Source organism: Patella vulgata, chromosome 5, assembly GCF_932274485.2.
Source record: "Patella vulgata chromosome 5, xgPatVulg1.2, whole genome shotgun sequence".
Classification (NCBI taxonomy): Eukaryota; Metazoa; Mollusca; class Gastropoda; family Patellidae; genus Patella; species Patella vulgata.
This window is the reverse complement of record NC_065883.2, coordinates 77,970,318-78,075,585: the sequence shown is the minus strand read 5'-3', so window position 1 is coordinate 78,075,585 and position 105,268 is coordinate 77,970,318. Positions and strand designations below refer to the sequence as shown.

Here is a 105,268-nt window from a genome sequence, read left to right as displayed (position 1 = left end):
CTCTCTCGTAAACTACATTTGTTTTTCTGTCTTTGTTAAATATTTAAGGAGTAATAAACATTTTGTGGAGCCACGATAAGTGAGTCTGACGCTGGCTGAGAAAGTGCATCAGGATTTTCCAGCACGGTTTTCCCTTTTCAGTGGTGCCAGATGGTACAACAAACTGAGGTCCCGTCTAAAAGATCCCTTGACAGTTGGAATTCGATATAAGGGTAGGCCATAGTGCGGCTGTCCAGGCAAAATTTCCCTCATAGCACAATGTATGGCGTATGCCTGTCAGAGCAGAGCAGTAGAACCCTAACCCTAACCCTAACCCAACCCCATTTCTCTCTCTCTGTAAAGAGTTAATACACAACCACCATAGGGTTGGTTAGGGTGATCTGAACAAAGATTAACTGGGGGTTAGAGTTCAGGTCATCTCCACGATCCTGAAGTAACAATTGTGAGTTTTACAACATCTAGCCATTTAAATTCCCAAAGTTTTAGGTATGGTACCTTATCATCCTTAACCATAGTTTAGTTTACAGCATAGAGTTATGATGATTTACACACTGTAACCCGGGTATCATTTAATCTTGTGTATGTATCACTAATTTCTTTTTAGGTATGGTACCTTATCATCCTTAACCATAGTTTAGTTTACAGCATAGAGTTATGATGATTTACACACTGTAACCCGGGTATCATTTAATCTTGTGTATGTATCACTAATTTCTTTCACATTTGTTAAATATCCAATCTTTGTTTAAAAATTTATAAAAACTGTTTAAAATCACCATAAATCATCTAATTTGTTTTTCTGTCCAGTTTAAAGCTGACCATTCAGTTATGATAATGAGTGTCCAATTTACAAGTGTTTGATTTCTCAATCTCTGTTAAAAAAATAAACAACCCAATTGATTATTGATGTATAATGATTAATTTTTGAACAGTGGTCAGGAAATTAAATACTTGTAAATTGGACACTCATTATCAAAATTAATCTGTCAGCTTTAAACTGGACACAAGTACAAATTAGATGATTTTTGGGGATTTTAAAAGATTTTTACAAATTTTTAAACAAAGATTTGATATTAGACGAATGTGAAAGAAATTAGTGCTAGATACACAGCTGTTGAAAGCTTTTGTTTTAGTAGAAAAACTCTTGGAGAACCAAAGAATAGCAACTTCATTAGCACAATGGAAGAACGGAAAAGTAAATTAGAAAGGTTTGGACTAAGATGTGTAGCGGAAAAAGTCCAGCAATCTGGACATTGAATGAACCTTGAACTAAGCAACTGGATTACCACAGCTAGACATTTCAGTTGGAAAGTGCAAGACTTGGTATTTTCTGTCAAGGAATCTGATAGGTCGGGAGCTGGGTCTATTATGACCAATCGAAATAAGTGACGTAAAATGTAGAATAATACATGAAGGCCTTGATAAGCTGTAGTGTGCTATGGAAAGTTTGTCCTAACCGGAACATATTTGCCTCTTAAATATAATGGATTTCAGAAGTCAAGGCTTCTATGGCAACAAGTTCGTGTGTGAACCATGTCCCATTAAAATAGCCCCTTCTGTTTTCCCCTTGGTCAGCCCTCCATCTGGCACAGGGAGCCATGGTGGCCAAGACGCTGGTTCGCAAGGCTGGAGGTCGCGTGTTAGATCCCGCACTGCCCGAGAAAGTTCATTGGGATTTCCCGTGGTTTCCCCCCTGTCAGTGGTGCAGGAAGGAGAGTCTGACAAGGACAGCTATCTTCATTCGGATGGGACAAAAAAAAAAAGGTCCTGTGTATACACTGGCAGTTGGAATTCAACATAACACACTGTATGGTGTATGCCAATCATCATTAGCCCAGTTGGAGCAAAACAGTCGGACGTTCAACCCCATCTCATTTCCGCCCTGCACAACTTAGGAGCGAAAACAAGGCTAGAAGATCCCCAGAAACTGTCCCAGCCAACATCAGTGCCTCCACATGATGGCCAATTCTTTCCCACACGTAATGAAATATGATTGGTCAATACGATAACAAGAACTATAGTGATTGGTCAATATGACAACAAGAACTATGGTGATTGGTCAATGATTAACATGTTTATTGAGTTTTATATACATTTATACAACAACAGATTTCGAACTATCCGATAATACAAGTCCTTAACTTATACGACACATCTCCCGATATCATATAATACAAGACACTAATCCTATACATGTACATATCATCTATTATAAGTCGTTAACTGATACTATACATCGCCACCTATCATAATACAAGTCACTAATCTTATACCATACATCGCCACCCATCGTATAATACAAGTCACTAATCTTATACCATACATTGCCACCTGTTGGATGGTAAATCGTTAACTTATAAAACACATCTCCACATATCGGATAACACAAGTCACTTATCTTATACCAAACATCTAAACCTATCAGATATTACAAATCGTTAACTTATATATACGATACATATCGTATGATACAAGTCTCTTAAATCATACATCAACACACCTTGACATATCGGATAATATAAGTCACTTATACCATACATCTATACCTATCGTATCGTATAATACATCTATACCTATCGTATCGTATAATACAAGTCACTTATCTTATCTCCACCTGTCGGATATTACAAGTCGTTTATCATATACACACCATGACATATCGTATAATACAAGTCACTTTTGGAGAGAACTTATAAAAGCTTTTGCAGTTTATTCACTCTGATTAATTCACTTTATTGAATAAAATATCGTTAAACTAAATTTACTTATATTTTTATCCTCATAACTTATAACATTCTCTACTGTAGTAGTACATTTATAGCTTATAACACAAAGGGAAATCTCTGAAATTCAATAGGATTCTTCATCTCACTAATATTAACAAGTATTAATTTTAAAATTATCAAATCATAAACACAGTCGGTTTTGTGTGTCCACAAACAATTGTGGATGACCAACAGCTGAGAGCAACAACAATACATGACATTTCTAAATCGGCATGAAAATATCTGGTACATTACGCTAGAGAAATTATTCGAATATTTACGTAGTACTACCTGGTACGTCTTTTTAAGTCCCCAGCCCCTCCAACATTCACACCCTGAACTTTAGAAAACATACAACAATAACATACAGTGTGCACCAATTTTTCTCAAATTTAGAACTCCCTTAGTTCCTCAAAATAATACGATCCATTTAAAAAAAAGTAAGTGGCTATTGTTACGATGAGTCTGAGCCAAGTTTAGAACGAATTCCAAAATGGCCGCCAATCTCTCCAACACCAGCGTTGAAAAGGGAGCAGTATTTTCAACATTTTCAGAACAGAAGGCAGCAATTAAGTGATGGGAAGGGTTAGGGTTAGGACTATTTTTATGACTATTCAGTTTTTAACTTCGCCGATGGAGGGCTGTGAAAGTATCATTGTAACAATAGTCTGAGGACTATTTTTATGACTTGTCGTAACAATAGCTACTGTCTAAAGAAAAAACACAACTACGATCGTACTATGGACCAGAAACTGACCAGGTTATTAGATGAAATTCAAATAATCTAATTCACCAAATTGATGCAAAATTGTTCAAAGACAAAATATGCCAATTTTCATTTCGATCGGACTTGAATTGACAGAGCCTTAGGCATTTTGAAGAGCTTCACCCCAAGAAGAACAAGAACGTATAGTGGTCAGTTCCTGGTCCAAAAAATGTAAATGGCACAAATTGTCCTTGGTATAATTTTTGGACTACAACATAAAAGTCTCAAAACATCCTTTGAAGGATTTTCAATCCATTGCAAACTAAAATATTGGGAAAACTGAATTTCAAAACAAGCGGTTGCCATGCAAGATACGCCCACATTTTGCAAGAGATGGATACAGAACAAGATAACAGAAAGCAATCGGGCATAATCTAGGATGCTTCAGTCCAACATGCGTCAAATTCTGAAGAAACACAAGATATTTGGGTCATAAAGCTATATATTTCAAGTTTCGTCAAATCGGATAAAAATAGACCCGTTAGGTCGACAAAAAAATGTGAACTGACAGATGAACAGGCCAGGGCGACGACAATATACGTCCACATGAAAATGTGGGCATATGTAAATCAATCCTTAAATGATCAAATTAAGTTTTAATCAGAATGAATCTGAGCTGTGATATTATCCACCATTAATATTTTTGTTTTGTTTTCTTAATTAAATATTCAATAATCAAAGTAAATTTCATAATAGACAAAGTCATGGAAAATTAGACATTTTCCCCAAAAAGACATACGATGCACAGTCTTTAAGACCAGAAATAAATTATCAATAAGCACTAAATTTCATTCAAACAAATGTTTTTCATGACAATGTCTTGTTTCAAATGTATGATAAATTAAAATGAGACTAATTTTTTTTAATATCCAGCAGCAATTCGATCTAAAACTTGTCGATACATGTCGACATGCTCCTCGAAACTTTTCTCTAAATATTCCATCCGCTTCTCTTCACTTACTGTCAGTGTCTCGTCTATTTCTTGTGGATTTAAGGCTTTCTTCAATTTCTGGAAATCACGTCGATTTTTCTGAAAAGACATAAAATTAAATTGTAAAATTATTTCCATATATAAATACCCGAGGAACCAAACAAATTTTATAATGCATTATTCATAAGATAAATAAATCAAATTTTTACAATTTTATAATCCAAATACCAGTACGTATAAACAGAATTTTCACTGAATTGGTCCAAAAACAGCAGTGCACCCAAGTACCAACCCTCAAGGGTTAGGGTACCACATAGTCTAACCTCAATTTCAATCAAACGTTTCAAAGAGAAATAATAAAAAAAAATTCCGGGAAACAAAAATTACAGACAGGAAACCTATAGTCCCTTTCGGTTTCACCAGTAGGGGACTAACATAAGGTGTCATTAAAATCAAACATTTGACATCTGCAAAAAAGTGACCAGCCATGAACTTCAAATCTTAAAACATATATTTCCTTGAGACTAATCATTTCATCTGATTGACCCTCTGAAAATATTTTTGTAATGACCATGAAAAATATAATCATAAGTATCAAATTGCCTGATAAAAAAGTTATGACAGAGTGTCAACCGCGGTATCTGCCATTGATATCTCTGTTGATGCATTACACGAACGCTGCCTGGAAACTCTCGCGCTGATCCATTCATCATATTGTAACACCCCTCTCACCTAGGAACTAAATTGATCAAAATGTTTCCAGTTTTTTTTTAATTCAGGATGTCTTATAGTGAGAGAGTTTAAACGGGGTTTAACTTGCACTCGACACAAACTAGGTCATTTCGGGACTAACATATGGTTTAATTTTATTTCAATAATTCGCTTGCGCATAGGGGTCTTTAGCAGTGGGGGGAACACCCGGAGAAAACCCACGATGTTGGACAGGCGACCAGACTCCTTGTCACGTACAACCGGGGATTCGAAACCACGCCAGTTGACTCAATGACAGGCGTTATGATACAGCAAGCACGTGCTAACCATTCGGCCATCCAACCCCCCAGGATATCTGATAAATGTTCATCTAAAGAAATATATCTTTTAAAAAGAAATAATACCCAAATAAAAATCAATAACAAGAAATTGTAAGTGACAAAAATAACCAATAAAATCTAAGATGTTTGTTTTTTGTTGAAGAAATTGTGAATTTGTTGGGTAGACTGTCTATCGGGTCGAGTTTCACGATGGACCACAGATCAGTTACGATTTATACCCACAAATCATCTACGATCACATGGTACATTGGGCCGGTCATAAAAAACAATTATTCTAGTTCTCAGATAATTCTGTGTCATTTAAAAAGCGTTGCATGACTCATTTATCAAATATGCAACCTTGATAAATGTTATTGGTAATTATAAATGATACTTGATAATCATATATTCCTACAATGCTACAAACAAATGAAATGAGGTTTAACGTCCTACTGTTCTGGTCCGAACTGGGCTAATGAAGACAGGCATAAGCCATACAGTGTGCTATGAGGGAAATTTTGCTCCAACAGCGGCACTACAGCCTACTCTTATATCAAATTCCAACTGTCAAGGGGATCTTTTACGTGCACACCAGTGTGTACACTGGACCTCAGTTTTTCGTCCCAACCAAACGACCAGACGGCTGTCCTTGTCAGGCCCTCCATCCTGCATCACTGACAAGGGAGAACCACACCGGAAAATCTGGATGAACTTTCGCGGCTAATGCAGGGATCGAACACCCGAACTCCAGGCTAGCGAACAATATGTTGAGATAAATATAGTACCTTGAAATGTGATATTTTGAGAAGTCATTTAGCCTAGTAGTCATACTTGGATAAAATAAAAACTCCCTCTCACATCAGACTGAGAACTAGAATATTAATTTTGTATGGCCTTGGTTTGAGCATTTATACATTTGACGTTGCAATAGATGGCTTGATCAACCTTTTCTTCAACAAAATAACATTAAACAAAAATACCTTTTACCAAATATTTTTCTCTTTTTATTTTGTTTTCTGTAAATGAATTGTTTTTCACAAAAGAAAGAGAAGTGCTTTGTAAAGATTAGTAAAATGATTAGCAGAATAAAAATAATAAAATAATTATTGGAGTTAATGTAAGATTTAGATAATAAAAGCCTGACAGTTGTAGGCCTAGCTATAATTGTTCAAAAATAGATAATGAACAGGGAATATGTTAAAAATTTCAGTCAATTGACTTTATTCTGAGTTGAGTTATCATTGTTTGCAGAACAGTGTAGTCTCGATTGTCATTACTACCATTGTTATGATAATAAACAAAGTTGAAAATCAAAACCATCCAAGTTCTTGAAATTTGATTAAGTTCTAGAGAGATGATTATAGGCTTGACATGTGAATAAATGTCTATTTAATGATTAGACAGATTTAGCTCCTGTATAATGCATCATTAATAATATTTTTGGACAAGGAACTGGGTCCCGAACCATAGGCATCTTTTTGTTCCTTCGACAAATGCACATCAATTAACAGACTTTGATTTTTGACATGTCTCAATTCCAAGATGACAGCCATGACCTCTTTTGTCATCTTTCTTTGGAAGACTTATTTGCACTTGCTCTTTAAAGAGCCCAAAAAAATTGACAGCAATTTTGGAAACCTTACACAATTCGATTTACCATGAAAATTTAAACTAAGAACATAATTCCCTAGAATAATTTCAACTAGGTTTCCCTTGATCAAGTATTACATAGAATTGTATAGGAAATAAATTAGTTGTAAATAATTTTTTAGTAAAATATTTGTCACAAAAATAATTAATATTACCGTTTGAAAGAAATTTGTCAGAAATAAATTGTTAATTATTTTTAATTTCCAGTAAAGTCTGATTTCCATGTACGCATTTTCGCCGATAACATGGAAACAGTCCTGTTACATCTGCATTTAACAGACATTTTTGTCAGCAAAAACGCATACATGGAAAACAGGCTTTAAGAGTTGAAGAGAAATTTGGTATTAATATTTCTGTTTACCTAATATCATATCTGTTAAATCATGCTATAATACAAACCGTAAATGGTGCATTCAATCTTCGTTTAACATCCAATCGAAAGTCTCGAAACTGTTGTGAATTATTTCCTTCTGTTGATTTAAGTCGTAGTATTTCATACACTCTACGAGCTTGACGCTGGAATAATAAATAATTGCATATTTTTACATATCTAAATTTCCTCTCACTGCTAAAGACTACTACGTGCAAGCGAATTATTGAAATAAAATTAAAACCATATATTAGTCCCGAAATGACCTAGTTTGTGTTGAGTAGACATTAAACCCCATTTCTCTCTCTCTCTCTCTAGTAGTAGAGGGTCCCAGTGGTCCTTACCATAGGAGAGAGAGAGAGAGAGAGAGAGAGAGAAATGGGGTTTAACCTCCACTCGACACAAACTAGGTAATTTCGGGACTAACATATGGTTTAATTTTATTTCAATAATTCGCTAGCGCGTAGGGGTCTTTAGCAGTGGGAGGAAACCAGAGGACCCAGAGAAAACGCACGAGGTTGGACAGGCGACCCTACTCCTTGTCACGTACAACTAGGGATTCGAAACCACACCAGTTGACTCAATGACAGGCTTTATGATACAGCGCGCACGTGCTAACCATTCGGCCATCCAACCATCCCCCCTTACCATAGGACTATATCTTTAGATGATGTGGTGGTAGGGGGGAGGAGGGAGGAGAGAGAGAGACAGAAACAGGGTAAAACATCCACTCAACACAAATAACTAGGTCATTTTGGGACTAATATATGGTTAAGTTTTATGTCAATAATTTGTTTGAGCGTAGGGTTACCACCACCCCCGACTCCCCCCCACCCCCACCACCATATATTTCTCCAATAGAGATCTTTGCCAATCTGGTTGAACAAATGTATAAAATAAAAACTTACTCGACTTAATTTCAGTTTTTGTCGTGCTTCCAGTAACATTTCATCACTAAAAGAGGATTTTAATTTTTCCGGTTGAAAATGATCTAATTTCTCTGCGTTCTTCACATCAACGTAATCTCGTAATCGCTGGAAATTTTCTGATGGATCTTCCACTAAATCCAGAAAAAAACAAGCCAACAGTGAGGCTGATGTCCCCCGCCGAAATCCCCAAATAAATAGATGACACATATTAATTAATCGCACATATATTTTTTTCAAAAGTATCGAACAATCAAACTGATTATCAACTATACACGAAGTTTCATCACTCTCTATCAGATAGAATCAAAGTTATCTTGTCCCAAAGCATCGACCAAGGAAATTGTTTATCTTTGCTTAGCTTTAGCCTAAGCAGACAATTTTCATCATCTAACTGAGTCAAGGTATTGATGTAATGAAAATATACACCAAGTTTCATCACTCTCACTTAATTAGAACTAAAGTTATCGTGTCCCAAAGCATCAATCAATCAAATTGCTTATCTCTGCTTACCCTAAGCAGAAAATGCTCATCTTCGAACTCCATCAAGGCATTGACCTAATAAACACCTACACCAAGTTTGAACATTCTAGGTCAATTAGGAGAGTTATTGTGTCCCAAAAAGTGTGACCGATAGACGAACCCATTTTAATAGTCCCTTGCTTTCTTCGAAAGGCGGGGGACAATAAAAAAAAATATAACAACATGATACCCAATGATAAATGAGATAGTGATTAGCATTCTACTTTTATGCCCCGATTGGGTTAATGAAGATGGGTTTACGGAGTGCAGTTAACTCTTAAACAAGCAGTGGCAAGGAATTCCCACCTAGAAAATCTTTGTTGACAACAGTTCTATGTTGCAAATTAAAAAATAAAATGAAAAGGAGTTAAAAGTTCTACTGTTCTGCTCTGACTGGGCTTATGAAGACGGCATACGCCATACAGTGTGCTACGAGGGTATTTTGCCCTGTCTTGGCCAATGTAGAGATCAAACACAGGTCCCTTGTTTAGCAAGTCAACGTCCTATACTCACTGGGCCACTGTGACTCTCTTCAATAAAATAATAAAATCACCTGTAATATCCATGACATCATCCCTATCATAACATGTATTATAGAACGTCTGTAATATTTGTGCTCCATGACCCTGGCGTTGAAAGGGAGGTAATATCAATACTTGACTGAAAGAAGAATAATTATTATACAAATACGAGCAGAACTCTCGATATACACTCTAGACAAATTAGGGGTTATTAAACATAATTATTTTAAAACCTATTATTTGAGAAATGTGCAGGGTACAAGTTTGTAGGGTACGGTATGTTTTTACTTTATAAGATTGAATTTTATACATTTTCATGCATCAATAACAACCTTGCTACTTTTAAACATACATTATACAAGAGTTAAATCTGCCTATTGCAGGTCTTTCTTTAGGCCTGAAATGTTATCTAAATTATTAATTAGACATTAACATGACAAGCGCATATCAACTCTCGATATGATGGGATATCTCCGATATAAAGTAGATTAGAACGGTTCAGCCATATTTTGATTTAATCTAAAAATGGTGAAGCAAGCTAAGCTTCGAACAACCAGTGCGGTGGTTCCAATTAATGCATGCATCTTGTCAAACCTTCAAAAGCTAATATCTTCGCTCGCAATGGAGCAATTTGAACAAAATTTTCAATAAATTCATTTTGCATTATCTATTTTCGAATTTTTATAGTAAGAATGGACAGCTCTTTATCTAAATAATACATAATTTTACGTTACATGGCACCATCTCTGAATGCTAGTAAGGAGAGAGAGAGAAATGGGGTTTAACGTCCACTCGACACAAACTAGGTCATTTCGGGACTAATATATGGTTTAATTTTATTTCAATAATTCGTTTGCGCGTAGGGGTCTTTAGCAGTGGGAGGAAACCGGAGGACCACGAGAAAACCCTGCTAGTAAGGAATAGGTTTACATGGGGTATATGAAATGGAAATAGATATCAAACAGACACAACTAGAGCTATGTACATTTACCTGTTAGATTAAGGGGGTGCTCGGTTGTCAGTCTGGAACGTCCCGAATTGACAGAATTGCAATCAAGTGATACAGAATTCAGTCCTGTCACAGTTCTGTCAGTCCCGACAGTTGAGGTGGTGTGAGTAGAATCGTGACGTATTTTAAGTAACATATATGTTTCAGCTGTCATGATTGGTTAAGATATTTTTTATACAGTCGGCACATGCGTTGTACTCCGAAATTCCCAATTTCACTTGAATGAAAATATTTTTGGAATTGAGAGAATTTAATTCTGGAACGATCAATCGATTATCCCCTATGATAAGCCTCATAGAGTTATGCACCCTTACCTGTTAGATTAGGATAAGTATAGTGGAGCTGTGTACCTTTACCTGTTAGATTAGGTTAAGTACAAGAGAGTTATGTACCCTTACCTGATTCTAGGTCGTGTTTTATTGGGATAAGCGTAGTAATTATAAACAGTCATATAACCAGCTATAGCGTACATTGTATTACCATCCGATTTATATTTTTCAAACCTTTAAATAGAATAAATATAATATACATCAAAAATAACCTCATTCAAATTATTTCAAATACAATAAATACATCAAGAATAACCTCATATAAATACAAAATACATCAAAAATAACCTCATTCAAATACAATATATATACTGATGTCCAAAAGAAAGTATACACACTAAAAGTAGGACTAAGTTTTGTTTAGATTAAAAACATTTAATAAAGCATTACTGAGTTTGTCTCTTGCGTCCAAACTCAACATTTCTAAGCAAAATAAAAATGTGAAACAAATTAACATTCTACCCAAATACCGCATACCATGGAAAAACGACTTTGGTTGATGCAGCACAAAATGCACAGTGTATACTTTCTTTTGAACATTAGTATACAAAATACATCAAAAATAACCTCATTTAAATACAATAAATACATCAAAAATAACCTCATTTAAATACAATAAATATATCAAGAATAAGGTCAGTTAATAAATTGTGAAATATACTCTAGTCCGTATAAGACTGGGAACAATGTGAGGAGGGCTTATTTTCAACTTACAGACGGAAATGAATCAGAATCAGGGTTTAAGGTCTGACTGGGCTAATGAAAACAGTGTGCTATGAGATTTTTCATTTTTTGGGAATGATTAATGTTGTCCCTTGCTAGGCCCTCAGTTCAATTTATAGATGCCGCTACTGTTTTGGTTGAGTAAAAATATGTTATATTGAGTAGTGAACATGGAGCACTGGATCCTACCTCATTTCACTTCACAGGCATTTACAACTTTAGTATTACATGGTCATTACATTAACTTTACTGAACAATTGACAGTGTCTTTAAATATAAATAATCAACTTACAATAAATAATAATTCCATCGATCATCATCAACATCTATATAACTAGCAGCATCAATAAAGAACAATAAAAATGTCTGTAATCGACTGTGATATTCACGGAATCCGGGAGCTTCAATATCTGTTTTATAAATTTCAAACGTTCTACTTCCACCTTCTGAAAAACATTCACATCCCAACTACTATGTAATACAGTTGAATCGAGTTTAACATCCTACTTTTTTGCCCTGACCGGGCTAATGAAGACTGAAATGAAATAGTGTTTAACATCCTACTTTTTGCCCTGACCGGGCTAATGAAGACTGAAATTAAATAGTGTTTAACATCCTACTTTTTTGCCCTGACCGGGCTAATGAAGACTGAAATGAAATAGTGTTTAACATCCTACTTTTCTGCTCCGACCGGTATAATGAAGGTGGAAATGAAATGGGGTTTAACGTCCTACTGTTCTGCTCCGACTGGACTAATGAAGACAGGCATACACCATACAGTGAGCTATGTGGGAAATTTTGCTCCAACAACGGCACTACGGCCTACTCTTATATCGTATTCCAACTGTCGAGGGATCTTTTACATGCACGTCAATGTGTAAACAGGACCTTGGTTTTCCGTGCCATCCAATTGACTAGACAGCTGTTCTTGTCAGGCTCTCCATCCTGCACCACTCACAGGGGGGAAACCAGACTGGAGCGAAATAATGCCACAACAGAGACAGAGCTGTCCACTTGACACAAACTAGGTCATTTTGAGACTAACATATGGTTCAATTCTATTTCAATAATCCGCTTGTCCATAGGGGTCTTCAGCAGAGGAGGAAACCTGAGACAACAGGCGACCCTATTCCATGTCACGTACAACCAGGGAATCAAAACTATGCCAGTTGATTCAATGACAGACTTTATGATACAGAGCGCACATGCTAACCAATCGGCCATCCAACCCCCCATTGTGTCATAAGAAAGAGTTTGTGAATCCATAATGAATGAAAATTGGGTACCGACTGAATGAAATCTGTGTTTACCTTTTTTTATTTTATAAGAATGAAGTAATTCACCGAATGGTCTGAAGTTTTGTTCTTTAGGAAGTGTAGCTAGGAAATCATCAATATTAGTATAATAACCCGGGGGTATTTCTTGTGCTAGTTTCGGTATAATATCATCAGCCTGTAATACACCAAAATATAATATATATCATTTATTAAAACATTTATATCATTTATCAAAACATTCATATCAATTCCTATAACATTTATATCAATTCCTATAACATTTATATCAATTCCTAGAACAATTATATCAATTCCTAAAACAATTATATCAATTCCTAAAACAATTATATCAATTCCTAAAACAATTATATCAATTCCTAAAACAATTATATCAATTCCTAAAACATTTATATAATTTCCTAAAACGATTAATATCATTTCCTAAAACATTTATATCAATTTGTAAAACATTTATACCAATTCCTAAAACGATTATAACATCAGCCTGAAATGTTATGTTTTTCTAAGACATTTATAAGTTAAGAATGAGAATCGACAATATATAGGACATTTTATACCCCACTTCATTTTACATTAACTAATTTGGAGAAAATCCATGTGGTTAGGCAGGTAGCCCTAGTCTTTGTCACGTACAAACATTGAAAACACTCCTCTTCACTTAGTAACAGACCTAATGATCTAAACAGCACACTCAATAACCTACCCCTTCCTCGATGTTATAAACATGAAATATCAAAATATAATAATAAAAGTTAAAACTTACAACAAGACCATCAAATCTTTTAGGAGTAACTTTATCTATATAAGACATACTGAGATAGGTTGTTAGTTTAGCAGCTGTATAATACATCTTTACTTCTAAATCTTTATAACCAAATATACTTTCTCTATTAAATACAAACAAAATACACATAAAATAGCGTCTAACATCCTACTGGGCTAATAAAAAACGGACATACACCATGCAGTGAGCTAGAGGGAAATTTGCCCGGACAGTGGCCCGACTCTTATATCGATTTCCACTGGGATATCGGTTTTTCCTCCCATCCGAATGACTAGACAGCTGTCCATATCCATCCTATCCATATTCTCACGAAAATTTGGACGATAAATTTGAAAACTGTTATTGAAAATCACTATGATTATTCATCTCTTTAACATGAACATGTTGATCAAAACATAAAATGCAGTAATCAAGCTTTTGCTAGCGCGTAGCGGTCTTTAGCAGTGGGAGGAAGTCGGAGGACCCAGAGAAAACCCACGAGGTTGGACAGACGACCCTACTTCTTGTCACATACAACCAGGGAATCGAAACCATGCCAGTTGACTCAATGACAGACCTTATGAAACAGTGCACACATGCTAAGCGTTACACCAATTCCCCCTACACATGTGGGCATTTAAAATGTCAGCTTTAATAAATACGATTTTTACTAATGTCAGGCTATTGTTGAGTAAAATATATAGATCTTACTGTTCTCCAAATATCTGATGTGTCATGTCTGCTTTAAATGTCTTATCATGGTCTTCGACATCAGATTCATTCCGAACTAAAAACAAAAAAAAAACAAATACAGCAATTAATTGTAAAACTTGGAAAATTAAATAAATCCTACATATTTGTTTGCTCGAACAGGCAGCATGAAGACAAGCAGACGACATGCAGTGTGCTATGAGGGAAATTCTACCTGGACAGTAGATAACAAACCTTAATCTCTCAACCCTCCGTGTTTCGAGTTAAGAACTGAGGCCATGACCTTTAACGTTGCAGCTGCCGGAGCGATTCACACCCGGCATTTTTAAACAAAATTGACAATAGTTTCAATCAAAACAACGATTGATTATTGTTATTTATAATATTTCTGCAACACCCAACTACAATTAAGCATATAATCCTACCTGAAACGGGTACAAATCGTCGTTTTTAAAATCGAGGCGTTCAGCCGTTACTAAGACCACCATCTTTTTAAATGATATGCTGTCATCATGAAGGCGGGGCTAAATATCAGGCTTTATAACAGCCAATCAAAAGGAGAATCGAAAGCACAGTAACTATGAATGGATTTCGATGGCAGTGAAATGTCAGACAAAAACAACGCTTCATTAATTTAAACGCGAATATTTTGAGTTAGGCGACAGTTGTGCCACTACATTGGCCTCTGTAAGTTTAATTAATCATAATATCATAAACTTATCTATTTTAAAGATGTTACCGTACATGCATTAATAAAGAAATTGAGTTTGCCACTTGGAACTAAAGTCATCCAATCGTAGCTAAAAACAAACACATCGGTATATCTCAACGTTTATAGCTACGTTCTCGTAGCTACCTGGACAGTAGCGATATCGGTTACTCTTATTTTGAATTACAATTTCACGAGTCCTTTTATATTTACAAGTTGCATTAAAATTGTGCGGTTTTGCGCACTCAATCTAAATGACTCTCAAATTACTCAATAGCAGCAAGTGAAATCGTTGTGTGACCAAGTTTGGTATGAGGCAGTTCCTGGCGAGCCCCTACATCATACACTACACATGACAGGTGGCCTTCTTTTAACTTTAACACAGGTAAAATACACTGATCTGGACTTTTTAAGAAGAGCAATTTTCTGATTTTAATCTAACAGGACTTTCTTACCCAACTTAAAATGGATGACATCATTAGCATTGAGTTTAAAATCTTCTAATTTGTTTTTCAACAAACATGAACCTGCAAGTAAACATCATAGTAATTCATTTGTTATAAACAATGGTTTCTTTGGGTTGTATCCTTGATTGTTTTCAAATTTGAGTGAAGTCTATGTCACTACAGACCCAGGACGGTACAGCGCAGTGGACGCTTACGGCTAGCCCCCGGATCCATTCACTTTTTTTTAATTGTTTGTCTGTTTGTGTTTTTCTGAGTATGATGTCTTGTCTGTTTATTTGTTTTTGTGGTGCAGTCCCCCTGCACTTACTATTAGTATTAGTGTTAGCTTCTAAAAAACATTTGGAAACAGCCCATAATCCGGTCATAAAAATAGTCCAAAGATTTTTGTATATTTCCTGGAGTGGAAGCGCACTTGCGATAAAACGTGCCATGGATATCCATTACGGGTCCATAAAAATTGCCACTTTATTCCAAAATAACCTTACTAACTTAGAAAAGTTAGAACAGACTAGGCTACAGTAGTACATTGTACATAGTCATAATAGATAGAGGACTTGACAGTCACTGAGTCAGGTGGTTGCGTAGGGCATTTTCATATTGCAGCTTATATGGACAAACAGGAAAGGCGAGAGGACGGTGAGACCATTCCTTAAGGAACTATGTGACTGGGGGCAGATGGACCTTGTATTTTGTACAACGGTTAGTCAACACACATCATTTTGTTATTTATATTTATTGGCAAACGTTTGTTTTGTTCAGTCAAAATTGAAGTCAACATTTCCCTCAATATGGCCTTAGTGTAACGGTAAACTTCAATTCATTGTGTAAATTTTATAAGTATATTTTGTGACTATTTCATGGTTAACTTTGTCCGCCAATAAAAAGCCAGACAGGTGTACCACAGCATTATTAAAATATGGTTTGCGTCTCCGCTAACACATTTCTTACCCGCCATTTTGTCTTCCCGCGAGACGAACGTTCTTGACCTTTGATGTTTACTTCCAGGTGAAATTGCACGCGCATCTAAGAATATCATCTAATCAACGGCAAGATAACACGTGAATGACCTCGACCTTGAGTGTTATATCATGGCGGTTAATGGCACGGTATGCAAAGTTTTCTCGTGTTGTAACAGTAAAAACATTGCTTTCGCATGCACATTTTATGTTTGCATAACTGAAAAATGTTTCTTCTTTATGTTTATTTTTATTGATTTGCATTACAGGGCAGCAGGTTTGATATCATATCCAAAATATGGCCGATTCCAAAGAAAGCCGAGTGTGAGGGACTTAGAAAGGTTAGGTGAAAGACATTACAGTAAAGTACACTAAAACTTGCTAGAAAATAGCTTAATAATAATGCAATTCTTAAAAGATAACTAACAAAAAAAATGAATGAATAGTACAATTAACTTGTTTCAGACTTAATTAAGTAGTTACATTTTTGAGTAGAATTAGTCGAGTGTTATTGTTGCATGAGCGGGTTTGTAAATAGATCAATCGGATTTGTATAGCATAGGTTACTGGCTTCACGACTGACGGCTGGTTACGCTACTTGTAATATTATTGGAAATATGCCAGTATTTCTTGTACTCTTTTTATTGTTGCTAGATGGGGAAGTTTATTTATTATAAATTACTATTCAAAAACCTTTGTAGGGAACCCAGTCACATTTTAAAAAAAGAAAACCAGAAAGAGAATTCAATGATCTTGAACTGTCAGAGGCATGTCAAGTCAAATCATTGTAAAACCATTAAGCTATAGGTCTACTTTTGAAGTCTAAATAATGTAAGCTTAGGCCTCGGCATCCTGTTTATTGTCAGAATAAATTTTTTTTGTTAGCTAAAATGCTGAATATGCAGTAACAAATAAAACATGGAAAAAAGGGATCATACATGAATAATGATGTAGTGTGACATTTGGAAAATTAGTAGTAAAGTCATATTGCCACCTGATAAAAACATTTTCAAAAAGTGATTTGGATGTCACGTGTCTGTTTCCTTAATTAATGTAACCAATCTGCAGGTTAGAGTTTTCGAGATTTTATTTTCAAATTTGCTGGGTTTGTTTGTTCAGCTCATCATAAGAAGGAAACGTGAAGAAGTAGAGTTGAGTACAAAATTTTGCCATTGTTACCGAAACCTTGTAAATGTAACAGTCTGCAGGTCAGAATAATTTTAAAATTTTTAAAAAAGTTTTTCTAGGATTGTTTGTCTTGTCAAAAAGAGAAACCCAGAACTTTATTAATTTTCACACATGAATTTTGTACGGTTATTGCCCCAGTCACATGAACCTGGTTAATGCTATCATCTATAGATTTGTTCTTCCGATTTCTCTTTCTGTAATTGTTTGATTTGTCATAATGAGGAATCCTATCAAATTTGCATATATAGTCAGTAGTCAGACATTACCTCTCTCACTGAAATATGGTCAGAGTTTTCTTTGGATTTTCTTTCAAACATTTTGGAAGTATTTGGCAGGCCATAAAGCCGAAACTTATCGTATGTTTTGCCATTCTTGCCATAGTGATAGTTTGGGGGACTATTCATTGCCTGCCAACAGTATGTTTTACCAGTATTTTGCAATAATGTACAATATTTGAATAGTCTGCATTGATTCATTCTGTCTACAAATAGCAAACTGTATTTTGTTTGCCAGTTTATTGGCCCAATGGTTTCAGAAAAATAGGACCAGGAATATGGCCAATTGGACAGCAAGATATATTGACTGTACTAGTACGTGAAACCCCATTTCAATTATTCCCAATTGTTTCCGAAATTGAACCAGGAGTGAAGGTGGCTCAGTGCCGTAAGCTTGGTAACCTGGAGACTCTGTGTTCGATCCGTGTGTTGACGGAAAAAGTTCATTGAGGGTTTCCAGCATGGTTTACCCATGTCCGTGGTGTGGGACGGAGGGCTTGGCAAGGGACAATGTATAGTCATATGTATGGGACGAAAAATCACATTGGTGTGCATGTAAAAAAAAAACCTTTGCAGTTGGAATTTGATTAAGAGTAGGCTGTAGCCCCGCTGTCCGGGCAAAACTTTCTTGATGGCTTACTGTATGGATTATGCGCCGTCGTCATTAGCCCAGTCGAAGCAGAACATTAGGACGTTAAACTCCATTTAAACTCCAAAATGAATCTCAATGAATTAAATTTGTACTTGACAGTTATTGGAAAAGAATCTCTACCATTCTGTGTACCAGAACACTATCTGATTAGGTGGTCATGAAACTGGCCAGCTAAACAGGAAGTCATGAGTTAGATCCAGGTTTTGGCCGAAAAAGTTCCTCCGGATTTTCCGGCAGAGTTAACCTTTGTCAGTGGTTCAGGATGTAGAACAATGTATAGTTTTCTATATTGTACAAAAAATTAAGGTTTTTTACAAGTGGGGGGGTGGGGGTGGGTGGGTGCTGGATGGTCGAATGGTTAGCGTGTACGCGCTGTATCATGAGGTCTGTTTTGATTCCTCAGTTGTACGTGACAAGGAGTAGGAGTCGCATGTCCAACCTCGTGGGTTTTCTCCGTGTCCTCCGGTTTCCTCCCACTGCTAAAGACACCTACACGCAAGTGAATTATTGAAATAAAATTGAACCATGTGTCAGTCCGAAATGACCTAGTTTGTGTGGAGTGGACCTTCAACCCCTCTCTCTCTCTCTCTCTCTCTCTCTCTCTCTTTTCTACATGTTGGTGTGCACGTAAAAGAACCCTCGACAGTTGGAATTAGATAATAAGACGAGTACATGTAGGCAGCAAATCTGATTTTTGTACAAAATTGCACTCCACACACATGTACATGTAGCACACTGCATAGCGTACATGTATAATTTATATCTATCTTGGATAGAAAAGTAGGGTATAGAACCTTGTTTCATATGATGGTGTGTTAAGTATATTATTATACAGATTAGATTGAATGTCAGTGAAATGTAAGAAGTTAACTGTATACTGGTTATTTAAACATATGGCTGTAAGTGTAACATTGAAAGCGACCATACACTGTTTTATAACCCACTGTGATGTAGCCACAGTGGTTCTTTGGTTTAAACAGTATTTATTTCGAGAATATTATACAATTTAAAGGCATAAAGAATAGGATACAATAACAAGCCAAGTAGGCTTATATTAATTTCTTTCCTTCAAATTTAATTAAATGAAATGAAATGTGGTTTAACGTCCTACTGTTCTGCTCCTATACTTGGCTAATGAAGACGAGCATACGCCATACTGTGTGCTATGAGGGAAATTTTGCCCGGGCAGCGGCACTATCGCCTACTCTTATATCGAATTCCAACTGCCAGGGGATCTTTTACGTGCATTCTAATATATACACGGGACCTCGGTTTTTCGTCTCATCCGAAGGACTATAAATTTAATTAAAATACAGCCTTATATTATGCTTATATTAATTTAATGCCTTCAAATTTAATTAAAATACAACCTTATTTTATTTCGTTACTGACATCCAGCGAACCTGGAAATTTAAGCTACGCACAGATATTAAACTAGACTTGATTTTAGGAACAATTGGTTCCGTTGGACAGATGGAAATTTCTTTATTTCAAGTTTAATTAAAATACAACCTTATTTTATTTCGTTACTGACATCCAGTGAACCTGGAAATTTAAGCCACGCGTAGATATTCAGTTAGATTTAAAGAACAGTTGGTTTGGTTGCGCACATGGAAATTCCTAATCTGTATTTACATTTATAAAGCATGTCAACCGTTTTACGTCACAAAGTTACCGAGATCAGCAACAGCTTTTTCTGACATTGTAGCCATAACTGTTATCAGAATCTAAATGAAGTGTGATGTTTTTGTTAAAGGGTTAATCCCGATATTTTTTGGACAATAAAACTGCTTAATTTTGTGTTAAAATCCCTTAAATTCCTCTAGCTAAGGGCCGAGCAACTAACTCAATATTTTTGATAAGTTTTCAAACAACTTAAACCTGTCAGTCTTCATCTGGAAATGGAGACCGGTGTCCTAAGCTGTATTATGCGGTGTCTGGATAAAACTAGACTTTTATTTTATAAAAATAATGTGTAGGTGAAATTTGCCTTTCGTTATCAAGTAGAGCACATGGGTCATTCACTATATAGACCTCTCAAGGAACGGGAATCGATTATCAGGTCACCCAACGAAAAAACTGACCCGAAATCTTAAAAGGGTTACGTGTCCGGATAAGCAGTTTTGATGTTCATATCCAAACGACTCAATATTTTGAGCTGGAATTTTGAAAGAAGATCAATACACCATTCCTCTATATTTTGGCACTTAAATTTCATATGTACTCCGACTTTTATTTTTGAATCTCTCTTGAATCGGGATAGTCCCTTTAAAGATACATTATGTATGGTTGTTCTTGCTATAATACATGTAGTTTAAAAATGAATATGCCTACATTTAAATTTTAGTCAAATTATTTTATTTCGACGAAGCTATGAATGTTTGAAGTTTTGACAAGAAACAGCGTAGTCTTGATTATCAAGTCCCATTGCGATGATAATAAATAAAGTCTTGATTTTCAATTTGATTGTTTAATGAAGATAAGGCAAATGTTGTTTAACCCACATGCATGTAATGTGGGGTTGTCGTGTTAATACATGTCTAAATAATAATGAATATGGTTTGAAGCCCGAAAACACCCGTAATACTAATAGGTAGATGTATCTCTTACATAATGTATCTTTAATTATATGTAATGTACGTGGGGTTGCATCATACGGCCTGTCATTGAGTCAACTGGCGTGGTTTCGAATCCCCGATTGTATGTGACAAGGAGTAGGGTCGCCTGTCCAACCTCGTGGGTTTTCTCCGGGTCCTCCGGTTTCCTCCCACTGCTAAAGACCCCTTCGCGGAAGTGAATTATTGAAATAAAATTAAACCATATGTTAGTCCCAAAATGACCTAGTTTGTGTCAAGTGGACGTTAAACCCCATTTCTCTCTCTCTCTCTCTATATATGTAATGTACAATGTATAGATGTTCTATTTTAGCCTTAAGCTTCCATTTGGATTAGGTATTGAGCCATTTAAGGTGAAACTTGAACCTCTTCAGGTCAGATTAGTTATTAAGCTGTCTAAGGTGAAACTTCAACCTCTTCAGGTCAAATAAGGTATTACCGTGATTAAGCTTCGGTTTCTTCAGGTAAGTCAGATTATAGATTCTAGAATACTGGCTTAAGTGTCCCAAATCCTTTCTTCAAAGTGGGATTATGAATTGTTCTATTGCACGTAACATGGCATAAATTCAAAGGTTTGATAGGAATTTACGCATTTATTAATTATAAATCATTATTAATTTTGGTTTCATAGACAAGGAGTTTCGCACTGCTGTTGATCTTACTCCTAGCTAGTGGTCAAATACTATAATTAAGGAACTGGACAAAATCGAGGAAGAAAATATTTATTGTTTTACTTTTAACAACTGACAAGGGATGTCTCATAATAACAAAGCTGAACGACGAGTGTTAAATTTGTTAAGTTAAATGTGTTTACGAAATATGAAACTGTGTCGATAAGAAAAAGGAAATTCAACATTTCAGGTGTCGTAAAATATTTCTCAAAATAATGCAGTTTGAGCGAGATAAATTATACAAGTTTTGTGTTTTAATTTGAGTCTTACGTTTTTGCCAGCATGTAATTAAACATACATTATGTAAGAGCTAAATCTGTCTATTGCAGGTCCTTCTTTAGGGTCCTTCTTTAGGGTCCTTCTTTAGGCCTGAAATGTTATCTAAGTTATTTATTAGACATTTATTAACAAAACAAGACCATAATTGATTCTCGATGGCATTGGATACTTGAGATTTTAACTAGATTAAAACTGTTCGCCATTTGAAAATTTAATTTAAAAATGGGAAAGCAAGGCTAAGTCCCGATTATACCAGTGCCCTGGTTAACACTGTGCACTCATCTTGTCAAAAGTACAAACAATGATAATTTGGCTGAGAATGAAGTAATTGGAATGAAATTTTCAATATTTTCATGTTTCATCATCTATTTTTGAATTATTATAGCAAGAATGACAAACTCTTTATTAAACTCTTTAACTATTGTATCTTTAATTTACTTAATGTTTTTCTCTTCCAACTTTTCGCCACAAATTGGGCACCGCTGGATAATCGTAAAATACTTTCTCAGACAACATCGGGATCGAACCCAGGACCTCTGGGTTAGTAAGCCAGCATCTGAATCACTGTGGCCCCTGTGCCAATATTAAAAATTCAGTATTTGGCTAGTAGTATTGCTATTTTATAATTAGGACATTAATCCCAGGTTCGTTTCATTTTTAAAGTAAGATTAGTTTTTAAAATGGGGAAACTCCTGGCTTATCTCGACAACTCCTGATTTATCTTGACAACTGTGAATGACATGAAACCTGAAATCGACACAGTTTTAGATTTTGTTATTGTGTTTAGTTATCAGTGATAGAATCTGTCCAGACAAAATTCACATTATGTCATTTTGACCTTCATTCAACAGTCCTATAGAATTTCTGGCTTTAATTTATTTCATTTTGTTTAGATCGTAGGCCATCATGATTATTTTGTTTAGAATAACAAGGAATGATCATTTTGTTTAGAATAACAAGGAATGATCATTTTGTTTAGAATAACAAGGAATGATCATTTTGTTTAGAATAACAAGGAATGATCATTTTGTTTAGAATAACAAGGAATGATCATTTTGTTTAGAATAACAAGGAATGATCATTTTGTTTAGAATAACAAGGAATGATCATTTTGTTTAGAATAACAAGGAATGATCATTTTGTTTAGAATAACAAGGAATGATCATTTTGTTTAGAATAACAAGGAATGATCATTGTGTTTAGAATAACAAGGAATGATCATTTTGTTTAGAATAACAAGGAATGGTAGGCTGTCATGATCATTTAGTTTAAAGTTACAATTTCATATTTTTAAGTTATATTTTTAAAATGTATTAAAATAAAGCCCTAAAATAGATGGTATCTATAAACAGTCCTACCTTGTTAAAGAATAATCATATTAATCCTATAATTCACTATTGCCATTTGAGAAATTGGCAAAAATATCATTTTCAACTTCAAATTCAAACATTTGAAGATAGCTATTCCATGGTGGGGAATAGGAAAACAAGGGAGGTAATTGTGTTATTATTTCCGGTGTGAAGATTTTTAAGTGTGAAAAAGATAACCTATGATCGTATAATAGTGATTTGACAACCTATTGAGCAAAAGACATAGAAATAATTATGTTTTGACTTTTTTTTAGAAAATATGAAATTGTAACTTTAAATTAATGGTAGGCCATGCTGATTATTTTGTTTAGATTAACAAGGAATGGTAGGCAGTCATGAACATGGCTACATTCATTCATTTAAATTAATTTTTTAATTGATGATGCATTTCCAAAGTTCATATTATAGTGTACTAAGTCTGTTTTTTTTAAAGATGCTCTATGTAAGAGCAGATTCTGCCTATTGCAGGTCTTTATCTTGGCTGCAAATGTTATATAAATTATTAATTAGACAATTATTCACATCTGTGCTATCTGATAACCTAGAGAGTTGATTATAGGCTTGCCATGTGAATAAATGTCTACAATAATAATTTATATAGCATTTGAAGCCAAAATAAAGATCTGCAATAGGTAGGATTTATCTCTTACTAGTCTTACATAATGCATCTTTAGCCATGATATCAGATATAAAGATATGGTATAATAGAAAGTAATATTTTGATTAAGAATATATATGGGTTTTTTTTTTTTAATATGATATCCCAGTACATTTGTACTAGTTATAAATAGAAAGTTATAGATCGGTATCATTTCCCAATTATTTTAATCACTTGTTAAATATTATTATACTATTTATTTTAACACGGACAGTGTGATTATATATAGATTATTTAATTGACCTCAGAGTGAAGACTTGTGGGTCATGATTTATCAATGGGGGGAGTAGTAAAAGGTAGTACTATTAATAGTAGTGTAGTAAAGGTTGTCAATGATCTCATACACTTTATGAATGAATGAAAGGTCAAAGTTGAACTTTCAACATAGTAATATATTGTATTTAACTGGATTGCACTAGAGACTTGATGATAAGATCTTTATATCATAACATTATTACCCACTATGTACATAATCCACATGTAATAAGATCTTATCATAACCTTTATAATATAATGCTTGTATCTTATGTAAATCCATGTCCCCCCTTGGTGAATTTATAACAAATATTTAAATGTTGTTCAGGGGCGGATCCAGGAATTTTTGCAGGAGGGGGTTTGCCAGGTTCCTGTTAAGGAAATCTGTCATCATCATCTCTAAATTACAAAGGCATAGGCATACAAATTGAGCTTTTTAAAGAGACAAATCATTATTGTAATGATGTAGGATAACATTGTGATTTAATTTCATTGATGCAAGGCATTCTTTTTATTTTATGTAGCTGAGCAGGGCGGGGTTTGGACTCCGCCCCTGTTGTTATACCCATAACTGGTATCTTTGATACATGTAGATATTTTTTGTAAGTTGTAGCCACATTGAAAGTATACAAATAAGCTTCCCCATTACTAATTAGTTTCAAGAATAACCTTAATTGACCCGACTAATTATTGAAAATTAAAGTATGTGACCTAGGTATAAAAATTTCTATTAGAGATGGGTATAAGAATTTCTATGAGAGATGGGTATAAAAATTTCTATTTGAGATAGGTATAAAAATTTCTATGTGACATAGGTATAAAAAGTTCTGTTGGAGATAGGTATAAAAATTTCTATCTCCATTTGATATAGGTATAAAAATTTCTATTTGAGATAGGTATAAAAATTTCTATTGGAGATGGGTATAAAAAATTTTATTTGAGATAGGTATAGGTATAAAAATTTCTATTGGTGATAGGTATAAAAATTTCTATTTGAGATAGGTATAAAAATTTCTATTGGTGATAAGTATAAATTGTTAGGATGAATTGTTAGGAACGCTTGGATGATTTGTCAGAAACGCTTGGATGATTTGCCTGAAGGCTTGAATGATTTGTCCGAAAGACTTGAATTATTTGCCACAGTGGTTCAATTCCTTGAACGTTTTACTGCACTAGGCATCCTCTGAAGCTAGTCATCATGATAAAATAATTTGATAGACCTCATTTTAATCCAATTAAATCCAGACCGGGAGATTATTTACTGTTGGTTTTGTTTTATTTTAAGGGTAGATTATTCTGTTATGAATGAATGAAATGAAATGTTGTTTAATGGCACGTCAGCTCCAACCGGACTATATTGCGCCAAACAGGGTGAATTTAACGAGACAAATTAAAACAATATCACAATGATGTATTCATATATATGAAAATAAAAACAAATATCGCAGAAAATATATAATTAAAAATAAATATATCAAATCTTTTACATATATAAATATTTAAAAAAAACAAGATTCATGATGAAATATATACAATTAAAATTTTGCATAAAAGTTTGTCTCTTTTAAAAAAATCTAGCGCTTTACAATGTAGAGTAGATTATTCTGTTATAAATTAGATATTATCCAAAAAATGAAATTAATAATCAGCAATTTGAAAACAGATTGAAACAACAAATATGAAAAATGAGTCGTTGACAAAAAGTTAGAAATAAGGTCCATTTTATTTTGTATTTGTGATTGATGTCTGTTGACCTTGTGTGACCTCAAGCATAGTATAATATATCTACAGTTTTTACCTGTATATTTGTGTTGATTTATATCGTTTGACCTTACCTGACCTTGTGTCATGTTGTAAGTTAGTGTTATATTATCAGACTGTTATCACATGAAAGGGCTGTGTCTTGTGTCATATAAACATACTAGTTACTAATTCTCTTATCATATTTACATCGATCTATATAGATATTATGGTACATGTATGTTAAAGATATAATATGCTGTTTACACTTATCTACTACCTATATAGATATAACATTTATTTTTCTTAATTGCTCCACTTTTTATGTTATCTTTACTTTATTAAAGAGAGAGGACTGGGGAATAACATAAGGTTGAATTTTATTTTAATAAATCGTTTGTGCATATGGGTCTTTAGCAGTGGGAGGAAACCAGAGGGCTCAGACTTGACAAGAGAGAGAGAGAGAGAGAGAGAAATGGGGTTTAACATCCACTTGACACAAACTAGGTCATTTTGGGACTGACATATGCTTCAAATTTATTTCAATAATTCGTTTGTGCTTAGGGGTCTTTAGAAGTGGGAGGAAACCGGAGGACCCAGAGAAAACCCACGAGGTTGGACTGGTGACCCTACTCCTTGTCATGTACAACCGGGGAATCGAAACTACACCAGTTGACTGAATGACAGGCCATCCAACCCTCCTTTATCTATATAGATAATATACTATGGTACATGTATAACATGCTGTTTATACTAATCTACTACCTATATAGATAATAGACTACATTAAAAAGATATGACATTTATTTTTCTGAATTGCTCCACTTTTTATGTTATCTTTACTTTATTAAAGGGAGAGAACTGGGATTTAACGTCTACTTGACACCAATCTGATTATAATACAGATCTATATTTCATTTCGGTTTTTTTATACTTTCGATCGCCTACACTACTTGAAGATCTGACCGGTTGTAGCGATAAGTCGCGTCAGAGTTCATACACGTGGGTTTTCACCCTATGACGTCAGAAATTTGATTAACCAGTCAGCCTTGATATTACTGGTGGATTACCCACAGTTCCGAGCGAAACACGCCTAAAGCACACAGTGACAGACCGTTTCGTTGGCTAATCCCTCCCACCATTCAGAACACGTCAATGATAACAACTCTTCCAGATTCTAGTGTAGTAAAGACAAGTAAAACGAAATTTTGAACAATAAAAACGAAACGAAATAGGATCTGTGTTTTAATCAGATTGACTTGACACAAACTATGTCATTTGGGGAATAACATAAGGTTGAATTTCTATTTTAATAAATTGTTTGGTTTGTGCATATGGGTCTTTAGCAGTGGGAGGAAACCAGAGGGCTCAGACTTGACAAACCACGCCATTAGACCCAATGACAAACCATATGAATTAAAGTGCATGTGAGTGGGGTTGGATGGCCAAATGGTTAGCATGTGCCAGTGATGGGATTTCAAAGTTTTTCTTGTCGGACATTTTACCGAAAATAAAGGGGCATAACTCTTATCGTTATTTAAGCAGAAGAATTCATACCACAGGTAAAAATCACATGTGAACAAAATATTCAAATCCTGTACGTAATAAAAAATTCATATTTAATTCAACAAAAAGATTTAAACCATAAAAATAGACAATCGAGACTTTGTTTATTATCGTAACAACGTTAGTGACGACAATCGAGGCTAGACTTTAATTGTAGCGTCGTCGTCTAGACTCAGGGGGGGGGGGGGGGTGGATGGCTGAATGGTTAGCATGTGCGCGCTGTATCATAAGGCCTGTCATTGAGTCAACTGGCGTGGTTTCGAACACCCGGTTGTACGTGACAAGGAGTAGGGGCGCCTGTCCAACCTCGTGGGTTTTCTCCGCGTCCTCCGGTTTCCTCCCACTGCTAAAGACCTCTAAGCGCAATGACCTAGTTTGTGTCGAGTGGACGTTAAACCCCATTTCTCTCTCTCTCTCTCTCTCTCTCTCTCGACTCAGGGTGATCTAATTTGACTGAAATTTTCAGTATATCATCTTTTCATTATCTATTTTTTTAACTGTTATGGCGAGAACTGTCAGCTCTTTATCTAATCTTACCTAGTGCGGCTTTAAGTAGATTTCTCAAATTTTTCATTGGAACAAAAAGACGCTATTTTGTTCATGCATGGTAATCTATTCGGTGTTTAAAGCATGTTTTTTTTATTTGTTGTTCACTGTAGCCTACATCACTCTAGCCTACATGTACGCACATCATTCTAGACTACATGTACGCACATGACTGTAGCCTACATGTACTCACATTACTGTAGCCTACATGTACGCACATCACTCTAGCCTACATGTACGCACATCATTCTAGCCTACATGTACGCACATCATTCTAGCCTACATGTACGCACATCATTCTAGCCTATGTGTGGGTACATCATTCATGAAAATGTAAGACTCAACTATCCAGCTCATACTCTCTAGCCTAAATGTACATACATCATTCATGATCATTTAAGACTCAACTATCCAGCTCATTCACTCTAGACTACATGTAAATACGGCATTCATGAACATGTAAGACTCGACTATCCAGCTCATGTTCTCTCACCTAAATGTACGTCTCATGCACTATAGCCTCCATGTACATATGTACATACATCATTCATGAATATGTAAGACTCGACTTTCCAACTCATGCACAATTTCATTTTAAATTTTTACTTTAATTTATTTATTTATTAGTTGCTAATTGTAAAAAAGTCTGAAATTTGTTTGTTTGATTTATTGATCATGGTAAAACAATTCTTGATACATTGTCTGTCATCATGGCATGGTTATAGCATGATTATTGTAGGTAGATAGCCTTTAAATTCAATCTGATTCAAATACAGATCTATATTTCGTTTCATTTTTTATACTTACGATGGCCTGCACTACATGAAGATCTGACAAGTGATAGTGGGAGTTCATGTCGGGGTCAAACGAGCGGCTTTTGACCCTAGGACGTCAGACATTGATTAATCAATCAGCATTGACGTTTCTAGTGGCTTACCCACAGTTTCGTGTATCAAAAGGCCAAGAACTTGCCGTAACAGACCATTTTATTGGCTAATCCCTCACATCGTTCAGAACGCGGGTTATATAACAACTCTTTCAGATCCTAGTGTAGTAAAGACAAGTAAAACGAAAATTTGAATTATTAAAACGAAACGAAACGAAATAGGATCTGTGTTATAATCAGACTGGTCTAAATATTGTAGTTATTCACTGGTTAATTTCAGATATTGATTTATCTTTTCTTATATTATAGGCTGAAGTGTCATGGCGGGCCAACACTCAAGATTTGAGAGAGATCTTCACCAAGGTATGTTACCACAGGTTTATTTGGACTTATTGTTGTGACCCCTGTACATCCATTCACATTTTGTTTGTAGACACTCTACAGTTCACAATTTTTATCGATTTTGATGAATCGAGAAATATAGGTACCTGTTTATATCCCAAAGATCTCAGCTCATTTCAATATTGTATGTACGGACCGTAACTTCATGGGTTATAACCCCTAATTGTAGCTTGTGGACCCTCTACATGTAGATGTCACAATTTTTATCTAATTTAGAAAAATGTTTAGATTATCACCGTTACACAATAATGACTGTTGAGTTTGAATTTGTGAAAATCAGACCGAAATCTCATCCCAAAATGACCACTTCCTGAACGCAAATAATGTAATAGTATGTAATATAATGATTGTGGACCTTTTTATTCGATTTTGAGGAAACTTAAAATAAAGGTTTCTATCCCGAAGATCTTGGTACCTTTTGATATTGGCATGTACGTGTATAAGACCAAAACTTCATGGATTAAGGTCCTTGATTTTATGAAAAATCACGTTTTTAGATTGTCGAAACGCCTGGAGGTCACAATTTTGATCTGGTTTCACTTAAACTTAAAATGTATGTTTATAACCCAAAGATATTGGGCCGTTTGATATTGGCGCATGTCAGACTGTAACTTCCTGAATTATGGTCACAATATTTGATGAAACTTGAAATATATGTTTATATCCCAACAATCTTGGTTCCTTTCAATATAGATGTCAGAAAAAATAGTTGTTCCTGACAACATGTTATTTAACTTTCGGACCTGAATTAATAATACAATAAAAACATGGAAAATACACAAATCTGTACCGATTGTTCAAAGTTCTGTTAACTTATAACGACTCGTTAACATGGAGTTTATGAATCGTTATCTTTAATGAAGAGAAAGTGAGAGAGAGAGAGAGAAATGGGGTTTAACGTCCACTCGACACAAACGAAGTCATTTCGGGACTAACATATCGTACAATTTTATTTCCATAATTCGCTTGCGCGTAGGGGTCTTTAGTAGTGGGAGGGCCCGGAGAAAACCCACGAGGTTGGACAGGCGATCCTACTCCTTGTCACGTACAACGGGTGATTCGAAACCACGCCAGTTGACTCAATGACAGACTTTATGATACAGCGCACACGTGCTAACCATTCAGCCATCCAACCCCCCTGAAGAGAAAGTCTGTTGCTGGAAGCCCCGTTAACTTTAACATGTCGTTAATTTGCCGTTATATTTAATGAAAGTGTTGGGCTCCGTTATGTTTTGAGCAACCGGAACGACTTGTGTCCAGACTTAAAGGGACAATAACACTCTTGCTGGCTTGACAGCTCCAGAAAATAAAAAATAGGCTTATTCTAAGTACTAGATGTATTAGTGTCCTATCTGTTGTGTAAATTATCCATTAAATCCTATTTTACTTGTCAAAAGGGTTCAAAAATATTTTTAAACCCAAGTCACATTTGAAAAGCTTTACGTCAGGCTTTTCAAATCATTTAGTTGAAGTTTTCCATTTTTTTAAATTAGGTGTGTTAAGATGAAATTTGTACCATCAATTAATTGGAATATTGTAAAATAGTACAATTTGTTGACCAGAATAAAGATTGGGACATATTATTCAGTTACAACAAGAGTGGTATTGAGCCTTTAAGAAATAAATAATAATAATCTATATTAATATCTGTGACTGTCGTTTGTTTGTCCGTCCAGGGTTAGCGGCTACAATAGGACAGTTCCGAGGCTCAAATTTGGTGTATATAGGAGTAGTTTGTATCGGGGAGTACCGAGTAACATAGACCCGTTGGTGTTGGACTACTGCTTCCGGTTTCAAGATATACTACTTCTGGTTCCGAGCACAACCTGTGCAGCGCCGGATCAACCTCTAGTATAGTGAATAATATTTATATTGAGAGATCGCGTGCCGTACATTGTCCGTGACAGGCGTATTATTTAAAATCTTTTTAAAACTTTATATTTTACAGTACGCCAGTCGAGATGTCAATGGTTCCAAATATATGACGTATTCTGATTTGATCCATAAATATTTACAAGTTTTACAATCGGAGAATTGTAACGAGTATACCCTACAGTTATTTGCCAGTAGTGTTGATACAACCAGAGATGGGTAAGATTAAAATATATCACCTTATTCTCCTTCTCAGACAAGTCGCATTAGCTCAGTGGTTAGTCACTAGCTCGCTATTTCAATCCCTGCCCTTGTCAGTGGTGCAGGGCTGAGAGCCTGACAAGGATAGCTATCTAGTTGGATAGGATGGAAAACCGAGGTCCCGTGTATACATTGGCATGCATGTAAAAGATTCTTTGGCAGTTGGAATTTGATATAAGAGTAGGCCATAGTGCCGCTGCCCGGGCAAAACTTCCCTCATAGCACACTGTATGGCCGATGCCCTCTTCATTAGCCCAGTTTAGGAGCAGAACAGTAGGATGTTAAACCCAATTTCAATTCATTTACTAGCTTGCCACCTGGACATCTAGAACCTGTGTATATTGGCATGCAAGCAAAAGAACCCTTAGCAGTTGGAATTCAAAATTAAAGTAGGCCGTACCCCCAATGTTTGGACAAAATTTCTCCTCATAGCACACTAAATGGCGCTTGTCATTTTAAGACGGAGGAGGGGAGCCAACATTAAGTTAGACCAAAACGATCAATGGTGCTTATTAAACTCATTTATCAAGAAACATTCACTTATTCACCAATTGTATAACGAAAACAATTGGAAATATTTACTCCAAATATCTTAGGTTAGACAAGAATAGTTGACTGATTTTATTGATTTTTTATTTGTTTTTCAGACTCATATCATTTGCTGAGTTCCAGGCCTTTGAGGCCCTGTTATGTCTGCCAGATAGTCTCTACGCTCTTGCCTTTCAAATTTTCGATAGGAACGGAAACGGGTATATCGCTTGTGGTTAGTATACAGATAATTGAGCTTGGTTTATTTTAATTCAGATAAATGAATCTGTTCGAGATTATCGCAAAATTTCGTCACTTCCATCAATGCGAATAAACAGTGGAAAGATCTAGATCCACCTGGCACCCGTCTGCCTATCCTCGTAACTCGCGGATAGATCTTCACCCACAAACCTATCCAACTGCATATCCCTGTCAATGGATTAAATGGTGACATGTTTCCATTCAGGATTCAATAACAGTTAAATTATTATTTTCTGTCCTCTGTGTCGTTCAACCCATCAATCCAGTTCTGCACGTTATTCATTTGGACACAAGTGTTGAAATTTTGAGACAGCCCCTTAATTGTCGAGGGGGTTGGATGCCCGAATGGTTAACGTGTGTGCGTGTTTGCGTTCTATCACAAGGTCTGTCATTGAGTCAACTGGTGTGGTTTGGATTCCCCGGTCGTACGTGACAAGAGTTGAAGGGTGGCCTGTCCAACATTGTGGATCCTCAAATTTTACGCGAATTATTTAAATAAAATTGAACCATATGTTAGCCCCGAAATACCTAGTTTGTGTCGTGTGGACGTTAAACCCCATTTCTTGCTCTCTATCCCTTGATTGTGTAAAAAGATTCCCTCTTATCACTTAAACCACAGTCGAGAATATCACTAATGTTGATATACACTAAACAATTTAACAAAGTGCAGAAATTGAAGAGTTGGTTAAACTACGCCATTAAATCAAGATGGAATTTATCATATCTGTGCAAGTCTGAATTGTGAAGATTCTTGTTGTTCTTTCGGTCAACGCTCTTCGAAAAAAAAAGCCCTTAGGCCCCACCAATCTAAATATGATTGACAGGGGATATACTTTCAATTTATTTCATGCATTTCATGTCTCCTTCCATTGCACGGTTATAAATACTAAATTTTTTTTTTGTAGAGGATTTTGAGAATATAATAAACCATACAACATTAAGTAGCAAGATGCCGTTTAACTTTAACAGTGAATTTATACGTCTTCACTTCGGTAACGATAAAAAAAGAAAAATATCTTACATGGAGTTCACACAGTTGATTCACGTAAGTCTATATTTAATGTTGATTATGACGGGTCGGGGAGGATACTTCTAATGGGAGGTGGATGGGGGATACTTCTTCTGGGTGGTGGGTTGTAGATACATCTACTGGGATGTGAGTGGTGGACACTTCTACTGGGAGGTGGGTGGGGGATACATCAGCTGAGAGGTGGATGGGGGATACTTCAAATGGGAGATGGTTGGGGGATCCTTCTAATGGGAGGTGGGTGAGGGAGGATACATTTACTGGGAGGTGGGTGGAGGAGGATACATCTACTGGGAGGTGGGTGGAGGAGGATACATCTACTGGGAGGTGGGTTGGGGATACATCTACTGGGAGGTGGGTTGGGGATACATCTACTGGGAGGTGGGTGAGGGGGTATACATCTACTGGGAGGTGGATGGGGAATACATCTACTGGGAGGTGGGTGAGGGGGAATACATCTACTGGGAGGTGGGTGAGGAACGATACATCTGATGGGAGGTGGAACGGGCAGGTACATTAATTAATTAACGTAAGTTGTGACTCAGCGACTAAGACGTTGGCTTGTTAACCTGGAGGTCGCAAGTTTGAACCCAGTGTTGGGGGTGGATGGGTAAAATACTACTGTACAACCCACCTGGTGAATATTGTAGTAGAGTAAAATACCTACAACCCACAACATATTTTAAATTATAAAAATACTATCTTAGACGTTTAATTAGAAACGCATTGTTTCATTGATAGTCAGATAACTATGATCACAGAAAGAGATTATGAGATTAAGAATACAACTTCATACCTGGTTAATACAATTACATACCTGGTGAATATAACAATACACCACACCTGGCGAGATGGTTAATTTACATACATGTAAGCAATAAGTAATTTTTGAATCAACAACGATCACTCAATAGCCCCATGTGCCCTTGCTGTTAATATGTTTATTTCATAGTTGAATATTAAATATAGAATTTGTTTGCCTATTTTCAGGATTTTCATGAGGAACACGCCCTGCAAGCCTTTCGTCGTCTTGATGTTGGCAATACAGGTTTTATCACTGCCCAGAATTTTGAACAGATTATATTGAAGCTAAAAAATCATTTATTAACTCCCTTCGTAGAAGAAAATTTAATAGCAGTAAGTCTTCGTTTATGTTTCATCAGGAGTCAGACTAGTAATTCACAATCTGATTTAAACACAGATCCTATTCCGTTTTGTTTTTATAGTTCAACATTTTGTTTTACTTGTCTTTACTACACTCATGTTCCTGAAGCAACGACCGCGAGTTTTACAACATCTAGGTTGTACATAGTTAAGGCGAGGTCAAGCCTTCTTTTGAAGATGTACTACACTAGGATCTGGAAGAGTTGTTATGTAACCCGCGTTTTGGATGATGTGAGGGATTAGCCAATGAAACGGTCTGTTACGGCGAATGTTTGGCGTGAGGGGCACAAAACTTTGGTTAAACCACTAGAAACGTCAACGCTGATTGATTAATCAATGTCTGACGTCATAGGGTCAAACACCACTCGAATGACACCTGACGCGACCTTCCATTACAACTGGTCAGATCCTCATTTAGTAGAGGCCATTGAAAGTATACAAAAAAAACAAAAAACGAAATATAGATCTGTTTTTTAATCAGATTGAGTAATTCTCTCCCCCCCCCCCCCCATTGACTTCACCATATCAGGACTCAGCCCAGTAAGTCTTCCCCTCCCAATGGACTTCACCATATCAGGGGACAGTCCAGTAAGTCTCCCCCTCCCAATGGACTTCACCACATCAGGACTCAGTGCAGTAAAATTCTCCCCATTGACTTCACCATATCAGTTTTCAGCCCAGTAATTCTCTCCTCCTATTGACTTCAATGTTAAAACCGTGACATTTCGTGACCTTTAACCTTTTTATGAACTTTCTCTTGATCGTTATAATCACAAAAATAGCAAGAATGGCCAGCACTTTATCTAAATCTTCCATAATGCATCTTAAATTCTCTATGATAAATCTTCCATAATTCATTTTAAAGAGGATTAATTCTTTATGATAAATATTCCATAATGCATTTAATGATGGGTGAATACTCTACGATAAATCTTCCATTATGCATTTTAATGATGGGTGAATACTCTACGATAAATCTTCCATAATGCATGTTAAAGATGGTAAATTCTCTATGATAAATCTTCCATAATGCATTTTAAAGAGGATTAATTCTTTATGATAAATATTCCATAATGCATTTAATGATGGGTGAATACTCTACGATAAATCTTCCATTATGCATTTTAATGATGGGTGAATACTCTACGATAAAACTTCCATAATGCATGTTAAAGATGGTAAATTCTCTATGATAAATCTTCCATAATGCATTTTAATGATGGTGAATACTCTACGATAAATCTTCCATAATGCATGTTAAAGATGGTAAATTCTCTATGATAAATCTTCCATAATGCATGTTAAAGATGGTGAATTCTCTATGATAAATCTTCCATAATGCATGTTAAAGATGGTAAATTCTCTATGATAAATCTTCCATAATGCATGTTAAAGATGGTAAATTCTCTATGATAAATCTTCCATAATGCATGTTAATGATGGTGAATACTCTAGGATAAATCTTCCATAATGCATGTTAAAGATGGTAAATTCTCTATGATAAATCTTCCATAATGCATGTTAAAGATGGTGAATACTCTACGATAAATCTTCCATAATACATGTTAAAGATGGTAAATTCTCTATGATAAATCTTCCATAATGCATGTTAAAGATGGTGAATTCTCTATGATAAATCTTCCATAATGCATGTTAAAGATGGTGAATTCTCTATGATAAATTGTCTATTTTCAGATTGCTTTAGGAGGTGAAAAACATCGCCAGATTAGTTACGCCTATTTTACAGCATTTATATCTTTATTAAATAATTTAGAATTAGTGAAAAAAATTTACCTGGCTGCTACACGTCGAGATATGAACAAAGCAATCACAAAAGGTAAATTCTAATAATGTATTATTTCTCTACTCTTGACAGGTTTCATTTTACACAGTATTTTGCTTAGCCTCACTTAAAGATACATTATGGGAGATAAGATAACGAGATGGCAGTTCTCGTTATAATAGTTAAAAACTAGATAGTGTAAAGGTAATTTGCTGAAAATTTCAGTCAAATTGATCCACCATGAGCCGAGAAAGAAGCTCGTGAAATTTTGGCATAGTCTCGGTCATCATTACTAAAATCATTAATATAAACAGCAAGTCTCGATTATCCGCTTTTCTTGATTTAATTGTCAACGGCCGTTAGCGGCATATAGGAATCTAATCCAGTCTACATCGAAGGCTAGCCTTGACATCAAGAGTTTATTATGGTCTGGATAAGTTAATTAATGTCTAATTGATAATTTAGATAACATTTCAGGCCTAAAGAAAGACTTGTAATAAGCAGATTTTGCTCTTGCATAATGCATGTTTAAGAAATGAAATAAAATGAAATGGGGTTTAACACACTACTGTGCTGCTCCTACTGGGCTACGGTAATGAAGACGGGAATACGCCATACAGTGTGCTAGGAGGGGATAGTCTGCCCAGACCTACTCTTATATTGAATTTCAACTGCCCAGGGATCTTTTATGTGCTCGCCAATGTGTAGTGGGGACCTCACTTTTTTGTCCCATCCAAATGACTAGACAGCTGTTCTTTTCGGGCGCTCTGCAGCACTGACAAGTGGAAACCACGTTGGAAATCGTGATGAACTTTCTTAGCATCTCACTTAGGTCATACAAGAATTATATTCTGGTTCTCAGAGGGGGGGGGGGGGAGGGCATCATAAAGTATGTCATTGTGTCAAGTGGCTTGTATGTGACAAGGAGTAGGGTTGTCTGTCCAGCGTCATGGGTTTTCTCTGGGCAAATGCTGAAAGACCCCTACGCGCAAGCAAATTATTGAAATAAAATTGAACCATGTGTGAGTCCCGAAATGACCTAGTTTGTGTCGAGTGGATGTTAAACTTCATCTCTCTCTCTCTCTCTCTCTCTCCCTCTCCCTCTCTCTCTCTCTCTCTCTCTCCCTCTCCCTCTCTCTCTCTCTCTCTCTCTTTCTGGTTCTTTATCAAAAATCTGATGGGAGGTGGGCTAAATAGTTTCTCAAAAACTTCATATTTCAAGGCACTACATTTATATCATCATCATGTTGTTTATTGGAATATATGATTTATCTAGCATCAGCATCGTTTATCTGGGGCAGGACATATGATCTGACCAGTTGTTCGGTCCCGTGTACACATTGGCGTGTACGTAAAAGAACCCCTGACATTTGGAATTCGATATAAGAGTAGGCCGTAGCGCTGCTATAAAGGCAAAATTTCCCTCATAGCACACAGTATGGTGTATGCCCGTCTTCATTAGCCCAGTATAGGAGCAGAATAGTAGGACCTTAAACCCCATTTCATTACAATTCATTTCTTAAGTGAGGCTAAGCAGACTGTTAAACGAAACCACAGGACGTTAAACCCTATTTCATTTCAGTTTTATTGTGTATATTTTTATCTGTATAAAACTCCAAGTTTTTATTGTGTATATTTTTATCTTCTAGAGGAAATGTTATACCAAGCCCAGGAATTTGCTCAAATTACACCCTTAGAAATAGATATACTCTTTCAATTGGTTGGCCTTAGTCATCAATCTGGGTAGGTACAAACTATATTTAATACAAATACAACTATATTTAATACAAATACAACTATATTTAATACAAATACAACTGTATTTAATACAAATACAACTGTATTTAATACAAATACAACTGTATTTAATACAATAACAACTATATTTAATACAAATACAACTGTATTTAATACAAATACAACTGTATTTAATACAAATACAACTGTATTTAATATAAATACAACTGTATTTAATACAAATACAACTATATTTAATACAAATACAACTATATTTAATACAAATACAACTATATTTAATCTTGTGTATCCAGCACTAATTTCTCTCACATTTGTTTAATATCAGATCTTTGTTTAAAAATTTGTAAAAATCGTTTAAAATCACCAAAAATCATCTAATTTGTACTTGTGTCCAGTTTAAAGCTGACCATTTTACATTCAACATCCTATTTTTCTGCATGTTTACATTGAAGAAGAAAATAATTAAATTTATTTCATACTCTGTATACAAATCTGGAATTGAGGCACCTGTCACAAACAATGTCAAACACAAATTCAGTCTTTGTCAGTTTCAACACTTCTGTCATTTTGTCTGGCTAATATTTGCCTTTAAAACTGTTTTTTCAGTATTAACACGCTTTATAAATGACGATATTATTATTTTTTCAAAATAAAACCAATTGAAAATGATAAATTCTATTTTTATTATTGCAGAAAATTAACATTTGCAGACATCAATGCTTTATCTCCTATGGAAGGTCGAGATACTCCTTTCTCAATACAGATGCAAATAGCTGAGGTATATATTTATTTTAAACTGACTTTTAATTATTATTTCTGACTGTTATTATTATTTCTGACTGTTATTATTATTTCAGACTGTTATTATTAGGGTTTCACACTGCGTAGCTTGTGTGAAACACTATTGTTTTTGTTAAGATTATTATTCTTCTTCTTATTATTATTATTCCAAATTATTTTTGATTAGATCTCAGCAACTGCTTGTCGGATCGTTATGATTTCTTGTTAAGATTATTATTCTTCTTCTTATTATTATTATTCCAAATTATTTTTGATTAGATCTCAGCAACTGCTTGTCGGATCGTTATGATTTCTTGTTAAGATTATTATTCTTCTTCTTATTATTATTATTCCAAATTATTTTTGATTAGATCTCAGCAACTGCTTGTCGGATCGTTATGATTTCTTGTTAAGATTATTATTCTTCTTCTTATTATTATTATTCCAAATTATTTTTGATTAGATCTCAGCAACTGCTTGTCGGATCGTTATGATTTCTTCGGTTTTACTGGAAAAGTGGGTGTGACTTAGAGGATAAAGCTATTTTGAACGTTCTGCGACAATGGGAAATGTCCAAAATCACCGAAGCTATCGTTTTTAGAAATATTGCAGTAATTTTAACAATAATCATTGGATTTTAACTTTCGATACATTTTGGCATAGCCGGAGACAGGGCACATAGCTACGCTACTTTTGATTTTTGATTTTCGGCAAATCTTCGTAGATATTAGGCGCCAAATTTCGAAAAATAAAATTTTTACTAAAAACTTTTTTATTTATGAATATTTTTTAGTCGTGTTTTACACAAAATTAACGAGTCATCTGCCTTGAGCAAAAATCAGAATTTTTTTTGTCTCAGTAATTTTCCTTGGCCGCCATTGGCTAATTCAGTTTTTCAGTCCTAGATTAATTATGTATTGTTCGATTTGTATAAAACAAAGTTCATATGCTCCGTTGTCTCAATTGCCATTTTTTTTGTTACCGATAGAGTTATCTGTCGGCACCGGAAGTGGCGTAATTTTACGAAAAACTACAATTTTGACAGTTGGGTACCACTTTTCAAAAGCAAATATTATTTTTTTCAAATCTGTTCAGTTGCGGAGAAATAGGCAATTTTCAACAGGTCACTTTTCAAGGTTTTTTTTCCACAAAAGTGTCAATTATTATTTGATTTTCATGAAATTTTCACTGTGTGATACCTAATGCCATTTACGATTTCATACAAGTAATTTAAGATTTTCATTATCACCGGAAGTAACGTCATTTTGGCAAAAACTGAATTTTTAGCCTTCAAAACAGATATTTTATTCAAATGAGTCTGATTTGTAATGTTTTTAAAATTATGATATTTGATTCCAATCAGCAAATAGATTGAACCCATACGATCATACAGATAACCAGAAAATGGTTTCTAACTTGTACGGTTGCAGAGAAATAGACAATTTTATACAAGTCACTTTTCAAGGTTTTTGGTCTATAAAAGTGGCAATTATTATTCGATTTACATAAAATTTTCACCATGTGATGCCTTATGCCATTTCTGATTTCATAACACTAATTGAACATTTTCATTATCACCGGAAGTACTGTACACTTATATGTAACAAATGTATAAAATGAATTGATATTGCTGGATTTGGTTGATTCGGCGTCCATTTTATTTGATGTGTGCAATGCTTATGTGGAAACCTGTTTAATGGTTTCATTGGTACCGGAAGTGACATGTTTAGGGTAACGTGGCACCGGTGAAACCTGTCATTACTGCGTCGCAGTTCTAGTTTCAAACTGTTCTAGTTTCAAACTGTTCTTTATCATTTCAAACTGTTATTTATAACTGTTATTATTATTTCAGACTGTTATGATATTATGACTGTTATTGCGAATAAATTGTTATTGGTTTTTTTTTCAGACTGATATTATTATTTTAGACCAGTGATGGGATTTCAAAATTTTCCTTGTCGGACATTTTACCGAAAATAAAGGGGCATAACTCTTATCGATATATAAGCAGACGGATTCATACCACAATTAAAAATCACGTGTCAACAAAATATTTAAATGCCGTACGTAATAACAAGAGGTGAACCTCGCTATTTTTCATATTTAATTCCCGTACGGTAATCAAATTTATGTCAGTAACATTCCTTCAGTGTATGGAGAACGTGGCTCATAGCACATAGCTTCATAGTAAGCACTGTCTTGTAAGCGATTTTCGTTCGGCAATCGAACGTGTCAATCACTTGTCAACAAAATATTAAAATGTCGTACGTAATAAAAATAGGTGAACCTCGCTATTTTTCATATTTGTTATTATTTCAGACATTTTATTATGTTAGACTTGTTATTATCTTTTCAGACCGTTATTATTATTATTTCAGACTGTTATTATTATTTTAGACCGTTATTATTATTTTAGACTGTTATTATTATTTAAGACCGTTATTATTTTAGACAGTTAAATATTATTTCTGACTGATATTATTATTTCAGACTAAGTTATTATTGGAACACGGTCAGAATAAACGAACAGTGTTATCAGCTATATTAGAGAGTGCCTACAGGTTCTCCCTCGGAGCTTTAGCTGGTGGTAAGTAGAACAAATACACTAGATATACTCTTCGATTATAATGCGCGGATGGATGGCCGAATGGTTAGCACGCGCGTGCTGTAACATACGGTCGGTCATTGAGTCAACTGGCGTGGTTTCGATTCCCCGGTTATACGTGACAAGGAGTAGTGTCACCTGTCCGATCTTGTGGGTTTTCTACGGGTCCTCTGGTTTCCTCCCACTGCTAAAGACCCCAGAGCTCAAGCAAATTATTGAAATAAAATTAAACCATATGTTAGTCCCAAAATGACCTAGTTTGCATGTAGTGGTTGTTAAACCCCATTTCTCTTTCACCCCGTCCCTCCCACCCACTAATGCTTGTTCAGTAAATCTTATGACGTTAAATGTTTTTTTTTTATTTTAGCAACTGGAGCTACAGCTGTATATCCAATCGATCTGGTGAAAACTCGTATGCAGAATCAACGAACTGGGTCGTTTGTCGGTGAACTGATGTATAAAAATAGTTTTGATTGCGCTAAGAAAGTTATTCGTCATGAAGGTATTCTAGGTTTATATAGAGGTCTCGCTCCACAGTTAGTTGGTGTCGCTCCAGAAAAAGCTATCAAATTAACGGTAAGATGAATTAACGTTTTTATTGATCTACACGAGAAAGTTAATAATGTCTACTGATCTTGGGGGGTGGATGGTCAAATGGTTTGCGTGTGCGCGTTGTATTATAAGGTCTGGCATTGAGTCAACTGGCATGGTTGTACGTGACAAGGAGTAGGGTCGCCTGTCCAACATCGTGGGTTTTCTCTGGGTCCTCCGGTTTCCTCTCACTGCTAAAGCCCCTACGTGCAAGCAAATTATTGAAATGAAATTGAACCATGTGTTAGTCCCGGAATGACATTGTTTTCAAAGAATATTAGAAATTTTATCTTTCGAAATATATTTTAAAGGGTTTATTTTTTGTAGATGAATTATTTGATGCGCATGCTATGAATGATATTATTGTTTATTAGTTGCGATGTAAATGTTATGAATGATATTATTTATATTTGATATGAGATAAATGATCCGAATGATATTAGCCTAGTTAGCAAAATTATGGACACTAGCACTTCAATCTAAACGATCAGTACAACCCCGGTAAGCGAGCTAGCGACCCCGGTAACAAATTCAGCACCCCGCCAATTTGTCAAACCTCTGTACAACCCCGGTAAGCGAGCTACCGACCCCGGTAACAAATTCGCAAACCCCGCCAAGGGGCCAACCCCGGTAACCCCACCAATTAGTAACCATAGAAAACCCCCGGGGATTCGGAATAGTATAAATAAAAACTCCCAACACGTGAGTCCAATCAGTCTGAAGAGTTCAATACGAACGAAACTAGTCACTGACATTCGGGATAACCAGATCTCCATAGCCACCTTATCTCTGATATTATTTATTGTTTATTTGTAGATGAATGATTTAATGCGAGATAAATTAATGAATAAAGATGGAAGTATTCCTGTGTGGGCAGAGATGGTATCAGGTGGTACGGTAAGTCAGTTTATTTACTTATCCTGCTGTATAATCAGTCAATCTGATTAAAACACAGATCCTATTTCGTTTTTTATAGTTTAAAATTTTGTTTTACTTGTCTTTACTACACTGGGATCTTGAAGAGTTGTTATATAACCTGCATTTTGGTTGATGTGAGGGATTAGCAAATGAAATGGTCATTTACGGCGAGGTTTTGGCGTGAGGTGCATAGAACTTTTGGTAAACCAGTAGAAACATCAACGCTGATTGATTAATGTCTTGACGACAAAAGGTCAAATGCCGTTTGGATGGCACCTGACGCGAACTTCCACTACAACTGGTCAGATCTTCATGTAGTGTAGGCCTTCGAAAGTGTAAAAAAACGAAGCGAACTATAGATCTGTATTTGAATCAGATTGTATATTCAGTTTGATAAATACTTTACTTCATGGAGTCAAAGTTCATCAGTCTGACAATTGAAACAGAACCCCAGATAGAGGCAATCGAAATTATAGCAAGAAGGTTCGTCTCTTTATCTAAATGTTACATAATGTATCTTTAAAAGAAAGAAAAGCTCTTTGTTAGTTGCACATTTTTAAGTTTTGGAATTTCTAAATAAAACTCTGGCAAACTAAAAATGAAATTTGTTTGACCTGGCCATAAATTTCCACAAAACGCTTTTATTATAACATATACGTGTCTATAACAGGTGCCTTATATATGTTAGAGCCATGAAGGCTAAATAGCCTGGAGGTCGCGGGTTCCATCCCGGTGTTCGCTGAAAAAGTTCATTGGATTTTCCGGCATGGTTTCCATTTTTCAGTGGTACAAAAGGTCCCTTGTACACATAGGCATGCACATAAAATATCCCTTGGCAGTTGAAATTTAATATAAGAGTAGGCTGAAGTGCCACTGTCCGGGCAAAATTTCCCTCATAGTACACAGTGGTATATGCCCGTCTTCATTAGCCCAGTCGGAGCAGAACAGTAGGACTTTTAACCACATTTCATTTCATTTATATGTTGTGTGATAATTGTGCCTGACAAAGTCTGAGACAGGTAGGGGTTGAATAGCCAAATAGTTAGCAAGCTAATTATTGAAATAAAATTGAACCATGTGTTAGTCCCAAAATGACCTAGTTTGTGTTGAGTGGACATTATACCCCATATCTCTCTCTCTCTCTCTCTCTCTCTGACAGGTGCTTTATGTGAGGCTTGCCAATACAATGTTTATAAATATTGTTTAAATATTGGTTTTTTTTTCAGGCCGGTGCTTGTCAAGTTGTGTTTACGAATCCGTTAGAAATTGTTAAAATCCGTCTACAAGTGGCCGGAGAAATCGCCAGTCAAGGTCGTGTTAGTGCTATTAGTGTAATTAAAGATCTCGGATTCTTCGGTTTATATAAGGTAAGATACTCGGTTCATGTGCCACCGATCAACTTTAAATTATTATAATATCTCGTTATTATCTGCTTGACAAACCAGATGATACTCTTCTGTTTTGATTGATGGAAGGATGGGAAATTGGGTTTGACATCCAATTAGGGGTCTAATAATTAATAATGTGTAATTGTTTATTTTAGGGATCTAAAGCCTGTTTTTTACGAGACATACCTTTCTCCGCTATTTACTTCCCAGCTTACGCACATACTAAAAAATTCTTCGCTGATGAAAATGGTTTTAATTCACCGGCCACGCTCTTATTATCAGCCACACTAGCAGGTGAGTTTCACATCTTATACGGGGGGGTTGGATGGTCGAATGGGTAGCATGTGCCCACTGTATCATAAGGCCTGTCATTGAGTCGACTGGTGTGGTTTCGAGTCCCCGGTTGTACGTGACAAGGAGTAGGGTCTCCTGTCCAACCTCATTGGTTTTCTCTGGGTCCTCCGGTTACCTCCCACTGCTAAAGACCCCTACGCGCAAGCGAATTATTGAAATAGAATTAAAACATATGTTAGTTCCAAAATGACCTAGTTTGTGTCAAGTGGACGTTAAACCCCATTCCTCTCTCTTTCACATCTTATACAAATAAATAAAAACTGATATGAAATGGGTTTTAACATCCTACTTATCTGCACCAACTGGGCTGATGAAAAATGGACATAGACTATACAGTTTGTTATGAGGGATATTTTGTCCGGACATTGATCGTCGGTATCTATTCGTATATCGAATTCCAACTGTTAAGGGCTCTTTTACATGCACGCCAATGGTATACCAAACAAGACGAGGAGAAGGGTCACTTGCCTAACCTCAAGACGTTTCACTGGGTCCTGCAGTTTCCTCCAATTACTAATTACCTGTACGTGCAAAATAATTATTGGAATAAAATTGAACCATATGTTAGTCGCAGGTGGAATTTAACCCCCATTTCTGTCTCTCCCCCTTTCTACCATATGTAATTTTGACTATTAAATCAGTGATATATTGCAACACTTAGTTTCATATAAGATGGTCTCTCACACCTGGTCGCCTGTCCAACCTCGTGGGTTTTCTCCGGGGCCTCCGGTTTCCTCACATTGGTAAAGACCCCTACGCGCACGCGAATTTTACAAAAAAACAAAACAAAAAAACATGTTAGTCCCAAAATGACCTAGTTTGTCGTGGACATACCCCCCCACCCTTCTCTCTCCCTCTCTCTCACACCTGTAAATGTCAGGTAATATTGAATTTGTGACAGGTGTTAATATAGGAAAAAAAACACCACGAACATAGAAAGGTTTAAGGTCTGCTTTACACAAATTACATTATTTCAGGATTAACAGTTAATTTTATTTCAACAATTTGATTACACCCCCACCCCTCTCAGCCAACTGTCATGCAAGAGTTCTCTCCCCTTGGTTAGTTATTAACCCACATGGAGCAAAAATGTCCAATCTAGGTATGCCTGCAGCAGATTTAGTAAAACATTTTAATAATATTTGTAACATTGTCCAAACTAGGTATGCCTGCAGCCTTTCTACCTACCCCAGCTGATGTGATCAAAACCCGTTTACAAGTAGCGGCAAGAACCGGGCAGACGGAATATAAAGGTGTAATTGATTGTATCCGTAAGATCTGGGCGGAAGAAGGAGGAAAAGCTTTCTGGAAAGGAGCACCAGGTAAACAATTGTATTCTATGTAACAGACTAATTAGTTACTCAACACCCCTCAGGAAAGGAAATAGTGGTAAATCATTTTATTACAGCTCCTTCGTTCGTTCCTATAGTTTTACGTCCACTTCCGCCATAGTTGATATCGTAGACAACTATTACAGCTGACTACAACTGTATATTGTATTACAGCTGACTACAACTGTATATTGTATTACAGCTGACTAGTACTGTATAATTGTATTACAGCTGACTGTATATTGTATTACAGCTGACAGTATATTATTGTATTACAGCTGACTGTATATTATTGTATTTCAGCTGACAGTATATGATTGTATTACAGCTGACTGTATATTATTGTATTACAGCTGACTGTATATTATTGTATTACAGCTGACTGTATATTATATTTCAGCTGACTGTATATTATTGTATTTCAGCTGACTGTAATAATAATAATAATAATGAAGTTTTATATAGCGTCTTCTCCATGTTGACACATGCTCAAAACGCTTTTTGTAATGGCTCTGCTGGTAAAACTGTTGAAACAGGAAAGTCTTTAGTGCGAGTTTAAATTGATTAAAAGTTTGTTGATTCTTGATCTGTTGTGGAAGTTCGTTCCATAATCTAGGACCAGCTGAACTGAAAGACCTATACCCATATGACTTTAAATTATATCTTGGAACAACTAGTGACTGTTTATTTTGAGAGCGAAGTGATCTAATAGGGTGGTAGTCATATAAGAGTTCAGATAAGTATTGAGGAGTTGCATTATTGCGACATTTATACACTAATGTTAGTATTTTGTATTTGACTCGCGCCTCAGCAGGTAACCAATGTAAAGAAGCCAGCACATTCTGGATGTGATCAAACTTATGTGTCCTTGTTACTATTCGGGCTGCAGTATTAAGAACCTTTTGGATCTTGGCTAGAAGTGCTTGTGGGATTCCATAGAGTAAACTATTACAATAATCAATCCTTGATAAAATAAGTGATCTCACAAGTAGTTTACAAGCGTCAGCAGTGAGATAGTTTCTGATGTTGCATATACAGCGTAGATGATAGTAGCATGTACGGTATACCATATCAACCTGAGCGTCCATTGTCAGAGAAGGATCAAATATCACTCCAAGGTTTCGAACATTTTTGGAGAAATTTATTTCTGAATTACCAATGGTGATTTTAAGATCAGGTAGTAACTTGAGTTGTTGTGATGAACCTACTAAAAGAGCCTCTGTTTTATCGTCGTTCAATTTTAGTTTGTTCGCTTTCATCCACTGTTTAACTGCCAGCGAACAGTCAGTAGTTTTTTGTAAGGCATTTCTGATTAGCATAGGACTAGACACACCAATGAGTTGAGTATCATCGGCGTAAGAGTAGTGCCTCTGATCATAGCCATCGATCACAGACCCTAAAGCGGTTGTATAAAGAACAAAGAAAATGGGTCCTAAAACACTGCCTTGCGGTACACCACAGTCAAGTTTAAACGGTAGAGATTTAGCCTCACCAAGTAGAACTGTTTGATGTCTATTACTAAGATATGACGTGATCCATAAAAGCGGTGTACCGGAAATCCAAAACTGGTTTTTAAGTCTATTGTATAGAATCTGATGGTCCACAGTGTCGAACGCTGCAGATAAATCCAAAAGAGTCAAAGATGCTACATTCCCTGTATCCACTGCACACTGTAGGTCGTTGAGGACCCTCAACACAGTGGTCTCAGTGCCATGGTGGGGTCTGTAAGCAGACTGAAACTTATCCAACAACTCATATTTCGAGATATGGGATTGAAGACGGAGATTTACAGCTCTTTCAACAATTTTGGAAAGGAATGACAAGTTAGACACAGGTCTATATTGTATATTGTATTACAGTTGACTGTATATTGTATTACAGCTGACTGTATATTATTGTATTTCAGCTGACTACCACTGTATATTGTATTACAGCTGACTACCACTGTATATTGTATTACAGCTGACTGTATATTATTGTATTACAGCTGACTGTATATTGTATTTCAGCTGACTGTATATTATTGTATTTCAGCTGACTGTATATTATTGTATTACAGCTGACTGTATATTATTGTATTACAGCTGACTGTATATTGTATTACAGCTGACTGTATATTATTGTATTTCAGCTGACTACCACTGTATATTGTATTACAGCTGACTGTATATTATTGTATTTCAGCTGACCACCACTGTATATTGTATTACAGCTGACTGTATATTATTGTATTTCAGCTGACCACCACTGTATATTGTATTACAGCTGACTATATATTATTGTATAACATCTGACTGTATATTATTGTATTCCAGCTCGTGTCTTCCGATCGTCACCTCAGTTTGGTGTAACTTTGTTGACATATGAATTATTACAGAGACTGTTTTACGTTGATTTCGGTGGAAGGTATGTACAGCAATTATTTTATATTTTCACTGCACCAACTAGGCTAATGAGGGACACAGGTGAACTTCATTTTTAATTCCATCCTTGCCAAGCTGTCTGTTGCACCACTGACCACCGGAAATCAAGAAGGAACTTTCTCTGCCAATTCCAGAATCAATTCTAAGACATCCTGGCTCATTGAGCTACCGTGGCTCCAATTTTTAAATCAATCTAATTAAAACACAGATCCTATTTCATTTCGTTTTTATAGTTCAAAATTTCGTTTTACTTGTCTTTACTACACTAGGATCTGGAAGAGTTGTTATATAACCCACGTTCTGGTTGATGTGAGGGATTAGCCAATGAAACTGTCTGTTACGGCAAGCTTTAGGCGTATTTTGCACGGAACTGTGGGTAATCCACTAGTATCATCAATGCTGATTGATTAATCAAATGTCCGACGTCATAGGGTCAAAAGCCGCTCGTATGTCCTCTGACGTGACCTATCGCACAAACCAGTCAGATCTTCGTGTAGTGTAGGCCATTGAAAGTACACAAAAACAAAACGAAATATAGATCTGTATTTTAATTAGATTGGTTTTAAATTTAAATTTAAAGCGGCCTTGGACGCCTCTTTTTCCATCCTCGATGTCTCTAGTGGTCTCATTCCACTCCACTCCACTCCACTCCACTCCACTCCACTCCACTCCACTCCACTCCACGTCAGGGCTGGGGCCATTACATTACCAATGTAATTAATTACATTACCATTACCATTACTTTTTAAATGTAATCATTACAATTACTTTCTCATTTTTAGCAATGTAATTAATTAACATTACCCATTACATTGAAAGTAATTAATTACCATTACCCATTACTTTATGACTATATAAATAAAAAAACATTTTCATAGAAATTAAAAAGACAACATTATTTTTCTGCCATGAAGTACCTACAAAATCAAACTCAAAATAATCCTTGATTCACTTAATAGATATTTGTTTATGAATTATTATTTCTAGCAATTATAACATCAAGGCAAATTTTATAGTGACGGGCAGTGGTGACAAAAACTGACATTTTCACTGTATGACTTTAAAAATGAATCAAAACTATAGTTAATTAACTGTATTTTCTTTTAAGTAATTTTTTAAAATTTTTAATCAGTCCAAATAGTTTTTCTATAATATATTGTATAATAAATGGTAAATTATTCAGCATGCCTTTAAAACAAAATATATATTAGTTTTAAGTAACCATAAAATGATGAGATACTTGAAGGTCATTGTTTGGTTTGTCACTTGTTACCTTGAGATTAAGATTAAAGTGCAGTAAGACTATTTATTGTCTTTTAATCTAACTGACTGATTGATTGATTGACTGAGTGATTGGCTGCAAATTAGTACTAATCTTTGATTATAATATACATCTTATCAGAAATCCACTTCTTAGGTTACATGTCTAAAAAAGGTTCCTACATAAAAAGTAATGAAAGAAAATGTTTAATGCCTTCTTATTTTTCTTATAATTTTTTAAAACTGATTTAAATCTTTTTTTTAGAATTATAAGTAATTGGATTTGTATCAGATACACTTAATTACTTCTTCGGTGCTATAAAATTTGAGGCTTGTCATATTGAAAAGTAATTGAAATGTAATTGACCATTACATGATTTTTGGAATGTAATTAATTACATTTCCATTACTTATTACTTTTGACATCTACCATTACTTATTACCATTACCCCAGCCCTGCTCCACGAATTCAAATTATCTACCTTTGATCATAGCTTGATTCTACAAACCAATCAAAAACAGTCCACAAACCAGTCTTAGCGTCATTGTTTACATTCACAACAATAATGGCGTCTTGTTCGCTTGATTATGGGGGGGTTGGATGGCCGAATGGTTAGCATGTGCGTGCTGTATCATAAAGTCTGTCATTGAGTCAACTGGCGTGGTTTCGAATCCCCGGTTGTACGTGACAAGGAGTAGGGTCGCCTGTCCAACCTTGTGGGTTTTCTCCGGGTCCTCCAGTTTCCTCCCACTGCTAAAGACCCCTACGCGCAAGCGAATTATTGAAATAAAATTAAACCATATGTTAGTCCCGAAATGACCTAGTTTGTGTCGAGTGGAGTTAAACCCCACTTCTCTCTCTCTCTCTCTCTCTCTCTCTCTCGCTTGATTATGAGAAAGTTTACAAGAAATTTAATGTAGAAAAAAGTCACATGCACATAAAATGATCTGTGGAAAGGTGTTTTTATGTCAGTTAAAACAGGCAGTGGCAAGTCATTATGCTATTATGTGTATTGATCGATAAAAATAGCACAATCGGCAAGGACAGATAATTTAAATATATCTAGAACGGAGTAGAAAGGGATGAGACCACTGGATGGAGATACCGAAGATGTTCTTTTTGTCTTCCATACAAATAATACCTGTATTTTACAACAAGTTTTAAGGTGTTAATCAACTAGGTTTTAATTTGATACCTGGGCCCTTATTCACGAAAACTTAAACTAAGATACAATCGAAATTTTAAGAAATACTGCAATTCGATTGGCTGAGCAGTAAAATCAATTTGCATATATCCAATGAAGTTGCAGTATTTCTTAAAATTTTGGTTGTAACTTAGTTTAAGTTTTCGTGAATAAGCGCCCAGGTGAATCCATTAATTTGTCTTTGTGTATTGATAGCCTGTGAATATCCATGATCATCATTGGTACTGTATTTTATGTTCTGGAGAAGGGGGCGGGGATGGATGGCCGTATGGTTAGCCCGAGCGCGTTGCATCATAACGTCTCTCATTGAGTCAACTAGCTTGGTTTCAATTCTCAGGTTGTACGTGACAAGGAATAGGATCACCTGTCCAACCTCGTGGGTTTTCTCTGGGTCCTCCGGTTTCCTTCCACGGCTAAAGAACCCTATGCACAAGCTAATTATTGAAATAAAATTGAACCATGTTAGTCCCGATTTGACCTAGTTTGTGTGAGTGCTTAAAGTCCATTTCTCTCTCTCTCTCTCTCTCTCTGTATTCTGGAGAGGATCAGTTAAAAAAGGCCAGACCACAAACTGCATAGAGAGACTGCAACATAAGCATGAAGAGGGTCTGCCAAATATAGCTAGAACATGAAGCATGCAAATGGTCTGCCAGTCAAGCTCATTACACAAAGCACATGGTGGGCCTGCCAAACAAACCCAGGGAAACGAGTCTTTTGGTGGTTTGACGAACAAACTCAGAGCACAAAGCGTGTGGAGGGTCTGCCGAACAAGTCCTGGGAACGAGGCTTGTAGAAGATCTGATGAACAAGCTCATAGAGCAAAGCACCTAGTGGGTCTGCCTAACAAGCTCACGGCACAAGTCTTGTAGAGGATCTGCCGAACAAGCTCAGAGCGTGGAGCGAATGAAAGGTCTGCCGAACAAGTCCGGGGAATGAGACTCGTAGAATTTGATGAGACTACAAATGTCATGGTAATAAATGCCAGGACCGAAACCATTGGCCATTCACAAAAAATAACAAATATCAAAAAATAACAAATATCGTTTTTATATTTCAGACGACCTCAGGGTTCCGAATCCACGTCGACACAACTCGAGGAAATGTTGTCTCGTAATCCCGATCATATTGGAGGTTACCGATTGGCCCATGCCACATTTTACGGAATAGAATCGAAATTTGGACTTTGTTTACCTCGGTACAAGTCTGAGCTGTGATGAACAGATTAACTAGCTGGTTTTATTCAAATTTTTAGTGATTTTAACGTGAAATATTCTCCAGTTGATGGTTCGTGTGATATAAATAAAGTTTAAAACAGTAAAACAACAGAACTTGAATAACGTGGATAGATTATAGAAACAAGAACGACTTTCTATACATATCAACATTTCAAATAGAGCTAGAAAAAAAAAAACAACAAAAAAACAAATCTGGTTTGAATGTTGAGTTGGAGTTATTCAGCTTTAAAAACAGACCAGGAGTTAATGAAACATTTTTAACGATATTTTTAACATTTCAAATGGAGCTACAAAAAAACCAACAAAAAACCAAACCTGGTTTGAATGTTGAGTTGGAGTTATTTAGATTTAAAGACAGACCAGGAATTAATAAAACATTTTTAATATTTTTAACATTTCAAATGAAGCTTAAAAAAAAAAAAAAAAAAAAAAAAATTACCAGATTTGAATGTGAAGTTACAGTTATTCGACTTTAAAAACAGACCTGAAAGAAACGCAACTCTTAAACAATATTTGGTCTTGTCATGCATTGAAAAAAAGAAAGAAAAATACAGAAAAACAGTACCTGACAAAGCCGGAACTTAAATGACAACATAAGGGAATATAGATGCCTTTCCTGATATATGTAACATGTAACATGGTCGGGTTGTGGGAAGAGGTGAGGTGAGCGGAGGGGGAAGGGGGTATCTTGAAATAATATAATCTGAACTGTTTTCACCCAATGTATAAACTGTCGTTAGTTTGTTTCTTGTTTTCCGTTATTTTAGGCAACTGGAGATATTTGTGCTGTATTATTTTTATTTGTTGTTGAAACTAATGTATGAAGGCGTGGAATATAGAGTTTATTTAGAGTTGAGATTTTTATAAATTTATATATCGACAATGTGTAAATATGTGATCTTGTTTTAATTGTTGACGTCAATGAACTCTGTTGATGTTAGGACATACAAAAAAAACCCCAAATCTGGGCCCGGTTTCTCAAAATCTTATCTAAAGATAAAATCCGAATTTTAGTAGATATTTCAATTTTGATTGGCTAAGCACTAAAATCAATATAATATTACCCAATCAAATTACTAAAATTTGAATTTTATCTTAGTTAAAATTTCGTGAAACAGACCCCTGATTCTCAGACAATCGCAGAAAAGTAGGACATTAAACCCCATTTCATTTCATTTCTCGAACAATCCATTAAAAAATCAGGGTCACCTGTCCAACCTCGTGGGTTTTCTCCGGGTCCTCCGGTTTCCTACCACTGCTAAAAAAAACCTACGCGCAAGCGAATAATTGAAATAAAATTGAACCATATGTTAGTCCCGAAATGACCTAGTTTGAGTCGAGTGTACGTTAAACCCCATCTCTCTCTCTCTCTCTTTAAAAAATTTGATGAGTGAGGGAGGTTTTTGATTTTGAGTTTTTATTTTATCAAAGGATCACCACTAGACTAAATGACTTCTATGCAAATCAAATTGTTGTTTATAGGAATTTATGATTATCCAGTATCATTTTTGATTGTCAGTTACATTTATCAGGATTCTGTAGGCCTACTTGATAAATGAGACTACAGTGGACTCTGTCAATTCCAACATTGTACGGGATCGATACTATATGCTGGATTAGACAGCATGTCGGAACACTCAATTGGCTCAATTATACCGGAAGTAATATACCGGACGTACTAAATGTAGAGTACTGGAATCTGCCAAGGTTTGCCGAGTGTGTATTTGACGTGAGAAACTCGAACATACATCAAACGCTCTCTTACAAGAGATCAAGATTGGTGATTGCTTGTCGGTTAACACCCACTGATTGAAGGCTGGATTATCCAATGTTAATTGTACGCAAATCGTGTGACGGGACGACTGATAGAAGGCAGGATTATCCAATGTCAATCCAACGTAAAACGGGACATGAAAATGATGACAGAATTCACAGAATGTCTTAGTATTCAGATGTTGGAAGTGACGGAGTCCACTGTATATAAATGTATTCTTTCAAATTTTTTTCTAGAATTACTTGCGGTACCCAGGATAAAATATTTACTATTTTGAAGTTTTATAATCTCTGCCTTGTCTGTTATTCGAATGAAGCTCATCTAACTCAACTTGTTATTCAGTAATTTATCGATGATTTGAACGTGAAACGTACAAAAGTGCTGGCATTTTGTTGTGTAATCGCAATGTTTTATATGGTTTTAGCTTCTTTCATCTTGTGCAATTTTTGTTATATGTCTGTATTCAACTTTCGGGAGTGAATTCACGCTAAAATGGACTCGCAAATTGATAATTTGACCTATAACCTTTAATGGACCCTCAAATTGATAATTTAACCTTTAATGGATCCTCAAATTGATAATTTAACTTTTAATGAGGAAAACTCAAAGGTTTGGCACCAACCCCTTGATATATGCTCGTACCCAGCAGCCCCCAGAAACATTGAAAAACTATTCAATGCTAGGTTACATTTTGTTATTTGTGTAAAAGGGTTCTGGACCCTGTTTGAAATAGGTAGATATAAACTTTCGAATAAGTAGATATGAATTATTTGTAAGATATTAAGTTATTTGTACGAAATGTTCTAGGCCCGGTTTAGCATAGTAGATATGAAATTATTTGTAAGAAAGGGTTCTGGCCCCGGTTTGACATGAAAGATATCAAATTATTTATAAGGAAATGTTCTGGGCCATGGTAGATCTAAGTTATTTATAGATAAAGAAAATTTAGATTTACCAGTTCGTATGTCGTATCTACGTTGTTAAACAGACCCGGGATATTTACCAGTTCGTATGTCATATCTAGGTTGTCAAACAGGGCCGGGATAGGTCTTATATTTACGTGGGTAAACGAGAGCGCAATATTTATCAGTATTGAAATTGATTTTTTAAATAGAAGTGTTCGTTCATATTATAGCCACTTATTATAAACACTACAAAAATTGAAAAATGTACATTTTAAAATTTGGTAAAGGTTATAGTTAAAAACTAAGAATGGAAAACGGCGTAAGTATGGAATAAAGTTGTTGCCCAAAGGTTTGGGGAAATGTATATGTAAGCATAATAGTTAGAAGAATTTAGTTTTATAGTTTAATAGTCTATTCTTGATCCAACCATGGTTTATCATAGGATGATTCTCAACCCGACTTAACCAATATCACCATAGTTACTCCCGATTTTACGGTTCATTTCCCCCTGGTCAGTGGTGCATGATGGATGACTTGGCAAGGACTGCTGTCTAATCATTGGGATGGGATGGAAAACCTACTTCCCACATCCACATAAAAAAGCCCTTGACAGTTGGAATTCGAAATAAGAGTAGGTCGCAGCACTGCTGTCCAGGCAAAATTTTATTCATAGCACACTGTATGGTGAATGCACGTTTTCATTAGCCCAGTCTTTGGAAAAGTGTAAGATTTGGGAGAATTGTTCATATCGCAGTTTCAATAAAAAAAAAAATGGCCAAAATTAATGTACTGTTTTAGACCAAAGATAATCATTATAAATTATAGACCATGGTTAGGCCAAGATACGCACAGTTTAATAATTCTACACACTGTGTAATATGCATACGCTCGGTGTAATATGTATACACTGTGTAGTGTATATACATGGTGTAATACATATATGCATGATGTATTATGTATAAACACTGTGTATTAGGTATAAACACTGTGTATTATGTATACACTGTGTATTATGTATACACTGTGTAGTATAATATGTATATGCACAGTGTAATACACATACACATGAAGTAATATGTATACACACACGGTGTAATATGTATACACACAGTGTATTATGTATACACTGTGTAGTGTAATGTGTATATGCACACAGTGTAATATGTATACACACACGGTGTAATATGTATACACACAGTGTATTATGTATACACTGTGTAGTGTAATGTGTATATGCACAGTTTTTAAATACACATACACATGATTTAATATGTATATGCACGGTGTATCATGTATACACACGATGTAATATGTATATGCACACATTGTAATATGTATACACTGTGTAGTGTAATGTGTATATGCACAGTTTAATACACATACACATGATTTAATATGTATATGCACGGTGTATCATGTAAACACACAGTGTAATATGTATACACACAGTGTATTATGTATACACATGGTGTATTATGTATAAGCACAGTGTTATATGTAAATTTTGTAAATAATAAATTAACGATAAATTAAACGAAAAATAAGAAGAATAAGAATAATACCCAGTTTGCTGTTTTATTGTGATTTATAAACGTTTAAACCAGAGACAGTTTTAACACAAGAATAATAAAAATGTTTTTACAATCACTTCATTCTTTTTTTTATTCTGTTTTGATTCGCCAAGTCTTATCCCTCAGTAGTCCTAATTACTCCTAATTTCATTGTCCGATATATGAGTTCTGCTCTTAGTCTTCCGTTCTAAGGGTCGACTGGCGTGGTTTCGAATCCCCGGTTGTATGTGACAAGGAGTAGGGTCGCCTGTTCAACCTCGTGGGTTTTCTCCGGGTCCTCCGGTTTTCTCCCACTGCTAAAGACCCCTACGCGCAAGAGAATTATTGAAATAAAATTAAACCATATGTAAATCCCGAAATGACCTAGTTTGTGTCGAGTGGACGTTAAACCCCATTTCTCTCAGTTGGGATGGCCTAGAGTGTCGTGCTGGCTGGTCACCTCTAGCTTCGTTCCTGGATGCGATCTCTGACGAGAGTTGGGATGGCCTAGTGATCTAAAGTGTCGCGCTGGCTGGTGACCTCTAGCTTTCATTCCTGGTATTGATCTCTGGTGAGAGTTTTATGTGGCCTTGTTTACATATCGTGACATTGACGAAATTTGCATGTGGTCTTAATATTAAGACATAACCTGTGATGCAGGGTTGAGTGATTGAGTGGTCCAAGATGTGTGCTTTAGGTCACAAGACTTTGCAGTGAGTCAAGCTGGGGAGGGGGGGTATGAAATGTGGTTTAACGCCCTACTGTTCTGCTCCAACTGGGATAATGAAGACGGGCATACACCATACAGTGTGCTATGAGGGAAATTTTGTCCGGACAGCGGCACTATGGCCTACTCTTATATCAAATTCCAACTGCCAAGGGATATTTTTTGTGCACGCCAATGTGTACACAGGACCTTGGTTTTTCCGGGGGAGGGGGGGGGGTTTAAACCCTCAACTACATAAAAAATTAAAAATAACACATTATAAAAATCGGTCGTGTTGTTTACCCTTTATCATCAGATGGTGGGATGGGATCGGCATTCACAGCGAGAAATAATGATACTATAGACATGTGTGATATCACAATTAATACTTTCCATCAATGAAATCGAATCACAAGGTGATCCTATGCAAACCCCCTCCTGCAACAATTCCTGGAACCTCCATGGATAAGTACAGAGAGAGAGAGAAATGGGATTTAACCTCAACTGTCCACTCGACACAAACTAGGTCATTTCGGGACTAACATATGGTTTAATTTTATTTCAACCCCCCCTGATCAGTACAAGACAACAATAAAAGACTATTTTAATATGATTTGTATTTTATTCAGACTGGTCATCCAGGCTATTTACAGGGTTATTGTGATTTAAATATAAATAAATACAAACATATAAGATATCTCACCATTCTTACGGTACCGGTACCGTACCAGAAACAAGTCAATATACACAGATGGAGAGAGAGGTTCACCAGTACGGAGGGGGATTTGATGGCCGAATGGTTAGCTAGTGCGCTCCTTATCATAAGGCCTGTCATTGAGTCAACTGGCGTGGTTTCGAATCCCCAGTTGTACGTGACAAGGAGTGGGGTCGCCTGCCAAACCTTGTGGGTTTTCTCTGGGTCCTCCGGTTTCCTCCCACTGCTAAAGACCCCTAAGTGCACGCGAATTATTGAAATAAAATTAAACCATATGTTAATCCCGAAATGACCTAGTTTGTGTTGAGTGGATGTTAAACAACGTCTCTATCTCTCTCTCTCTAAACCAGAAATAAGTCAACATACACAGATGGAGAGAGAGGTTCACCAGTACACAGCTACCGGTGTATAATAAGAAATGGGGGTTTAAGATCCTACTGTTCAGTATTCAATCAAATGAGGTTTAACATCCTACTGTTGTGCTCTGTCTGAGCTCATGAAGACGAGCATATGCCATACAGTGTGCTACGAAGGAAATTTCACCCGCACAACGGTGATATAGCATACTCTAATATCATAATGAATCTTTTACGTGCATGCCAATGTGTACACGAGACCTCAGGTTTTTTTTTATCTCATTCAAACAACTAGATAGCTGTCCTTGTCAGGTCCTTCAACCTGCACCATTGACGAGCCATTTATGAGCCAGTATGTTACTCATTGAGTCGCAGTGGCTCCCTACAGAAGTAGAAGAATGGTACTTCATTTAATGTTAACAAACAATCCTGCTTGCACAACATCTGTGTTCAAGATTGGATGGCCGAATGGTTAGCACGTGCCAGTTGTATCATAAGGCCTGTCATTGAGTCAACTGGCGTGGTTTCGAATCCCCGGTTGTACGTGACAAGGAGTAGGGACGCCTGTCCAACCTCGTGGGGTTTCTCCGGGTCCTCCGGTTTCCTCCCACTACTAAAGACCCCTACACGCAAGCGAATTATTGAAATAAAATTGAATGATTGAAATAAGATTGAACCATGTGTTAGTCCCGAAATGGAAATGACCTAGTTTGTGTTGAGTGGATGTTAAACCCCATTCCTCTCTCTGTGTGGATGAAACTGTAACATGGTATTGCAAGAGAGTTCGAGTTTATAGAATGGGTCCATGGATCAATACAAAATCAGGCGGGGTGGGTTGACGGCTTAATCGTCTAGAGTGTCACAGTTTGAACTCTAGCTATCATGGTTTTGATCCCTGGTGTGAGTGGATGTGGGCGCCTTCTAGACTTCATGGGTTTAATTCGGGTGCTCGGGTTTCCTCGCAAAGGAAAGACCCCTACACATGCCCTTAGCATAATACAGACAATTTGTCTGCGATATAACCATCGGGGAAAGCATACGTTACACAGTAATATAAGTGAGAGTTTAGTATGTAACCTTGCCAACCTGTTCAATACACATCTCTGTCAATTATTTTCAAAGCCACTTTTCATAGAGAGAGAGAGAGAGAGGGAAATGGGGTTTAACGTCCACTCGACAAAAACTAGGTCATTTCGGGACTAACATATGGTTTTATTTTATTTCAATAATTTGCTTGAGCGTAGGGGTCTTTAGCAGTGGGACGAAACCGGAGGACCCGGAGAAAACCCACGAGGTTGTACAGGCGACCCTACTCCTTGTCACGTACAACCGGGGATTCGAACCCACGCCAGTCGACTCAACGACAGACTATATGATAAAGCGCGCGCACGCCAACCATTCAGCCATCCAACCCCCCGCCACTCTTCATAAATATTAATAAAAGGCATTAAGACATTTCTAACCAACTATTTTAATCATTGTTTGCTCACAGATGGAGATATAACATCTGTACCAACCAGGCTAATAGTGACAGGATAGCAGAGAGAGAGAGAGAAATGGGGTTTATCGTCCACTCGACACAAACTAGGTCATTTCAGGACTAACACCTGGTTCAATTTTATTTCAAAAATTTGCTTGCACGTAGGGGTCTTTAGCAGTGGGAGGAAACTGGAGGACCTGGAGAAAACCCAGAAGGATTGACAGGCGACCCTGGACAGGATAGCAACATGAGTAGTAGCTATAGAGGTCTGTAATATATTAATCTAGAATTATTCTAAGAGTTATCTCCCTTTAGTTAGAATATATAAACCGATACACTGTGCTAGGAAGGATATTTTGGCCAGACAGCTGTGCTATGGCCTACTCTTATATCGAAATCGCGAAGGGATCTTTTAAGTGCATGCCAATGTGTACACAGGACCTTGGTTAGTCGTCCCATCCGAACGACTACACAGCTGTCTGTGTCAGGCCCTCCCCGTCCTACCTTACTGACAAGTTGAAACGACACCGGAAAATACTGATAAACTTTCTCAGCCGACACCGGGATCGAACAAAGGACCTTCTGGCTTGCGAGCAAACACCTTACTCACTTAATGGCAGCATTCTAAAAATATTTTAAATTAAATGAAATGAAGTTTCACGTCCTACTGTTCTGCTCCTAAACTGGGTTAATGAAGATGGATATACGCCATACAGTGTGCTATGAGGGAAATTTTGCCCAGGCAGCGGCGCTACGTCCTACTCTTATATCGAATTCCAACTGCCCAGGGATCTTTTACGGGACCTCGATTTTTCGTCCCATCAGTACGACTACACAGCTTTCCTTGTTAGCCTGTCCGTCCTGAAGAAGTGATCAAGGGCCATAACTTTGAAAGTAATTATCGGAAATCGCTGAAAATCAATAGGCGTTTTCATCTCATGACCTTAAACACTGTGTATAAATTTAAAGTCAATCAGATATTAACTATAGCCCCTAGAGCATCCACAAGATTTTTCAAAGTGATCAAGGGCCATAACTCTGGCAAAAATTATCGAAAATCGCTGAAAATCAATAGGATTCGTCTCATGACCTTAAACACTGTATCAATTTAAAGTCAATCGGATATTAACTTTAGCCTCTAGAGCGTCCACAAGATTTTTCAAAGTGATCAAGGGCCATAACTCTGGCAGTAGTTATCGGAAATCGCTGAAATCATTAGGCTTCTTCGTCTCATGACCTTAAATTAGCAATTGTGGACGCCGGACCGACAACAATATACGACCACATTTCAATGTGGGCGTATAAAAAATGATTACCACAGACACTAAACATAATTAAAGAATCTTTATACAAAGTCTACAAGATATATATTTGGTATGAAATATGACGAACGATGAGAAAGGTTTTACTTGATAACAAATCACAGTTTTATGCATTTTATATTTTTATATGTTACTGGCCTGTCTTCTGTTTCATTACCATGTAATCCACACCACGGACAAACAATCGTATTCTTATAAATCATGAAAACAGTCGTAAACCTCAGAATCAAATAAATCTGATTAAAATACAGATCCTATTTCATTTCGTTTTTGTAGTTCAAAATTTCGTTTTACTTGTCTTTACTACACTAGGATCTGGAAGAGTTGTTATCCTTGACATGTTCTGAATAGTGTGAGGTATTAGCCAATGAAACAGTCTTTTACGGAGAGTTCTTGGCCTTTTTATGCACGGAACTGTGGGTAAACCACTAGAAATGACAATGCTGATTGATTAATCAATGTCTGACGTCATAGGATCAAAAGCCGCTCGTTTGACCCCTGATGTGAACTTCCAAATCAACTGGTCTGATCTTCATGTAGTGTAGGCAATCGAAAGTATAAAAAATAAAACGAAACATAGATCTGGGCCCTTATTCACGAAAACTTAAACTAAGATACAATCGAAATTTTAAGAAATACTGCAATTTGATTGGCTGACCAGTAAAATCAATTTGCCCATATCCAATTTGCATATTGGTCAGCCAATCGAATTGCAGTATTTCTTAAAATTTCGATTTGTATCTTAGTTTAAGTTTTCGTGAATAAGGGCCCAGTACTTTAATCAGATTAAAGCTGTATTATGTAAGATTTAGATAAAGAGCTGACTATTCATGCTATACATGTAAATACATATAGTTCAAAAACAGATAATGTAAAGTGAATATACTGAAAATTTCATTTAAATTACTTTATTCTGAGGGAAGTTATGAGTGATGGAAGATATAGTGTAGATCATTTATTATTGTAGCTACGGTACTTGACAAATGAGACTAAGTCTTGATTATCCATTTTTTAATTCTCGCGAGCATTCTAATCCATTTAAATCTCGGCCATCCTTTGATCTAGAGAGTTGACTATAGGCTTGCCATATTCATAAATGTCTTAATACCAATTTACATGTATATAACATTTGAAGCCAAAATCAAGACCGGCAATAGACAGATTTAGCTCTTACACAATGCATCTTAAATTTCTTACATGTACAATACTCCATTTTTCATCATAATATTAGTTAGATATTATTTATCCACAGTTCACCAATAATTTCACTTAAAGGATGGAAATCAATTTAAATTCCTTAGAAAACATCATCTTTAGATTCAGGGAAATTCTGATTCAAGATTGATTGAATTTTAAGGCCTGTAAAAAGAGAGAGAGAGAGAGAGAGAGAGAGGGGGTTTAACTTCCACAGACACAAACTAGGTCATTTCGGGACTAACACATGGTTTAATTTTATTTTAATAATTCGCTTTACGCATAGGGGTCTTTAGCAGTGGGAGGAAACCAGAGAAAACCGACGAGGTTGGACAGGCCTGTATAGATTGTTGAACTGTTTTATAAATCTTGTAGGTGTAGATATTTAGTAATTGAACCAGAAATAGACATGCTATAGAATGGGGAGAGTAGGGGCTGGATATTATTTATTTTATACATTTATTTAAACTGTGGTCAACGCAAGAGCTGAAAGCCTTTACACTACATGTTTCATCCACTTCACAGCGACCATAATGTCGAATAAAATGTACAAATTTAATTTTACATGTGACCATTCTCCATGGTTTCTCAAATATGTAGCCTTTACTGAATACAGATAAACAAAGATGTAAAACAAACATAATGCACAAGACCAAATTCGTCTATTGCAGGTCTTTCTTTAGGCCTGAAATATCTAAATCTGTCTATTTCAAGTCTTTCTTTAGGTCTTAAATATCTAAATCTGCTTATTGCAGGTCTTTCTTTAGGCCTGAAATATCTAAATCTGTCTATTGAAGGTCTTTCTTTAGGCCTTAAATATCTAAATCTGCTTATTGCAGGTCTTTCTTTAGGCCTGAAATATCTAAATCTGTCTATTGAAGGTCTTTCTTTAGGCCTTAAATGTTATCTAAATCTGTCTATTGAAGGTCTTTCTTTAGGCCTTAAATGTTATCTAAATTATCAATTAGACATTAATTAACTTATCCAGACCAAAATCAACTCTCAATGTCATCGCTAGCCAGCAATATTTAGCAGATTGGAATACATTTTTTTTTTAAAATAATTTAATGTAAAACGGATAATCAGGATTTTGTTTTTTATCGCAATGATGATTGAGGCTAGCCTAGAATTCAAAAGCTAATATCTCAGTTCAGAGTGGATCAATTTGACTGAAATTTTCAGCATATTCTATTTATGTTATCTATTTGTTAACTATTATAGCGAGAACTGTCAGCTCTTTTTCAAATCTCCCATAATACTCATTTAAAGAATAGGACGATTTAACTCTTACATCTAAACAAACTTTAATGTATCTTTCAATAATAACACATCAATCTAATTAATTTAGAGACATTTCGAAGGGTATTCTCTCAATGTTTCAAGCAAGTACATTAGTGCTGGCACGATTTATTGTTGAATTGATGTATCTTGATTCACCGTCTTGCGATTATCTACGCGAATCCTGTTGAATTTATGTATCACAATGTTTCGGGTTTTTTTTGTCGTTTCAGTAAATTATCGACGTCACACATTACTTACTGTGATGTATCTTTAAATAATTACACATCAATCTTAAAGCGAGACTTTCATATTTTCTAAGAAAGTCAAAACATAATTATTTCTATGTCTTTTGCTCAATAGGTTGTCAACTCACTATCATACGATCATAGGTATCATTCTCACACTTAAAAATCATTCAACCCGGAAATAATAACACAATTACCTCCCTTGTTTTTCAACATGTATCCTCCATGGAATAGCTATTTTCAAATGTTTGAATTTGAAGTTGAAAATGCTATTTTTGCCAATTTCTCAACTTGCTATTGTGAATTATAGGATCAATAGGATTATTCTTTAACAAAGTAGGACTGTTTATAGATACCGTCTATTTTAAGGCTTTATTTTAATACATTTTAAAAATATAACTTAAAAATATGAAATTATCGCTTTAATTGATTTAGACGATGTTTGGAAGATTATTCTCGCAATGTTTCAAATAAGTACAGTAGTGCTCGCACGATTGTTCATTCTTCTATTATCAAATATACAAACTGCCTCATATCACGTTTCATCAATTACACATCAATTACCGTCCACATTCTTCTTCGTATACATGAACAACTGACAGCTAGCATCCCTGGCAACGGAAGTTCTCTTCTCTCATGCGCATCCCAATCAAGCAAAAACGGAAGTTTATTATCAAATGTCAACACGATATGTCATTGGATTGACGTATCTCAATTCACCTTCACACAATCTGCGTACTGAATCATGAGGATGCTGAATCGAGGTATCACGATTCCTTTTTTTCGCTCTGTCACTCTGAATTATCCACGTCACACAAACGCTCTTAAATTGTTTAGGTCCTTATTTTGATCCCCATCAATATCTTGATATAAAACAGTTTTATTTCTTCAACATCGGCAGGAGTAAAAAGATCAATTATTCATTTATCTTTTTGTTTTCTTGATTGACCTGGCAACTGAATCGCAATATACGTTTCGTATCGTGATGCAGTGGCAATACCCAGCCCTAAAGTACAGTAATAAATGTGTATGGTTTGTACATTGAGAGAATACGCTTCGAAACGTCAAATATATTTGTTTATTAGTATATGCCATAGTGTATTGCTCTATCCAGAAACTGACAAGCAGATTAAAATACAGACTTCGAGTTCACAAAACATTCTCAGACTTAAGTTAAGAATTTACTCAAAATTGTTCGCCTTATTTTAACTAAACTATAGCTCTTTATACAACCTTTGTTGTTTTATTGTATCAAATACATCAATAAGAAACTATGTGCGAAGTTTTGTTTTTCTGCACCAAAGATATTTCTCATAAACACTGACTGAAAGTTGAGTAAATTCTTAACTTAAGTCTGAGAATGCTTTGTGAACTTGGCCCCAGATCTATGTTTTTTTCCGTTTTTGTATACTTCCGATCGCCTCTACTACATGAAGATCTGACCAATTGTAGCGGGAGGGTGCGTTAGGGGTAATGTGAGCGACTTTTGACCCTTTGACGTCAGACATTTGATTAACGAATCAGCGTTGATGTTTCAAGTGGGTTACCCACAGTTCCGTTCACCTCACACCAAAAACTCGCCATAACAGATCGTTTCATTGGATAATCCAGAATGTGGGTTATATAACAACTCTTCCAAATCCCAGTGTAGTAAAGACAAGTAAAACGAAATTTTGAACTATAAAAAACGAAACGAAATAGGATCTGTGTTTTAACCAGATTGTCCAATAACTACAGAATAATTGATTTTACAGGATCTTAAACTGTGGTAATTCAAATGTTTTTCTCTTTATGTGATTTTGAACTACACTGTATCTACAGGTTGAGATAAAACCATTTTGAGCTACTCCTGTAACAAGGTATTATACCAAACTGGACACAAGTACAAATTAGATGATTGGGTTGATTTCAATGAATTTCAAACGAAGATTTGATATTTAATGAATGTGAATCTGAAAGAAATAAGGGCTAGATACACAAGATTAAATGATACCCGGGTTACAGTGATTGACTAACCCACGAAAAGCTACATGTAATAAAATTTTACATTAACCCACAATGAGCTACATGTAATAAAGTTTTACATTAACCCACAACGAGTTACATGTAATAAAGTTTTTACATTAACCCCTGAAGAGCTACATGTAATCAAGTTTTTTACATTAACCCATGATGAGCTACATGTAATAAAGTTTTACATTAACCCATGACGAGCTACATGTAATAAAGTTTTACATTAACCCAAAACGAGTTGCTTGTAACAACGCTTTACATTAACCCATGATGAGCTACATGTAATAAAAGTTTCGGAAATTAAATTCTATCCACACTAAGGATCCCGAAGTTATCCATCACAATGGCAAGAAACCCAACCATATTTGGGATGTTGAGTTATTCCATGAACTTTTAGAACAAACCAAATCTGTCCGTCAGACACGAGCTGGGTTTGCAAATGTGCAGCACTTTTTATTTTTTTAAATTTAGAATAATAATAAAGGAATACTGTTTCTACAGCCCGGAATGAAATAAACATGAAACTGATTATTTCTGTTGCAGTTTCTTGTGGATTTTTTTTCATGCACTAGTCTCTAATTCATTCGTCACTTCACCACGATTTGAGACAATACATTTTTATAATTTGCGACGAATGTCAATTGTATATGTATATCACACTGAATGCCACAGAATCAACATATTCACAAAGTGACAATGTCACTGACAGCGCCTGCTAACTAAAACGCGGTGCAGTAAATAAATTTTCATCGTAGATATAAATAAAAAGTAGAAAGTGACAGGTACAAGTCTGTAAAAACTGAAAAACATGCCGTCGGTAATAATAGCACGTCACTATGACGTCACACCATATGACACAATAGCACAATAAATAATAAGATTATCAACACATCGAGCAGAAGTTAAGTCTCACTCTCTATATATATAATACAAATTGTCGATCATATATATATATACTTGTACATTATAGTCTTATAAATAATATACATACATATACACAGGTCTAGAGGGAGAGGGGTGGGGTATGTCACATGTTAGAAGGTGGAAAGGGGGCGTGGAGGGGAAGGGGGGATCACTGGATATATTTGTCACCTGTTGTTTCAACAACGTCAGTATCATTTTACACGATTACGTCATCGACATTTATATCACACACGCACGATCTAATTCACTCTTCGTTTGTTTTGTTTTTTTGTATTTTCACTGAAGTACGTCGTCCATTTTTCACGCTTGATTAGTTTAATATTGTCACAATTGATTGAGTCTTTGTTTCTGACCAGGTTCTATGATTGCTTGACCTTTTTACGCGGGGGACCGAGAGGTGGACTTTGTTGACTTGCGAGAGCTCTGAATGCATCGGCTATAAGGTGTGGATGTGTTGAGACCATGGCTTTCCATCCCATCGTATCCATGACTTCTGTTGCATGACTGAAACACAGTTACATCAAATATTAACTATCAGATTTATCAAAATATTCTAATCTGATTAAAATACAGGAACCTAATTCACAAAAACTTAAACTAAAATATTTTGAGATCAAAGCAAAAATTTTACCAGGATTTTAAAGTAGCTAAGTCTCTAATTCAATATCATCCAAAGTCTTACACGTTGAAAATACGAATTATTTGTCAATTCAAATCAACATTGATGTTGTGATCTTACCAGGAAAAGGCAGGCTTCTGATATCCAATATTTAAGACAAAATAAACATTTTAACATTGGTATAGTAATCGTGTACCATAATGCGTTTTAACGTCATTTGCAACAAGTGACAAGAAAGAACGAGGCTAGACATATTCAACTGGAGAGCCTGCTTAATAGACTGGAATAACCAGACACTATAAATTGCTATAGGGTTAAGACACATGCCTTATTTTGCTGGACATAACTGATTTAAAATTAAGAGTCAAAACAGAAACAATTGAATGTAAATCAGTTTCAGATTACATTATTATATGTGTTTCGACTCATTTGGGTCAACTTCTAGGTCCCAAATATTAGCGATTTAGCTCCTTTAAGTAACAAACATTGAAAAGACAGGATCCTTAAAATATTTTAGTTAAAGTTTTCGTAAATAAGGCTCCAGATCTATATTTCGTTTCGTTTTTATACGCCCACATTGAAATGTGGTCGTATATTGTCGTCTCCCCGTCCAACCGTCGGTCCGGCCGTCGGTCCGGCGTCCACAATTGCTTGTGGACGCTCTAGAGGCTAAAGTTAATATCCGATTGACTTTAAATTTATATACAGTGTTTAAGGCCATAAGATGAAGAAGCCTATTGATTTTGAGCGATTTCCGATAATTACTGCCAGAGTTATGGCCCTTGATCACTTTAAAAAATCTTGTGGACGCTCTAGAGGCCAAAGTTAATATCCGATTGACTTTAAATTTATACACAGTGTTTAAGGTCATGAAACGAAAAAGCCTATTGATTTTCGGCGATTTCCGATAATTACTGCCAGAGTTATGGCCCTTGATCACTTCAAAAAATCTTGTGGACGCTCTAGAGGCCAAAGTTAATATCCGATTGACTTTAAATTTATACACAGTGTTTAAGGTCATGAGACGAAGAAGCCTATTGATTTTCAGCGATTTCCTATAATTACTGCCCTTGATCACTTCAAAAAATCTTGTGGCCGCTCTAGAGGCCAAAGTTAATATCCGATTGACTTTAAATTTACACACAGTGTTTAAGGTCATGAGACGAAGAAGCCTATTGATTTTCAGTGATTTCCGATAATTACTGCCAGAGTTATGGCCCTTGATCACTTCAAAAAATCTTGTGGACACTCTAGAGGCCAAAGTTAATATCCGATTGACTTTAAATTTATACACAGTGTTTAAGGTCATGAGACAAAGAATCCTATTGATTTTCAGCAATTTACGATAATTACTGCCAGAGTTATGGCCCTTGATCATTTTGAAAAATCTTGTGGACGCTCTAGAGTCTAAAGTTAATATCCGATTGACTTTAAATTTTATACAGTGTTTAACGTTATGAGACGAAGAAGTATATTCATTTTCAGTGATTTTTGATAATTACTGCCAGAGTTATGGCCCTTGATCACTTCAACAAAAAACCTTGTGGATGCTCTAAAGGCTAAAGTTAATATCTGATTGACTTTAAATTTATACACAGTGTTTGAGGTCACAAGGCGAATAACCCTATTGATTTTCAAAGATTTCTGATAATTACTGCCCAAAGTTATGGCCCTTGATCACTTTGAAAAATCTAGTGGACGCTCTAGAGGCCAAAGTTAATATCCGATTGGCTTCAGATTGAAACACAGAGTTTAAGATCTTGAGACGAACAAGTATATTGATTTTCAATGAATTTTTATGACTTGGAATAGCTAAATCCATGATACAGTATTAAAAGTTTTGTATACAAAACGTTAGCATGGGGCAGAACTTTATAAAAACCAAACAAATTCTAATGGTTTTCTGAGTTGTTGCTCTTAATCAGATTTAAGTGTATTATAAATGTTTCATTACCGAAAAAAGTAAAAATATGCGACAACTCTTGTTGACTGCCCGGACGATTTAGCTGCTGTGGGCGTATGTTTCGTTGCCTGGCAACCTATCTTTTATACTTTCGATGGCCTACACTACATGAAGATCTGACAAGTTGTAGTATGAGGTCACGTCAGGGGTCATACAAGTGGCTTTTGACCCTATGGCGTCATATTTTTAATTAACCAATCAGCGTTGATGTTTCTACTGGGATACCCACAGTTCTCTGCAAAGCACGCCAAGAACTAGCTGTAAGAGACCATTTCATTGGCTAATCCCTCACATTAATCAGAACGCAGGATATATAACAATTCTTCAAGATCCTAGTGTAGTAAAGACAAATAAAATGAAATTTTGAACCATAAAAAAAAAACGAAATAGGATCTGTGTTTTAATCAGATTGTCAAAATATGATTTCTAATCCCAATATTGAAGTCTCTGAATGTCGTCATTAAAGAGATTGAAGAATCTCCCTTATCGGTATCCCTCCTTCCTACTCTACTAGCCTCTGGCTCCATCCACAGGGGAGACACATTATCCCACCTTGATACTTCTGCTATTTTTATCGACCAACCGAGTGGGCGAAGGGGAGTAACTCACATTTTATTGCAACTAAGATTATTGTGATGAACGTAAACAATTATGCCAAGATTGATATGTAAACTGTTTTCTGATTGGTTCGTAGAATCAAGCTACGAGCAAGGGCAGATAATCTGAATTCGTGGATGGACCCAGAGGTTAGTGGAGTAGGATGAAACGATATCACTGGGGATACCGAGAATGAGGAATCCCTTGCAACAGTTTAATTTCTAAAAGAAGTATCAGTCCAAAACACTGTAACCCAGGTATCATTTAATCTTGTGTATCTAGCACTAATTTCTTTCACATTCGTTTAACTTTTGGCGTTAGAGCGTTCACAAGAAATTGTAGACGATGGACGGACGGACGGACGGACGGACGGACGGACAGACGGACGGGGGCGACGGCAATATACGTCCACATTTCAATGTGGGAGTATAAAAATCATCTTATTTGTACTTGGGTCCGGTTTAAAGCTAACTGATTAATTTTGATAATGAGTGTCCAATTTACAAGTTTTTAATTTCCTGACCGCTGTTCAAAAATTAATCATTATACATCATTAATCAATTGGGTTGTTAATTTTTAAATAAAAAGAAATTAGTGCTAGATATACAAGCTTAAATGATACCTGGGTTACAGTGCCAAAAAAGGTTCAATTCCAATTTGTCAATATTTGCTATGCACCAGTCACAGAATAAAGAGGAAATGGTTTAAAAGCTATAGACGATGTGCTATGAGGGTAATTATGTCTGGATAGAGGCACTACAACAGTACAACCTACTCTTTATTGTAATTTACAAACCAGTCTAAAATACTGATGTGACTAACAACTTGTATTTTAACATACCTGTTAATCAAGTCTACAGCTTGTTTAAAATACCTGTTAATCAAGTGTACAGTGTGTATTTTAACATACCTGTTAATAAAGTCTACAGCGTGCGTTTTAAGTTGATCAGCACTATGTAAATCAGCAAGAACTAGAATTTCACAAACATTTTCTACAGTTAAACTTGAATATAAAGCTTCTTCACACATAACTTTTAATCTGTCTAAAGCATACTGTAATATAAAATATCATATTATAAATGAAATTAAATGGGGTTTAATGTCCTACTGTTCTGCTCCTATGCTGGGCTAATGAAGATGGGCACAAGCCATACTGTGTGCTATGGGGGAAAATTTTGCCGGGCAGCAGCACTATCGTCTGCTCTTATATTCCAACTGCCAAGGGATCTTTTACGTGAATTCCAATATATATACGGGACCTTGGTTTTTGTTTCATCCTAAGGACTAGAAAGCTGTCCTTGTCAGGCCCTCCATTCTGAACCACTGACAAGGGGAAACCACGTTGGAATATTATATATTATAAAACATCTACTGGGGTTTAACATCCTACTGTTCTGCTCCGACTGGGTTAATGAAGACGGGCATATGGCATACAGTAGGGCTGGCAGAAATAATTGATAATTGCCGATAATCGTCGGTAAGTGTTTTGAAAATCGATTATCGATACAGTTTTAAAATATCGATTATCGAGCAATTATAGGTACTTCACTTGCAAGAAGAAGTCCATAAAAATAAACCTTATCACTGTATTCTTTGCAACGTGTGCTTGGGCCTAGAACTGTAATTAAACAGAATAGTCATAATAAAACACACACATTTGGGTTTTTTTCACGCGAGACGCCACCTGTGAGAAATGTTGGCTGCTTATGTCATGATGAGAGCCAATGGTTTAACGTAACATCCAGTTGTGCCCCTTATTTTGACTCTTCATTTCTTTCGTCTTCTCTGTTTCTAAGTCAAACACATACTTTCCCTTAAGAGAAGATTTTTAATTTCCCAAGGGCGAAGAAATCACTGCAAGAAATAAACTGTTACGTCGAACTGAAGAATTCGTTTGATGTGATCAAAGGGAAATAACTACATTTTACTCATTATTATTCAGGTCATAAGCGACAAAGATATGGCTAGCGGTGGCGGGTTTCGTCTTCCAAATGAAGTTGATTGAGTTTCTTTCTACACCTTGGTTTTCCTATGGAATGCTATTATTTTATTGTCAAATGTCAATTAAATGAAAAAATTTCTAGATGTATACAGAATGATATCACAGCATAAACTCGCATATAATTTGTGTACAAATTATGATTGTATTCAAACCAATTGAGAATCAAAATAATTTGCCGATATTATCGATTATCGATCGGCAGATGGTCGACGATAATCGATACTTGAAACAGGATCGATTGCCAGCCCTACCATACAGTGTACTATGAGGGGAAGTTTTGCCCGGACAGCGCTACAGCCTACTCTTATATCGAATTCTAACTGCCAAGGGATCTTTTACGAGCATACCAATGTGTACATAGGATTTGGTTTTCCGTCCAGTGCGAAGGACTAGACAGCTGTCCTTGTCAGGCCCTCTATACTGCACCACTGACAAGGGGAAACCACACGGGAAAATCCAGAGGAAATTTCTCGGTCAATACCGGTATAGAACCCACAACCTCCAGGCTAGCGAGCCAGCGTCTTACTCACTTAACCCACATGGCTACCCTATTGAGATTAACACGTAATAATAACAGTAACAATAGGACTGGACTGAAAGAATATTATTATGGTTTCTCACAAAATATCAATATTGGCAAACGTACCGGACAGATTATTAGAGGAGGTCATGCTGTCAGCTGGACAGGGTATTAAATGGTATTAAATGGGCGTGAGATCTTTAAAAAAAACTTGGGTGTGAGAATATTTATAAAACTTGGGCGTGAGACTATGTATAAAACTTGGGCATGCGATATTTAAAAAAACTTGGGCGCGAGATATTTTTTTTTATATAAAATTTGGGTGTAACATTATTTAATAAAATTTGGGTGTGAGAATATTTATAAAGCTTAAGCATAAGATTTTTAGACAACTTACTTTATCTGCCGCTGCTAATAACTCATCCGCCATTTTATCGAGATTTGGAGCTTTTCCCGTGTAGGTAAAACGTAACATTTCTCTCATCACTTCATGATCTTGATCTGTGATCTCAACACGATTCTGAAATGAAATGAAACGGGGGTTTAACATCCTACTGTTCTTCAATGATTAATGAAATGAAATGAAATGGGGTTTAACGTCCTACTGTTTTGCTCCTATGAGGGAAATTTTGCCCGTGCAGCGGCACTATCGCCTACTCTTATATCGAATTCCAACTGCCAAGGGATCTTTTACGTGCATTCGAATGTATACACGGGTCCTCGGTTTTTCGTCTCATCTGAAGGACTAGACAGCTGTCCTTGTCAGACCCTCCGTCCTGCATCACTGACAAGGCGGAACCACGCCGAAAAATCTGGATGAACTTTCTCGGCCAATGCAGGGATCGAACAACCGACCTCCAGGCTAGTGAGCCAGCGTCTTAACCACTTAGCCACGTGATCCCCTGATTAATGAAAACAGGTACACGATTCTGTAAACAACAAGATTTAAAAGGATATTATGGGGGATTAGATAAATAGCTGACAATGTTCACTATAATAATTAACAAATAGATAACGTAAAACGAACATGCTGAAAATTTCAGTCAAATTGGTTCACTCTGGACCAAGATATTAGCCATTTAATTTTAGACCTAGCCTGAATCATCATTACTAAAGTCGGTACGATAAAAAACATAAGTCTCGATTATCCAGTAAATATCGCAGGCTAGCGATGGCATCGAGTTTTGATTATAGTCTGGATAAGTTAATTAATATCTAATAATTTAAAACATTTACGGCCTAAAGAAAGGCCTGCAATAGGCAGATTTAGCTCTCGTATAATGTATGTTTAATGATGAATCGTAAATTGTGAATCAGCGATGCATCGAGATCATATCTTTAATATAACAAACCTGTTTACTCTCTTCCATTTCATGTTCAAACATGGCTTGAAATACCGGAGATCTTGCTACAATAACAACACAATTACAAATCAAATCAATTCATATCATCAATAAATTAGGTAGTAATAATATTCAAACATGGCTTGAAATACCGGAGATCTTGCTACAATAACAACACAATTACAAATTAAATCAAATCTGGCAACTATCACTGGACATAGATTATACGGCAGACATGTTGTACCAGTAAAAATTTAACAACACAGAAAAAAGACAAATGAAAGAATGCAATGGGGTTTAAAGTCCTACTGTTCTGTTCCGCCTGGGCTAATGAAGACAGGCATAATTATATGCTACATGTATGACACCGAAAGAGAGAAATGGGGTTAAATGTCCACTTGACAAAAACTAGGTCATTTCGGGACTAACACATGTTCAATTTTATTTCAATAATTTGCTTGCGCGTAAGGGTCTTTGGCAGTGGGAGAAAACCGGAGGACCCAGAGAAAACCCATAAGGTTGGACAGGCGACCCTACTGCTTGTCACATACAACCGAGGAATCGAAACCACGCCAGTTGACTTAATGACAGAGCTTATGATACAGCACGAACGTGGTAACCTTTCGGCCATCCAACCCCCCACTACATGTATGAAGGAAATGTTGACCAGATTAAATGACTCCAAACAAAACAAAACACATAGGATTTAACTTATGATACAGCACCAACGTGGTAACCTTTCGGCCATCCAACCCCCCACTACATGTATGAAGGAAATGTTGACCAGATTAAATGACTCCAAACAAAACAAAACACATAGGATTTAACTTATGATACAGCACGAACGTGGTAACCTTTCGGCCATCCAACCCCCCACTACATGTATGAAGGAAATGTTGACCAGATTAAATGACTCCAAACAAAACAAAACACATAGGATTTAACTTTAACCTCTAGATCCTCCACAAGCAAAATGAAATGAAATGAAATGAGGTTTAACGTCCTACTGTTCTGCTCCTATACTGGGCTAATGAAGATGGGCATACGCCATACAGTGTGCTATGAGGGAAATTTTGCCCAGGCAGCGGCACTATCGCCTACTCTTATATCGAATTCCAACTGCCAAGGGATCTTTTACGTGCATTCCAATGTATACACGGGACCTCGGTTTTTCGTCTCATCCGAAGGACTAGACAGCTGTCCTTGTCAGACCTTCCGTTCTGCACCACTGACAAGGGGATACCACGTCGGAAAATCCCGATGAACTTTCTCGGACAATGCAGGGATCGAACACCCGACCTCCAGACTAGCGAGCCAGCGTCTTAACCAACTAGCCACCGTGGCTCCCCTCCACAAGCAATTGTGGATGCCAGATGAACAGAACGATGGACAGGGGCGAAGGTTATATACGACCACATTTCTGATTCTACACCACCAGGGCTGTCGGTAATTTTTAACAGTTGATCAGCAGCACTGCTAATCAAAAAGTCCAATTTTGCCAAATTTGATTAGCAAATTTAAAAATTGATTAGCAGTTTTTCAGTTTCAACGTAAAACACCTAAATAACAAGATATTATTTTAATTCATAACAAATATGATTAGATTCCATTCTGACTATTCTTTAAATTCTTAGATTTTTTAGCACTGCCACAAGTACTTGTGACAGTTTGTGAATGTGATGTAGACATTTATTGAGGTCTTCTGCCTGAAGCCAATTCTTGACAGTGACTTCCGAAGCTCCACTCAATTTAATTGTTATTTTTTGTTACGTTAGAAATCTTCGTTAGAAAACAATTTGTCTGCTTTTTATCGTGTATTGTATTACTATTTTTGTTCAATCGGGCGCACCTCGATTAACTAGACACACGCGATATAAACAATAATATTTTACAGGAATTTTTACTTTGATTTATCATTTTACAATACGTTAACATGTATTTATTTTTTTATATTTTATTTACAATGCGTGGGGGATACACAGGATTTATTTCTTTCAAAATGAATATGATATAATTACTTGATGTCTCGCAATGTGAGTGGTACTACTTGATTCCCTATTTCCGGTTTAATAGTCCCTATTCATAGAGTTATGTCCCTGTGTTATATAGTATTGTGTCTGGGTAGTTCGAGAAGAAAATGTCATGCGGAGAATTCAGTTTTGTTTATAAAATTTTATTCAACATTTTATAAACGTTGAAAGTGTTGAGTAAGCCTTCTAGTCTTCAAAATGTGGATTATTCTTGTGTCAATATCCAAAATGACAGGCATATTTATGATTCGCAGTAAAAACGTTAGATTTTAATTTTTGGTTAGCAACGGACAAAATATGTATCGCAAATTGCGCTGCGATACTGGTTGTCGGCAGCCCTGTACACCACCACAAAAAGAAAATTCTCCCCCTATTTCTACCAGGAACCTAGCATCACATTATCATCGCCATCTTGGATGTGTGATGTCATATCAAAAATCAAAACCTGTCCATCAATGTAAAAGGAACAAGCATGCCAAGTTTCATGTCGATCTCACTTGAACTAACGATTCCATAGGCTTTTTAACAGCACGTCGCCCTCAAGAAAAAGAACAAGATGACTAAAAAAAAACAAACACCGGAGTTGATAAAACTTGTTTTACCTGATAAAATAGCTTTATGAGCTTGAAATTCTTTTCCATTAACACAGAGAACGACATCACTCGCTAACGATCTTTCAAATAACGCCCCGAGATCCGTGCTTAATTTACATTCGGGTACTTTGACAGGTGTACAGTTGGACTGGCCTGATATATTCACCGTATCACCCACTACACTTACCTACAACATTAAAACATAAAATATAAAATACAAGTCAACAGTAAGGAGAGAGAGAGAGAGAGTTTAACGTCCACTCGACACAAATTAGGTCATATCTGGACCAACATATGGTTTAATATTATTTCAATAATTCGCTTGCGTGTAGGGGTCTTTAGCAGTGGGGAGAAACCGGAGGACCCGGAGAAAACCCACGAGGTTGGACAGGCGACCTTACTCCTTGTCACGTACAACCGGGAAATCGAACCTAAAGAAAGACCTGCAATAGGCAGATTTAGCTCATGCATAATGCATGTTCAAATGAAATCAACCTTAATAATCCACTAAAACAAAATATAAATAAAGTTAAAATAACGTAGACTTACTTCACAGAATATGGTTAATTTATCATCGGGAAGTAAACCATTAGCTTCATCCATTAAAAAATCTCTTCGAATAAATTTCTTAAACCCCCAATCTTTACCCTGGACAAATCTATAAGCACGCTGACTTTCTATAATAAAATAAAACAATGAAATATAATGTCAAATAATTTCGCTGGTGCTAACGGACTAAGCAAGACCCCATAGAGTGTGCTTTGAGACAAATTTTGACCTGACAGCATCGCTATGACCTACTCTTTTTTTTTTTTAATCCTATTTACCTGTAATGTGTGCACTGAGATAGGACCATGGTTTTTCCAGGGGGCTTTTTTGGTCAATACAGGGACCGAACTGAGAACCCACGTGTTATTGAGTCAACACCTTACTCAATGAAGCACCATGGGTTAGGGCTGTACGATATTGCAAAAAGGGACGATATCGATATTGGCAATTTTTTCAACGATATAGTTAAATATCGTGATATTTAATAATAATTTCACTTTGCTATTAAATAATTTAAATATAAATGCATTAAAACTGACTACAGTGTGAGTAATAATTGTGGGTAAGAATTGCTTTATTCATACACTTTAAACTTTGCTTTTTTTATAATATAAATCTATTAAAATGAACAAAACAACATCCATTTCGGATAAAAATTAAATACAACCACTGATGTTTCAAAAGCATCTGCTTGTGACCTTGTGTAAGAAAATTCTCAAATATCACCTGCAGCGGAAGTAAGTAGATGTGGTCTTCAAGTCTTATATTGTAAGTTCAAACAGTTTAACAAATACTAAATGATCCGGACTATCTTCCATTTAAGCATTCGATTGGCTGCGGTACTCCTGGCCTAACAGTGACAGTAATCTATTTATAGATCGTTTTATTCTTGATTTCAGAAATTAAGTTTCGTAGAGTTTTCTAAAAATATTCTTTTTTTTTTAAAATATGACAACCTATTTATAGCCTAGTAATTAGCCGCGGTAGTGGAAAATTTCAGGCGTTTAGTAGGCCTAAGCTTTACATGTAGTAACAACTGACATTTTATTGTCGACTAAAATTTAAAAACAAAGTAAAAGTAACACATACACGATGCAGTGAAAAACGGCCACGGACACTGCGCAAGTGTTTTCAACATTTAACGATTCTCAAAACATTAGTTTTATTATAGTTTATTGCCGTCGACTAATTTCCACTGCTGTATAGTGTATTTATTATCTATTTTTATGATAATTTTTTTCGACGATTTTTGGCCACATGATATCGTGTTGGGTCTGAAAATACCATATCGCGATAAATGACTATATCGAGAATATCGTACAGCCCTACCATGGGTCCAGTAATATGGACAATTCTAATATAAACCATCCTTTTACAGCCCAACCAGGTTATTTTGGGATTAACACAATAAGTTTTTTTTTTTAAAGGGGCTAAATCTCAGGAACCTAAAATAGACGAAGACGGGTCAAAAATAAAATGGGGTTTAAAGTCCTACTGTTCTGTTCCAACTGGGCTAATGAGGACGGACGTACGCCATGCAGTGTGCTATGAGGGAAATTGTGCCTGGACAGCAGAACTACAGCCTACTCTTATATCGAATTCCAACTGCCAAGGGATCTTTTACATCCACGCCAATGCGTACACGGGACCTTGGTTTTTCGTCCCATCCGAATGACTAGACAGCAGGTCCTTCGTCTTGCACTCAGTCAAAAAACACAAATTGATGTAATATGAGCCACTTCTTCAATGGCATTTAGAAAAACAATAGACTATAACTTCTCTCAGGAAATCAATTCAAAAACATGGACAGGGGCAACAGCATAGTAGGCAAATATTCATATAAAACTGTGGGTGTATATAAAACCAGCGGCTGCCAGGCAGGATATGCCCACATTTTCGAGAGATGGATAGAGAACAAGCTAACAAGAAAGTGATTTTTCCTACAATCAAGGGCCATAATTCAGGAAATTACAATTCGATATGCGCAAATATCGAAAGGAACTGAGATCTTTGTGTTATAAACTTACATTTCAAGTTTCAACAAAATCGGATAAAAATTGTGACCTCTATAGGGTCCACAACCTTGATATACATGTACCATATTTTTTACGCTATTTGAGAACGAACGGCAGCCATTTTGTCTGTCAATTTTGGGCCGATTTTCACGAAATTCGAACTCAGTCGTCCTTAGGGTGTAACGGTGATATAATAATAAGTTTTTTTAAATCGGATAAAAATTATGACCTCTATAGGGTCCACAAGCTAAAAACGCGATTTTTCGTACAATCAGGGGCCATAATTCAGGAAGTTACAGTCCGATATGCGCGAATATCGAAAGGAACTGAGATCTTTGGGTTATAAACTTACATTTCAAGTTTTAAAAAAAACGGATAAAAATTGTGACCTCTATAGGGTCCACAAGCTAAAAACGTGATTTTTCGTACAATCAGGGGCCATAATCCATGAAGTTTTGATCCGATACGTGCCAATATCGAAAGCAGCCGAGATCTTTTGGGGATAAACCTATATTTCAAGTTTCGTCAAAATCGGATAAGAATTGTGACCTGTAGAGAGTCCACAAACAATTTGGACGGACGGACAGACAGACGGCATAATACGTCCACATGAAAATGTGAGCGTATAAAAAGAAGAAAGATATCCAGCTTACCCATAGCTTTGGTTTCTTCTCTTTTTGCATTGAGTATGGAGAATTTAAACTTGGCCCGTACTTCACTTTTATTGCACGAGACAAGGAGTAAATATAAAGATAAGTATTCTTTACTTTCTTCATCTAAACCTTTTGGATTGACACGCAAACACCTGGAATAGATAGAATTACAATAAACATCTGAAACAATACAGAATTACAATAAACATCTGGAACGATATGGAATTACAATAAACACCTAGAACAATATATGATTACAATACATGTACCTGGAACAAAACAGAATTACAATAAATACCTGGAAAACACAGAATTATAATATGTACATGTACCTAGAACATTTTGAAGGGGGGTGGGATGGCCAAATGGTTGTACGTGACAAGGTGTAGGGTCGCCTGTCCAACCTCGTGGATTTCTCCGGGTCCTCCGGTTTCCTCCCACTGCTAAAGACCCCTATGCACAAGCGATTTATTGAAATAAAATTGAACCATTTGTTTGTTAGTCCCAAAATGAAACAGTTTGTGTCGAGTGGACGCTAAACCCCATTTCTCTCTCTCTCTCTCTCTTTCTAGAACATTTTGAACATCATATCTTGAGGGATTGTAAATCCGTTGAAAACTACAATATTCTGGAAGTTTAATCTAGTAAGAATATCAGCCCAAAAATATTTCAAATCAGAATTGACAAAAATATGGTGAATTGAAAATATTTCATTATTCAGCATCCAGTGCAGGTGAAGTGAATTGTTGTTTAACGTCCAAATGTTCTGCTCTGACTGGGCTATTAAATGTATATGGTCATACATGTACAAAATACTCTGTGATATGAGGGAAATTTTAGCCAGATGGAGGCTACGATCTACTCTTCTATTGAATTCCAACTGTCAAGGGATATTTTAGGTGCAAGTCAATGTGTAGATGTGACTATCGTGTACTAGCCAAAACTTGGGACCTCATGTTATTTTTTTATCCCATCCATGAGTAGACTGAGTTCTTGGTCTTTGCCAGGCCCTTTTTCCTATGTCACTGACAAGGGGGAAAATCCCCAACGCTGGACAATCCCAATTAACCCTTTCAGCCAGTCATAGCTTCTTTACATTATAAATTACAGACGATGAAATGAAAAGAGAAATAACGCGACTTACCATTTTAATTTATCGTTAGCCCCAGCTGAAAATGTGGAACTCTTCAGAACTTCTCCCATTTCTTCTCGACAAAAACTAAAATTATTGATTGTCCAAATGTATGAGAATTTGATCACTTTTACCTGGAAATAGAACAGAAACATTTTATATCAATAAATTGTCAATATGTGGTAGCATGATACAAGGTTCAATTCTATTTCAACAATTCGCTTGCGTGTAGGGGTCTTTAGCAGTGGGAGGAAACCTGAACACCTTAAGAAAACCCACGTACAACCGGGGTATCGAAACCAGTTGACTTAATGACAGACCCTATGATACAACGTGGCATCAATGACAAATGAAATGGTCTTTAATGTCCCACTGTTCTGCTCTGACTGGACTAATGAAGACAAACATACAGTGTGCCTGGAAAGCAGCAGTACAGCCTACTCTTAAATTTAATTCCATCTGCCAACGGTTTCTTTGTGTACATCAATGTGTACAAGGGAACTCTGTTTGCCGTCCCATCCTAAGGACTATACATTATCCCTTTGCCAGGCTCTCCATCCTATCCTGACAAACTTTCTCTGCTAATGCAGGGATTGAACTCGGGACCTCCGATCATCGAGCAAACACCTTACTCCCTGAGCAACTGTGGCATTTGCATATCAAGATAGTTGAGCATCAGACAACCAATAAAAAGGCTGCTTACGTGCACATGTGCTCAGGACCTTGGTTTCACATCTGAACAAAATCTACATCCTGTTCCTGCACCAGTACCAATGACAAGGAGAAGGAGAAAACACGCCAAAAAATCCTGAGGAACTTTCTCTGTTGACACCGGGAACGAAACCGAGACGTCCTGGTCAGCAACCCAGCGCCTTTATCACTGAGCCACTGTATGTTACCTAGAAAAGGGTTTGTGAACTTACTGAGAAACTACCTTGGTTGACGCCAGGATCGAAATCGAGACCTTCAGGACACTGGTCAGTGAATCAGTGCCCCACTGAGCCACTGCAGCACTGTACTTTGAAAAGGGTTTGTGGACTTACTGAGGAACTTGCTGGGTTGACGACCCAGGAGAGTGAACCAGTGTCTTACTCTCTGAGGCGCTGAAGCCCCGTATTTTATTTTTTAAAGGTTTGGACGACTTACCTGAGTATAGCACCAATTCTCAGCAATAGGACAAGTGACCTCTGGTGGAGGAGGGGTCGAGGTACGACATACGGCCATCCTCGAATTATCAGGAGAGATCACTTCACGATCCAGGATGTCGGTTGAAATAATTCACTGGAGACAAAAAAAATAAAAGATAACGCAGGATCTGAAAAGAAAAGAAAATAATTTTTGATAAAATATAATACACAGGTCACTGACAATGTCAGGCACAGATTCAGGCTTTGTCAGGCACAAAACCTCTGGTGCCTGTCATTTTGTCCGGCACTAATTTGTCTTTTTTATTGATATTATATATACATGTCCGGCACTAAGTTGAAAATTTCAGGTACTATATCATTAGTGCCTGACATTTTTTCAGGTACCGGTACATCTAAAACCGTTATTTTCAGAACTGATAATACAATACAAATGCCTTGGAACACAAATTCTCTTTTCCAATCGAATTCAATCTGATGCCGGAAAACCAAGACTAATTTTATGGGCTTTATGGACTGAAGTCTAACTGCCTCTCTGCCAGCTGGATGGGCTCCAGAGACTGCAGGTCTTTCTTCTTTAGGCCTGAAATGTTTTCTAAATTATTAATTAGACATTAATCAACTTATCCAGACCATAATCAACTTTCGATGGCATCAGATTTCTCCGATATTAAATAGATTAGAACAGTTCAGCCATATTTTGATTTACGCTAAAAATGGAAGAGGGAGACTTAGCGAGCCAACCAGTACGGTGGATGAAATTATTGCACGTCTTGTCAAACCTTCAAAGGCTAATATCTTCGCTCGCAATAAGGGGGGGGGGGGGGATGGCTGAAATGTTAGCATGTGCGCGTGCTGCATCATACGGTCTGTCATTGAGTCAACTGGCGGGGTTTCAATTCCCCGGTTGTACATGAGAGTAGGCTCGCCATTTCAACCTCATGGGTTTTCTCCGGGTCCTCCCACTGCTAAGGAACCCTACGTGCAAGCAAATTCTTGAAATAAAATTGAACCATGTGTTAGTCCCAAAAGTACGCATGTGCTAACCACTCGGCCATCCCCCCTCCCTCCCAAAAAAACGATATCACATCCACTTATTTCCAATGATTTATTATCTAAACAATTTTAATCTATTCATTATTGTCACGTCACCCGTTTCCGTTCACTGATGTTACACAGATGCAGTGAATTAGCTATAAATTAAAATCCTAATTAGATGTAACAATACCAGTATTTATTTAACATATCATGATGATCGCCTTAAAAAAAAAAGCCTATTAATTCAACTTTAAACGATCAATATTAATTTAATCTGATCTTAAGCCTATGACTTATACTATACTTATAGATACATTATGGGAGATTAGATAAAGAGCTGGCAGTTATCACTGTAATAGTTAAAAACTAGATAATGTAAAGGGAATTTGCTGAAAATTTCAGTCATATTGATCCAATGTAAAACGAGAATATATCGATTCAATTTTTGGCCTAGCCTCGATCATCATTACTGAAGTCAGTACAATAAAAAACGGTCTCGAGTATCTATTTAATCATGAATGAAAGCTGAGCAGCAAACCAGATCCTAATCCAGTAAATATCGCAGGCTAGGGATGACATCAAGAGTTGATTATGGTCTGGATAAGTTAATTAATGTCTAATTAATAATTTAGATAACATTTCAGGCCAAAAGAAAGACCTGCAATAAGCAGATTTAGCTCTTGCATGATGTACATGTATGTTTAAACTGTAAAATTGTGCAGGTTTTGTTTGATGTCAGCGAATGTACATACTAGAGAAAGGGAGAGAGAAATAGGGTTTAATGTCCACTCGACACAAACTAGGTCATTTCAGAACTAACATATGGTTTCATTTTATTTTTATTTCAATAATTCGCTTGCGCGTAGGGGTCTTTAGTAGTGGGAGGAAACCGGAGTACCCGGAGAAATCCAACGAGGTTGGACAGGCGACCCGACTCCTTGTCACGTACAACCGGGGATTCGAACTTTCGAAACCACGTCAGTTGACTCAATGCCAGGCCTTATGATACATCGCGCATGTGCTAACCAATTGGCCATCCAACCCCCATGTAAATATTAGAAACAATTGGACATATCGTTTTTGTTGAGTATTTAAGCAAATGAAAATAATTAAGATTATAAACAAGCAGATGTACAAGATACGCTCATATTTTTCAAGAGATGGACAGAGAACGAGCTAAAAAAATAATGTCAGTTTTTTGTACAATCAGGGGTCATAATCCAGGGTTTTATGGTCTGATATGCATGAATAACAAAAGGAACCAAGATCTGTGGGTTATAAACATACATTTCCAGTTTCATTAAAATTGGATAAAAATTGTGACTTCTAGAGGGTCAAAAACCATTGTATTACATACTTTTACACTATTTACTACAATGAGTGGGAATTTTGTCAGGCAGTTTCGGTTGAATTCTCACAAACTCAACCATCATTAAGGTGTAGCGGTAATATATTTAAACAGTTTTTAAAATCGTGATTTTTTTGTACAATCAGGGGCCATCATCTAGGAAGTTATAGACCAACACGGGCAGGACAACGACATTGGTCATTGCCAACTGTTAAAAATAAAAAATCTGAACTTTCTGAACAGCAAGTGTCAGTCAAATCGAGGATTCAATCTGTTGTGTTGTGTGTTGTATACAAAACTCCTTACACTGTAGAACTTGATGTACAGAAGCAAGAAGAGAAATATTCCGCAATCATGTTTGATCTGACACCCTTTTCTCTTTCCATCACTTTTACACTGTGGTCCACATGGAACTTCCTACTTTCTATTAGGATTAGGGTAAGGGTCAGGTATTTAAGATTAAACCTATATAACACAAAAATGGGAGTCACATAAAACATGAATGCCAAATAGTCTCACTCTCAGGCTGAAGTACAAATATTGGTGCACTTATGTATTTCAACAAGAAATAATAATACTAACAACAGCAGAGAAATGTTTACTGTTCAGAGAGTGTTCTGCTGTGTTATTTTTTTCATTTCCAAATCACTGTCGATAGCCTACTAATAAATGAAATGAGTCTGTCTTTCTAGAAATCTATTCTTCAATTAAATGGATGAATGGCTACTTTAAGACAAGAAAATAGTTGACCCCCTCGAATGGAAATGAACTCGTCGAATTCGTCTGCTCGAAAGTGTGCTGTACTGTTAGGTCGTCGTTCGTTCAGTATAAAAATGAATTCTGAACTCAAAATATTTGACCCGTCCCGACACGCATTGTCTTTATAAGGTTGAATGACTTTGAATATCATTACAGGATAGTCTAATGTGACAAACAGCAAAAAGGACAGAGATTTCAACCAACAGACCCTTTTTAATGGGTTAATAATATAAAGGAATTAATTAGAGGTCGGGTTTTATGCGGTAAAAATAAAGAGTCAAGTGTACTAAAAAATGAAACAGCCAGGCAGCCAAAAGTCGGTACATTGTCCAGAAATACGGAAGAAATTTACCTTCGTTTACTTCTAAATGTCTTCTGAGCAAAACAGTTATTTAAAATACATTTCTACTGCTATGGGATATCAAATTTATCAATAAATTCCATTTTAAGGCGCCTAAATAAAAAGCTATTTTCGGTTCCGTGTCGTTGTATTCCCTACTTTTTCCTCCAATATTCCTTAACACATGCGCACTGACTGCACGTAGAAATACTCAAAGTGAGGTATTGCCCTATTAATCTCTAATCTAAAATGTTTCAAAGTATAATAATTAGGATTTTGGAATTCATTCTTGTTTAAATTGAAAAAGTTCCACTAGCAATGTATGGAAATTAGCAAGCCAACACGCCAGAGTACCAAACTCACCATTAGACCCAAGGGAAGCGACCCTACTGGAGTTGATTAACTAGGTCATTAAATGGGTCAAGATGAAGGTGAAGGACGCTTATTGACCGAGTCAAAATATCATATGACGTATGGCTATAGATAATTTCTGCTGAGACGAGAGGGGTCTTCATCTTCCCAACAAAAATGGACCAAAACATTCCCTATTACAAGACACTAGCAAATCGAAAAATTGACGTAGCGAAGAGGAATTTGGTGTCTGTCTGTAGGTATGTATTTCACAGGAAACACGATATTTACGTCATTGTGTAATTTATTTGTTTTTATGTTCTATTTTTGATTGTCACGCGGAACGCAATGTGCACTGGAAGTTTCAGACTCCTTGCACTAAAATGTGTTTCGTGTTTACAGTTCACGAAAAGTAAACAAAGTGAACCACAGTTATCACATTTTTCAAATATCACTAATAACTGTCACCTATATTTAAAGTTTTATCAAATGACAAATGTGGACAACATAATTGAACATACAGTAAAATTATTAGATAAGATAAAGTTGAAGATATTTTTATTTTTATGGTTTTAAAATTAGCTCATCGAATGTAGGCCTGGACAGGAAGAAATAGATTCGACCATAATAAAGGCATTATATAATTATTATTACTTCCATAAAACAAATTAGATAATTAAAATAACCATTGTAGTTGGTATGTAACTAAATACGTGTAGCGTGGAACTGGGTGGATGTTATGTCTGGCTAAAACCACAACAAGATTCATTTGTTTGAATATGAATATGCACTTCCTATACTGATGGATTAGGCCTAGGGAATTTCCCTTTTTGGGTGGGTCACTCAGAAACAGCCAGTCGCAATTTCTTCCTACTGACTAGTCATAAGGATTTCCATTTCCTTTCTTTGGTTCATCACTTCCGGAGCTTCCAGTATCTAACATGTCATGGGGAATTCCCTTCTTAGCTTAACATCCACTCGACACAAACTAGGTCATTTTGGGGATAAGTTTAAGTTTATTACATTTAATATAGCGCACATTACTGCAATATATACATTCAATGGCACTGTACAATTAAAATAAATAATTTAATATGTACAACTTGTACAGTACAAGAATATAAATATAGTATATTGTCTTTTGGAAAAGATTTTCCGACGTAGTTTCCCCTTGTCAGTGGTGCAGAACGTAGGGCCTATGACAAGGACAGCTGTCTAGTCCTTCGGATGAGATGAAAAACCGAGGTCTTGTGTATACATTAGAATGCACGTAAAAGATCCCTTGGCAGTTGGAATTCGATATAAGAGTAGGCGATAGTGTCGCTGCCTGGGCAAAATTTCCCTCATAGCACACTGTATGGTGTATGCCTGTCTTCATTAGCCCAGTATAGGAGCAGAACAGTAGGACGTTAAACCCCATTTCATTTCATTTCATATTTGGAAAAGATATGTTTTAAGTGATTTCTTATTTAAAACTATCCTGAGGGTTAGAGTATTTTAAGCTGTCGGGTAAATCATTCCATAACAAATGGTTCAATTTTATTTCAATAATTCACTTGTGCGTAGGCTTAAGAGTCTTTAGAAGTGGGAGGAAACCGGAGTACAGAGAGAGAACCCGACTGGTTGGACACGCGACCCTACTCCTTGTCACGTACAACTGGGGAATCGAAACCACACCAATTGACTCAATGACAGACCTTATGATCCAGCGCGCACATGCTAACTATGCAGCCATCCACCCCCCTCATCACTTGGGAGCTTCCATAGACAAGTATATTGGTCATGGCGAATTCCCTTTTTTGGGTTGATCACTCAGAGAAGGCTCCAGTCATAAGTATGTTGGTTCATTGGAAATTCCTGTCTTGGGTTCACCACTCAGGAGCTTCCAGTCTCAAGTATGACTTGTCATAAGGATTTCCTTTCTTGGATTCATCATTCAGGAGCCTCCGGTGGCAAGTATGACTAGTCATGGGAATTCCCTTTTTGGGTCAATCACTCAGGACCATCCAGTCACAAGTATGACAAGTCATGTTGAGTTCCCTTTTAGGGTCGATCACTCGAGCATCCAGTCACAAGTATGACAAGTCATGTTGAGTTCCCTTTTAGGGTCGATCACTCAAGCATCCAGTCACAAGTATGACAAGTCATGTTGAGTTCCCTTTTAGGGTCGATCACTCGAGCATCCAGTCACAAGTATGACAAGTCATGTTGAGTTCCCTTTTAGGGTCGATCACTCGAGCATCCAGTCACAAGTATGACAAGTCATGTTGAGTTCCCTTTTAGGGTCGATCACTCGAGCATCCAGTCACAAGTGTGACAAGTCATGTTGAGTTCCCTTTTAGGGTCGATCACTCGAGCATCCAGTCACAAGTATGACAAGTCATGTTGAGTTCCCTTTTAGGGTCGATCACTCGAGCATCCAGTCACAAGTATGACAAGTCATGTTGAGTTCCCTTTTAGGGTCGATCACTCGAGCATCCAGTCACAAGTATGACAAGTCATGTTGAGTTCCCTTTTAGGGTCGATCACTCGAGCATCCAGTCACAAGTATGACAAGTCATGTTGAGTTCCCTTTTAGGGTCGATCACTCGAGCATCCAGTCACAAGTATGACAAGTCATGTTGAGTTCCCTTTTAGGGTCGATCACTCGAGCATCCAGTCACAAGTATGACAAGTCATGTTGAGTTCCCTTTTAGGGTCGATCACTCGAGCATCCAGTCACAAGTATGACAAGTCATGTTGAGTTCCCTTTTAGGGTCGATCACTCGAGCATCCAGTCACAAGTATGACAAGTCATGTTGAGTTCCCTTTTAGGGTCGATCACTCGAGCATCCAGTCACAAGTGTGATTGGTCATGGGTAATTCCCTTCTTGGGTCAATAACTAAGGAGTATCCAGTAGCAGGTACATCTGGTCATGGGAATTCCCTTGTTGGATCGATCACTCCATGGGAAATTCCCTTCTTTGGTCACTCTGGTCTGGTGTATCCAGTCAAAATTATTAAAGATACGTTATCAATATGGGAGATAAGATAAAGAGATGGCAGTTCTCGCTATAATAGTTAAAAACTAAATAGTGTAAAGGTAATTTGCTGAAAATTTCAGTCAAATTGATCCACTATGAGCCGAGAAAAAAGTGGGTGAAATTTTTGCATAGTCTTGGTCATCATTACTAAAATCATTAATATAAACAGCATAGTCTCGATTATCCACTTTTTCTGATTTAATTATCAACGGCCGTTAGCGCCGCGGCATATAGGAATCTAATCCAGCCAACCTGGAAGGCTAGCCTTGACATCGAGAGTTTATTGGTCTGAATAAGTTAATTAATGTCTAATTGATAATTTAGATAACATTTCAGGCCTAAAGAAAGACTTGTAATAAGCAGATTTTGCTCTTGCATAATGCATGTTTAACTGGCATGGTTTTGATGCCTGGTTGTACATGACAAGAAGTAGGGTCGCCTGTCTGACTTCGTGGGTTTTTCCCAGGTCCTCCGGTTTCTGTCCACTGCTAAAGACCCCTACACGCAAGCGAATTATTGAAATAAGATTGAACCATGTGTCAGTCCCAAAATGACCTAGTTTGTGTCGAGTGGATGTTAAACCCCATTTCTCTCTCTCTATCTCTATAGTTTCAGTTTAAAGAGTCTGGTTGATAGAGTCTGTTTTTGTTTTTATAGTTTAAGTATAAAGAGTCTGGTTGATAAAGCCTGTTTCTCCAATATAGATGACGGTTGTGAAGAGTTGATTAATTTTACCGCCAACCTCGAACAAATTCTTCTACATCAAATCAAACGTAAGTATGTTCTATATGTCGTAACAATGGATTTATGAAAAATATTTTCAGAAAATAACAACAGAATTGACCTGTGAAATGAAATGGGGTTTAATGTCCTACTTTTCTGCACAGACGGGGCTAATGAAGACAGGCATACGCCATACAGTGTGCTATGAGAGAAATTTTGCCCAGACACCGGCACTACGGCCTTCTCTTTTATTGAATTCCAACTGTCAAGGGTTGTTTCATGTGCACGCCAATGTGTACACGGGACCTTGGTTTCTCATCCCAATGAAACAACTATACATTTGCCTTGCCAGTCCCGCGGCGCCGCCCTACAACATTGACAAGGGAGAACCATGCCAGAAAATCCTGATGAACATTACTGCCAATACAGGGATCGAACACAGGACCTCCGTCTTAGCCCAGTCTTAGAAAAACAAGAGAGTTTTAAACCCCATTTCATTTGATTTTCATGTTCCAAGTTTTCAAGAATAATTCAATTAAAATCGTTTTTGTATTTAGCTCAGAAGAACTGGTATGGAGGAGCTGAAACACTTCATTTTTGGGGTTATCTACGGACTGCTTGTAAAAATATACCTCAGAATTGTATCAACAATATAGATAGTATAGAAAACATTAAATCTACTACTGCTAAAGTGAGTATACACACAGTTATCTCCCTTTAGATATTAATCTGTCCCAGTGTTTCTCAACCTTCAACGACACACACCTTGGAAAACATGAAAAAATAGCGGCACACCTGGCTAAATATATATATGAAAAATATTTGAAATTTGCAAAATAAAAACATGGCAAGTCATAGACGGAATACAACGGTAGACACAGACTAGTCATAGACACATAGAATGACTCAAACTAAATAAAGAAAAACACAGTAGACACCAGTGAATACTCAATTGGTATCACATGGTATTTCACATTTTCTTAGTGTGCTGTTCTTAATTTCAATTTCGTGGCACACTGGTTGAGAATCACTAATCTATCTTGTGGGGGTGGGGGGGTGGATGGCCGAATGTTTAGCACGTGCACGTTGTATTAAGGTCTGTCATTGTGTCAACTGGCATGGTTTCGATATCCCGGTTGTACGTGACAAGGAGTAGGGTTTCCTGTCCAACCTCGTGTGTTTTGTCTGGGTCCACCTGTGGATGTTAAACCCCATTTCCCTCTCTTTGTTCTATCCTATGGATATTACTATTATAATCATTGTTAATTTAATAAATAAAATGGCATTTAATGTCCTACTGTTCTGCTCTGACTGGGCTAGGTTTAACGACCTACTTGTCTACTCCAACTAGGCTAATGAAGACGGACCTGCATCATATAGTGTGCTATAAGGGAAATTTTGCCAATACAGGGACGCAATGGCCTACCCTTATATAGAAATGCACATGCCCCCATTTTTTTCGTCCCATTTGAAGACTAGGATGCTAAACCCTATTTCAATTTATTTTTATACGCCCACATGAAAATGTGGACTTATATTGCTGTCACCCTCGTGGGTCCGTCTGTCGTCCACAATTTCTTGTTGTATGTATTTTGAAAATGTTATAATACATATTCGTCGGTGAAGTGTTAAAAGGGTGCATCTCGGGAAATTAGTCAAACTCACTTTTTTGCATTTATAAACTCTCCCAATTAATATGAACATTTCTGTCAAAGCTGTGTATCTCTACGCCAATTAGAACTGTTCTGAGTATCATGTGTCCAAATGTTGTAACTTGATTTGTGGAAATTTTGAAATGCAAAAGGTTCTATTTTTTAATTTTTAGTAATTCTTAGATACACCCTTTTGACAGTTCACCGACGAATGCTCATAAAAGATGTATTATGTAAGAGCTAAATCTGATTAATGCAGATTTTTGTGTGGCTTCAAATCTTATATAAATCATTAAAGATACATTAATCGATCATCGGATGCTTTTGTTTTTCAATGTATTTCAACACCATTTATAGTTAATAATTTAATTCAAAAATGGATAATCAAGACTAGGTTTATTATCTTAACAATGGTAGCAATGACAATCAAGACTACACTATTCATCAAATGACAATAATTGCACTCAGACTGAAGAAATTTGACTAGAATTTCAGCATATTCCTGTTTCATTATCTATAGTTTAACTTTTATAATGAGAACTGTCAGCTCTTTACGTGGCGTGCACGTAAAAGATCCCCTGTCAGTTGGAATTCGATATAAGAGTAGGCCGTAGTGCCGCTGTCCATGCAAAATTTCCCTCATAGCACACTGTATGGCGTATGTCCGTCTTCATTCGCCCAGTCGGAACAGAACAGTAGGACGTTAAACCCCATTTCATTTAAGCATATTTCCTTTTGGTTATCTATATTTCAACTTTTATAGCAAGAAATGTCAGGTCTTTATCTAATCTTCCCAATCTGATTATAATACAGATCTATATTTCGTTTCATTTTTTTTATACTTTCGATGGCCTACACTTCATGAAGAAGATTAACAAGTTGTAGTGATAGGTCGCGTGAGGGGTCGTACGAGCAGCTTTTGACCTTATGGCGCAGACATTTGATTAACCAATCAACATTGATGTTACTAGTGGATTACCCACAGTTCCGTGCGAAACACGCCTAAAGCTTTCCGTAACAGACTGTTTCATTAGCTATTCCCTCACATCATTCAGAACAAGTCAATGACAACAACTCTTCCAGATCCTAGTGTAGTAAAGACAAGTAAAACGAAATTTTGAACCATAAAAACGAAACGAAATAGGATCTGTGTTTTAATAAAATTGTAATCTTCCATACTGCATATATATACTATCATAATAAATATGTTGTTTGTATTTTAGGGTCGAGGGGGGGGGGTTCGATGGCCGAATGGTTAGCATGTGCGCGCTGTATCATAAGGTCTGTCATGGAGTCAACTGGCATGGTTTCGATTCCCCTGTTATATGTGAAAAGGAGTAGGGTCGCCTGTCGAACCTCGTGGGTTTTCTCCGGTTTCCTCTCACTGATAAAGACCCCTACTCGCAAGCCAATTATTGAAATAAAGTGGACGTTAAACCCCATTTTTCTCTCTCTCTCTTTTAGGGTCGGGCGTTTATTCGATGTGCGTTAATGGAGAAACGATTATCAGAATATTTATCAACAGCCGTCAAACAGACCAAATTGACCAAGTAAGATTTAAATAACATTTCTACTTTCAATTTACATCTGTTTAAAGGGACAATAACACGCTTGCTGACTTGACAGCTCCAGAAAATAAAAAAATAGCCTTATTCTAAGTACTAGATGTGTTAGTGTCTTACCTGTTGTGTAAATTATCCATCACATCCTATTTTACTTGTCCAAAGGGTTCAAAAATATCTTTAAACCCAAGTCACATTAGGCTTTTCAAATCATTTAGTTGAATTTTTCCAATTTTTTAAATTAGGTGTGTTAACATGAAATTTCTATCTTCAATTAATTGGAATTTTGTAAAATAGTACTATTTGTTGACCAGAATAAAGATTGGGACATATTATTCAGTTACAACAAGAGTGGTATTGAGCCTTTAAATTCATATACTTTAGGTTTTCATTAATGTTATGGGGTCTAGCATTTCAGCATGCTTAGTAGACCTGGGGAGTCCAGTATATACTGAACAAACCACCTGTTCTGGATCCTGGCTCAATTTCTTGATATTAAATTCGAAATCAGATTTTATGATGTCTTTCATTAATTTGCCTCTAAGAAACCTGTCTTTTATGGGGGAGCCACAGTGGCAAAGTGGGTAAGAAGCTGGCTTGCTACCTTGGAGGTCGCATGTTCAATCCCTGCATTGGCCGAGAAAGTTCAATGGGATTTTCCGAAATGGTTTCCCCTTGTCAGTGGTGCATGCTGGAGGGCCTGACAAGGACAGCTGTCTAGTCCTTTGGATGACACAAAAAAAAACGAGGTCCTGTGTATACATTGGCGTGCACATAAAAGATTCTCTTGGCAGTTGGAATTCGATATAAGAGTAGGCCATAGTCTGTGTCCGGGCAAAATTTCCCTCATAGCAAACAGTGTATGGCATATGCCCAGTAGGACATTAAACCCCATTTCATTTCATTTCACCTTTTTTTTATGAATATGATTTTGCTGAATGTGTCTTGTGATAAGTTTGACTTATATCAATTTGTTTTTTCTATATTACAGGAAGTTTTATATGGATGGGGCTATTATGTTGTCAGAAGAAGCTACAATGATATGTGGAGTTTTACTGGGTTTAAACGCCATTGATTTCAGGTACAATGATCTTTGAAATGACATGGGGTTTAACGTTGTACTGTTCGGATCTGACTAGCCTAGTAAAAACGGATATTTCACACAGAGAGAGAAATGGGGTTTAACATCCACTCGACACAAAATAGGTCATTTCAGGGCTAATACATAGTTCAATTTTTTATTTCAATAATTTGCTAGCCCGTAGGGGTCTTTAGCAGTGGGAGGAAACCGGGGGACCTAGAGAAAACTCACAAGGTTGGACAGGCGACCCCTACTCCTTGTCACGTACAACTGGGGAATCAAACCCCGCCATTTGACTCAATGACAGCAGCTTTGGGTGAACTTGCATTATTTTGGTTATTGGAACAATTCCTGAACATTTCATAATGATAGCACTAATATTAGGAATGATTTATTTGAAAATAATTTGGTTGTTAGATCGCATGATCTCACTCATGCACTTGAAAACAAATTATAAAAAAAGAAATCAACTACACCAGAAGTGTTAAATTTAATATCGTTTTTTTTTTTCAGTTTTTGTTTAAAAGGTCAGAATATCGATTTACTTGGACCATTATGTGTAGATTACACTCCGTATCTTAGATATCAACAGAGGTACGTATCTCATCTTTATAAAACTCTTAACGTCATTACGGTTAACGACACGGTTTTAATGAGATGAAATAAAATGGGATTTAACGTCCTACTGTTCTGCTCCGAACTGGGCTAATGAAGACGGGCGTACGTCATACAGTGTGCTATGAAGGAAATTTTGCCCGTGCGTTAGCAGGCATCCTTTACTTGCATGCCAATGTGTACACAGTACCTCAATTTTTCGTCACATCTGAACGACTAGACAGCTGTCCTTGTCAGGCCCTCCATCTTTGTCAGACCCCCCGTCCTGCACCACTGTCAACAGTGAAAAAACCGACGGAAATTCCGGGTGAACAAGGTGCAAGAAATTACATGGGTCCAGAAATGACATAGTTTGTGTCTGGCAATTGCTGTCAATAACGATAAGGGTGATATTTTATATCCAGTCAGCAATTTAGGGATAAAAGAAAATAGGCATTATTCAACTATATATATATATATATAGAGAGAAATGGGGTTTACCTCCACTCAACGCAAATTAGGTCATTTTGGGACTAACATATCTATAATTTGCTTGCGCGTAGTGGCTTTAGCAGTGGGAGGAAACCAGAGGACCTGGAAAAACCCCACAAGGTTGGACAGTCAACACTACTCCTTGTCACGTGCAAACAATATAATTAGCTATAAATGTTTAGTTTTGAGGTTATGTTTATATATATTTAGTTTAGAGAGTACAACACGTGATGAAGAGGAGATGTATACATTGAGTAACTCAAGTCGAACCAGCAGTATTCTCACAGACGATTCAGAAAACTCTGATAACAAATGGAAACAGAAATACAAAACCTTAGAGAACAAATATCGTGGTATCAGTGAACAAAAGGTAGATTATGCTTTCTATCATCCAAATCTGATTTAAACACAGATCCTATTTCATTTGGTTTTTATAGTTCAAAATTACGTTTTACTTGTCTTTACTACACTAGGATCTCGAAGAGTTGTTATCGTTGACGTGTTCTGAATGGTTTGAGTGATTAGCCAATGAAAGGGCCTGTATTACACTAGGATCTGGAAGAGTTGTTATATAACCCACGTTATGGATGGTGTGAGGGATTAGCCAATGAAACAGTCTGTTACGGCAAGTTAATTCTTGGCCTTTTGATGCACAGAACTGTGGGTAAACCACTAGAAACGTCAACGCTGATTGATTAATAAATGTGTGTTGTCATAGGGTCAAAAGCCGCTCGTTTGACCCCAGACGTCAACCCCCACTATAACTTGTCAGATCTTCATGTAGTGTAGGCAATCGAAAGTATAAAAAAACGAAACTAAAAATAGATCTGTATTTTAATCAAATTGAATTTAAATACAAATTTTTATAAGCCCACATTTTCATGTAGATGCCTGTTGTCGTGGCGACTGTCTGTCTCGACGTCTGTCTGTCAGTCAGCCCACTATTTATTTGTGGACACTCTACAGGTCACAGTTTTTATCCAATTTGGACGTATAGGTTTATTTCCCAAAGATCTTGAATAATTTTGATATTGGCATGTATCGAACCATTGATTACGGATTGTACTAAAAATCATGTTTTCAACTTGTGGACACTCTAGAGGTCACAACTTTTATCCAATTTTGATGAAACTTGAACTGTATGTTTATAACCCAAAGATCTTGGTTCCTTTTGATATTTGCTCATATCTGATTATGGCCCCTGACTTTACGAAAAATCACGTTTTTAGCTTGTGGTCCCTTTAGAGGTCACAATTTTTATCCAATTTTAAAAATCGTTTAATTATTTCATCGTTGAGTTCAAATTTCGTAAAAATTGGACCAAAAATGCCCAACATAATATGGTCACTGCTTGAACTCAAATTGAGTGTAATACCAAGTTTGTGTACCCTCTAGAGGTCACAATTTTTGTCTGATTTTTTTATGAAACTCAAAATAGATGTTTATATCCCAAAGATCTCAGTTCCTCTCGATATTCGCCCATTTCAGACCATAACTTTGTGGATTATAGCCTCTGATTGTACGAAAACTCTCATTTTTTTTTTTAGCTTGTTCTCTATCCATCTCTTGCAAAATGTGGGCGTATCTTGCCTGGCTGTGTATGACTCAGTGAGTAAGGCATTTGCTCGCTAATCATTTGATCTCGGGTTCACTCCCAGTGTTGGATATTCCAGTCTGATTTCCACTTGTCAGTGGTGCAGGTTCAAGATCCTGGCAATGATAGTGTCTAGTCGTTTAGATGGGACAAACAAATCTAAGAACATGGAACACATTGGCATGCACGTAAAAGAACCCTTTCTTGACAGTTGGAATTTGAAATAATACTGTGTTTTATTTTAGTTATAACATGTTCTATTTTGGAGGTATCATATTCTATTTTAGAGATACCATGTTCTATTTTAGAGATATCATGTTCTATTCTAGGGATGTCATGTTCTATTTTAGAGATGTCATGTTCTATTTTAGAGATATCATGTCCTATTTTAGAGATATCATGTTCTATTTTAGGCCCTTGTCAGTGATGCAGAATGGAGGACCTGACAAGGACAACTGTCTAGTCGTTTGGATAGTATGAAAAAAACCACGGTCCTGTGTATACGTAAAAGATCCTTTGACAGTTGGAACTCGATATAAGAGTAGGCCGTAGTGTCACTGTCGGAGCAAAATTTCTCTGATAGCACACTGTATGATGTATGCCTATCTTCATTAGCTCAGTTCGGAGGAGAACAATAGGACATTAAACCCTATTTCATTTCATTTCTATTTTAGGGATATCTGGAAGAATTGTTGAGAATGAGAGAGAAACAGTTGGATGAGGCCAATCTACAGAAACAAAGATTTATCCAGTCGTTAAGAGGAGTTGAATTAGAACAAAGACGTGAACGAAATCAATTAGAACAAGTTATCATAGAACTACAAGCCCAGTTGTAAGTTACAACAAGTTATTATAGAACTACAAGCCCAGTTGTAAGTTACAATAAGTTATCATAGAGCTACAAGCCCAGTTGTAAGTTACAACAAGTTATTATAGAACTACAAGCCCAGTTGTAAGTTACAACAAGTTATTATAGAACTACAAGCCCAGTTGTAAGTTACAACAAGTTATTATAGAACTACAAGCCCAGTTGTAAGTTACAACAAGTGAATTAGAATCTGTAATTGAATGACTAATCACTCTACACTTTGTTCATCAGTCACAAGGAGGGGGAGGGGACTATGCATCTTCTATAGAGAGCTTGATCTCGCTTTAACTATGTACATCTTATCAAGGCCTTCACGTAATACCCTGCATATTTCGGCACTAATTTCAATTAGGTACTCACCATGCATGGGAGACTATCAGATTCCCCGATCATCGCGCTTTCCAGCTTAAACGTCTACCTGTGATAATCGAGTTGTAAAGTTCAAGGTTTGTTCAATGTCATGGTTTCCGTGGAAGTCGCTATGTCACAACCGCTGATTGGACGCTACTGCTCACGTGTCTGTAGTAAAGAAAGAAAACTTAGCTATAAGTTCAGGAATTGTTAAGTAATCTGGCAACGTCGAGATGTTGTAAAACTTGCAGTCGTTGCTTCAGGAACATGGGGGCTACATGACCGAATGGTTTATCATATGCACTTTAGATACTTTAGGGTCGCCTGTCCAACCTACGGGTCTTCCAGCTTTCTCCCACTGCTAAAGATCCCTACATGCAAGTGAATTATTGAGATAAAGTTCCCCAAAATGTAATAGTTTGTGTTGAGTGGATGTTAAACACCTTTTCTCTCTCTGCTCAGGGGGGTTGGATGGTCGAATGGTTAGCATGTGCGTGCTGTATCATATGGCCTGTCATTGAGTCAACTGGGGTGGTTTCGAATCTCCGGTTGTACGTGACAAGGAGTAGGGTCGCCTGTCCAACCTCATGGGTTTTCTCCGGGTCCTCCGGTTTCCTCCCACTGCTAAAGACAACTACGCGCAAGCAAATTATTGAAATAAAATTAAACCATATGTTAGTCCCGAAATGACCTAGTTTGTGTCGAGTGGACTTAAACCTCTCTCTCTCTCTCTCTCTCTCTCTCTCTCTCTCTCTCTCTCTCTTTCTCTTTCTCTCGGCTCAATACCCACATTTAAAAATAACACAATATTGACTGGTTTGTGTTACATGATATTAAACTGATGATATTTTGTATTTTAGAGGAAGTTTGAAGTCAGATCATCAGATTTTACAACAGAGAGTTCATACATTGACCTTGAGTAACCAGATGGCGCTAGGACAAGTTAAAGAAATACAGATGGCTGATATGGCCGGTGATCGCGTGGCTGATAATCATCTGTTTCTAGAAAGTACGGCCAGTGATCGGTTAGTCTTGATTATCTTAGGAACGATTTATACATAGCACTTAAACATGCATTATATAAGATGTCGGAGGACCTGACAAGGACAGCTGTCTAGTCCTTCGGATAAGACAAAAAACCTAGGTCCCGTGTATACATTGGAATGCACGTAAAAGATCCCTTGGCAGTTGGAATTCGATATAAGAGTAGGCGATAGTGCCGCTGCCCGAGCAAAATTTCGCCCATAGCAAAGTGTATGGCGTATTCCGGTTTTCATTAGCCCAGTATAGGAGCAGTACAGTAGGACGTTCATTTCATTTCATTTATATAAGATGTAGATAACAAGCTGACAGTTCTCACTATAATATTATAAAATAGATAATGAAAATGGAATACATTGAAAATTTCAGTCAAATTACATTAGTCATTGATACCGTTGTTACGATAAAAAACAAACCTTGATTATCCATTTTTGAATTAAATTATTAATTTAAATCCGTTGAAAATCACAGCCATCAATTGGTCCAGAGAGTTGATTATAGGCCTGTCATGTAAATAAATGTGTAATAAATGATATATATAACATAGAAGGCCAAGGAGTAGGATCACATGTCTAACCTCACGGTAGTTCACAAGATAGTCCGGTTTTCTTAAATGTGCAAGTATATTTTAAAATAAAATTGTACCATAAGATATTCCTGAAATGACCAAGTTTGTGTTGAGTGGCAGTTAACGGTCTCCGGAAAAGCTTCAAATTTTGTTTAAATAAGGCAAGTAATTATGTCAACATATCCTTTCAATGAGTATAACACGTACCTGAATGCCAATATTACCTGCAACAGGTAAATTTCAACATTAATCATTTATGCTGTTTTCCGTGAGTAGTCGTAACTTTCCGTCAATAAACAATCTATGACGTCATTAAAATGATTGTTTATTGACGGAAAGTTACGACAGTTACGTGTTATACTCATTGAAAGGATATGTTGACATAATTACTTGCTTTATTTAAAAAATTTATGAAGCTTTTTCAGTGACCTTTAAGCCCTCTCTCTCTCTCTCTCTCTCTCTCTCTCTCTCTTATACGACCCAATTTCATTTAAATGTGGTCGTATATTGTGGTCACCCCCATCCGTCCGGCCGATTGACTTTAAATTTATACACAGTGTTTAAGGTCATGAGACAAAGAAACCTATTGATTTTCAACGATTTCCGATAATTACTGCCAGAGTTATGGCCCTTGATGACTTCAAAAAATCTTGTGGATGCTCTAGAGGCTAAAGTTAATATCCGATTGACTTTAAATTTATACACAGTGTTTGAGGTCATGAGACGAAGAAGCCAATTGATTTTCAGCGATTTCCAATAATTACTGCCAGAGTTATGGCCTTTGATCACTTCAAAAAATCTTGTGGATGCTCTAGAGGCCAAAGTTAATATTCGAAATCCTATTGATTTTCAGCTTTTTCCGATAATTACTGCCAGAGTTATAGCCCTTGATCACTTCAAGAAATCTTGTGGACGCTCTAGAAGCCACAGTTAATATCCGATTGACTTTAAATTTATAATACACAGTGTTTAAGATCATGAGATGAAGAATCCTATTGATTTTCAACGATTTTTGATAATTACTGCCAAAGTTATGGCCCTTGATCACTTTGTGATGCTCTGAAGGCTAAAGTTATCATCCGATTGACTTCAGATTGATACACCGAGTTTAAGATCTTGAGACGACCAAGTATATTGATTTTCAATGAATTTTTATGACTTGAACAGCTAAATCCATGATATTAAATGTTTTGTTTACTAAACGTTAGCATCGGGCAGAACTTTTTAAAAACCAAACCAATTCTAATGGTTTTCTGATAATTACTTCATGAGTTGTTACTATTAATCAGATTTTAATGTATTATAAATGTTTCATTACCGAAAAGAGTAAAAATATGCGACAACTCTTGTTAACTGCCCGGACAATTTTCCTGCTGTGGGCGTATGTTTTGTTGCCTGGCAACCTATCTTTGTTTGCCTGCTAACATATCTGAAATATCTATGGGCGGCTGTTCTTTTTACATTATCAAACGAAGGATGATCCAGTATTGTTAAATTGCTTGATTTTAATTTCAGACACAGTTCGACTAGTTCTGTAGAAGTGGGACGTCACGTTCCTCTGCGTGTCATCGAGACCCCTGACACCCGCAGTCTTCTATCGACAAACTCCGAGCAACTTCCCCAGACGACCAGAGAGGACTCGCACAGTCTGGTCCCCCTAGCAGGTTCCCTTACGTCACAGGGTTTCAAATCTACTGGTGAATCTGAACACAAAAATGATGTAGTCCCCGTTACCCAGTCAGTAACTGGTACCAATGAGTTTGAACACGTAAATCTCCATGGTTACCAAGATGCCGCTAAAGGAATTGAAGACGCCAAGAGCGATATGTCTTCAGACACTAACGATCCAAAAATTGATTCTTTAACTGTGGAAACGTCGCCGTCACCAAGGGAAGATAACTCAACAGAGAGTGAATCACCTGTCATGGTCACAAGTTCAGAGTCAGTAACTATGGAAACTCCACCTGAAATCTTGGCACCTAGGGAAGGTAGCTCTACAGAGAGTGATTCCCCTGTCATGGTCACGAGTTCAGAGTCTGACGATGTTGCGAAAATTGAGAGTGTGGTAGAGGACAGCAATTCAAGTGAAGAAGAGGCCATCGAAGTTTCATTGGATGACATCAAATCAGATGAAGAAACGAAAACCGACCAACCAGAATCGAGATTAAAAAAAAGTGATGATTCATCATCAAGTATTGAGGAACCAGTTCTGCCAAACACTGAAGACTCCAAGAAAAGAAATTCAGATTCAGGATCTTCCGATTCCACGTCATGGGAGGTAACTCAGGATCGTGACTTTAAACAGACTTCTGGAGATGAACAGCCAGAGATTCAAAATAATGATGAAGATAAGTAAATAGCCCCCCCCCCCCCAAATAAAAAATAAAAATTGACAGCCATTTCAACAAATATACAACTTCCCAAAAATTGACATCCATTTTCAACTAATAAACAACGCCCACCCCATCCCACCCAAAAAAACAAACAAAAAACATTTGAGTGTGTCATTTTAAATAATCAAGCAATCAAGCCATTTGGACGATAAATAACTAGTAATGAATTAAATCTATTTTAAGGTCAGTAAATTTTTAAATTTCGATTAGTTCAGTAAATTTTTTAATTTCGATTAGTTCAGTAAATTTTTAAATTTTGATTAGTTCAGTAAATTTTTAAATTTCGATTGTGCACACAAATATTTAAACTGTTTTTTCTTGGATATTGGACCAGATATTTTGGTATTCATAAAAATTAATAGAGTTTGATTCGATGTTTTTGCTCCCTGTTGGATATATTTTATTCAGATAAGATTCATGTTAAATACACACATTATAAAGTAAGAATTCAAAAACAAGCCAAAGGAAACATTTGCTAATATTAATATGAAATCGACTAATATATTCAGGTATAGACAACCTAAAAAGGAAATTATTTGAAAGGTTTAAAATTTTCGGAAATTTGAATACTAACTAAAACGATCCATGATTTGGAATTGGACCTTTTTATCATCAGTATTACTGTACTTTCTTGAAAACGCTGAGAGAATACTCTTCAAAACGTCGCCTACATAAATCAGTAATTGTTCTTCCATAAGTATGTGTTATAGTTTATTGCTCTATCCAGTTACAAAATGCCTCTAAAGGATAATCTAATAATTTTCATTGCCCTACACACTTGTTACTGTACTTGCTTGAAAACGTTGAGAGAATACTCTTCAAAACGTCGCCTAAATAAATCAGTAATTGTACTTCCATAAGTATGTATTATAGTTTAATAACTTGAATAGTTTAATGTGATGTGATCATTAATATTTACTAATTTCATAAAGGGTTAGGGTTGGGGGGAATTACATACAGTTCAAATTAATTTGAATCAAAGACTACAGTTTGTTATTAAGCTGATGTCAGATTAATTAATGAAACACTATTTATCATGGGAATATTTTTAATTGGTTAATTGATTTAATTAACTTGGTTTTTAATTATTCAAAAATCAAAAGAAATAGAAAATAGATATTTTGTAAAATAGTTTTGAATTTCACAATATTTTTAAATGCTTTATTTTATAACGTGCAATATTTCAACTTTACTCAGCTAACCAATGATAGGCAACAAATTACCGTAGCTATCCTATTTCGTTTCGTTTTTTATAGTTCAAAATTTTGTTTTACTTGTCTGTACTACACTAGGATCTGGAAAAGTTGTTATATAAAAAGCGTTCTAGTTGATGTGAGGAATTAGCCAAAGAGATGGTCTTTTACGGCGAGTTCTTGCCTTTCTCTGCACGGAACTGTGGGTAAACCACTAGAAACGTCAATGCTGATTGATTAATCAATGCCTTACGTCAAAGGGTCAAATGCCGCTCGTATGACCCTGACACAACCTCCAAGTAAAACTGGTCAGATCTTCATGTAGTGTAGGCCATCAAAAGTATAAAAAACGAAACGAAATATAGATCTTTATTTTAATCAGATTGTTACTGAATATTACCGACATAAATTCGAATACTGCAAAGGAATTAAATATAAAAAATAACATGTACGAATTTGAATATTTTGTCGACGTGGAATTTTTAATTATGGTCTGAATCCGTCTGCCTAAACAAGAGTTATGCCCCTCTATTTTCTGTAAAGAATTTATTCTAAAAACATTAAGTTAAATCTGAAAATTCTCATGTGTAAAAAAACTTTAAATATATTTAGCTGTTACATCAACATTTAACTATCTAAATTAATGCATCCTTAGTGTTGTCAAAAAACATCAACATTTTATCTAAATATTACCTAACGCAACTTTAATGTTGTCAAAAAACATCAGATGCTTTGTTTTTGGTACCAGATTGTATTCGGGACATCTGTCTGATTAATTCCAGGAATTTTAAACTATGTAGAGTTTTATTGTACATTCCTGATTCACCACCGATTGCCAAATATTTAAACATTTATTATTATAACTTTTATACACCCGCCTGCATTCTATGTGGATATATCTTATCGTCACTTTTGTCCGATCCACAAATTCCCTATGCAAATTCTTGAAAGATTGATTTTCATATTCACATGTTTTTTTTATTAGAGAGAGAAATGGAGTTTAACGTCCACTCGACACAAACAAGGTCATTTCAGGACTAAAATATGGTTTAATTTTATTTCAACAATCCGTTTGCGCGTAGGGGTCTTTAGCAGTGGGAGGAAACCGGAGGACCCAGAGAAAACCCACGAGGCTGGAAAGGCGACCCTACTCCTTGTCACATAGAACCGGGGAATCGAAACCCCGCCAGTTGACTCAATGACAGACTTTATGATAATCACAAGTAAATGAAATGAAATGAAATGGGGTTTAACATCCTACTGTTCTGCTCCTAAACTGGGCTAATGAAGACGGGCATACGCCATACAGCATGCTATGAGGCAAATTTTGCCCGGCCAGCGGCACTATCGCCTACTCTTATATCGAATTCCAACTTCCAAGGGATCTTTTACGTGCATTCCAATGTCCTTGTCAGGCCTAATCACAAGTAAGACATTTTGTCATTTGTATTAATATGTCTGATGCCAAATTGCTGAGTTATCTGCCCATTTTAAAATTGCCTATTTACATCCAAATTGCTAAGTGATCTTCATTTAACAACCGAATTAATGCACAGTGTGATAATGGAAAAAGTTCCAAACTGAATGTTTTCAAACTTTGAGATTGTTTATTGAAGCGTATGACAACCTTCTTCAACACTGGGATCGAACACAGGACCTATGGGTCAGCGATCCAATGTCTTACTCACTGAACCACTGCGACTCCCCACAACATCAGAGGGAGATAGCGAGAGGGAGAGAGAGAGAGAGAAATGGGGTTTAACTCCACTTGACTTAAACTAGGTCATTTTAGGACTAACAACAGGCGACCCTACTCCTTGTCATGTAAACCCAGGGTATCGAAACTATGCCAGTTAAATTAATTGACAGACCTTACGATTCAACGTGCATGCGCTAACCATTCGGCTTCCCGCCACCCACCCCCCCCAACAACAACAGAGTTCAAAACATGATTTGTTGACAATATTTGTTGAGTTACCAGGAATGTTTTTGCTGCTGGTGGGTTTACTGGGCGGTCTATGTTTTGTTTTTATTTTATATAATCGTTATTGTTATATAATGTACATGTTGTCATGGAAACAGTCTTCTTTATCAATAATAATTTCTGTTTACACATGGGTATTTATATTTAAAATAAAAAAAATATGTACATTTGAAAGGTAGATAACAGATTTTATATTAAAAAATACCTTTTTTTTTATACAGACAACAGAGCAAGGTTTTATTTATTTTGTGTGTTAAATTATTCAAATGATTCCACGATGATAATGCAACGAACTAACAAGGGATAGAAACTTTGTTCCGCGATCTCCAACTTATTTCTAGTGAATAAAATGACTCTTGAAAAACGAACTAACAACTATATGAAACGTTGGGT

At 36.3% G+C, this 105,268-nt stretch overlaps 4 protein-coding genes across 5 annotated transcripts; 2 read left to right on the top strand and 2 right to left on the bottom strand.

Moving 5' to 3' along the window:
* Positions 1-2,573: 2,573 nt before the first annotated feature.
* On the bottom strand, positions 2,574-16,515 carry LOC126821704 (histone acetyltransferase type B catalytic subunit). Its single transcript, XM_050550196.2, has 11 exons — positions 16,440-16,515; positions 15,480-15,551; positions 14,316-14,391; positions 13,605-13,728; positions 12,854-12,995; positions 11,836-11,989; positions 10,890-10,994; positions 9,515-9,621; positions 8,422-8,573; positions 7,543-7,659; positions 2,574-4,561 (listed from the first exon to the last, which is right to left on the bottom strand). Exons 1-11 carry the CDS (start codon positions 16,444-16,446, stop codon positions 4,394-4,396), a joined length of 1,224 nt encoding a protein of 407 aa, XP_050406153.1. The 5' UTR covers positions 16,447-16,515; the 3' UTR covers positions 2,574-4,393.
* A 37-nt stretch (positions 16,516-16,552) lies between these two features.
* On the top strand, positions 16,553-56,620 carry LOC126821701 (electrogenic aspartate/glutamate antiporter SLC25A13, mitochondrial). Its single transcript, XM_050550184.2, has 18 exons — positions 16,553-16,597; positions 16,717-16,788; positions 29,458-29,511; positions 31,499-31,641; positions 32,331-32,446; positions 33,378-33,517; positions 34,490-34,636; positions 36,359-36,500; positions 38,096-38,189; positions 38,898-38,982; positions 41,475-41,571; positions 41,957-42,165; positions 42,997-43,077; positions 44,325-44,465; positions 44,642-44,780; positions 46,004-46,162; positions 48,487-48,577; positions 52,117-56,620. Exons 1-18 carry the CDS (start codon positions 16,580-16,582, stop codon positions 52,271-52,273), a joined length of 2,085 nt encoding a protein of 694 aa, XP_050406141.1. The 5' UTR covers positions 16,553-16,579; the 3' UTR covers positions 52,274-56,620.
* A 4,485-nt stretch (positions 56,621-61,105) lies between these two features.
* LOC126821706 (speckle-type POZ protein) lies at positions 61,106-85,607 on the bottom strand. Its single transcript, XM_050550197.2, has 10 exons — positions 85,418-85,607; positions 81,922-82,090; positions 80,788-80,909; positions 79,644-79,795; positions 76,976-77,103; positions 76,436-76,613; positions 73,813-73,868; positions 72,858-72,980; positions 70,849-70,991; positions 61,106-67,263 (listed from the first exon to the last, which is right to left on the bottom strand). Exons 2-10 carry the CDS (start codon positions 81,997-81,999, stop codon positions 67,119-67,121), a joined length of 1,125 nt encoding a protein of 374 aa, XP_050406154.1. The 5' UTR covers positions 82,000-82,090; positions 85,418-85,607; the 3' UTR covers positions 61,106-67,118.
* Positions 85,608-85,837: 230 nt separating this feature from the next.
* Positions 85,838-101,774, top strand: LOC126821702 (RUN domain-containing protein 3B). 2 transcript variants are annotated; one of them, XM_050550185.1, is made up of 10 exons: positions 85,838-86,016; positions 89,437-89,552; positions 90,060-90,193; positions 92,619-92,704; positions 93,708-93,797; positions 94,311-94,391; positions 95,094-95,253; positions 97,152-97,309; positions 98,557-98,721; positions 100,821-101,774. In XM_050550185.1, exons 1-10 carry the CDS (start codon positions 85,934-85,936, stop codon positions 101,659-101,661), a joined length of 1,914 nt encoding a protein of 637 aa, XP_050406142.1. In that variant the 5' UTR covers positions 85,838-85,933; the 3' UTR covers positions 101,662-101,774. The 2 variants fall into 2 exon arrangements, with proteins under 2 accessions (XP_050406142.1, XP_050406148.1); XM_050550191.2 differs by lacking the exons at positions 85,838-86,016; positions 89,437-89,552; positions 90,060-90,193; ... (3 more) ...; positions 95,094-95,253; positions 97,152-97,309 and adding an exon at positions 97,485-97,509.
* Positions 101,775-105,268: the final 3,494 nt, after the last annotated feature.

Excerpts from the sequence above, each read along its gene's own strand:
- LOC126821704 (XM_050550196.2), bottom strand. Across the intron at positions 12,996-13,604 it reads AAAGATTTGATGGTCTTGTT|GCTGATGATATTATACCGAA; the intron begins GTAAGTTTTAAC and ends GGTGTATTACAG. Across the intron at positions 11,990-12,853 it reads TTCTTATAAAATAAAAAAAG|AAGGTGGAAGTAGAACGTTT; the intron begins GTAAACACAGAT and ends AATGTTTTTCAG.
- LOC126821701 (XM_050550184.2), top strand. Across the intron at positions 32,447-33,377 it reads AAACGGGTATATCGCTTGTG|AGGATTTTGAGAATATAATA; the intron begins GTTAGTATACAG and ends TTTTTTTTGTAG. Across the intron at positions 38,983-41,474 it reads TACAGATGCAAATAGCTGAG|ACTAAGTTATTATTGGAACA; the intron begins GTATATATTTAT and ends TTATTATTTCAG.
- LOC126821706 (XM_050550197.2), bottom strand. The coding sequence starts at position 81,999 with ATGGCCGTATGTCGTACCTCGACCCCTCCTCCACCAGAGGTCACTTGT. Across the intron at positions 77,104-79,643 it reads AGAAGAAACCAAAGCTATGG|AAAGTCAGCGTGCTTATAGA; the intron begins GTAAGCTGGATA and ends ATTTTATTATAG. Across the intron at positions 67,264-70,848 it reads GCTGTAGACTTTATTAACAG|TCATGCAACAGAAGTCATGG; the intron begins GTATGTTAAAAT and ends ACTGTGTTTCAG.
- LOC126821702 (XM_050550185.1), top strand. The coding sequence starts at position 85,934 with ATGGACCAAAACATTCCCTATTACAAGACACTAGCAAATCGAAAAATT. Across the intron at positions 89,553-90,059 it reads TCTTCTACATCAAATCAAAC|CTCAGAAGAACTGGTATGGA; the intron begins GTAAGTATGTTC and ends TTTTGTATTTAG. Across the intron at positions 92,705-93,707 it reads AAACAGACCAAATTGACCAA|GAAGTTTTATATGGATGGGG; the intron begins GTAAGATTTAAA and ends TCTATATTACAG.